This window comes from Dendrobates tinctorius, unplaced genomic scaffold (genome assembly GCF_039654945.1).
Source record: "Dendrobates tinctorius isolate UK_male_01 unplaced genomic scaffold, ASM3965494v1 ptg000073l, whole genome shotgun sequence".
In the NCBI taxonomy this organism is placed as follows: domain Eukaryota; kingdom Metazoa; phylum Chordata; class Amphibia; order Anura; family Dendrobatidae; genus Dendrobates; species Dendrobates tinctorius.
The window spans coordinates 16,484,828-16,586,005 of record NW_027361741.1 but is presented as its reverse complement, the minus strand read 5'-3'; the positions used below and the strand labels follow the sequence as shown (position 1 = coordinate 16,586,005).

The following is a 101,178-nucleotide window of genomic DNA, read 5'->3' as shown; positions in this document are numbered from 1 at the left end:
AGTAAATCTTACAAATTAAGTAATTTAAGTAAGGATTGCTACCTCATACATTTACTGTTCAAGCAATACATAGCTGACAGTAAAGAAAGATGTCAGACACACGAGACACACAATATTACTATTTTTTTTTGTAAGTTGTTAAATTGTGAATGTTTTTATTTTAGATAAGTCCCCCTTCTTTTAGATAAGTCACCCACACCATAACCTTGGCAACAGTTACAATAAAAGTTTACATGTGGTGGTCTCAGTCCGTTGCCTTTTGACACCATCTTTACAGGAATCAAGAGGCTGAACCGATGTGAGAGATACGTTTTACTATGCAACGATTGTTGTGTTCTTTTTTTCTATTGTTGTTTTTACTTTTTTTTTTTTTTAAATAAAACAATTATATTTTTTGCTCTCTAAAGACTTTACTATGCCTATACGTCTACAATAAACCTGGCAATCAGACCTTTTTGGACTTTTTGTATTTTATTCATTGTATTTAGTGAATGTGAATTGATACTATTGATTGTCCGATGAGTTATGGCACCGGTCACTACAGATTACATTGCAGTGAATGATATTTAATAAGGAAAAAATTTAGTATTGGATGAGGAACACAAAGGGGTGGCATATGAAGTACATATGTTTTTAAAGACCATGTATCCCGTTGAAATTCACCGATTTTCAAGATGTTGGCATGTTACAAAACAACCCTGATACACAAAAAACATGTAATATGGGATCATACAACCCAATTATTTTGCAGTATTTTAGCTGGCCGTGGCTACACTGTAGTTTCTGTACTATAGGTCTTTCAAAGGTTCATTTAACTACTTCTGGACTGACCATTGACTTTAATGGCGTACAGTCCACATTTTTCCCTGCACTAATGTTTTAAATTGTCAAAGCAGTCTAATCAGCTTTCACAAGATTGTAAAGCTGTATAAGAGGGAAGCAGACATCCCAGACACCACACATTACCTTCTGGATCTCTGTATACACGGCACTAGATTAGCGCCATGTATACAGATTAGGAAGCACTAACAGTGCTTCCTTCTCCAAACCCTGTGATCACGTGATAACTGAGTGCAGGGAGGGAATAGGAGTTGTTAGGTCTTAGGAAACCCAGACAGCTCAGTTATGGAGCCTGCAGGCTGAAATTCAACTGTAGCTAGAGATAATATACCAGCCCCAGTTACAAGAGAAATCAACACAAACAATAATGTATTTGATGTGTTAAAATGCCCCTCAAATATAATTTAAGATCTTATGGGGGCACAATGTATAAAGTAAATGAAAAAGTAAATAACCATTGCAAGAATAAAATCGAAAAAAAAAAAACACGCAAACATGAAAAAAAAATATTTCCAGTCTAACTTGCTGTTTCCAGCCCTGACTTTCTTGATAAAAATGTCCAATATACAACATTTATTTCTATGGAAAGAGGAATACTACTTTAAATATCTTTAGTGGTCTTTTGTGACCGTAAATAAAAAGGGAAAAATAGATATGTATTTCCTATTTTCTCTACATTTTTCCCCAGATAGCAGCAAAAAAAATCTATAAAAGCATAGAAATGAAGCCACATGTGTGGAAAAGCAAAAAGAAAGTGTTAAATTATTTGAATATACAAACGAGAAAAAAAATTACAGCGCCATTAACCCCTTCGACCCTTGGGCAATTTTTCATTTTCGTTTTTTCCTCCTCTTTTTCCAAGAGCCATAACTTTTTTATTTTTCCAGACATTTAACCGTATGAGGTCTTGTTTTTTGCAGGACAAGTTGTACTTTTTAATCACACCATTCACTGTACCACATAGTGTACTGGAAAACAGGAAGAAAATTCCAAGTGCAGTGAAATGCGAAAACCGTAAAATACCAAAATTTTTTTTTATTTACCATGTTCACTATATCATAAAACTGGCCTGGCAATATGATTCCCCAGGTCAGTACGAGTACACAGATACCAAAAATGTGTAGTTTTTTTTTGGCTGAAAAATATGTCAGAAATTTGTCACCATTTTCCCGAGACCTGTAACATCATCATTTTTCAGGATCTGGGGCTGTGTGATGGCTTATTTTTTGCCCCCTGAGGTGACGCTTTTTCTACTACCATTTTGAGGTAGATACAATATTTTAATCGCCTGTTATTGCATTTTATTGCAATTTTGTGGCGACAAAAAAAATTAATTCTGGAATTTTGATTTTATTTCTTGTTACGTCGTTTACTAATTACCGTAGATTAATTTATTTTATATTTTGATAGATCGGACATTTCTGAAACACCAAATATGTGTTCGTTTTTTTTAATGGGGCAAAAATGGGGTGATTTGAACTTTTGTTTGTTTTTTTATCTTTTAAAACTTTTTTTAAGTACTTTTTTTTTTTTTACTGTATTTAATAGTCCCCTTAGGAGTCTTGAAGATGTCATCGTCCAATCGCTTGTGCTACACATAGTAGGGTCTCAGACCTGTTTTGCATAGAAAAAAATCATGATCGCATGTGAATTCTGGGCATGGGTTGGCGTGCACAGGAGTATCAAGATCACAGACACGGGGGTACTCTGCAGATCCTTGGCTCTCATGACAACCCATCGGCGCCCCTCGATCATGTGATGGGCACGCCCATGGGCAGGTCAATGATACATGTTCTGCCTCTACGAGGTAAATGCTGCTGTCAGTGATTGATAGCAGCATTTAACTGTTTAACACCTGCGGGTGGATAGGGATTCCACCTGCGGCTGTTAGGAGTCACTTGATGACTGATTAAATCAGCCATCCTGTGCGGGGAAAGATGCGGGCTCAGCGTGTGAGCCTGCATCAACAGCAAGGACACAGCCACTGACATAAATATATGTCATCCGTCATGAAGGGATAAGAACATGTACGATAAAACCTAAAAATGTCTCTGGTCAAGGAAGGAGCGTAAATAGCCCAGTCATGAACTGGATAAATAATATCTGGAAGTTCTCCTGACAGGTCTACTTTAGGAAATAATTTAGTAGAACATAATAAAACATTCTAATAAAACAACAATTCAACAACATCTTTTACTAGAACATTGCATGGTGCTGTTCCTCTGTTATTAACCCTAGAAATGTATTAATAAATTGACAACTGAGTGCTACCAAATAGAGTTGTGTCCCTACATAGTATGACGCTGTCCAATCAATAGGGACAATGTCATACTATTTAGGGACAAATCCCTTGAACAGAAGGAATGGTAACACCTAGTCCCAGTTGTCAGTTTATTCATAGATATTCAGGAGGAATAATTGAGGAAAGGCACAACATAAAGTTATGAGAAAAGCTGTTCCAGAATTGCTTTTTCATGAAAAACGTAAGTCAGACATGTCAGAAGAGCTGGCCAGCTACACTTAAAGTGAGCAGACAATAACAGACAAAGAAATGGACTGATATGAATGACGACATACTCAGAGCACCACCAATTATGAGGTTTAATGCTTCAATCACTTCAGTAGGACAGGAGGAGCTAGAAATTATAAGAAAAATTCTGCTCTATACTTTAACTACTGCTTTCGTCAAGCCATTTATTTCCAATGTAAAATACAAAATATTCCCAAATGAAATATTTTTCTTTTCTGGCACAAACAAAATAACGATATAAATCACAGTCCATTCTCAGGGAAGGCAAAGCAACAACGTATCACCAGGCAGCAATACAGGTTCTGCTGTAGACTCAGTGTGATTACCATTACTGGTTACTCTCCAACTCCAACACATCACACCAACATGAGCCAACCTAGCTGCCTTATATAGGACTTGCAAGACATGGATTGGGACGTATGGGACCAACCATTCCCACCCAAGCTCTTTTGGTCGCTCCTAAATCCTGGGCCCAGAATCCTGTTCATTAAAAATCCTCTCGGTAATGTTAACGGAGCACTCTCTTTCAGGACTTACATTACCAAGGCCAGGCACCTCGGTGACACATACCTGCCATCCAGAACTTTACCTCCTGCTTCCCTACAACATTTATACTAAAATAATTTCATATACTGTATACTCCTCTACAATGGAATTCCAACACTAACAAGGAAAATTTGTGGAATTATAGAAATCACAACAGACATATTAACGACATGCAAATGAAGGAAAAATGGAAACAACATTTTCAAAACATTTTGATTTATTCAGTATCGAGTATGAGCCACATGCAGAAATACAGTCTTTACAATTTGGCTGCTATCAGTGAGGTTACCAACGGTCGTCTGAGGAATGTTCTGCCATGCTCAATGAACTGAATCAAGATCTTTTGCTGGCAGCTGCTTATCCAATTGCCATCCAATGAGATCGTAGATGTACTCGATGGGAGAAAAAGTCCGAAATGACTGCAGGCCATGGTAATATGTTTAAGCCATGCAGGCTGCTCAAAGTAGCACAAGAAACATGCAGCCCGGCACTGCCGATTTGAAAAGCGGCTCCTGAGACAAGATGGCAGCCATCCTGTGATTTCCACAATTTCATGAATTTTCCTCCTTAGTGATGGAATGGCAATGTTGAGTGTATGTAGTGGGCACCACTCTTTGGTTTTCCAGATGCTCTGATCCAGACTCCTCTTCTGGAAAAGCTTCTTCACTGGCGATGACGGGGGAACAGAAATAACCCAGTGTCTTTCCGATGATATACATCTACTTGAACAGTCACTATCTAGTGGGACAGAGAATGATTTCCAGGTCTTCACAGTCTCGGTATTGAGGCTCATCTTGAGATAGCCATGTTTCCTTTGGTAAAGTTTTTAGTTTAGCCATAGGAAATCTATGAATAGATGAGTCATTGAAAACATCGCTGTAGTGATTACTTTCTGGAAATGGACTTTCTTCTACAACTTGTAAACTCTGTGGAAATATAGAACATTAGTAGCAGTAGCGGAACGTCCAGAGACATGGAGCTGAGCCCTTAGCTACTACTGTTTCCCATCACAATTTGCCACCACTAGGGAGAGCTCACTTGTAGCGCTCCCGATGAGCTCATAAATACACATACAGTGGTGGCTGTAGGAGTTTCAACAATTAGTTCTATCATTATCAAAAGTGATGCAAGGGTTTTGGAGCTCTAGGTGAAAAACTGAAGCTTCAACTTCTATAAAAAAAATATTACAAGAATACAATGAACGCTAAGTTGATGGAAAATAAAGGACACATTAGGGGCAGGGGTGATTTTAAATATTGTGAGATAGAAGTTAGTTACAATGATTTTTGTGTACACCCCTGCACAGTAACCTACAATGAACTGTTCCTCAGTGTTTCTCCTCCCTGAGATCTCAAAGTGCAGTACAAGCTGCAGCTCTCAGTCAGGCTGGGTGGGCAGAAACTAAATACACTCAAGAGTAAAAAATGATCAGATTGCTCTTCTGACATGGATTTTCAAAGTAAATACACCAGCATCACCAGTTTTAAGAGATTTACTTAATAATTATGCAGCTTGTATTGTGAAAAATGGTAAGACATACATTTTAGCAATCTGTCCGGTATGCAAATAACAATGATGTTGCCATCTTCTGCCAAAACATGTTTAACCTTGACAGTTGAAGAAAAAGAAGGAGCGGAGCAAGTAGTGTTTGTATGAGATACTGGTCCTACTAAGCAAAACAGTAAATCAAACCTGACCCTTCTGCTCAGCATTTTGTATCTGAGCGATCGATCAGTAGATTAAATGCTGGAGATCCAAAGCCCAGAAAGAACACAAGATCTGATGTATTTTTATTACTCTAGCTTAATAGATAGGATAGTATAGAGTAAGATAATGAAATGGAGCTTACCTTATATATATAAGTGTAATCTCTCTGCAGGATTCTGGAAACCAATCTATAATATAAGATCACCATGAAAAGGGAGATATATTCTTCTCAAACGAATAACGTGGTGATTTACTCTAATTACTTACCTTTCTTCTATTCCCTTAAAACTATTGCCAATGATGATGGTTTGCGACAAAGCCTCACATGACCAGTTCCTCCATAGCAAGTTATTATATAGCGCCTTGCCACAATGCAGCATAAAGAACACGGTGGGCTTCCGGACAGCATGCTTACCCTCCTGTAATGAAACAGACACATCACAGCCTCCTTCTTCATGTGCCCCAAATGTAGATAAGAAAGCCTTATGAACACGACAGATCAGTGATACGACACTCCGATTTACGGGCCTCTTATATTGAAAAAGAAGGCGTGATGTTACCAGAAGGGTCTAACGGCAGTTTAACCCCGTTTTGGATGAAAAAAACTATGAGCACTTGACCAATCCAAGCATGGATATTAATTAGGGGCTATATATTAGGCTGTACCCTTGTAACATATCTGCATTTGGCAACACTTACTTCATTTTTCAGCACACGTGACAGCCCTAGTTCCTGGAGGACAGCAATTTCCAACCGAGAAAATATTGGATCAAAAACATAGCACTGGTGTCTTGGGATCTGAACAGAGAAAAAGAGAGCAAAAAACGCCGAAATTATGTCAAGGTCCAGACCTATCACTATAATCTGCTCCTTCTGATTTACAGTTAGGTCCATATAAATTTGGACAGACATTTTTCTAATTTTGGTTCTAGACATTACCACAATTAATTTTAAACAAAACAATTCAGATGCAGTTGAAGTTCAGACTTTTAGCTTTCATTTCAGGGTATCCACATTAACACTGGATGAAGGGTTTAGGAGTTTCAGCTCCTTAACCTGTGCCACCCTGTTTTTAAAGGGACCAAAAGTAATTGGACAATTGACACCAAGGCCATTTCATGGACAGGTGTGGGCAATCCCTTCGTTATGTCATTCTCAATTCAGCAGATAAAAGGCCTGGAGTTGATTTGAGGTGTGGTGCTTGCATTTGGAAGGTTTTGCTGTGAAGGAAACATGCGGTCAAAGGAGCTCTCCATGCAGGTGAAACAAGCCATCCTTAAGCTGCAAAAACAGAAAAAAACCCATCCAAGAAATTGCTACAACATTAGGAGTGGCAAAATCTACAGTTTGGTACATCCTGAGAAAGAAAGAAAGCACTGGTGAACTCATCAATGCAAAAAGACCTGGGCACCCACGGAAGACAAGTGGTGGATGATCGCAGAATAATCTCCATGGTGAAGAGAAACCCCTTCACAACAGCCAACCAAGAGAACAACACTCTCCAGGAGGTAGGCGTATCAATATCCAAATCTACCATAAAGAGAAGACTGCATGAAAGTAAATACAGAGGGTTCACTGCACGGTGCAAGCCACTCATAAGCATCAAGAATAAAAAGGCTAGACTGGACTTTGATAAAAAAACATCTAAAAAAGCCAGCACAGTTCTGGAAGAACATTCTTTGGACAGATGAAACCAAGATCAACCTCTACCAGAATGATGGAAAGAGAAAAGTATGGCGAAGGCGTGGTACAGCTCATGATCCAAAGCATACCACATCATCTGTAAAACACGGCGGAGGCAGTGTGATGGCTCGGGCATGCATGGCTGCCAGTGGCACGGGGTCACTAGTGTTTATTGATGATGTGACACATGACAGAAGCAGCCAAATGAATTCTGAGGTATTCAGAGCCATACTGTGTGCTCAGATCCAGCCAGATGCAGCCAAACTGATTGGTCGTTGTTTCATACTACAGATGGGCAATGACCCAAAACATAAAGCCAAAGCAACCCAGAAGTTTATTAAAGCAAAGAAGTGGAATATTCTTGAATGGCCAAGTCAGTCACCTGATCTCAACCCAATTGAGCAGGCATTTCACTTGTTAAAGATTAAACTTCAGACAGAAAGGCTCACAAACAAACAGCAACTGAAAACCACCGCAGTGAAGGCCTGGCAGAGCATCAAAAAGGAGGAAACACAGCGTCTGGTGATGTCCATGAGTTCAAGACTTCAGGCAGTCATTGCCAACAAAGGGTTTTCAACCAAGTACTAGAAATGAACTTTTTATTTACAATTATTTAATCTGTCCAATTACTTTTAGTCCCTTTAAAAACAGGGTGGCACATGTTAAAAGGAGCTGAATCTCCTAAACCCTTCATCCAATTTTAATGTTGATACCCTCAAATGAAAGCTGAAAGTCTGAACTTCAACTGCATCTGAATTGTTTTGTTTAAAATTCATTGTGGTAATGTCTAGAACCAAAATTAGAAAAATGTTGCCTCTGTCCAAATATATATGGACCTAACTATGTCTCCGGGGCCCTCGAAAAATCCATACTTCAACCACAAGGACAAAATAACTGCGGGTAGAAAACAAAAGCCTGTATCACTACTGCGTTATGTGCCCTAAGAGATGATTTCATTGCTGGCATTTTCCAGAGGTGATCCACTAGAACTACAGCAAGAGATTATGGTGTACATGTGCATATTAATTACGGGCGTTTCTTTCCTTTGTGGAATCTATAATCTGAAAATTTGAAGAAAGTCCAGCATCACCAGATATGTAGTCATAGTTGAAAGTGTTGGCACCCTTAAAATTTCTCCAGAAAATGAAGTATTTCTGCCATAGAAATATTGCTATTATACGTTTTGTTATACACGTTTATTTCCTTTGTGTGTATTGAAACAACACAAAAAAACAAAGAAAAAAAGACAAATTGGGCAGATTTTCACACAAAACCCCCAAAATGGGCCGGACAAAATTGTTGGCACCCTAAACTTAATATTTGGTTGCATAGCCTTTGGAATAAATAACTGCAATCAATCACTTCCTATAACCATCAGCAAGCTTCTTACACCTCTCAACTCGAATTTTGGACCAATCTTCTTTTGCAAACTTCTCAATGTGTCTCCTCTTTGAAGATCTCTTTGCTGGTGTTAAATGAGATTTAGATCTGGACTCAATGCTAACCACATCAGAAGTCTCCAGGATGTGTTTTCATCCATTTCTGGGAGCTTCTTGAAGTATGTTTGGGGTCATTGACCAGCTGGAAGACTCATGACCAAGGACACACACCCCGTTTTCTGACACTTGGCACTACATTGTGACCCAAAATTCTTTGGTAATCTTCAGATTTCAGGATGCCTTGCACACAGTCAAGGCAGCCAGTGAAAGAAGCAGCAAAACCACCCCTAAACATCTTTGACTCTCCACCATATTTGACTGTAAGTATTGTTTTTTTTTCATTGTAGGCCTCATTCCATTTTTGGTATACAGTAGAATGATGTGCCTTACCAAAAAGCTCTATTTTGGCCTCATTTGTCCACAAGACGCTTTCCCAGAAGGATTTTGGCTTACTCGCGCATATTTTGGCAAACTGCAGTCTGGTGTATTTAGGTCTGTGTCAGCTGTGGGGTCCTCCTGGGTCTCCTGCCATAGCGTTTCATTTCACTCATATATCAACGGATAGTTCGCACTGACACCGATGCACCCGGAGTCTCCTGGACAGCTTGAATTTCTTGGAACTCGATTGGGGCTGCTTAGATGATTTTGGATTATTGTATACGTGCAACGAGATAAAAGAGCTTGTTCACTTACATATGAAAAGGCAATGTGTTTCAAACGTATAGTTTGTTTAAGCTCTTGAAAAATAACTATACGTTCGAAGCGTGTTGCCTGATGGCATGCAACGTTATCTTGTTGCATGTATGCAATTAATCCAAGGTCTTCTTTGCACATGTACACACTGATGTTGAACTTTCTTCAAATATTATCATAATGTGGGCTTTTGCAAATCTCTGTGCACTCAGAAAAACAACACTACTAAAGTGATGAGTTGGCTTTTCTCTTTTCTAAAATCTAAGACTATAACAAAAAGTAAAGAGGGATAGAAATCATTTAATAATATATTGGGATCAGTGCCCAGAAATCTTCTATGCTTCCATAAAAATTTGTCTACAGGTGTCCCTGGACAAAGAGTAGTGGCATCTGCTTGTCACATGCAGATAAATAGTTCTATGTATCACATAATTGCCAAGTAAAGGTGCATATAAGAAGCAGGGGTGGTCCTCAATGTACATGGGACATTGCAAATATTGCTGGGAATGGAAGGCAGATAGATTTTGGTGCTTTTTGTCATGAGAAAAAAAATTAAGCCTAGTAAACTGTATCAGTAATAGGCTAGGGTCTGACCACCGGATCCTCCTCGATCCGTAGAAAGAAGGGGCTGTGGCCCCTTCATAGTTCTCCTCTTCTCTGCACAGCTTCACTCCATATGAGATAGGATCAGAAAAGGCCCAGTGATGAGAGCCTCACAGATATGGTGCCTTCTTATAATGATCAATCATCACCTTATATTGTTCCAGGAATAAAAGTAGGAAGGCCATTTGGTGTCGGGATATAACACAGGATGTGAAGTTTCCCAGGCCATAGCACACACAGTCATAGTGTTTAAGAGAAATGCTAGTAGATATGGAGCCCTCAAGCTTCAGGTTCTTCATTAACTTCTCATGAACACTGCAGTCATCTGAAGTCACTGGTGATAAATCTTGACATTTCAGTAGACAACCTAATGGAAATGTATAAGTAATTAGTGATAACCTAGTAAACAATTGTCTTGGCCAGGTGAGTGTAACAGTAGGTAAAGAAACATATTTGAGAGAACCCAAGAAGTTATGTTGCATAGGACCAGAATGTGCATTGGCTTTATGTACGAGAAGAAGCCAACGGAAAAAGATAAGCTCTGAGGGACCTGCCAAATCCATGCACTATATGGACCAGACTATTAAAGAAGAATTAAACTTTCATCTTGATTTTTTGTATTTATTAGGCACTGCATTTACCTGCAGACCACTGGGGGTCCATGGCCTGAGATGCCAACTGATCACACAACAAACATCCGAGAAGTGAGGTTAATTACGCGATTGGTAGGGGTCTCTGCACGTAGACACAAACTGGTCTGCAGGTAAATGCAGTGGATGATAAATATGAAAAATCAAGAAGAAAATTCAATTCCTCTTTAATGGTCTGGTCCCTCAGAGCTTATCAGAGCTTTTTCAATTGTCCCCTGACATAATTCCAAGCGCCTGCTAAATATGAAATATCAGCTTCCAGCTGAATCATATGTCCCAATTAGTTCTATCCACTACAACCGATAAAACTAATTTTCACATGGACCATTTTAGTAACTTACATAATAATACTCATTAGTGGTTGCTAGTGATACCTATAAAAGTTATTGGTACATATAAGGGCAATAAACCTACCATAAACAGATAGCAGTGGTATTACGAATAGTAATCGCCAATAACATATGGAAGACAAATAGAATTAACTCCTCGTCCTCTATAGAAAGCGCTATATGTTCAGGGAAAATTCAGCTTCAAGGTTTGTGGCACCATTTCTGCTATTAAAATGTAAAGTTTAAAGTTTCCGGGTTACAACTTTCTTACCTTGACAAGCAGCCCAAAAGTCAGATGCCCTCAGATCTGTCCTGTTAAATATAAGAGAAAGAGAAACAGTTATACTAGAAACTATGGGTATATGTCAAAGGCTGCAGCAGATTTCAAGTTTTATCCTATTTGCTGGGAGGAAGACCAGCACTCTCGCAATTTTATTTTTCTTCTCCTATGACAGATGCATAATTTATCTGTGCTACATTGTATTATGTGTGATCATTTTTCTTTCATATAAGATTATGGTATACAGTATTTCTATTATATCCAGGCAGTGCTCGGCAATTCATAGGGTAACTTCATTTTCAGTTATCCTTTCAGAATAAGCTGTCCTGTGTGTACATAAGAAATAACACTATTTCATGCCATTACCTAGCCTGCATTTTCACCAGTTTTCCCCTCTGCAGCCTCTATCTCTAACTTACAATGCACTCGGAACTGGTGAGTAGAGACTAGCTGCTATAACCTCTCCTATACATAGCAAAGCACACGGGTATTGACTCCTGCTCTTCTCTTTTTTTAGCACACAGAGAAAACCATTAACAGAATGTATGGATTACATTACATTGCAGTTCTGATCAGTGTACATATGAATCCACCTCTGGGGTGAGGTAAAAGCCTTGTTAGAAAGCTCAACACCATTTTTCTGAGTTTCTCTCTGCCTGTTTCCCCTCTCTGCTCCTTACTCCTAACTCCATCCCCATACCATAGAGCAATGGAACCCAATCTTTCTTACCTTGAAAGCCATTTTCAGCTCTGAGAGATGGTCGTGAGACCATAACCCACAAATTAGTAACACCCAAAACCCCCTTTACTAATGTAATGATAGCCAAAGATTCCCCACAGAAAGCACGCCGAGACCTTGTACCCTCCTCCTTTATAGACAATTACATTCAGTTGTTTCTAATGTACCCACATTTAATATTCTCACATTAAGCACTCCCATCACAATACTGCATCCAGCTTCACGCACCCCTCTAACTTGCAGTAGCCTCTTATCTAGAACTTACTATATTCCACCCCAGGATATGAGCACCGAGATCAGCTCTCCTGTGTGGGACATCACCATCTGGAGACCTACTATTCACAGCTGTTGACTAGACCCGGTGCTAATGCACAAAGCTGGCAGACAGCTCCGTGCCACACTTCACGGACCAGCGAGCCACAGGTTGGGGACCCTTGTTATAGAGTATAATGGGCTTTCCTCATGACACCACAGTAGCTGGCAGTCCGTCATGTGTGAGAAAGACAGAATAGAGTTGCTTTATCAGAGTGGGAGATGAGTTTAAGAGAAAGAGGAAAAGGAGGAAGATGTTAATAATTGTGGCTGGAAGTTGATTTCTCTGATTAGATACATTACAAAGTATCTTATATTCCCTTGTACTATTGATATATGCAAAGTTTGTTAAAAGTACAGTTCCCATTAAAGGTAATAGAAAAGTGGGATATGTGACACTTATCTATGCTTTTACTGTAGTCAAACATACCAACTATTAAAATCTCCCCACTCCAGTAAATATGGATTGTAAATAAATGATTGACACGCAATAAAGAATCAGAGGGGGTGTTGTCTAGAATTATGATACTAACAACCTATAAATAGGTCATTAATATCAGATTGATGGGGGTACGACACCCGGGACTCCCATTGATCAACAGTTTTCAGATCCGGCACCATCCAAATGTAAACAGTGAACAGAGTCGGAACTGCAGGGCTCCATTCAATATGCAGCGGCCATTGGGCAGAACTGCCATTCACTTTCTATTCAATGCAGTTTTCGGTAACGGCAAATAAACAGTGTACAAAGTGCTGCTGTTCCGGCTCCGTTCACTGTGTACATCCGGCTGACGCTGAAGACACCTGAGCGATTGGGGCGCTGGGTAGTGATGAGCGGATCGCCCTGCACAACTCTGGGTTCCCCGACTGATCACCAGTCTGGCATGACGTCACCTGTGCAGAATATGGCACACAAATGACATCATGCCAACCCAGCTAGTCCTAAACCGAGCCAGGGGTACCGGAAATTACGTCTAGAGAGCAATGACCTGGACCATGGACCATGATAGCACAAAGCGATGTGCTCATCTCTAGTGTTGGGAGTTGGAATCCTGCCAATCTGATACTGATGACAAAAAAACTGACTGGCACATCCAAACTAGTGTGAATAGGTGCATACCAAGAGGAGCTACCTCCATATACAATATACAAAGAATAGTTGCACTCTATCATGCTAAAGCATGTCAATGTGGAATATATGTAATTAGAATTGCAATACAGCTTTGGAATTATAGAAAAAATATATGAGACGCTTAGCATAAAATTTGGCCAAATATTATCTGCCCACCAGCTAACGTCAAGGCGGCCTCAAATCTGATGGGTACCTAGACTGTGTGAATACCTCTCTATGGCTGATGTCTGAATTCCTGGGTGAATGTGGACACCTCTGTCAGCAATGCCTGCATTTATGGGTAAGTAGGGACCTGCTGTAATTAAAATCACCACCTGGTGGAGGGCGGAGTGCTCGGTCAGTAAGCTAACATACAAGAGACAAAAAAACTGACTGGCACATCCAGACTAGTGTGAATAGGTGTATACCAAGAGGATTCCACATATTCCACATTGCCATGCCTTAGCATGATAGTGCAACCATTCTGTGTATAATCTGATACTGATGACCCCTTGTGAGAACAGGTCACCAATATCATAAAGACGGAATTTGTTTTAAACCGAAATCTCTGCTCGCATTGTGGAGCTATAATGCAGAGTACAGATAGGTCTAACTTGGTTGGCCGTTGGGTAATATTTGGTAACGGGTATTTATGGCAATCTGTGAAGATAAATTCACAAAATGTCTGTTGTGATGTCAAGAAAAGCTCCCAACGTGTCCAACATCTGCATGCAATAAAACATCTATACCGCATGCTCTGCCTTACGTCAGTCAATAGCAGGTATATACAGGTGCTCAGGCGTGCGCTTGCTCAGGTTTGGGGCATACATTTACACAATCATTTAAATTGGTTTTATTGAACAAGGTGTAACCCTATCTTTACCTACACCAGGTTACAGATCATGTTCTCTCTACATGGTGGCCTTGTACAATATACAGATGTGCAACTTACATGGTTTCATGAATTCGCTTCATTCCATCAGTGCAGTCTTGGGCCGAGTACAATTCACGAGGCTGCTCACAACCTGCAGAACTACATGCTGGACTTTCCTTTAGCCGAGATGATTTCTTGATGGCCTTTTTCTTGCTAACCATCTGCCATGTGTCTGATTCCATTCTGGACCTGGAGAGACCAAATAATAGCAGGATTATCCACAGCGCTGCACAAAGCACACACCAGGGGCATCTATAGAGGAAACCATGGAAGGAATGAGGGAGACTAGAGGGACAGGATCGGAGCATACTGACAACCACTGAACTGCTGGAGCATGCTCACTTTGGCCAGTGATTTCTATCAATCTCATTTCAGGTAACTTTTCGGAATAAGCTGTTGTGTGTGTACACGAGGAAAAACGCTATGTCTTGGTCTCTTTCTCTGCTCCTCCATCTTCTTACCACAGACCATACTACACAGCTATGATCTGATCCCTCAGTCAGCTGGCAGTCCTTCTAGTCTTCAACAAAACAGTCTATTTTTACAGAGTAAGTGGTGAGCTTAGGACGCAGGGGGTAAAAGAAGTGCATGTAACCCAACCGTCAAAGACCTAAGAGAACAGGCCGAAATATAGGGGGCGCTCCCAGGAGATCTGAGGTGTGTCCAGACTTCAACTGTCTGTGTCTCAAGGATACAGTTGAACACAATGGTGGAGAAGGAATCTGTCAGATCCCCGCTCTATCATACTGTCTCGGTAAAGCCTGAAGAACCTCCAAGGAACTTCAGGTAACGGACCTGACTGGAAGTGAGAGTACACATAGGCAAGAGAGATGGGGGTGCATTATACCTTGGGTGACGGCAGGCATCATGCTGTGGGAGGGTAGAGTGGGGGAATCATAATTTGTTGGGGAGGACTGTGGAGACATTATATTGTGTGGTTGATTGTGGGGGCATCATTCTGTTCATAGGGTGGACTGTTGAGGCATTGTGTGGAGGTAGCATTATACTGTATGTGGGGTCATTATACTGCAGGGAGGAGCAATGTGGGGGTATCATACTGAGTGTAGTGGGCAATGTGTGAGTGGGAATGTGGGTGACAACATATCGAAGTATGTGTGATGATAACTGTGGGGGGCATCATACTGTGTATGGTGGGCAGCAATGGGAGGGTCTGGGCTGGGGTCTATAGCCATTATTGGTCTGGGGTCTATAGCCTTTATTAATGGGAGGGTCTGGTCTGGGGTCTGTAGTCTTTATTAACGGGAGGGTCTGGGCTGGGGTCTGTAGTCTTTATTAACGGAAGGGTCTGGGCTGGGGTCTGTAGTCTTTATTAACGGAAGGGTCTGGGCTGGGGTCTGTAGTCTATATTAACGGAAGGGTCTGGTCTGGGGTCTGTAGTCTATATTAACGGAAGGGTCTGGTCTGGGGTCTGTAGTCTATATTAACGGAAGGGTCTGGTCTGGGGTCTGTAGTCTATATTAACGGAAGGGTCTGGTCTGGGGTCTGTAGTCTTTATTAATGGGAGGGTCTGGTCTGGGGTCTGTAGCCTTTATTAATGGGAGGGTCTGGTCTGGGGTCTGTAGCCTTTATTAATGGGAGGGTCTGGTCTGGGGTCTGTAGCCTTTATTAATGGGAGGGTCTGATCTGGGGTCTGTAGCCTTTATTAATGGGAGGGTCTGGTCTGGGGTCTGTAGCCTTTATTAACGGAAGGGTATGGGCTGGGGTCTGTAGTCTTTATTAACGGAAGGGTCTGGGCTGGGGTCTGTAGTCTTTATTAACGGAAGGGTCTGGGCTGGGGTCTGTAGTCTTTATTAACGGGAGGGTCTGGGCTGGGGTCTGTAGTCTTTATTAACGGGAGGGTCTGGGCTGGGGTCTGTAGTCTTTATTAACGGAAGGGTCTAGGCTGGGGTCTGTAGTCTTTATTAACGGAAGGGTCTGGGCTGGGGTCTGTAGTCTTTATTAATGGGAGGGTCTGGGCTGGGGTCTATAACCTTTATTAATGGAAGGGTCTGGGCTGGGGTCTATAGCCTGTCTGGGCAGTCCCCCTCACTTCATTCGCTGTCCCCCTTCCCCCCTCTCCATCATTTGCAGTCCCCCTTACCCCCTCACTTCATCATTTGCAGTCCCCTTTCGTTCATGTGCAGTCCCCTATCCCCTCCCTCACATCATCATATGCAGCCCCCCTCCGTCATTTGCAGCCCCTTCCAACATTTGCAAGCCCCATTCCATAATTTGCAAATTGCAGCACCCCCCTCCATCACTTGCATCCCCCCTTTCAACATTTTCAGCACCCCCTCCATCATTTGTAGCCCCCCTTCATCATTGGCAGCCCCGCTGTCATCATTGGCAACACCCCCTCCATCATTTGCACTGCAGCACCCCCTCCATCATCTGCAGCCCCACTATCATTTCCAGCTCCCCTCCATTTCCAGCACCTCCATCATTTGCTGGCCTGCTCCATCAATTCCAGCACCCCCTCCATCATTTGCAGGCCCGCTCCATCATTTGCAGCCCCACTTTATCATTTCCGGCACCCCCTCCATCATTTGCAGCCCCCTCCATCATTTCCAGCATCCCCTCCATCATTTGCAGGCCCCTCCATCATTTGCAGGCCCGCTCCATCATTGGCAGCCCCCTCCATCATTTCCAGCACCCCCTCCATCATTTGCAGCCCCCTCCATCATTTCCAGCACCCTCCATCATTTCCAGCACCCTCCATCATTTCCAGCACCCTCCATCATTTCCAGCACCCTCCATCATTTGCAGCACCCTGTATCATTTGCAGCACCCTGTATCATTTGCAGCACCCTGTATCATTTGCAGCACCCTCCATCATTTGCAGCACCCTCCATCATTTGCAGCACCCTCCATCATTTGCAGCCCCTCCATTTCCAGCACCCCGTCCATCATTTGCAGCCCCCCTCCATCATTTCCAGCACCTCCTCCATCATTTGCAGCCCCCCTCCATCATTTGCAGCACCCGCTCCATCATTTGCAGCACCCGCTCCATCATTTGCAGCACCCGCTCCATCATTTGCAGCACCCGCTCCATCATTTGCAGCACCTTCTCCATCATTTGCAGCACCTCCTCCATCATTTCCAGCACCTCCTCCATCATTTCCAGCACCTCCTCCATCATTTGCAGCCCCGCTCCATCATTTGCAGCACCCGCTCCATCATTTGCAGCACCCGCTCCATCATTTGCAGCACCCGCTCCATCATTTGCAGCACCCGCTCCATCATTTCCATCATCCCCTCCATCATTTGCAGGCCCCTCCAACATTTCCAGCACCCCCTCCATCATTTGCAGCACCCGCTCCATCATTTGCAGCAACCGCTCCATCATTTGCAGCCCCCCTCCAACATTTCCAGCACCCCCTCCATCATTTGCAGCACCCGCTCCATCATTTGCAGCACCCGCTCCATCATTTGCAGCACCCGCTCCATCATTTGCAGCACCCGCTCCATCATTTGCAGCACCTTCTCCATCATTTGCAGCACCTTCTCCATCATTTGCAGCACCTTCTCCATCATTTGCAGCACCTCCTCCATCATTTGCAGCCCCCCTCCATCATTTGCAGCCCCGCTCCATCATTTGCAGCACCCGCTCCATCATTTGCAGCACCCGCTCCATCATTTCCATCATCCCCTCCATCATTTGCAGGCCCCTCCAACATTTCCAGCACCCCCTCCATCATTTGCAGCACCCGCTCCATCATTTGCAGCACCCGCTCCATCATTTGCAGCACCCGCTCCATCATTTGCAGCACCCGCTCCATCATTTGCAGCACCCGCTCCATCATTTGCAGCACCTTCTCCATCATTTCTAGCACCTCCTCCATCATTTGCAGCCCCACTTCATCATTTGCAGCCCCACTCCATCATTTGCAGCACCCGCTCCATCATTTCCATCATCCCCTCCATCATTTCCAGCACCTCCTCCATCATTTCTAGCACCTCCTCCATCATTTGCAGCCCCACTTCATCATTTGCAGCCCCACTCCATCATTTGCAGCACCCGCTCCATCATTTCCATCATCCCCTCCATCATTTGCAGGCCCCTCCAACATTTCCAGCACCCCCTCCATCATTTGCACCCCCTCCATCATTTGCAGCACCCCTCCATCATTTCCAGCAGGCCCCTCCATCATTTGCAGGCCCGCTCCATCATTTGCAGGCCCACTCCATCATTGGCAGCCCCCCCTCCATCATTGGCAGCACCCGCTCCATCATTGGCAGCCCCCCCTCCATCATTGGCAGCACCCGCTCCATCATTTGCAGCACCTGCTCCATCATTTGCAGCACCCCCTCCATCATTGGCAGCCCCCCCTCCATCATTGGCAGCCCCCCCTCCATCATTGGCAGCCCCCCCTCCATCATTGGCAGCCCCCCCTCCATCATTTCCAGCACCTCCTCCATCATTTCCAGCACCCGGCCGCTCCATCATTGGCAGCCCCCTCCATCATTATTTGCAGGCCTGCTCCATCATTTGCAGCCCCCTCCATCATTATTTGCAGGCCCCTCCATCATTTCCAGCACCCCCTCCATCATTTCCAGCACCCCCTCCATCATTTCCAGTACCCCTCCATCATTTGCAGCCCCCTGCATTTCCAGCACCCCATCCATCATTTGCAGCCCCCCTCCATCATTTCCAGCACCCCCTCCATCATTTGCAGCCCCCTTCATCATTTCCAGCCCCCTCCATCATTTCCACCCCCCTCCATCATTTCCAGCGCCCCCTCCATCATTTCCAGCGCCTCCTCCATCATTTCCAGCACCTTCATCATTTCCAGCACCCCCTCCATCATTTCCAGCCCCCTCCATCATTTCCAGCACCCCCTCCATCATTTCCAGCACCCCCTCCATCATTTCCAGCACCCCCTCCATCATTTCCAGCGCCCCCTCCATCATTTCCAGCGCCCCCTCCATCATTTCCAGCACCTTCATCATTTCCAGCACCCCCTCCATCATTTCCAGCACCTCCTCCATCATTTCCAGCACCTCCTCCATCATTTCCAGCACCTCCTCCATCATTTCCAGCACCCCCTCCATCATTTCCAGCGCCCCCTCCATCATTTCCAGCGCCTCCTCCATCATTTCCAGCACCTTCATCATTTCCAGCACCCCCTCCATCATTTCCAGCACCCCCTCCATCATTTCCAGCACCCCCTCCATCATTTCCAGCACCTCCTCCATCATTTCCAGCACCTCCTCCATCATTTCCAGCACCTCCTCCATCATTTCCAGCACCTCCTCCATCATTTCCAGCGCCTCCTCCATCATTTCCAGCGCCCCCTCCATCATTTCCAGCGCCTCCTCCATCATTTCCAGCACCCCCTCCATCATTTCCAGCACCTCCTCCATCATTTCCAGCACCTCCTCCATCATTTCCAGCACCTCCTCCATCATTTCCAGCACCTCCTCCATCATTTCCAGCACCCCCTCCATCATTTCCAGCCCCCTCCATCATTTAATTCATTTGATAAAGAAAAAAAACCGCTTTTCATACTTACGTCACCAGTGATCCCCAGCAGGCACAGCTGCAGCTCCTCTTGTCACGGCAGGCGCTGTACCTGGAAGGAGCCCGCCATGCATTGTATCACTTTCAGCAGCTAGACTGTATGGGCTGTAGTCAGGACCTGCAAGGAGCACCTACATTCTAGCCACAGCCATGTCACATGACCGGAAGTCCAGGGAGGGCGGAGGGAGAGAGTCGGAGCTGCGCAGCTGTCAAGGTGTAAGACAGGTATGCACAGCTCAGAGAAAGCTGCCGGCTCACGTGTGCCCGGGGGGCTTATTCCTCCCGGCCCAGCCTGGGAAAGAGCTGTGTTACTAAAGGTGGTCTGGAGACAGACGGAGGGCTATGGCTGTGTAAAGCTGGCTGTGTGTCCGCGGCAGCAGATTCAGCTGGAATGTGGTTTTTCTGGAAGCCGCCCGGGAGAGCTATAGGCAGCGGTGGCCTTAGCGGGCAGAGGTTCCTGGGCTGCCTGCATCATCCGGGGAGCGGCTCTTAATTTATTGCGTCGGACCCGGGTGCGCTATTGCCCGGCTCGGGGTTGTCAGCCAGGTTGGGGGATATGCGTTTTGAAATGGCCGCTGAGGAGGCGGAGCAAAGACTGAAGGAGGACATGAGTGACGGATGTGAGGCGTCCCTGTCACACGGGAAAGACCTGCCCCCTGACAAATATCGGGCATGTCTGACAAAGTTCACAACGCTTCTTTCTGCGGTGGAAGGGACACGAAATAAAGAGCCACCGTGACAGAATGCAGCCTTAGTGCTGCACAAGGTGGCTGTAAACGCCTGGGGGGTGACAGGTTCCCGTAGTACAAATGTGACATCATGGGCTGTGTCACAGAGGAGCGGTTACTATGTCTTAATAAACTGGAATGGCGTCTAGAATGAACGAGAGACAGTGACTATATACTGTATATCCCCTTCATAATACAGCATGAACGGATCAGGATCGTGCTCCACCTAGTGGTCACTTGTATGAACATCTAAGTGGTTGGGATGGGTTGTGCTCCACCTAGTGGTCACTTGTATGAACATCTAAGTGTATGGGATGGGTTGTGCTCCACCTAGTGGTCACTTGTATGAACATCTAAGTGTATGGGATGGGTTGTGCTCCACCTAGTGGTCACTTGTATGAACATCTAAGTGTATGGGATGGGTTGTGCTCCACCTAGTGGTCACTTGTATGAACATCTAAGTGTATGGGATGGGTTGTGCTCCACCTAGTGGTCACTTGTATGAACATCTAAGTGTATGGGATGGGTTGTGCTCCACCTAGTGGTCACTTGTATGAACATCTAAGTGTATGGGATGGGTTGTGCTCCACCTAGTGGTCACTTGTATGAACATCTAAGTGTATGGAAAGGATTGTGCTCCCTCTAGTGGGGACTTCTCAGTTTGGCTGCTGGAGGGAGAAATCACGAGCGGCGTCTTGTGATCAGCTTATCCTTTTCCATCATTCCCTGCATCCTCCAGGGCTGTGGCTGCTTCTGAGAGAGAGGTGGGTAGAAAATGCTCCTACATATCAGTACTTATGTGTTCTATTTCTTGCTGAGGGTTTCATGGCGTTGCACTGTTAGAATGAGGAGCATTATGTCACAGAAGTGACGGGGGTTCATGCCTGCGAGTGTTATCCATGGGAGATTCCACATATACTTGTCACCATATGCACAATGGGGGCATCTGTGCTATTCTGCCATTTCTGACAAGATGCTGTCGCCTGTGTCCGCCATTGTGCAATCTTATACGCAGTCAGGAATGCCTGTCAGTGAGTAGCTCACATTTGGGGGAAACCTTCGTGTTTCTCTCCAGAGGCTGCAGCCAGCACTGACCCCCTGAAGCAGGGGCGAAACGGTGACCACAATTCCCAGACGAGTTGGGCCGCCAAAATTATTTGCGCGACTTGCCGTCACGTGACAGAACTGATTTTGCAGTGATAAAAATAAAAAAGTAGCTAAATCCCACACAAGCTGCAGGCACATGGGACGTGCATAGAAGTGAATAAGGTGCAATGACCAGCAATAGAAAATCCGACAGTGTGTGACACCATAGCAAGTGATTAGATGCGACACACCTGTATCCAGAGGGTCCAGAAATGTGAAGCCTCTATTCTTGTATCCAGTCATTGGCGCCTTTCACCCCAGCATAACATGGAAGCAGCCAGCTGAGAGTCCAGGGTGGGCTGCGGGAGATCGCTCGCTGCCGTGCTGTGGGTTCAGTCATTACACGTGTGTAACCGCAGTCCATGGGCGCTTTGTAGTCCAATAATTCAGGGTTTTCAATATATACTGTATATTATGCCTGAAAAACTCACCCAGTTTGCTAAGGCTGAGTTCACACCATGGATATTTGGTTGGTATTTTCCACAGCTTCTTACAGTGCCTGAAAAGTGTGTTAAATGATTCTCCTCCACCTGCTGCGTTCTCTTTATTCCAACAGAATCCGCACAGAAATGGACTTTTGTTGCATTTTGTGTGTTTTTTTTTTTTCTATTTGCAGAATACCAATCTCTGTTGTAGAAATGCAGATCTTACTCGTTCCTTTCAGTGGGGATCCTAACTCTGCGGTTAGCTTGGCATTGTTCTATTGCATTTTTTGTTTTTGCACCTTTCCAGAACAAAACAAAAAAAAAAAAATCCTAAAAAGGCATTAATAAAGTGTGGAAAATCCCAGTCTAATGGTGTGCTCAAAAAGATGTTTGATAGGAAATCAAGCAATACGTGGTGTAAAGCTCCACCAGACCGTCTAACGAATGCACCATTTCTTAGCCAGCGTGGTGATAGTGGTGCATTTTAGGGCTGTGTAGCCTGTGTATTGTGTAACTTCCACTGGATGATCTTTAAAGGGAGCCTGTCACTGTCACCGACACTATAATTTATGGATATAGTGGTAACCCGCAGGGAAATAGCTTTTAAATGACGGCTACAGGTAGAAAATGCAGATGTGTTCTCCCTGCAGCCGCTTGCCTCCAGTCATCAGAGCAGCGCTCCTTCAGGTGTTAGGCCATGTTTTTTATTAGTATGAAATACAATCCCTATAAAAAGTTAATTTTATGTTCACTGTTCCGTTAGGCCATGTTCACACAATGTTTTTTGGAGCGGGCCCACTTTGAAAGCTGCCTGAAAAAGCGTTCAGATCGGAGATATGCATTTCTATGTAAAGATAACTTGCTGCTTATATGTTCAGGATTTTGAACATTTTTTAACCAGTTCAGGTTTCGTACTTTCACTTGTGTCCGATCCATAACCGTTGCCTATATAGGTTTATGTTTGGTCTACTCCTCCTAACTGCTGCATATTCTTCTGGGTTTTTTGCCAGGTATCTTGGAGACCAGTAGATTTTCGGGATATGAGGATGTGCAGTAATTATTGCATGGGGATGGAATAATTCTGTGTGAACTCGATGGCATCTCCCTTTTTTTCCGATCCCAAGCCGGTGTCATGGTAAGTTAATAGTATCTATGATGTATGTGCATCCCACTGTGGATTAGAAGAATATTAGACACTGAGGATAATTAACAATGTTGTAATATAGTACCTTGATATCTCCATGAAAGCGGATCTTCCCAGACGTCAGTGAAAACAGGTGAGGGTGCACATTTTACAGTCTTCACACGGATAAATAACCCTGCTTGAAAATTTGGACACAGTGTGCACCAGATTTCCAGTGTGACCCCTGGCGTCTAAGAATGATGAATCCCGCAGATTTAGTAGTTGCTGGGGTAATGTGGCATACATACGGTGCACAGCATATGCAGATAGATGTCTCTGTGGGAGGATCCCCCCCCCCCCGTGGAAGTAAAAGGCACAGTGGCATGTATTAATGAGCTTGACAATCTGCGAAATGTGCATGTTACCTGTGCAAGTGAAGCGGACACGTAGTTGCCGGTTGCACGCTGCCTGTCATGACCCCCCCCGATACGCGTTTCGCTAGTGCTTCTTCCTGAGAAAAATGATGCATAGCAGAGCGCACATTCGCCCTTGTATTCAATGGCCCCATCAGCGCATACGTCCAAATCACGTTTTTGGGGGGGTTCATTAAGCCCCAACGGAGCCATCGAACAGGTGCCCAAATGCAGTGTTAAGGCACCCTTAAATGGTTATGGTTGGTTAACAAAATTATGTTTATTACAATGCCAGTGTATAATACAGTTGTGGCCAAAAGTATTGACACCCCTGCAATTCTGTCAGATAATACTCGGTTTCTTCCTGAAAATGATTGCAAACACAAATTCTTTGGTATTGATATCTTCATTTAATTTGTCTTAAATTAAAAAACACAAAAGAGAATGAAGCAAAAAGCAAAACATTGATCATTTCACACAAAACTCCAAAAATGGGCCAGACAAAAGTATTGGCACCCTCAGCCTAATACTTGGTTGCACAACCTTTAGCCAAAATAACTGCGACCAACCGCTTCCAGTAACCATCAATGAGTTTCTTACAATGCTCTGCTGGAATTTTAGACCATTCTTCTTTGGCAAACTGCTCCAGGTCCCTGATATTTGAAGGGTGCCTTCTCCAAACTGCCATTTTGAGATCTCTCCACAGGTGTTCTATGGGATTCAGGTCTGGACTCATTGCTGGCCACCTTAGAAGTCTTTCTCTCAAACCATTTTCTAGTGCTTTTTGGAGTGTGTTTTGGGTCATTGTCCTGCTGGAAGACCCATGACCTCTGAGGGAGACCCAGCTTTCTCACACTGGGCCCTACATTATGCTGCAAAATTTGTTGGTAGTCTTCAGACTTCATAATGCCATGCACACGGTCAAGCAGTCCAGTGCCAGAGGCAGCAAAGCAACCCCAAAACATCAGGGAACCTCCGCCATGTTTGACTGTAGGGACCGTGTTCTTTTCTTTGTATGCCTTTTTTTTCTCCTGTAAACTCTGTTGATGCCTTTGCCCAATAAGCTCTACTTTTGTCTCATCTGACCAGAGAACATTCTTCCAAAACGTTTTAGGCTTTTTCAGGTAAGTTTTGGCAAACTCCAGCCTGGCTTTTTTTATGTCTCGGGGTAAGAAGTGGGGTCTTCCTGGGTTTCCTACCATACAGTCCCTTTTCATTCAGACGCCGACGGATAGTACGGGTTGACACTGTTGTACCCTCGGACTGCAGGGCAGCTTGAACTTGTTTGGATGTTAGTCGAGGTTCTTTATCCAACATCCGCACAATCTTGCGTTGAAATCTCTTGTCAATTTTTCTTTTCCGTCCACATCTAGGGAGGTTAGCCACAGTGCCATGGGCTTTAAACTTCTTGATGACACTGTGCACGGTAGACACAGGAACATTCAGGTCTTTGGAGATGGACTTGTAGCCTTGAGATTGCTCATGCTTCCTCACAATTTGGTTTCTCAAGTCCTCAGACAGTTCTTTGGTCTTCTTTCTTTTCTCCATGCTCAATGTGGTACACACAAGGACACAGGACAGAGGTTGAGTCAACTTTAATCCATGTCAACTGGCTGCAAGTGTGATTTTAGTTATTGCCAACACCTGTTAGGTGCCACAGGTAAGTTACAGGTGCTGTTAATTACACAAATTAGAGACGCATCACATGATTTTTCGAACAGTGCCAATACTTTTGTCCTCCCTCTTTTTTATGTTTGGTGTGGAATTATATCCTATTTGGCTTTAGGACAATTCTTTGTGTTTTTTCATTTAAGACAAATTAAATGAAGATAATAATACCAAAGAATTTGTGTTTGCAATCATTTTCCGGAAGAAACTGAGTATTATCTGACAAAATTGCAGGGGTGTCAATACTTTTGGCCACAACTGTGTGTGGAGAGATCGATATATGTTTAACTTTTTTTTATTGTGAAATATTGCCAGAGTAATGCAAGCCTCATACTACCTGTGACATCTCTGGGACTTTTTTGATTAGTGCATGAATTATGTCATACTGGGCCTACTAATCAGAAGAGGCACCATGGATGTCACAAGTAGCAGGAGATTTGCAAGGCCCTGGTCCAGGAGCCACGTACTGTTGGTAGTAGGGAACGGAAGCCTGGAGCATATTGTGGTGGCAATTTCAGCCTTTACAGTATGTGCCTCCTGCTCCCAGCGATATGATTGATGTGCTTCCAGTGTATTGGTCGGAGGAAACAACATATTGCGGTTTTATCTGAACCACAGGTACAGTATAAAGGATATGCTGGGAGATTTTGCAGACATAAATGTTTGATGCTTCAGAGAGTAAAAACCCATTGCCAGAGCATGCTGTGCTGTAGTCCCATAGACTCTTCAGTGATGTAGTTAGACAGTAGCATTTTTGATCTAAATAAGTGTTGTTAAATTCTTCCCCCAATATATGTCTACTTATATAGAACTCCACCTTCTGACCATTGTTAAAGGCAATCTACATTTAAAATGCCATATGAGCTTTTTTATGCAAAAAATAAAACTAAATCTTTACAATGTTTATTTATATGCAGGATGAATTATTTTTTTCTCTATGATGGATCAAAGGTAAAGGGAGAAGCTGACCCCACTAGGGATGGAATTAGTTACTTCTATCCACCTCAGGTAATTATCTGATTAGATAATTTATGCTTAAACGGAACTTCTCATCAGAAAGTGTATAAAAGGGTTTTGGTTTAAAATAATTTTGTTAATGTTTTTTTTTCAAAATTTCCAGGTCAGTATCTATAAAAATTAAACACATCTTGCAAGTTTCACAATGGCCACTAAGACCCCGTTAACATACTATTCTTTTTTTTTTTTTTTAGAATACGTGCCTTTTTAGTCTATGGCCCTTTTACAGGACTATTAGCTTTTTGTAGACAGATGGTCCACATAATGCATGCTGATATGTAGACCCAACTCCCCTGTATAAGTGGATGGATCCATGAAAAAAACAGTCCAAGGGTCTTATTTATCCTGGTTGCATCTGTGTGCTGTTCATTTTTCATAGACTTAGATGCTTAGGAACCTCCATTTGTTTTTTTTCTCATGTAAGAAACATGGCAGACAATCAAATAATAAAGACTGTCATATGGACCAGAAATGGGTGACTATTGAATCCAGCTCACTGATGAAAATGTGATCACTTTTGTGTACAAGAAAAAACTGAAGTGTGAATTCAGCCTAATCGTCATACTAGACTCATGCTTCCTGTGTTCTGGAGAAAACAATTCAATTCACGTGTCTCATTATCACAGTGAGGATTTCAGTGAAAAGTAACACAGTAGATAGTGACAGGTCACTTCCTCCCCCTCTTTTCAGGATGATCATCGCCCTGAAAATGTGTGTGTGTGTGTGTGTATATGTATGTGTGTGTATGTGTGTATATATACTGTATATGTATTTGTATATATAATATTTTTTTTTTTTAATTACAAATAATCTGTCAGTAGGACGAACCCTTCTATGCCATCTATATGAGTATGCAAGTCGTAGGAAGTAGAATAAAATGAAAGCTGATACCTTGATATCTGTGATCCGACGTCTTCTTAAGAAAAACATGGATTTCTCTGGAATATGTAAATGATCTGTTAAGATCTATGGTCTGGACACAGATCTCCCTGCTAATTTGCCTCCAGAGCTTATTGTAAATGAAAAGGGGCATTACCTGTGTGAGACATGTAGGTCAGGAGAGCAGACTGTCAGTCAATATATGTCTCACACTGGTAATGCTTCGTTTCATTTAACCACTTTCCGACAGCCCTCTGTAGATAAACACCGGCGCTTGCTGGGCTTTGTGCAGCGCCAAGGTTTTTCAACGGTCGGCAGGGGCGCTGCAATTTCAATGCAGAGCGATGGCTCTGGGCAAGTGAATTCATCGGGACCTGATTGGAGTTCCCAGTGATAACCCTTTGCTATCTTGCAGATGCCATAATCATAGCAATTGTGGCATTTAGAATATCGTGATAGGGAGAGTGCTCCTTCTCTTACCTCTCCAACGCCCCTGTGAAGTGATCACGGGGGAGCCGAGAGTTGTCATGGCCTCCGAAGGTCACATGATGACCTCCGGGTCTGCCAGTGACAGTGGCCTGTTAGACTAACAGGCAATCTGCCAGAAAAGCTGACAGGTCTCATGCATTCCAGTACATGTGTATTGCAATGCATGAGACCAGTGATCAGAAAAATAAAAATTTAAGTCCCATACAGGGACTAAGTAAAAGTGTGCAAAATACAAGCCACCATACAGCTCCATCAGCGGAAAGATAGTTATCGCTCTCAGAAGAGTGATATGCAAAAATCATTTTTTTTTTCTATAAGATAGTTTTTATTGTGTAAAAGTGCCAAAACAAAAAATAATATAAATGTAGTATTACCGTAGTCATACTGACCTGAAGAATAAAGCTACCTTGTCAATTTTACCACATGATAAACACCATAAAAAAAAGCTAAAATACAATTCCTGAATTGCTGGTTTTTGTTAATTCTGCCTCCCAAAAATCTGAATAAAAAGGGATCAAAACATGTTATGCGCCTGAAAATGGTACCAATAAAAACGCTAACTCATCCCACAAAAAACAAGCCCTTACATGACTGTGGGCCAAAATATGGAAAAATTATAACTCTTAAAATATGACTGCAAAAACGTTGTTTTTTGTATAAATAGCATCTTTTAGTGTGTGACAGTAGTCAAACATAAAAAAAGAAAATGAATCTGGTATCGATGTAATCGCTCCGACCCGAAGGATAAAGTCGCCTAATCACTAATAACGCACAAGGAACGGCATAAAAAATAAAAGAAATTCTTCACATGCTGTTGATTTGTTCTTTCTGCCTCCCAAAGATTGCACTAAGGCTGGTTTCACATTATCGTTTGTGTGCGTAGCGTTTGATCCGCATAGATCCGCATGCGTCATGCGTACATATATTTAGCATGGTGTACACAGGGACATGCGGTGTGCGGTGGTGTCCGTCAAATGCAAAATGTTGCATTTTTTGAAGCGTCAAGAATCTGTCAAGTATGCACAGGCATGAGGATGAGTGCGTCAAAAAAACGCATTGGTACGCAAGGACATGCGTACGCATGTGTTTGATACACATGCGTTCTTCAAAATGTAAATAGAAATCCCATGAGACGCCCATTTTTGTCTGGTGTCATATCTAGTGCATCCGCATAAACAACGCATGCACACGCAGCGTTTTTTCCCATCATGCGTAAGATGATGTGCATAAAAAACACTGCGTAAACATTCGTTTTGCATGCGTTTGCGCATGCGGATGATGCACTGCGGACTCAAACGCTAATGTGAACCTAGCCTAAGGCTTGACGCACATTTATCCTGCACTCTATGCTGAGTGCTTACACCAGGGTTTCCATGTAAATCTCTGAAATCCGTGATTCAGATGGAACCCTTGGCGGAAGATTGCAGATGTAGGCACTGTGGACACTGTGTGCTCTATGTTCCAGCGGTATCTGTCTTTAGGCATGCATAAAAGCGTGGTTGACCATAGTTTTGGGCACTTCTGAAAAGGAGGACACCGCTGAACAGAGTCCAGAGTAACTCATTATAATGAATGGATTCATCTGAATCATGCCACTTTGAGATATAGATGGAAACCCAGATGTAAGTGCTCAGTGTAGAGTACCGGATAAATGTAATCCAAAACATGTAAAATGTTCCCAATAAAAGCTTCAACTCCCACGAAAAAAAAAGGAAGTCCCCACTCAGGTCTATCATCTGTTAACGGAAATATAGGGGGCTTCCACATTACTGGTAGCACAAAGGCTTTGACTCCTTGCCACCCAAATGAAATCCAGTGAATTCTGCGCTCCCAAATGGAGTCCGCAAACTATTCTGCGATAATTTATTCTCCAAGAGTCAGATAGTGCTCCTTCCCTCCCGAGTCTCACCATGTGGCTAAGTGGTACTGTACATTCACATATGGGGTATTGCCACACTCAGCAGAAATTGTTAGACAAATTTTAATGCCTTTTTACTCAGTAATTTCCTATGTGAAAATGTAAAATCTGTGGATGACTTTTTTTTTTTTTTTTTGTGGTAAAAATGTGATTATATTTTTCTTCACAACCAAATGGTTTAAAATTCTGTGACCCACTTGTGGTGTCAATATAATCTGTGCACCCCTAGATGCATTCATTGAGAGGTGTAGTTTGTCAAATGGGTCACTTATAGGGGTTTCTGCTGTTCTGGCACCTCAGGGGCTCTGCCAATTTGACATGACACCTGCAACCCATAACTGCAAAATCTGCCCTATAATACGGTGCGCCTTCCCTTCTGAGCTTTGAACTGTTCCTCAAAAGCAGTTTTCAACCACTTATGGGGTTTTGGCGCATTCAGGAGAAATTGTACTGTTCCTTTTCTCCTATTACCCCTTTTGAAAATTATAAACTTTGGGGTCAAAGCAACATTTTATTACCTTGAGGGGTGCAGTTTTTAGAGTGGTTTCACTTTTGAGTATTTTCTGTCATATAGGCCCCCAAAGTCACTTGATGCGGTCCTTAAAAAACTGAATTTTTGTAAATTTTGTTGGAGAAATTTCTGTTCAATTTTTTTACCCATCTAACTACCTATTTTTTTTTTTTTATGTTTCAAAAATTGTGCTGATGTAAAGTAGACGTGGGAAAAGTATTTTGTTAACTATTTTGTGGGGCATAAAAATTAAAAGTTTGAAAATTGCAACATTTTCCAAACTTTCACCAGATTTCCAGTATTTTCAGAAATGAACGCAATTCGTATCTAACAAATTTTACCACTATCATGAAGGACGATATGTCCCAAAAAACAATCCCTGAATTACTCTGATCCACTGAAGAGTTCCAGTGTTATTACCTCATAATGGGATAGTGGTCAGAATTGTAAACTTTGGCCTGGTCACGAAGGCGAAAAGAGGCCCTGGCCCGAAAGGATTAAAATAGTCTCTGGAGGCAGATTCTCAAGGAGATCCATGTCCGGCCCTTAAATCTTAACAGCTCGTTTACATATTAAGAAAAGCGTGGATTTCACGGGAATAGGATATTAGATTGCTGATATCATGACCGTACAGGCGGTTGATCTTACTGACAGATTCCCTTGACAAAAAAATGGCGGCGAACTTGTCTTCACATGAACCCAATACATAGTTGTGTTCATTAGACAAGGAATTCCCAGATAGTTGTCGGCGCTTCCATCAGAAAATTCTCATGGATGTAAAATATAATCATTTATTTAGGTGTTACAATTTTATCCTGTAACTCCTAAATAAGTGATTATATTTTACATGCTCGAGAATCTTGTGACGGAAGCGCCGACAACTAACTGGGTTTTCCTTGTCTACTGATTGCTTTCACCACGGTCGTTTAAAGCCTTCCGTGAGCCGAGTTGGTCGAGCTGCAGTCCGCCTCCTCGGGATTCCTGCGGGATCCTGCTTATGCCTCCTTTCACTTGTTTCTGGCGAATGCAACTATTATAGCATGCAATTTAGAAACAAGTTATTACTACACTTAGATCGTGCGCGGCGCCTGTTCCCCTTTATTTTTTTCTTATTTCTAAGGGTCAGTTGGATTTATATATAGTTGTGTTCATGAAAGACTTACAGACTGCACATATGCTAAGTATTTGCAGCAGAACAATTTGCTGCAATTACTGATGCGTTGGCAGGAAAAATGCTGTGTAAACTTCCCTTGTTTTTGCATGCGTTTAGAAAAAAAAATGCTTTTTCCATTTAGAAGAATCCGTGAAAAACGCCAAAACCATTGACATTCTGTATACGTGAAAATGCTTCAGATATGCAAGAAAGAAATATGCAAGTGCGTGTGATTTCGGAAAACTTGATGACTGCTGGGACAGTAAAGTGCTGCATTTTTTTTTTCAGAAAAAACATGCAGGGAAAATATAGTGGGTACGGAAAGTATTCAGACCCCTTTAAATTTTTCACTCTTTGTTTCATTGCAGCCATTTGGTAAATTCAAAAAAGTTCATTTTTTTCCTCATTAATGTACACTCTGCACCCCATCTTGACTGAATAGAAAAAAACAGAAATGTAGAATTTTTTGCAAATTTATTAAAGAAAAACTGAAATATCACATGGTCATAAGTATTCAGACCCTTTGCTCAGTATTGAGTAGAAGCACCCTTTTGAGCTAGTACAACCATGAGTCTTCTTGGGAATGATGCAACAAGTTTTTCACACCTGGATTTGGGGATCCTCTGCCATTCTTCCTTGCAGATCCACTCCAATTCCGTCAGGTTGGATGGTGAACGTTGGTGGACAGCTATTTTCAGGTCTCTCCAGAGATGCTCAATTGGGTTTAGGTTAGGGCTCTGGCTTGACCAGTCAAGAATAGTCAGAGTTGTTCTGAAGCCATTCCTTTGTTATTTTAGCTGTGTGCTTAGGGTCATTGTCTTGTTGGAAGGTGAACCTTTGGCAAAATCTGAGGTCCAGAGCACTCTGGAACAGGTTTTCATCCAGGATATCTCTGTACTTTGCCGCATTCATGTTTCCTTCAATTGCAACCAGTCGTCCTGTCCCTGCAGCTGAAAAACACCCCCATAGCACGATGCCATCACCACCATGTTTCACCGTTGGGATTGTATTGGGCAGGTGATGAGCAGTACCTGATTTTAGAATTATCACCAAAAAGTTCTATCTTCGTCTCATCAGACCAGAGAATCTTATTTCTCATAGTCTGGGAGTCCTTCATGTGTTTTTTTTTTTTTTAGCAAACTCTGTGCGGGCTTTCATATGTCTGGCACTGAGGAGAGGCTTCCGTCTGGCCACTCTGCCATAAATGTCTGACTCGTGGGGTGCTGCAGTGATAGCTGACTTTGTGGAACTTTCTCCTATCTCGCTACTGTATCTGTGGAGCTCAGTCACAGGGATCATGGGGTTCTTCTTTACCTCTCTCACCAAGGCTCTTCTCCCACGATTGCTCAGTTTGGCTGGACGGCCAGGTCTAGGAAGACTTCTGGTGGTCCCAAACTTCTTCCATTTAAGAATTAGGGAGGCCACTGTGCTCTTAGGAACCTTGAATACTGCAGAAATTCTTTTGTAACCACAGTGCAATGAGTATAATATGTAATTATGGGAAAGTATGAAGCTGCCTGACAGCAAGGGCAATGTAGCAGTGTGAACAGTGTTATATGTGGGGGCATGCTATGAGGGGCGATCCCAAAGTAATGATAATCAATAATAAACACAATGAATATACCGTAGTCAAAAAAATGTTTTATTTTCCTCTTCGCCACGACAGCACCCACTGAGAGAGGGGATCCGCCCCCGGAACAGGAAACCTACAGAGAGATAAATGGGGCGGTCCCCCTCGCTCCCTCAGTTTGGTTTCCTGTTCCTGGAAAGGAACCCGCAGAAGAGGATGCCTGGTCTGGTAGCCGCCTGCGTGCAGAATATGAGCAGCAGGGGCCCCAGGACCGGAGGCAGCGTCGGGCGGAGAGGTGTATTTCCCCCCCCCCCCCAGAGCTGGTGTAATTCAGGTGAGGCTGGAGGCGAAAGTGGTGCCAAAGCTCACTGGGGGCATGGCTACCCCCGAGGGGGTAGACGCATTACAAACGCCATCGGGCGTACTGAGGCCGCGCGCCCCCCCCCCCCAGAGTGGCAGAAGGGCTTGTGCGGTGTGTGCTGAGCGGCGCTGCTGGGAGTCATACCTGCGGCAGGAGAAGGCGTGGAGGGGGGGGCGCAGACGCGCGGTGTCGCCGGCCGCATTTTCATTTGCGGTGACCCAGCGCTCCAGGAGAGGCAACCCGGAAGTGAAGGAGGACTTCCGGGATCAGGCCGAAGGCAGAGACCGCGGGACAACGCCCGCGCATGCGCAGTAAGGGGAAAAAAAAAAAAAAAAAAAAGAAGAGAAGGAGGAGCAGCTATAGCAAAGGCTTTAAAAGGAAGCCACAGACACAGCGCTAGTGCGCAGTCATGTCGTCCTTAGATGACCCAGCTTCGCTCCCATTAGGTCAGCTAGTGGTATCCCCACTTGGCAGTAGACAGAGCAGTGCTACGAGGAGAACCAATAGCACCAGAAGAAGTGGCAGCTCTAGGAAGGAATCCAGTGGGCCTTCCAGGCAAGATGAGCCGTTAGAGAAGAAACGTAAGGAAAAGAAGTCGTCCCATGCCTCGCCTCAGCCTGGGTCCCGGACACCGCAGCCGGTAGTTGCTGACGAAATTCACGGGTGAGTGTTTTTTGGTCAGGTTAGATAATTGATAGCCTTCTCTTTCTGGTCCATACCCCCTTTAGGCTAAAAGAACAGAGAAGGCGAAACATAGAGAGTGTGCCTTATGTTCGCAGCCCCTCCCGGATGGCCACCCAAAGAGATTATGCCAATCATGTGTTGAGGAGGCCTTGCAGGAAGAATCCTCACGAAAGAAGGAGGATATCTGGGCAATGATAAGAGAGGAACTACGGGCCTTAGGCGGTTCCAGTAGTCTAGGGGGTCACTCCTCCGTGAGAGAAATACGTTCATCTAAAGGAGGAGTCTCGCTGGCGTCAAGGTCGCCGTCAGATACCGGAGAACTAGATTCCGATAAGTCCCAGGAATACCTTTCCTCAGAGGACGAGGATCAGACGTGTTTCCCCACGGACAGTGTCAGTAATCTTGTGAATTCTGTCCGAAATACCATGGGGTTGCCGGAGAGTAAGGACCCCAAGACCCCTCAGGACATAATGTTTGCGGGTATTTCCCGTAAAAAGGTCCGAGCATTCCCAGTGGTCCCAGCTGTAAAAGACCTAGTTAAGAGGGAATGGGAGAAACAAGGTCAGAGGACCTTCCTCCCCTTAACGTCAAAGCGTAAGTATCCCTTTGACGATGAGGAGTTAACGGCCTGGTCGAGAGCCCCCAAGGTGGATGCGGCAGTGGCCTCTACCTCCCTTAGATCCTCCTTGCCGGTGGAGGATTCGGGAACTTTGGCTGATTCTTCGGATCGTAAGACCGATACATTCCTCAAAAGATCTTGGGAAGCTTGTACGGCAGCCTTTAAGCCCGCAATAGCAGCCACGTGTACGGCAAGATCTATGTTGGTGTGGCTGAACGACTTGGAGGACAATATTAAGAATGGAGTAGCTAGGAGTAGGCTTCTTTCCTCTATGCCCCTCATTAAGGGAGCAGCGGCCTTCCTCTCCGACTCCTCCGCGGACTCTCTCCGGTTGTCGGCTAGAGCGGCAGGACTGACCAATGCAGGCAGGCGGGCCTTATGGTTGAAGGGGTGGAAAGGAGACACACAAACAAAAACTAGATTGTGTGCTATACCCTGCCAGGGTAAGTACCTGTTTGGTACGGAACTGGATGAGATTTTGACAAAAGCGGGGGAGAGGAAGAAGAGGTTCCCTAACCCGTATGTTCAGTTCAACAGGAGGGCCTACAGGAAGCCGCCGTTCGGTAAAAAGAAAGACTTTAGACCCCAGGACCGCTGGGGAAATAAGGACCCCAAGCAAAGAGGCAACCTATTCGGGAAACGTCCCTTCAGAGGAGACAGATCCCGATAAAACCGTTACACCGGTAGGTGGCAGGCTATTAAGATTCAGCCGCCAATGGATGAAGGTGACATCAAACCCGTGGGCCCTAAGTATTGTATCATCAGGCCTAAAATTAGAATTCGTTCGGTATCCACCGATCTCCTTCTTATTGACTTCTATGAAGTCCCGATCACAGCAGGAAGCACTGGAGATGGAGATTGCGGTACTGCTAACTAAACAGGTCCTAGTGGAGGTCCCAGACGACGAAACAGGGATGGGCTTTTATTCTCCTCTATTCTTAGTCCCAAAACCAGATGGCTCTTACAGGACTATAATAAATTTAAAGAAACTTAATACCTTCCTAAGACTAAGGTCGTTTAAAATGGAGTCGATTAAGTCTGCAATAAAGCTTTTGTTTCCCAGGTGTTATATGGCGGTCTTGGACCTAAAGGACGCCTACTACCATCTCCCCATATATCGAGGGCACCAGAGGTTCCTGCGGGTAGCAGTCTGGTTCAGAGGTCGGATTCAGCATTTCCAGTTTGCGGCAATGCCATTCGGGCTATCCATGGCTCCTCGGGTATTTACCAAATTAATGCTGGAAGTAATGTCGTATGTAAGGCTGAATGACACCCTAGTTGTCCCTTACTTAGACGACCTACTCATAGTGGGGAATTCTGTTTCACAGTGTGAAGCAAGAATAGCTTGGATTATCTCATCCCTACAAACACTGGGTTGGCTAATTAACTTGAGAAATCCAGACTAGAGCCAGTGACCTGTCAAAGGTTTTTGGGCCTGCAAGTAGACTCCGTAACTGAGGAGTGCTTTCTGCCAAACGCCAAAGTAATGGCCATAATCGACAAAGTACAGAATGCTACAGGAGGACCCGTAATATCATTGAGACAGGGCATGTCCTTGCTGGGGTCACTGATATCGTGCATTCCAGCGGTGCAATGGGCTCAGTTCCACTCTAGAGAACTACAGTGGGCTATTCTGCAGGAGATAGACTGCAGGGGCGGCTGGAAGGGAAGATGTCCCTATCGCCCGAGGTGGTTGAATCCCTAAAATGGTGGTTAATTCCTTCCAATCTATCGAAGGGAGTACAGTGGTGGGTGACTCCCTCCAAGATACTCACCACGGATGCCAGCCCCTTAGGTTGGGGAGCCCACCTAGAGGAGCACATGGTACAAGGCTGGTGGCGTGAGAATGAAATAGAGGCCTCCTCTAATGTAAAGGAGCTAACAGCGATTTTTTACGCGATATCTCACTTCCTCCCGCAGTTAAGAGGCGCCCACGTAAAGATCCAGACAGACAATACCACCGCAGTGGCCTATATAAACCGGCAAGGAGGCATGCGGTCAATGCCTGATGTCTATCGCGGGAAAGATTCTGGAGATGGCCGAGGTCCATCTTCTCTCCTTGTCAGCGCTCCATATAAGAGGAGTAGACAACTCCCGAGCAGACTATCTGTCGCCAGGCCCTATACCAGGGAGAGTGGGTCCTCAGCAGAGACGTCTTCGAAATGATAGCGTCAGAATGGGGCAGACCGGAGATAGACCTATTCGCAACCAGAGCCAACAGGCGCGTAAAAAGGTTTGCTTCTCTCTACAGGTCGGACAACCCAGATATTCTAGATGCCCTCCAAGCACCCTGGGCATTCCAACTAGCCTATGCCTTTCCTCCGATGGTGCTACTACCAACAGTAGTCAGGAAAATAAGACAGGAGAGGGCGAGGGTCATCTTGATAGCCCCGTTTTGGCCAAAAAGACCGTGGTTTTCATGGCTGAGAGCCATGTCGGTAACCGACCCGTGGATCCTGCCGCTGCACCAGAATCTTCTCTCGCAGGGACCCTGCTACCATCCACAGGCCAAAGCCCTGCACCTAGCGGCCTGGAATTTGAAAGGGAGCTACTGAGGCAGAAGGGTTTCTCAAAGAACCTAATCAATACCCTGCTACAAAGCAGGAAGGAGTCCACGACAAAAATATATGCTAAGGTGTGGAGGAAGTTCCTGGCCTTTCACCCAACAAAACTAGCTGGTGAAATACCCATTACGGCCATTCTAGAGTTTCTACAAAGAGGCCGAGAGCTTAGACTCTCAGTAAGCACTCTTAAGGTCCACGTGTCAGCCCTAGGAGCCCTGTTTAACTATAACGTGGCAGCAAATAGATGGGTGACTCGGTTTATCTCGGCCTGTCAACGAGCAGAACCGGTGCATGTGCCTCGACTACCAGCGTGGAACCTTACTCTAGTTTTGGATGCCTTCACTCAGGCACCGTTTGAGCCCATAAGCTCAGCATCAGTAAAGTGCCTCTCATTGAAAACGGCTATGCTGGTGGCCTTAGTATCGGCCAGGAGAGTGGGTGATCTTCACGCTTTATCAGTAGACCCACCGTTCCGGTTAACAACACGAGACAGTCTGATTTTAAAGACGGATCCGTCCTACCTGCCCAAACGGGCAACTAAATTTCATAGATCTCAAGAGATATGCCTACCTTCTTTCTATGAGAACCCGTCAACACAGGACGAGGAGAAATATCACACCTTAGATGTGAAGAGAGCCGTGCTAGCCTATCTAGATAGGACCAGTCCCTGGAGGCAGAGTAGGTCTCTTTTTGTCTCCTTCCAGGGCAGCAGGAAGGGGTCTGCAGTTACATCAGGCACGATATCCAGATGGATTAGAGATGCGATCACAATGGCGTATCTGACAAAAGGAGAAGACCCTCCACTGGGGATTAAGGCGCACTCTACTAGAGCCATATCATCCTCCTGGGCCGAGAGGGCGAACGTCCCAATTGAACAAATATGTAAGGCTGCAACCTGGTCTTCTCCATCTACCTTTTATAGTCACTATAGACTAGATTTGTCCTCTACCGAGGATCTAACTTTTGGTAGATCAGTCCTTAACACGGTGTGCCCGCCCAAGTGATTATCTCTGGAAATCTCTCAGTGGGTGCTGTCGTGGCGAAGAGGAAAAACCGGATTACTTACCAGTAATACTCTTTTGTAGAGTCCACGACAGTACCCGCTCACTTCCCTCCCGTAAGAATTTTTTCACACATGGGTCTCCTTGGTGGTGGAGATTATGATTTAAGTTAGATATGTGATTAAACTTAGTAAGCTTAAAACTGCATAGGGGTAAGATAGATGAATCGCCCAAACAGTTTGACTAAAACATGTATGGCGGTTCCTCCGTTGTTCTCGGTAACACAAACTGAGGGAGCGAGGGGGACCGCCCCATTTATCTCTCTGTGGGTTTCCTGTTCCGGGGGCGGATCCCCTCTCTCAGTGGGTGCTGTCGTGGACTCTACAAAAGAGTATTACCGGTAAGTAATCCGGTTTTTTCTACATAGCCTCCCAACAAGTCTATACATTTAGTCCATCTCTTTTCTAAACTTAGAATTCCCTTCGAAAAAAATTCTTGATCTTGACCCTCAAAAAACTCCCCAACAGCGGTTATCACGTCGCTATTGTCGTCAAATTTCTTGCCCCGGAGGTGTTCCTTGAGCCGAGGAAAGAGAAGTCACTGGGGGCTAGATCTGGCGAATAGGGGGGGTGTTCCACCAGTTCAAAGTCCGCTTCTTGAATGGTAGCCATGGCAAGTGCAGCTTTGTGAGCCGGTGCGTTATCTTGGTGAAACAGCACTCCAGCCCGCAGTTTGCCGCGCCTTTTCTCCTTGATAGCCTCCCGCAATCTTCTAATTTGTTCTGCGTAGTAGGAGCCCGTAATAGTGGCTCCCTTCTCCAAATAGTCCACCATAATAATTCCTTCAGCGTCCCAAAAAACGGACGCCATAACCTTCCCTGCTGAGCTTGACACTTTGAATTTCTTCGGCATCGGTTCGTTGGCTCATTTCCATGTCATCGATTGTTGTTTAGTTTCGGGATCAAAGTGGTGGATCCAGGTCTCATCCATGGTCAAAAAACGTGACAAAAAATTCTCCTTGTCTGCTTGGAACTTTTCGAGATTTGCTATTGAAATGTCGACTCGTTTCTTCTTTTGCTCGTCGGTTAACATTTTTGGCACCCAACGCGTGGAGACCTTTCTCATATGCAACTCTTTTGCAAGGATTCTTTGAATTCTGCCATATGAGATCCCTGTGACCTCAGCTACATGCCTGATAGTCACTCTTCAATCTGCCAACACAACTTCTTCAGCTTTTTTCACGTTTTCTTCATTGAGGGACGTGGATGGGCGTCCTTCGCGATGTTCATCTTCCGTCGATGTTCTTCCCAGCTTAAATTCCTTGGTCCAGCGTGCAACTGTGGAATATGGAGGAGAAGAGTCCCCCAATGTTTCCACCAAGTCGCTGTGTATGTCTTTGGTAGACATTTTTTTCAAGCAGAGGTATTTGATGACAGCTCTGAGCTCGTTTTTTTCCATTTTGATGTTCACTCCTTGGCAGTTCATATTCAAATGAATGTAGCTCCCAGGAATCGTGGCCTATTTAAGTGATTTTTTTTCCTGGACTAGTGGGTACCTAAGAGAGAAGAAAACATTTTATTTTAATTTCTGTGTGCAATAGAAATAACCGATTATCATTACTTTTGGATCGCCCCTCGTATGTGGCCAGAATGTTACAAGTGGTACAAGAGGCATCTGCATATTTTAAAGTCCCAGTATTTCTGTGGTCATTGCTTCCTGTGCTTTCCATCTTGTAAAACCTTACTGTATTATGTATCATTAATGTGACTTTTCTACTGAAACAAGAAGAGCTTTTTCTTCCCAGCATGGTTCCACTGTAGTGACATTTCAAGATCATCTTCTTTATTAAGTTAACAAAGACTAAACAGTAAAGATGAAGTGTTTCATTCCCACATGAAGCCTTGTGACATTCTGTAAGCTTCTGGGAAAACTGATCATTCATGGCCATTACAGCCTTTCTATGGGGGTGGAATTCAGCATGCTGAATTCATGGCATGTGCTATTTGCCTGGTTTTCTAATAGTCCATTACTGTGTCTGTAATTAGAGCTGTTCTACAATAAGACCTTACTATATGCACTAATGTGTTGATCTTCTGTGCTTCCAGACCGCCATTGACCAGCAGGAGTTGCTCTGCGGGCAGATAGCAGGGGTTGTTCGCTGCCTGACTGAGATTTCCAGTTCTCCGCCCAATCTTATCCGGTTGCGGAAACAAAAATTTGCGATCCAGGTGCACGGGGAATATTTGTGGGTAAGTATTTAGTAAAGCAAAGCCGTCATCAGGATTTACCCCTATTATTAGGAGCGCTAGGTCAGCCTCCTAAATACCATCTTTAATAAGACTTTTACATATGGCACTTTAGCCCCTCCTGCATATTCATACTGCCGTGATTGCTCCTTTTTCTCTTGTGCTTTAAGTGAGGTTTGAAAAAGACCCGACATAGGGTTGAAATGTTACCTCAACGCACTATTCCCCTGTGGTGTCTTCAATAAAAAAAATTTTTTGCATTGAAAATCAAAATTTCCCAGAGTGCAGCTGTTTTCTCTTTACTGTCACATAGTAACTGCAGAATTGTAGGGGACAACCCCTTTAAATGAGTCATCGGAAGGCTTAAATCTCGGTTTTATAGCATTTCTTTATCTTTGCACTTGTTTCTTTCAGGCCCTTGGATGCTCTGTAGAGGTTTCTGATGTCACGTGCAAGTGTTTCTTGGAGGATCTGATAGGCCTCTTCCGGTTTTACAATGGACCATTATGGCATGCGTATCGGGTAATTCTTAGCATAAGACATATTTTGCTTTTGTTGGACTTAGATTATTTATTATTATTTATTTATATAACGCCATTAATTTCATGGTGCTGTACATGGGAAGAGGGGTTACATACAAAGTTATAGATGTCGATAACAGCAAACAAATATGCAATGACGGACTGGTACAGAGGGGAGAGGACCCTGTCCTTGCGGACTTACATTCTACGGGATAGTGTGGAAGAGACAGAAGGTCGGGGGTGCAGCAGCTCTGGTGGTGGTGAGGCGGCAGAATGGTCATTGCAGGCTGTAAGCTTTCCTGAAAAGATGGGTTTTCGGGTTCTGTTTGAAGGATCCGAGGGTGGTGGATAATCGGACGTGTTGAGGCATGGTATTCCAGAGGATAGGGGATATTTGGGAGAAATCTTGGAGGCGGTTGTGTGAGGAACGAATAAGTGTGGAGGAGAGTATGAGGTCTTGGGAGGATCGAAGATTACGTGAGGGAAGATATTGGGAGATTAGTTCAGAGAGATAGGGAGGGGAAAGGTTGTGGATGGCTTTGTAGGTCAGTGTTAGTAGTTTGAATTGGATTCGTTAGGGAATTGGGAGCCAATGGAGGGATTTGCAGAGGGGAGAGACAGGGGAGTAGCGAGGAGAGAGGTGGATTAGTCGGGCAGCAGAATTGAGGACAGACTGGGGTGGTGCAAGAGAGTTAGCAGGGAGGCCACAGAGGAGAGTGTTGCAGTAGTCAAGGCGGGAGATGATGAGGGCATGTACAAGAGTTTTAGTGGATTGAGGACTGAGGAAGGGACGGATTCTGGAAATATTTTTGAGTTGGAGGTGGCAAGAGTTTGGACGTGTGGTTTGAAGGACAGGGCAGAGTCGAGAGTTACTCCGAGGCAGCGGCTTTCAGGTGCGGGAGAGAGCGTGATACCGTTTACCATAATAGATAGATCGGGTAGGGAAGATACGTTAGACGGAGGAAAGATAATGAGTTCAGTTTTGTCTACGTTGAGTTTCAGGAAGCGAGAGGTGAAAAAGGAGGATATGGCTGATACACTCCGGGATTCTGGACAGCAGAGAGGTTACATCTGGGCCAGAGAGGTAGATCTGAGTGTCATCTGCATACAGGTGGTACTGGAAGCCATGGGACTTTGAGTTGTCCTAGGCCAAGAGTATAGATGGGGAAAAAAAGTAGGGGCCCCAAGACAGAGCCTTGGGGGACTCCAACAGAGAGGGGGTGGGATGAGGAGGTAGTGTGGGAGTGGGAAACGCTGAATGTGCAGTCAGAAAGGTATGAGGAAATCCAGGACAGGGCAAGGTCTTTTATGCCAAGGGAAGAGAGAATCTGTAGCAGTAGGCAGTGGTCAACTGTGTCGAAGGCAGAGGACAGGTCAAGAAGGAGGAGGATGGAGAACTGTCTGTTAGCTTTGGCTGTGAGTAAGTCAATAGTAATTTTGGTCAGGGCAGTTTCAGTGGAGTGGTGGTTGCGGAAGCCTGATTGCAGGATGTCAAGGAGGGAGTTAGATGAGAAGTGGGAGGAAAGTTGAGCATGAACATGCTGTTCGAGGAGTTTGGAAGCAAACGGGAGCAGTGATATGGGGCGATAGCTGGGCATAGCAGTTGGGTCAAGGTTTGATTTTTTGAGGATGGGTGTTATGGTGGCATGTTTGAAGGCAAAGGGGAAGGTACCAGAAGTTAGGGATAGGTTGAAGAGATGGGTTATGGCTGGAATGATCATGTTAGTGAGGTTGGGGAGTAGGTGGGAAGGGATAGGGTCAAGTGCACAGGTGGTGAGGCGTGATTTGGAAAGGAGATGAGTAAGCTCTCCTTCAGTGATGTTGGAGAGGGAGGTTATTAGGGAAGGGCAGAGGTCTGGTATGTGGAGCGGTTGGGGTGGTGGAACTGTAAAGGTTTGCCTTGTTTGGTCGATCTTGTTTTTGAAGTAGGTGGTAAAGTCCTCAGCAGAGATGAGGGGAGTTGGAGGTGGCAGTGGTGGGTGGAGAGAGTTGAATGTGCTGAACAGTTGTTTAGGGTTGTGGGATAATGAAGATACAAGGTTTGTGAAATAGGTCTGTTTAGCAGAGGTGAGGGCTGATTTAAAGGCAAGTGTAGCTTGTTTGAAAGCAGTGAAGTCGTCTGGCAGGCGTGTTTTCTTCCAACGCCGCTCCTCGACCCTGGATGCTTGTCGAAGTTTTTTGGTGAGGTTGTTGTGCCAGGGTTGCCTATTGGTTTGTCGCACTTTGCCATGCATGAGAGGAGCGACTGAGTCTATGGCTGATGTGAGGGTGGCGTTGTAGAAAGCGGTGGCACTGTCCGTGTTGTGGAGTGAAGATATGGAGGACAGAGGTAGAAGAAAGTCTGAGAGTCTGTGGATGTCTAGCTGTGCGAGGTTTCTGCGAGGATGTGCTAGTGGCTGGACATAGGGGGCAGGTGAGGAGGACAAGGATGAGAAGGTGAGTAGATGGTGGTCAGATAGGGGGAAGGGAGAGGTTGTGAGATTAGATAGGGAACAGAGGCAGGTGAAGATGAGGTCTAATGTTTGTCCATCTGTGTGGGTGGCTGTGGAGGACCTCTGAGTAAGTCCAAAGGATGAGGTAAGTGACAGGAGTTTGGAGGCTGGTGGGTGTCAGTGGGGATGTTGAAGTCCCCCATGATGATGGTGGGGTTGTCAGAAGAGAGAAAGTGGAGGAGCCAGGTGGAGAATTGGTCGATGAAGGCAGTGGCTGAGCCCAGTGGTCGGTATATGACAGCCATTTGGAGATTAGTGGGAGAGTAAATGTGGACAGAGTGAACCTCGAAAGAAGGGAGGATATGGGAGGGTGGGGGTTGGATAGGGTTGAAGGAGCATTGTTTAGAAAGGAGGAAACCCACTCCTCCACCTTGTCTGTTGCCAGGACGAGGGGTGTGGGTAAAGTGGAGGCCGCCATAACTCAGTGCGGCTGGGGAGACCGTGTCAGGGGGTGTCAGCCAGGTCTCAGTGAGGGCCAGGAAGGAAAGTTTGAGGGAGGTAAAGAGGTCGTGGATCACGTGGAGCTTGTTGCAGATGGAGCTAGCATTCCAAAGTGCTCCAGAAGGAGGATGCGGGAGGGAGGGGGTCAGTGGCACAGGTTTTAAGTTTGAGGGATTGCAGTAGTTTCTCTTGGTGTGAGAAAGATAGGGGTGGGGATTAGTGGGATGTATGAGGCAGGGCGGGCCAGGATTGAGGGATATGTCACCAGCAGTGAGGAGATGCAGAGAAAGAGAAAGCAGGTGGGTGAAGGAGAGTGATTGTCTTGTATTGTATTTTAGTAGGAGAGGTTTGAGGTTAAGGAGTATGTCTGCAGATGAAGTGAGGTGGGGGGTAAGAGAGAGGGGGTGATTGTTATTTGGTTCAAGGTTGCAGGGGTTTGGGGATAGCGAAGGAGAGTGAAGACTAGTGGAGCAAAAACGGTGATGGCAAGTGTGAGCATGGTTGAAGGGCAGGGTTAAAAAAAAAAAAAAAAAAAAAAAAAAAAGGCAAGTAAAGTAAAAAAGCAGTGGTTAGTCTTACCGTCTCACCGATTTCTGGACTATTTCTGGTATATTTCTCATCGATCACTTCAAATGATGTCATATCTGACCTGCTTATTCAAACTTATACCATTCAAATGTCCATGAAATGAAGCCAGGTGAGGAAGGGAGGAGGACGGTTCACAGCACGAGGCAATTATCAGATTGCAGTTAATGGAATATTTGACTAGCATCAGAGTTAAAGAAAGAGGTAGGACAGGATGGGCAGATAAGACTAGGTGTGAGGAGCCTGTGTATATCAATATGCATACAGTCAATTTGAAGTATGATACATGGAATTATAGTCAGGGGAAAAATCAGAGTACAGACATCAGAAGTAAAAACAGGGTGAACAATGCATGAGGGTTCAGGGGTTCAGTGAGTATTCTGAATTAAGATGCGTGTTCAGCAGACATACCAAGTAAAATAATAGTTCACGAATAGCTTTCAGGAATATTTTTGCTTGTAATTGCTTTAACTATACTGCTCAACATTGAAATTGCAACAATATGAAGGAAAACTCATGGAATTATGGAATGAAATTTGAAAAAAAGGTAACAAAATTTTCAAAAACCTATTTAGCATAGATTATGAACGCCATGCTCAGAATTCCCCACACTTACAAGTTTAGGCTGCTATCAATGAGGTTATTAATGGTTGTATGGAGAATGTTCTGCCAAGCTAAATGCAATCAGCCACGTAAATTATCAAGATCCACTGCTGGTAGCTCACTTTTGCAATTGACAACCAATGACGTCCTAGATGTGCTTGATGGAAGACAAGTCCAGACAGGGGCGTACACTGACAGCTTGGGGGCCCTGTGTAATAAATGTGTTTGGGCCACCCTCCTTTTATGGCAACCATGATATATATCTTACATAGTCCCCCCTCTGTAAATTGCCATATTACTTCTGATGGAGCATGGGAAAGCTTCTTTTCTGATGGAGTGGGCTGACAGAGCAGCATCTGACCAGAAGACCGGTCTATCAGCAGTCATTTTATGTCTAAAAAGAGAAAACTGTGAGGATGCTGTGACTAACAAAACAACGAGAATACGCTATGTAAGGGACGATGCTATATAAAAGCAAAACAAAAAGCAAGACCGAATACTATGTAAATAACAGAAGATGCTACGTAATAAGGGACCGCCCCTTATATGACTAAAGAGAATGGTACATAATAGGGGAGGCCCTTTCCAAAATAATGTCCCCCATGTGAGTCCCCTTCTTGGTATAATGTGCCCCAAACTGATATATATGCTCCTAATCCCATCCTAGAATTCGTCTCCCTATCCTGAATCCAAGGGGTAACATTTCTCCTTGCGGAGTCACATGTCAAGCATGCTGAGATGAGGAGACTTTTAAGCTGCGTTGCTCCTCTGGGAAATATGCAAACTGTCTCTTCAGCGAGGACGAGGACTAGAACTCTAGTGCCACCTATAGCAAGTATACCTTGTCACATGACTTAGGATAAAAGCCAAAACCAGAATCTCAATTTGCAGACATTGTTTAGTGGTACTGCACCTCCTCAGTTGTGAGATCTGGTTTGACTTGAGTGAGAGTTGTCTGACCGGAATCCAAGGGGAAACGTTTCTCCTTGCGGAGAGTGACATGTCAAGCATGCCGAGATGAAGAGACTTTTAAGCCGCAATGCTCCTCTGAGATATGTGCAAATTGTCATCCTAAGTCATGTGACAAGGCTCGTTAAAGGGTCGATATTGACTGTTAGGATTGCTACTTCCAATAGGTGGCACTAGAGTTCTAGTCCTCTTCCTCTCCAAAGAGACAATTTGCATATCTCCTTATCCTGGTATACATGTCTCCCATCCTGGTATAAAGTATATATCCCTCATCCTATGTGCCCTGTTGTGTAATGCATTATTATTATTATGCATTTATATAGCGCTATTTATTCCATGGCGCCTTACATGTGAAAAGGGGAAATATAGACAAGTATAATAAACATGTGTAAGACAAGGGATACACAAGTACATAAGGAGAGCGGACCCTGCCCGCGAGGGCTCACAGTCTACAGGGATGGGTGAGGATACAGTAGGAGAGGGTAGAGCAGGTTGTGCGGTGGTACAGTAGACCGAGGATTATTGCAGGCTGTCGGAACAGGTGGGTCTTCAGGTTCTTCTTGAAGGTTTCCGTTGATGGTGAGAGTCTGATGTGTTGTGGCAGAGAGTTCCAGAGTATGGGGGAAGCACGGGAAAAGTCTTGTATGCGGTTGTGGGAAGAAGAGATAAGGGGGGAGTAGAGAAGGAGATCTTGAGATGAAAACAAACAATGCTATTCGCTTTCCCCCTCTCTCCCACGGCATGTGGGGTCCTCTTCTATAGCAGGCAGCTGACTTCGGTGTTACCACCATGGCTTTGTCATGCACCCCAGTCACGGCCAACGTCAGCTGTTGGTCTCTGATTGGCTGGCGGAATGTATTGCTGCTCAGAGAGCCAGTGGGTTCCCTCTGCTGCAATATATTTCAGCTGAATGTGCGTCCTCGGACACACATCCACCTGCATTACTTACTGGTGCCGGCGGGCCCCCCTGCACCTCTGATCCTAGTGCCGCTGCACTTGCAAGATGTCCACCCCTTAGTCCAGAGATGATTATGGCTGGACATTTAGGCCACACAGGCTGCTTACAGTAGCACAAGCTACATGCGACTTTGTGGAGTTGTCGAAAAACGACTCCTGGAACACTTTAAAAATATGGCTGTATCACTGGTTCCATCCCAAGTCAATGTAACGCTTAGCTGTTAGTATTCCTGGAATGAAGACTAGAAGGGTCCAGTTACCGTACATTATGCCACCCCCCCCCCACCGTAATCCGGGGAGTAGGACTGGAGTAACTTTCACTCATGAAGGTCTCTTCATGGCATTGCCCACGTGGTCTCCAATTCAGTCTCTACAGTAGCTATCATTGCGTCCAAGACAAAAAGCGGGACTCATTCCAGCCTCCAATTTCCATCTGCAGAATATTTTGTTTCCATTTTTTCATCATTTGCATATCACTAACATGTCTATTGGACCATTGGTTTCCATAAATCCACAATTTCTCCTCGGTGTTGCAATTTCGATGTTGAGGAGTGTATATAGAGAAAGGAGTATAATTTTGAACTTGGTAATAAATATTTGGAAAATACACTTTTTTTCATTTGCTGGGTTTCTTCTCAGGTTCGTTCTCAGGTGGAGCTGAGCGAGGAATGGAATCTTTACCTGGAACACATCCAGAACACCTCCGACCTGCACAGGATCTTCAATTCCCTCAGCCATGTGGATAAAACTAAAGTATGGCCCCACCATATAGAGATCAATATCATATATGCTGTGATTGCAGTCATATTATATTTACTTATAATGTATTGTCCATCTGTATCATTTTATCTAGAGGCCATCAATTTAGCGCAAACATACACGGCTAAAAGTTGTCCGAAACCAATGATTTTGTTAAGATCTGCCAACCATCTAATGTGTATAGTGGTCTCCCAACAGTTTCTCTACAGATGATGTCAGGGGAGATAAGTATTGATTGATTTGAATGAATTCGGCCGTCCCCACAGTTCTACAGGCAGATAAGCTGCTGCCAGAGGAACCTGGCAGCATCTTTTAAGCACACCATACACAATAGATCATTCGCCCAACAGCTATCTCTCCCATACACAAGACCGCTTGCGTCGGTCAAGTGCTTCTGTGTTTTCAAGGATAGTCATTGCCAGACTCTTTTGTCTGAAAGTTATAGCCTGGAGAACAAAAAAATCAGCCGCCAACAGTGGAACGTGAGGAATCCTTCTCATCCACAACATCGTGTAGGGCAGCACGGTGGCTCAGTGGTTAGCGCTGCAGCCTTGCAGCACTGGAGTCCTGGGTTCGAATCCCACCAAGGACAACATCTGCAAGGAGTTTGTATGTTCTCCCCGTGTTTGCGTGGGTTTCCTCCGGGCACTCCGGTTTCCTCCCACACTCCAAAGACATACTGATAGGGAATTTAGATTGTGCGCCCCATCGAGGACAGTGATAAAAATGTGTGCAAACTGTAAAGCGCTGCGGAATATGTTATCGCTATATAAAAATAAAGGTTATTATTAATAAAGATTTAAAGATTATTATCATGTGTCTGGGAAAAGGTCAGGAGGCCCCCATATACCTTAGACTGTTATCGGATCCATCTGATGTCAGAGGATTTATCCAAATTATTTAGTCTCATGTGCATGGGGCCTTTACTTTTCCCCTTCCCATAGAGGACACATAAACCTATCTGCCGTTTTCACATTTGATGCCATCTTTAATCTTTAACTGTAAAACGGTGAGTATATGTTATTGTCTGTGTCACATTTGCATTATTAAGATAGTAATTAATAGCAATAAAATAACTATAAAACTTTTTTTTTTAATTTGCAGGTTGATCCACTACTCTTGCTGAAAGCCGCACTCATTTTGCAGACATGTCAACGCTTTCCCCATATACTGGCTGGCTGCATTATGTATAAAAACCGGTATGACAAGTGATTAATCCTGTCATTTTTTATTATTAACTTTTTGAAAAAGCTTCTGCATTAGATCTTCATTATTTTTTCTTTAAAGTCAGAGTAACTTAGCAAGCAACATTGTCCTATGCAGGAAATAGCACATTTATGAATCAATAAGAGACACACAGCAGATCTGTTTATAGATTGTTTGTACGCACAAACTTTCTGTCATTCAATGATCTCGGGTGTACTGCCTTCTGAGAGCTTGATTTTTCTTTTTCCCAAACCCTTTAACAGTTTAATCAGTGTTAGAAGTTTTCAGCTAATGAGATGCCCATGCTCCGGGTCTATAAGACGCCTCTCTATTACTAATCGTATAGTTATATTGTAAATAAACACACAGCCAGTATAAAGTCTTTTATTTAAAAATAACAAACAGTTATACTCACCTAACGACTACAACTGTGGGCTTGATGTCACCAGACAGTAGAAAAGTGACATCAACCCCACAAGTATTACCCCATTTAAATCAGAGCCTGACTGCACGGTTGCCACAAGGTATATCTTTTTCTGAAATGCTCTGGTGTTTCAGAGAGAACCTAGTATGAAGAACTGGCTGTATAGTGTAGGGAGAAGAGACTAGTCCATCACCATCCCTGGTTGGCATCTTCCCACAGTGTCCTAGTTGACCCGTTTCTCCCATGTGTGTACATAGCCGGAGACATGTCAATCATTTCTAGAAGTGCTGATAAAAGCAGTCCGGAAGTGGGGTGAGACTAGTGTTATCTTTGCCTATGACCTTGGCTGATTTTTCAAACTACATTTTCTCAGGAATGCTCTGGCTTGTCCCAAAGACATGGTTCCATTTACATTGAGGCTCTGTGAAATCCAGTTAATAGGTCCCAGAGCCCCGTACTGAGGCTCGCTAGGCATCACTGCAGCTAGACCCTCAGTCATCAGTAAGTTACCCTTTTAGAAGATGACTTACTATTTTGTGTATAACCCTTTTAACGTGTCTCCATCCACAATCCTTACGTGAGCATTGACCATCTTTACTTTTCTGTGATAAGGGTTGATCTCTGCTAGGACTATATTTTAGGAAGGCTTTGCATGATTGACATATCTGACTGCAGTAATGTAATGAAGAAACATCCCTGTAATGTGCCGTGCTGTAAAATGTTTGTCTCTTGCATTGTAGCATAGTGAGTTCACAGCTGCCTCCTTTGCTGACTTCCAGGGTTCTCTTTCAGAGCCTTTTGCAAAAAGTGAGTATGCCCTCAACCAAATTTCTGAATATGTATATACAGTGGGGAAAAAAGTATTTAGTCAGCCACCAATTGTGCAAGTTCTCCCACTTAAAAAGATGAGAGATGCCTGTAATTGACATCATAGGTAGACCACAACTATGAGAGTCAAAATGAGAAAACAAATCCAGAAAATCACCTTGTCTGATTTGGCAAGATTTATTTTGAAAATTATGGTGGAAAATAAGTATTTGGTCATTAACAAAAGTTCATCTCAATATTTTGTTATATATCCTTTGTTGTCAATGACAGAGGTCAACCGATTTTTGTAAGTCTTCACAAGGTTGGCACAGACTGTTGGTGGTATGTTGGCCCATTCCTCCATGCAGATCTCCTCTAAAGCAGTGATGGATCTCAGTGCGGAGCCATTTTGTTGGTGACTGCTAGTGATATTGAGGCTACGTTCCCATAATCAGGAATTAGCAGCGCTTTGAACGCAGCGTATGTTCGCTATGTCCAAAGTGCTGCCTGTTATTGAACCCAGGTAAATCCGCATGTTTTCACTGAACCGTGCGGATTTACTGCATTCAGTACATTCTATTGATTACATTTCTGTACCTGGTGCATGTTTCAAATCTGCAGCATGTCAATTGCCCTTGCGGGTACGCCAAGATTTCTGCTCGAATTTAACCCTTTAAATGAGGAAAATTCTCAGGTAAAAAATACAAATGCTTCTTTTAGTGCATTTCCACGGCAGAAATGCATCAAACACGAATGTAGTTCACACTGAAAGTTTTGTAACAGCAAAATACCAGAGTATCAAAAACAAAGCAGCTTTACTTAAAACATGACACACCAACCAGAGACAAAAAAAATGCAGTATCAAGAAGCCAATAAAAATGCACATAAAAACGCAATGAAAAAATGGAAGTAACTTAATTGACATAATAGGTGCAGAATTCTGTAGCGTCATAAAACCAGCCGATTCATTGTGAGAATGTAGCCCGAGTGTCAAGAATGTTATGACCATGTTATAATGTTATGTATAGTGCTCGCTCCATTAAGTGAGCTAAAGGGCATCTTCACTAAATACAAGGGTGGTCTATAGTGGCTGATTGGGTTATGATTGGGCTCCTTCCACGGTCCACCAGCTTACACACTCAGTTAACACTCACACCAGCTTACACACTTCCACCACCTTACACACTCAGTTAGTACTCAGGGAAAGAGCGTTCACACAGCAATATTGTAGTCTGTGTTACATTAGTGTATTTTACTCACAGCGTAAGGCGGTATCCCATGGGAAGTACAGGAAAAGGCTTTATCATTTACAATATTCTTTGACAGTAAGTAGTCCAAAAACACAATCCTCTACTTGTCGACTTCCATGAAGTCTCTTAATGTCCTATTCAGCCATTTCTGAGTTACAGATTAATTTACAATGCACATAGGAACTATTGCTAAGATTTCTAGAATGGTCCAAATATCTGCATTGTGATGCTGAATTGCTGTACTTTATTTCCTCTTGCCTCAGCCCTCACGGAGACCGAGCATCAGGGAAATATTCACACAGTGCTTTCTTGATGCAAATGTTTATCCGTTCAATTTAATGGGTGAAGAAATACAGCAAAAACGCTCAAAGATTTAACAAGTTGCAGATTTAAAAAAAAAAAAAATGCTCCTCAGCTCAAAATAATGCAAGAAAATAATGCATCTTCTGAAAGATTTTAGAAATCATGAAGAAATGCTACGTGTGGACAAGCCTTAGGTTTCACTATACTTTGGGCATTTTTCCTGGAAGCTCATGAGCTGGGCAGTGGATTTGTTCTACTTACTGTCAGTGAGGCTGTGCACACGTTGCAATTTTTTTGCGTTTTCAAGGCGTTTTTCAACGCGTGATTTTGTCTCAAACGCAAAAAAAAGCATCCCATGCAATCCTATGGCATTCCGCACATGCAGTGCTAATGCTGCGTATTTCTCCGCGGTGAAACTGCATCATGTAAAAATACGCAGCATGTTCATCCTTTGTGCGGAATCATGGGAAAATCCGCACACATAGGAATGCATTGTTCTGCTTACTTTCTGTATGTGGCTGTGCTCACCATGCGAAAAGTAAGCGGAACCTTTGAAGATGGTACCCACGGTTCGGAGGAGAGGAGATTCTCCTCCAGGCTCTGGGTACCATATCCCTGTTAAAAATAGAATTAAAATAAAAAATCGTCATGTTCTCACCTTCCGGCGTCCCGCGCAGCGTCACCAGGCCTCTGCGATGCTCCCGGCAAGTCCCGTTCCCAGGGATGCTTTGCAACAATGACCTTTGATGACATTGCGGTCTCGCAATACCGTAGCAGTCTCGCGAGACCGCGATGTCATCAAAGGTCATTGTCGCAAGGGATCACTGGGAACGGGACTTGCCGGGAGCATCGCGAGGATCGGGAACGCTGCGTGGGATGCCGGAAGGTGAGAAGATCACAATTTTTTTTTATTGTTTTAAACTCTATCTTTTACTACTGATGCTGCATAGGCAGCCTCAATAGTAAAAAGTTGGTCACACTAGTCAAACACTATGTTTGACGAGTGTGACCAACCTGTCAATCAGTTTTCCAAGCGATGCTACAGATCGCTTGGAAAATGCTAGCATTCTGCAAGCTAATTACGCTTGCAAAATGCTAGTTTTTCTGCCAGAAATACGCGGGAATTAAAAATGCGGATTTCTCGCGGATTTCCCACTGCATGGAATTCCAGCGGAAATTCCAGGTGTGTGCACATAGCCTGACATTGAACATTGGGCTGAAAAATGGCTATATGGAAAATATGACAGTGTAAGGAATTGTGGGAAGGTAGTGGGGAAAAAAAAAAAAAAATAATAAATTATTATTATTATTATTATTTTTTTTTTTTTACAATAAAATATGATCATTTAGTATGCAATGATTCATCTACAGTAGTAATGAAATATTATCCGATCCCCGGTGAAAATTGGACTTATTGATAAAATTTACAAACTTACTGTTTTCATTAAACTAAGTAAATTAGAACAATACTATAACAAGTGTTTTTTTTCCAAATTTCTCATGAAATGTTGCTTTTTATGACTGCTGCAGTCTCAGAATTATTCAACCCCTTCATGACCAGTGTCTTTAGTACTTAGAAGAGATCCTTTTACTGGTGTGACATGCTGGAAAAGTGATGTATAGCCAGACACCATCTTCTGGCAGCATTCCCCATAGGTAATGACCTCCAGTTCACTAATATTTTTGGGTTTGTATGCTGCAATCACCATCTTTATATCCCACCAAAGAAATTCTGTACGGTTCAAATTAGCTTACTGATGTCCACTTCAGACTCTTCCAGGATTTTTTCTAAAACCAAGCTATGGTAGATTTTGATGTTTCCTTGGGATTTTTATTTTGTTGTAAGGTCTAATGAAGCCCAAGCATCAGCTTCCTCATGGAAGGCATAACATTTTGGGCTAGAATTTCCTGATTCACGGTGGGTATTTATATTGGTTGAATACATGTTTCCCTCCACATGCTGCAGATGTCTAGTGTAAGAGGAAGCAAAACAGCACCACATCACTGAGGCACCATCATACCTCACTGTAGGGAGGGTGTTCTTTTCAGTGTATGCTTCATTGTTTCTCCAGAATCTGATCTATAGGCTTGAGAAGTTCCAGTTTTGTTTCATCGCTTCACCAAGCGGTATCCCAAAATTTCTGTGGCTTATTTTTATGGTTTTTAGCACGTTGGAGCTGACTTTTCTTGTGCAATTGTGTCAGTAGAGGTGTATGTCTTGTCATTCAGGTATGAAGAGGCTCCGCACAGTTTTCTCACTATTGGTGGTGTGAAGGTATGATGGTGAGCATTCTGTGCCATAATAACCAGTGTAGTCTTTGCTTGTCAGTGATGATGATAAGCATGTGAGTGGCATTCTCCCCCAGAATAGGCTCTGCCTACATATCATAATGAGGTTTACAATACATCTTTCCCACTGACGACCAGAGAATACAGTGATTGTGTGACAGAAATGTAATATTCTTTGCTTTTCAGTAGAAGTACCAATGCTTGAGCCCTAGCAGCACTGAGTACACCACAGCTTTTACATTGCAGCTGTAAGCCAAATGTTATATAGCATGCTTTTCCTTTATTTAATTATGCAAATTGTCTCTTCAGAGAGGAAGAGGACTAGAACTCTAGTGCCACCTATTGGAGGTAGCAATCCTAAAAGTCAATGTTGACCCTTTAACGAGCCTAGTTACATGACTTAGGATAAAAGCCAAACCAGAATCTCCATTTGCAGACACTGTGTTTCGGGGTACTGCCCCTCATCAGTGCAAAGTGGGAGATCTGGTTTGGCTGTGAGAGAGGCGTCTGACCGATATCCAAGAAGTATCATTTCCTTTATTTATGAGGGTAGAGTGTTGAAATGGTTACTTATGGATTGAGAAGACACTATTTTTTGCATAGCTTTCGAGAGGATCAGGTGACTTATGGTTAAAGTTATCAGAAGATTGCAGGGAACTGCAGCTCTCTGGGAGAGCTCAAGTGGTGCAGCTCTTCCACAGGAAAGGTACTGGAATAGAAAATGCTGAAAAGTTGTAATACAAGTCTAAAAAGATGTGATTTACATGTTAAGTTCTCTTTACTTTTCTTGCTTTCTAATATAAAACCCCTTCAGTGTGACCTCACTTGCATGTACATTAGTCTCATTTAACCCAATGCCGGGCAGATGCAGAATGTGAACATTGATGGGGCATATTGACCAGGGGAGCATCAGGAGACCACCAACTGATACTGACTTCTAGCCAGAGTCAAACTCATGCAGGCTTTATTGGCAGGACCAAAATACATGTAGTGTTGCCAAAGCAAGGAAAATAGATATGATGGGGAGAGGATTGGGGATTATGGGAATGAGGTGTTGGGGGCACAATTTGGGAAATAATAGTCCATTTGGCGGTTTTAAGTTCCTCTCAGCTTATTACATATGGTGACCTATTGGGCGGCAATCTCCACTGTTGATTTCTCTCAGAGGACTGTTTGGAAAATCTAATATGACTTGCATGGTTAACCCATCCAGCAACTACATTGATAAGAACGTATTGACAGGGCATAGTTTCCACTTGTGTTGAACACATTGATTCTTTATTACTAAGATTTAATCTTTTGGGTAGGTGGCTGTATTACAGGTTCAATGGAGTTGTGTCAATTGCTTAATCTAAAGATTTATCCTGATAGATCTTTTCAAGCCTTTGAAGTATTCTGTGCTGCTAATGGGATTACTTTGCCTGTATTTGCATGGCCTGCTGTCATTTCCACCCATGTGATGAGCAGATTATGGCAGCAGGGATGAGAAAGCCCCCAGAAAGCCATTGTTCTGTCTGCACACCAGTGATTAGTGGGAATGAGGTTTGATTTAATTAATCCTGTCATTGCTATTTGTACTAGAGACCTTTGTGATCATGAAAAATGGTGAAGCCCTTCAATCACTTCTTCTATAATGCCAGGATGGACATTTACCAGAAAATTGCAAATTAAAATGCTGTCACTGTATCTGTTCCTGGAGTGACCAGCAGTGAGAAGATAAACTCAGGGCTGGATTTAATTTTGACATTTATTGCGAGGTCCTAACTTCACTGGTTCACCGATAAACACTGATTAAAAAATATTTATTTCTATAATATTAATTGAAAGACCAATAAGGTAATGAAAACTAAAATATCAAACACACAACCAGAGGGTCTATACCCTTTCTGGATAGGAGATAAGGTATGACACAACACCTGTAATGTATTGCCATCAAATATCACCCCTTAATAAATAGTAGGTATGATAATGGTGTATAAGAAGCAACGTTATGTGAGGGGTATAATGACAAGGATATATGAGGCTAGGATAATCCTGCTACACCCTAAAACACCCCTATTACATTCTATTTTCATCCCTACCTGACCGCAGAGGTTGGCACCCTATAAACGCAAGTGGTGCTCTCACTAAATATAATGGAGGAAAACCCAATGCATAAATTTACATATAATGCACATAACCCAAAACTTAATAACTTCTCTCAGATTAGTACACTTCACTCTACTCGTCTCCCCTTTTGAAGGTTCATCCGGAGTGGATATTAGGGGTCCCGTTAGTGCTCAAGCGCATGCTATGTCAAAGCCTGCGTCATACATGGAGTGTATGCTAGGCAGCTTACTCCAATGTCCATCAGAGAACGATTCTCTCTTTTCGGCCCTCCATCAACATTTACCGTATTTTTCGGATTATAAGACGCACTTTTTTTCCCCTAAAATATTGGGGGAAAATGGGAGTGTGTCTTTTATAATGCAGATATACCTTACCGGCTGCGGTGGAGCAAGCTCCCAGCGCTGAGATCTCATCTACCGAGATCTTGGTGCCTAGTTCTCCATCTGCGCATGCACCTCCCCGGCAGCCATTTTCCTAGAGTCCACCGCATAGGAAACCATGGAACTGCGAGGAAATCTGGCCTTTCACAAAATGTCGGCAGAGCCCCCGCAGCACCGGAGACACCTGCAGCGGTGCTCCACACATCTGAACACCCCCTCATCCCAGCCTGCAGCAATGCTCCACTATTGCCTCCTCCAGCAGCGGCCCTGGGACCCCGCTACACTCTAGCCACCTCCCCCAGTAAGCAATACGATGCATGGATTATAAGAAGCACCACCATTTTATTTAAAAAAAAGTTTTTTTTCCTATTTTTCTTTTCAAAATTTGGGGTGCGTCTTATAATCCCCAAAATACGGTATTTTACTCATTTATATAGTGCCATCATATTCCGTAGCGCTTTATAGACCTCATTGTCTCCATTTGGGGCTCACAATCTATGGCCTACATAAAATATTTAGTCTCCTCACTACCATCGCTACAATATTACTGTATGAGAATCGGTTCCACCAACAATCCTTACTATGAGAAATATCACTCAGGTATGGGACTTCACATTTATCTCGAAACAGGGCTGTGTCTTGCACTGCTGGGAATGGAGAAGTTTTCGTACAGGTGTTCCTCTCTATTTGCTTATATGGAAGCTTTGTCCTGTGCTGAACTTCTCCCAGAAGAGCGAGAGCCGCCTAGCCCTTACTACTACCATTTTACAGCACAAAAGTTCAAATCCCCATTGACTTCTATGGGTTTCGGGTAGAGTTCTGGTAACCGAACTTTGCACTAAAGTTTGCTTGAATCCGAACATCCAGGGGTTCGCTCATCCTTACTGAGCAAGTGTTAATAAGATTAGTCGTGGTTCCCTTTGTTTTGGGTATTTCTCCTTCGACTCATTGGGGGACACAGAGACTGTGGGTGTGTGCTTCTGCCGTCTGGAGGCTGACACTAAGTATACAAAAAAAGAGTTGGCTCCTCCTCCGCCGCATACACCCTCGCCCCCAGACCGGCCGTAACTCAGTTTTTGCTTAGTGTCTGATGGAGGCACACGCAGTCTGGAGCTCCAGACTAGATTTTTTTTTTTTGGTCTCTTTCTATGAAGATAAGATAGGGGCGACGGATCCTATAGAGAGGGTCCGATCTCCCCAAATCATCAACGGGCGACCACGTGTGAGTAGCCCTCCACGTGTTTTCTCTCCCGCACCGAGGGACACATCTGGGACTTTTCCCCAGACAACCATTTTTCTTTGTTATTTTTCTAAAGAGGTGGCAACGCATCCTGATAAGAGGATTCGGTTCCCCATGAACCCCAGCGGGCGAGCACGTGTGAGTGATCCTCCACGTTGTTACTCTCCTGCAACGTGGGAATGCATTAATGCCCCTACCACCCCTAGGTAGGAGACCAGGGGTGGTTCTGGAGGCGCAGGTGAGCCAAGGGAGGACTGGTGCAGTAGCCTCCCCCTCCCGGCCCAGGGATGGGGTTGAGAGCACCACAAGCCACGGCGCAGAAGTCACAGGGGGGAGGCCCGGCTCACCTCTCTTGTTGATGGGCGTGGAGTGTGGCCAGAGCCCCGTCGGCGGCCGCGGCCCCCGCTGTATGGTGAGGCCCGAGATTCCGCCCGCCCGCCGGCCGACTTCCGGGGGTAGCCGGAAGCCCCGCCCACTAACTTCCGGGGGCGGAGAGCGGCGGGCGCGCTCAGTTACCGGGGAGCTCCCGCCCTCCTCCCTCGAACGCCGCACGTGTAGTGCGGCCAGAAGCCCCGTCGGCGGCCGCGGTCCCCGCTGTATGGGGAGGTCCGGAGTTCCGCGCGCCCACCCGCCGACTTCCGGGGGTAGCCGGAAGTCCCGCCCACTAACTTCCGGGGGTGGAGAGCGGCGGTCGCGCACAGTTACCGGGGAGCTCCGCCCCCCTCCCCCTCCTCATTTCCTCGCGAAGTGCGGCCGGAAGCCGCCGCCTATCTCCCGGAGTGCGCCGCAAGTGCCCCGGCGAGTAACGCCGCACGCCCCGTGGAAGAGACGCAAGGTGGACATTACCGGTGGGTGAGTGCAACCCCGTTTCGAGTGCCGCACTAGTGGTCAAGGAAGGGGTTATCCTCCTCCTCCTACCCTACCCTGCAATATGTCTGGCAAAGGGAAAGCTCATTCTTTCCTATATGCTGTTTGCGTTTCCTGTGGGGTCAGGCTGCCTAAGGCGCAGCCGGATAAATTTTGTGAAGCCTGCGAGTCGGAGCGAGCCCAGGAGCCCCCCATTGTTGCAGAGCCCAGAAGTCAGGACCCCCCAGAATGGGCGGTGTCTTTATCGCACTCTATGATGTCCCTTACAAGGGCAATTGAGTCTCTTCGAGGCCCGGGCAGGGACAAGGATGGTGGTCTGCCAGCGGAAGACAGCTCGTCCACGTCTCAGGACCCTCCGACCGTTAGAGGTCGCTCCAGCACCAGACAAGCTCATAGCAAAAGAGCTCGTTCCCCGTCGGCCGGACCCTCTGGGGCTTCGGCGGCGGGTATTAGGGCATCTCGTTCCCCGTCGCCGAGCTCGGGAAGCGAGCAGGATGAGGGCGAGGAGGAGGGAGAGGAGTCCTGGAATCCAGAAAGCCTGGGATACCAAGACTCGGTGGACAGCCTCATTGAGGCAGTCAACCAGACATTAGAGATCGAGGACGATGTGTCCACGGCCTCAGGTCACAAGGTCTCCTTTAAGAAGACCAGGCGACCGCATAGAAGGTTTGCCACGCATCCGGAGTTCGAGGAGCTAGTCCAGAAACATAGGGAACACCCGGATAAGCGTTTTGCAATGCAAAAAGCGCTGCAAGCAAAGTATCCGTTTCCTCCTGAACTCCATAAAGGATGGGTGGAGTCGCCAGTAGTGGACCCACCGATATCACGTTTGGCGTCAAGATCGCTATTGTCGATACCCAGCGGTTCTTCTATCAAGGACCCAACTGATCGCCTTATAGAGGGGCTTGCCCGCTCAGTGTATGAGGCAGCGGGGTCGGCCCTGGCCCCCTCCTTTGCGGCTACTTGGGTGGCTAAGGCCATGGTTTCATGGGCGGACGCTCTGCATAATGCCCTCCAAGACAGAGATCTGCCTGCGGAGGTCTTGGAGGTTACAAATCAGATATCAGGGGCAAGTGATTTTCTCGTCAGCGCCTCTCTGGACGCGGCCGAGTGTTCTGCTGTGGCAGCAGCAAATGCGATCGCCGTTAGGCGAGCATTATGGCTGAGATTGTGGAAAGCGGATTCTATCTCCAAAAAATCCTTGACCTCATTGCCTTTTCAGGGCAATCGGTTGTTCGGTGAGAAGCTTGATAAGCTTATCTCAGAAGCCACGGGGGGGAGGAGTAGTTTCCTCCCGCAGCAGAGGACTTGGCCAGCATTCAGGCAGACACAGAGGCGTTTTCGGCCCTTTCGTAACCCCTGGAGGGGGACTTCGGCCAGAGCATCCACCTCCGCAAATGATGGTCAGATTAGGGAAAGGCAAATCTCTTACAGAGCCAATCCGCTGGGCAGAGGCCGAGGCCGTTTGCCCAGAACGAGGGGGGCCAGATCCCAAAAGCCTCCAGCAAAATGACTCGAGGCGCTTCGTACCTATGGACGACAGGGTGGGCGGACGCCTACTAAGGTTCAGCCACGTTTGGGTCGCAGTGGCACGCGACGCTTGGGTGGCAGAACTGATATCGTCCGGGTACAAGATAGAGTTTGTCGGACTCCCGCCACGGCGATTCTTTCATTCCCGGTTTTCCGGAACAGTATCGCAGGCAGAGGGTTTGTTACAGGCCATAATGACGCTACGGCGCAACGGGGTCATTGTCCCAGTGCCGAAAAGCGAAGAGGCACAAGGTTTTTACTCCAACCTGTTTTCGGTCCCCAAAAAAGACGGGACAGTAAGGCCAGTACTAGATCTAAAAATCCTGAACAAATTCATCAGAGTCAGGCGGTTCCGGATGGAATCCCTCCGTTCGGTCATTGCAGCCATGGATCCAGGGGAGTTCCTGGCCTCGATCGATGTGCAGGATGCATATCTGCACATTCCGATTTTTCCTCCACACCAGAGGTTCCTGCGTTTTGCGATCGGAGGGCGACATTTTCAATTTGTTGCTCTGCCCTTCGGTCTGGCCACTGCTCCCAGAGTCTTTACGAAGATAATGGCGGTGGTTATGGCCATCCTGCATGCTCGGGGCATAACGGTACTACCTTACCTGGACGACCTGTTGGTAAAGGGGCCGTCGTTTCAGGCGTGCCAGGAGAATGTCAGTATCACGCTGGATGCCCTGGCCCGTCTAGGCTGGTTGATCAATCGGAGCAAGTCGTCCTTGGTTCCAGCCCAAAGAATCGTGTTCCTAGGCATGATTTTCGACACCTCCCGGGGGCTGGTGATCCTCCCTCAGGACAAGGCGCGAAAAATCAAGCAAGGAGTACGGAACCTTCTGCAGCCGGGCACCAGACCCATCCGGTACGGCATGAGTGTGTTGGGCAGAATGGTGGCGGCGATGGAGGCAATCCCGTTTGCCCAGTTCCATCTCCGTCCGCTTCAGCATGCGCTCTTGTCAGCATGGGACCGGAGGCTGCTGTCTCTCAGTCATCGGTGCAAGTTGTCTCCGCTGGTCCGACATTCACTCCGGTGGTGGACTCGCGACTCGTCCCTGGTCCAGGGGAAACCTTTTCCCCCGGAGCAGTGGTTGGTGGTGACGACCGATGCAAGCCTGCATGGTTGGGGAGCAGTTTTCCAGAGTCACACAGCTCAGGGGCGGTGGTCCATTCAGGAGATAATTCTCCCGATCAACATTCTGGAGATACGGGCAATACGATTGGCCCTGCAACATTTCCAGTGTTTCCTGAGACACCGGCCGGTGCGCATTCAGTCGGACAATGCTACAGCAGTAGCATATGTCAACCATCAAGGGGGCACGCGCAGCCAGGCAGCCATGCGCGAGGTCGGGCTGGTACTGCGTTGGGCAGAGAAGAACCGCGTGGTAATTTCAGCGGTGCACATTCCGGGAGTCGAAAACTGGGCGGCAGATTTTCTCAGCCGACAGAGGGTCGCGGCAGGGGAATGGTCCCTGCACCCCGAGGTTTTTCAACAGATCTGCCAACGGTGGGGGACACCGGACGTGGACCTTATGGCATCCAGAGAGAACGCCAAAGTACAAAGGTTCGTCGCTCGATCCCTCGACCCGCAGGCAATCGCAGCAGACGCTCTGGTGCTTCCGTGGAGCCAGTTTCGTCTCCCGTACTTGTTCCCCCCCCGCTACCTCTGCTTCCAAGAGTCATCAGGAAGTTAAGGAGAGAGAAGGTTCCAGCAATTCTGCTGGCCCCAGACTGGCCTCGGAGGGCCTGGTATGCAGATCTGGTTCAGCTAGTGGTGGACGTACCCTGGCGTCTCCCAGATCGGCCGGACTTGCTGTCCCAGGGGCCGATCTACCATCCGAACTTAGGGGCCCTGTGTTTGACGGCGTGGCCATTGAATCTTGGCTGTTAACACAGGCAGGATTCAGGCGCGATGTGGTAGCCACGATGGTGAGTGCCCGAAAGCCTTCTTCGGCGAGAGTATATCATCGGACTTGGGAAGTTTTTTTCCGTTGGTGTAGGGATCGCGGAGTGGCTCCTCTGGTTTTTTCGATCCCCAACGTACTGGCTTTTCTGCAGGCAGGGCTGGACGCAGGATTGGCTCCGAGTTCGCTCAGAACGCAGATCTCGGCTCTGTCGGTGCTTTTCCAACGAAAGGTCGCTTCGGTCTGGCAGGTTAGGACGTTTATGCAGGGGGTCGCACATTTAGTACCCCCCTATAAGGCGCCGACGGAATCATGGGACCTGAACTTGGTGCTCAGGGCCCTTCAGGAGGCTCCTTTCGAACCGTTACAAGAGGTTTCCTTACCTTACCTGTCCAGGAAGGTCGTTTTTCTGGTAGCTATTACGTCTATTAGGCGGGTTTCGGAATTGGCGGCTTTATCTTGTAAACCGCCGTTCCTGACCTTTTATAAGGATAAGGTAGTTTTAAGGCCAGCTCCTCCCTTCTTGCCGAAGGTTGTCTCTGCATTCCATATCAACGAAGACATTGTCTTACCCTCGTTTTGCCCGGCACCGGTGCACAGGGTAGAAAAGGCATTGCACACCTTGGATCTGGTAAGAGCTCTTAGGAGGTATGTGACAAGGACAGCTCCTTTCCGCCGGACAGACTCTCTATTCGTGATCTCAGAAGGGCGGCGGAAGGGGCTCGCTGCGTCCAAAGCGACTTTGGCCAGATGGGTTCGCCTGACGATCCAAGAATCTTATGAAATTAGTGGCACGCCGGTTCCGGCAGGGATCAAGGCACACTCGGCTCGAGCAGTGGGTGCCTCATGGGCACTGCGACACCAAGCTTCAGCGGAACAGGTGTGCAAAGCAGCTACCTGGTCCAGCTTGCATACGTTTGTCAAACATTATAACGTACATACCCAGGCATCCTCGGATACAAGCCTGGGAAGAAAGATTCTCCAGGCAGCAGTTGCGCACCTCTAATCAGGGGCGCAAAATAGCATGGATTGGGTGAGCTAAGATCCCGCCCAGGGACTGCTTTAGAACGTCCCACAGTCTCTGTGTCCCCCAATGAGTCGAAGGAGAAACATGGATTTTTGTGAGTACTCACCGTAAAATCCTTTTCTCCGAGACGCTCATTGGGGGACACAGCACCCACCCTACTAGCCAGTTGGCTTTTGCTTATTTTAAGTTATACAAATCCTTATGTAAGGATCAGGGTGGTCCCTTTTCCAGACGTATAATTTCTTGCCTGAATTTAAGGCGCGTTCTCCTACTGCTTATGCACTAAACTGAGTTACGCCCGGTCTGGGGGCGAGGGTGTATGCGGCGGAGGAGGAGCTAACTCTTTTTTTGTATACTTAGTGTCAGCCTCCAGACGGCAGAAGCACACACCCACAGTCTCTGTGTCCCCCAATGAGCGTCTCGGAGAAAAGGATTTTACGGTGAGTACTCACAAAAATCCATGTTTTTTGCATAAAAACGTACAGTACGCGATGTCGTTCTTGCCATAAAAAATATTGGAACCTTGGCAGAGCCGACTACTTAGTGAAGTCTAACAGATTTCAGCTGTATGCTTTGAAAGTGGATTCATCATAGCTCTGTTGTAGGAGGAAGCCATTACACTAGTGTCAGCAGAGTCTTGGTTAAGGACTAAAAGGCTATTGAAAGTCATGTTTAAAAAATACTATTAGGACTGTCTCTTTCAATTTTGTCATAGTAAAAAGTTTGTAGAGGAGTTTGCTTCTCTTAAGGAATAATAGTCGGCAAATAATGACCACATACTGTGTGCGCCTTATGAACGTTCATTATTGTAATGTGTAGGTGTACTCCCAGTTATTAAACTTTCTGTTTTGAGTCCCATTTATGTGAGTTCATTGTAATTCATCAGCTACAATAATATTGCCGTTGTTATAAATGTGTCCTCAAGTCTGTCCTTTTACATGACTTATTTTTTGGGATATTAATATCCACAATCACATCTTTATTTTGTTTTCTTTCCCTGTGATATACAAGGCGTTCCTCCGCTAGAGACAAGCATTTAATATTTATATTGTCTTCCCAAATAAATAGGGTAATAATGCTACTGTATTACATTCCCATTAATATGGTGATTTCTCAGCATGTAGGACCTGTTACGTGACGGCTTTTATTAAATCGTGTCTAGAAATAGCACCGGTTTTATGGGGTTTAGTTTAATTTTCAGCTTAAAGGAATAAAAATCCTGCCGTGAGAATTTCTACCAGACCCCATCTGAGTTTCTGGATCCTATTCAGGGTACATAGAGATGGTGCTGCATAGTCAGTGTTTGGTTCTAGCATCCAACTTGGATGCCTTTCTAGCTCCCTCAGGAGGAGGTCATCTAGCTTTCCTTGACCCCCGACTGGTAATTCGGACAAGTTTGCCAGTAACCCGAAAGTTGCAGATTTATCACTAAATATTAAGCAGATGGTTAGGAAAACCTGAGTAATGACACAGCCTGTTTTCTGTTAATAACTGTATTGTTATTACGTGACCCAAGGTGCCTTGACTTTATTGCTTTGCTTTTTCTTTAGTCACCTCCGAACACCTTCCAAGGACAAGGTAAGAATGGTACCCAGATGCAGTCCACCATAATACAGGATCCCATAGAGATTTTTTAAATGTCTTGATTCATACAAAATCCAACAAGGAAAAACCTCCATATTACTTTCGTATTCATACATTTGTACAGCAATAAAAAAACGGGAAAAAAGCATGTCAGGTCCAAAAATTGCCACCATTAGGTTACATATCCCTATTGCTGGATTTTAATGAAGTCCTTTGCGTCCCCAACAAATGTTTGCTTCCCCAACCAATTTTTTTAAGGTAGCACTCATCATATGCAAATTTGGCAGAAGTACTAGTCCTTTTTTATGTTGTTTCACCCAGACTTGTCCACTTCAGTTGCTGCGAACATGCCCCTCTTTTCCATGGTTATGATTGACATAATCTCCATTGACTGCATCATCTCAAGAGAATAATCATCTGCATAGTTTCAAGGGCAAGTGCATTGCTTTGATGAAGCTATGGAGGAGGTGACCTAGTCTGAATGAAGTATCACCCACCTGGACTAGTCCTACCTAATTTGCATATGATGAGCCATACATTAACACATTGCATTTCCACCACAGCACTGCTTGCACCTAATAGACTGATGCCTTCAACAAGGTCTTGAATATCGATCTTCCAGCACTTCCGGCCCTTAATCAACATGACAATGCGGTTGATGGTGCTAATAAAGGAATGGAGCTAGGTATGATGGTGTTATTTGGACAGGTATCCTCCAACAGAGGCCTCCAGGGCTGACAAAAATAAAAACTTTTGTGGTGTAACTTGGCGTATAAGGCCCCTTTCACACTACGGTCTTCGCTACATTCAGGTGTCCCGTCAGGGCTTGCGTCCAAACCCCTTGCAAAACGGGTTTCTATTGGATGGGGACACTGTGACGCAGTGGACGCCGATATCTGGGTGTCCGCCTCCAGTAGATGTATACACCCGAAAATGGTGCGAGACGGAGCAGAAGGTGAACTGCACATCTGCACAGATAGTCAATGGCCCCATTGGTGCCTACCACTGAACTTGTGAAAGCACCTTAACTTACCGAGTTATGTGAAAGGCACCTAATAAAAAAATGGTAACTGCAATTAGAGCACCTTTTTTATTTTTAATTTAAAAAAAATACCGTCACAAAAGAACAAATACAATATAAATCCCAAAGAGTGTAATCCTAAGATATTGTTTTATTTAGTCGATTTAAAATATGCAAGATAAAACACAGAGACTGTTTTAGCAAACAAAACCTGATGAGGTGGTGACGAAGCGTGCATTGGGGCGGCGGAGAGGAGACAGACTTGCACCTCCTTAGTAAATAGCTCTATTTAAACTTTACATGGCTTCCCTTTCGGGTCTCCATTATCCCATTGAGTGATTTTTGCAGTTTAGTTATTTCTCACATTAGGCCATTTGTATAGGATATTTTACCTGTCATTTGATTAGGCTGAAATGTGTGTGGCTATCCCACTGTTGATTTCTCGTTGACTGGACCCATTACAGTCCTACATTTGCTACTACATGATACTATTAGTGTGGTGTTTTGGCTCTTAGCACCTTATTTCATTAGTCTGTGTATTCTCCTGTTTTGTTTGCTAAAGCAGTCTCTGTATTTTACCTTACATATTTTAAATGGACTACATAAAACAATATTTTAGGATTACAGTCTTTGGGCTTTTAGCTTTTGTTCTTTGTTTATATCTAGTTTTGAGCTATCCATGGCTCATTGTTCTGTGGGCATTTGTGTATAAAAATACAATATAAACGTATTTTTTTAATGTTTTCTTCACATATCTAATTGAATAGAAATGTATAAAGATTAACATTTTTCATATTCTGTATCCTCCTATTTTTAACAAATTCTCCAGTACATTTAAGTCAGCTAAGATGAGTGGCATACATAACTCTGTCACTAAGCGCTACCCCATCTACCCCCAACAATATATCACTTACTGGGCTGCTAGTATTTGTAGAATTACTGATTTATCTGCTGCAGATCTACCAGTTCTCTGAATGCTAGGCTTTGTATAACCTGCCCACACCAATCATTAGGAGCATTCTGTATATACTGTGCATAGGCAGAAAGCTGCCAATCAGTGGTGTGGGTGGGGCTATGCAGAGGTCATGAATATGAAGGACTACACGGCAGCAGGTTTATTACTCCTCTATTGATATTCTCTTGCTGATAACATCATTGTTTTATCAAAAGCAAAGTAAGCAGCCCAGTAATACATCGTTAAAGTCGTTGGATCTCTGCCCCTGCTTTCTGAAACGTTATGACTGACTTGAACTATAATTTGCTAATTTTTGTATTCATGTTACAGATGCCTCGTTACCCCAGGGTGTCTACATGATCCCAGTATTTGTCATGGAAAAAGAAGCCACTGCACTTCGCCAATATCCAGTTCAGTGGATGACCAGGTAGGTTGTAAAAAGTAGAGTGGTGAAACAGTTCCACTTTTCGGCTGATTGGTGTATCCCATCTTTATCTTGTCTCTAACCTCTTATGATACCTATAACCATGGGTGCAAACTTTGCCAAACACACTGATTGCATCCATCCTCTGTGTTTCTTGGTCTCCTGACCCTCCACTAACAGATAATATTAGGACTTGCACGTGTTCAATTTCAACATGGTCAGTCTTTAGTTCTTTTGCAAGATGAGCAGCTTCCGAAGGTGTCTGGCAGCGGATGATGATTTTCTTCCCACTATTAAGAATCATTGAGTATAGCAGGTTGCTAAAAGAAGCTGTTGGACAAGTGGTCGGATATCAGCTATTGAAGGTGTAAGGTCACCTTCAGTCTACTTTCATTTGCTCTTATTCTCTTTTAGCTAATATCTACCAATGGTTCCTTGCTATGAGTAGTATTACACCAGTTGTTTCTATAATGTGATGTCTGTGTTGTAAATGAGGCGTAAATTGCCACATAGCTCCATAATTGTCATTACGGAGTAATATTCAGGGGATGTTTAGAGGGGGTTCCCTAGTTGAGATTCTCCATTTAGGACAGGTGCTGGTTGCATTATACAGCAGATACTTGCCTCTAACAGCAGCAATCAGAGTAAGCGCAGATTGCTAGTGTTCAACTGCTTAAGGCTATGTGCACACTTATGCAGAAAATTTCTGCATGAAAACCGGACTCCTTCCCAGAAAACGCGCGTTTTTGCCGCAATTTTTTCCGGAGTGTCCCCAGACACATAGAAAATAGCCAGAAATGCGGAATTTACCGCAAAGCGTTTTTTCGCTGTAAAAAACGCATCAATATGCATAAAAAGTGCAAAATGCATTAAAATGAATGGCAAGCTTCTTTTAGGCGTTTTTTATGCGGATTTTTTGGTAAATCCGTGGAAAAAACACGAAAAAAACCGTAACGTGTGAACACAGCCTAAAAGGGTTGTCCACTCATACGACAACCTTTTATCACCCTGTTTTCCCCCTTTTAGAATAAAATCGCCTATACTCAAATCCTGTGCTAACGCCACTCCAGCCGTGTCGGGACTCGCATTCCTGGGACTCAAGTGAGGTTGTGACTGAGCGCAGGATTCAAGTGATTTAAGAACCTCACCTGAGCCCCAGGAACACGAGTGGCAAAACCGTTGGAATGATACCAACATGGAGGTGAGTATACATTGGGTATGGAAAGTATTCAGACCCCTTTACATTTTTCACTTTTTGTTTCATTGCAGCCATTTGGTAAATTCAAAAAAGTTGATTCTTTTCTCTTTAACCCCTTAATGTCTAATGACGGACACAGTCTGTCATTGGACGCCTCACCCTGTTTGGTGCGGGCTCCGGCGATGAACCCGCACCTTTTCCTGGACACGACAGCTGATCTGATCACCTGACATATTCCCCTAACAGCCGCGGGTAGAATTGCGAGAAGACCCCGTGGTTGTCATTGTTGCATCGATATGAGCGCCGTCTGGTGGTCCTCCAGCCCTGCTTTATGTATCGGAGGCGATCAGACAAGTTCAGCTTCAAGTCTCCCATGGAGGCTATTGAAACAAATAAAAGGTAAAAAAAAAAAATGTTTTTAAGAATATTAAAAAATAAAGTTCAAATCACCCCCCTTTCGCCCCATTCAAAATAAAACAGTAAAAAAAAAAAAAAAATCAAATATACACATTTGGCATTGCCGCATTCAGAATCGCCCGATCTATCAATATATAAAAATAATTAATCGAGTCGGTAAACTGCGTAGCAAGGGAAAAAAATGGAAACACCAGAATTACTTTTTTTGGTCGCTGCAACGTTGCAGTAACGGGCGATCAAAAGAACGTATCTGCACCAAAATGGTATCAATAAAAACATCAGTTTGGCGCACAAAAAGTAAGCTCTCACCCCGCCCCAGATCCCGAAAAATGGAGACGCTAGGGGACTCAGAAAATGGCACCGTTTTTTTTTTTTTTTTTTAATACAAACTTTGGAATTTTTTTTCACCACTTAGATAAAAAAGAACCTAGACATGTTTGGTGTCTATGAACTCGTAATGACTTGGAGAATCATAATGGCATTTAGTGAACCTAGTAAAAAAGCCAAACAAAAAACTAGTGTGGGATTGCACTTTTTTTTTTTTTTTTTTTTTTTTGCAATTTCACCGCACTTTGCATTTTTTTCCCGTTTTCTGTTACACCATATGGTAAAAACCAATGGTGGTGTTCAAAAATACAACTCGACCCGCAAATAATAAACCCTCACATGGCCATTTTGACCAAAAAAATAAAGTTATGGCTCTGGGAAGAAGGGGAGCAAAAAATTAAAATGCAAAACAAAAAATACCCCTGGTCATTAAGAGGTTAATGTACACTCTGCACCCCATCTTGACTGAAAAAATCCCCAGAAATGTAGAAATTTTTGCAAATTTATTAAAGAAAAACTGAAATATCACATGGTCATAAGCATTCAGACCCTTTGCTCAGACACTCCTATTTAAGTTACATGCTGTCCATTTCCTTGTGATCCTCCTTGAGATGGTTTACTCATTGGAGTCCAGCTGTGTTTAAACTGATAGGACTTGATTTGTAAGGCTATGTGCTGTGCACACGTTGCGGATTGTAAGCGGTTTTGCCGCGAAAAACGCATACAAAAAGCAACCCATTGAATTCAATGGCATTCCGCACATGCTGTGCAATTGCTGCGTATTTTTCTGCGGCGGGCAAAAATACGCAGCATGCTCATTCTTTGTGCGTAATTGTGGGAATTCCGCAAACACAGGAATGCATTGATCTGCTTACTTTCCACATGTGGCTATGCCCACCATGCGCAAAGTAAGCGGAAAATGTGCGGATGGTACTCAGGGTCTGGAGGAGAGGAGACCCTGCTAGTTTTTCGTGGGAATTCCGCATGCATATTTCCCGTGGCAGGAAGTTGCAGAATTGCCGCAGAAATTTCTGCGGCAATTCCGCACATGTGCACATAGCCAAAAGGCACACACCTGTCTATATAAAACCTCACAGTGCATGTCAGACCAAATGAGAATCATGCGGTCAAGCCATGATTCTGTGCATGCCTTAAAAGATGGATACCGCTGGAGCAGACGGAAAACGGAGTACGAAGTGTCTCCATCTGCCTCATGATGGGTGGTACCCTCGAGGGTTTCGTCTGAATCGCATATTTGTGGGATTGACATGGAAAACCCCGTCTTAAGTGCTCAGCGTAGAACACAAGAATGTGATCCTAGCCTTATGCTGAAAGCAATCGAAAAATATTATGTACCCCAAAATGTGACCAATAAAATCCCTAATTTATCCCACACAAAACAAGCCCCCACTCAGGTCTGTTATCTGTCACTGGAACTATAGGGGTTCGCACGTTACTCGTAGAACAAAGACTCTGGAAAAGATCCTTTTGAGATGGTACTTAACTACTGATACATTTTGGGCTCTATGTGCCAATCTATCTCCCTTATGCTGGAAAAAATATGGTCCGGTCGGATCGATGGCACATAGTTGGTGGTTCTGCTCTTTAATCCGGAGCTTTTGGGATCGTGTATTTGATCTGATTTCCAAAGTCACTAAAGTTAAAATTCAATTCAACCCATTTTGGTATTGAGACCTTCCCCTTGGATCGAAGAGAAATAGTTCATATTCTTACTGCAGCAAGACAGTGTATTGCAGCTGGGTGGAAGATGCCCTCTTCCCCATCCTTTAGTCTCTTACAGTTAGGTCCATATATATTTGTACAGAGACAACATTTTTCAATTTTTGGTTCTAGGCATTACCACAATGAATTTTAAACAAAACAATTCAGATGCAGTTGAAGTTCAGACTTTCAGCTTTCATTTGAGGGTATCCACATTAAAATTGGATAAAGGGTTTAGGAGTTTCAGCTCCTTAACATGTGCCACCCTGTTTTTAAAGGGACCAAAAGTAATTGGACAGATTAAATAATTGTAAATAAAATGTTCATTTCTAGTACTTGGTTGAAAACCCTTTGTTGGCAATGACTGCCTGAAGTCTTGAACTCATGGACATCACCAGACGCTGTGTTTCCTCCTTTTTGATGCTCTGCGAGGCCTTCACTGCAGTTGTTTTCAGTTGCTGTTTGTTTGTGGGCCTTTCTGTCTGAAGTTTAGTCAAGTGAAATGCATGCTCAATTGGGTTGAGATCAGGTGACTGACTTGGCCATTCAAGAATATTCCACTTCTTTGCTTTAATAAACTCCTGGGTTGCTTTGGCTTTATGTTTTGGGTCAATGTTCATCTGTAGTATCAAACAACGACCAATCAGTTTGGCTGCATTTGGCTGGATCTGAGCACACAGTATGGCTCTGAATACCTCAGAATTCATTTAGCTGCTTCTGTCCTGTGTCACATCAATAAACTAGTGACCCAGTGCCACTGGCAGCCATGCATGCCCAAGCCATCACACTGCCTCCGCCGTGTTTTACAGATGATGTGGTATGCTTTGGATCATGAGCTGTACCACGCCTTCGCCATACTCTTTGGATCATGAGCTGTACCACGCCTTCGCCATACTTTTCTCTTTCCATCATTCTGGTAGAGGTTGATCTAGGTTTCATCTGTCCAAAGAATGTTCTTCCAGAACTGTGCTGGCTTTTTTAGATGTTTTTTTAGCAAAGTCCAGTCTAGCCTTTTGATTCTTGATGCTTAAGAGTGGCTTGCACCATGCAGTGAACCCTCTATTTACTTTCATGTAGTCTTTTCTTTATGGTAGATTTGGATATTGATACGCCTACCTCCAGGAGAGTGTTGTTCACTTGGTTGGCTGTTGTGAAGGGGTTTCTCTTCACCGTGGAGATTATTCTGCGATCATCCACCACTGTTGTCTTCCGTGGGTGCCTAGGTCTTTTTGCATTGATGAGTTCACCAGTGCTTTCTTTGTTTCTCAGGATGTACCAAACTGTAAATTTTGCCACTCCTAATGTTGTAGCAATTTCTCGGATGGGTTTTTTCTGTTTTTGCAGCTTATGGATGGCTTGTTTCACCTGCATGGAGAGCTCCTTTGACCGCATGTTTCCTTCACAGCATAACCTTCCAAATGCAAGCTCCACAACTCAAATCAACTCCAGGCCTTTTATCTGCTTAATTGAGAATGACATAACGAAGGGATTGCCCACACCTGTCCATGAAATAGCCTTGGAGTCAATTGTCCAATTACTTTTGGTCCCTTTAAAAACAGGGTGGCACATGTTAAGGAGCTGAAACTCCTAAACCCTTCATCCAATTTTAATGTGGATACCCTCAAATGAAAGCTGAAAGTCTGACCTTCAACTGCATCTGAATTGTTTTGTTTAAAATTCATTGTGGTAATGTCTAGAACCGAAATAAGAAAAATGTTGTCTCTGTCCAAATATATATATGGACCTAACTGTATGTAATAAAATTAATGTCCATTTCCATCATGAATATTATCTTCCTTCTGACAGCTCCTCCAGAACAAAAATCAGTAAATCTTGGAGACCGTGAGCCCGTTCTAGACTTGCCACTCCTTTCCCTACTAGCTAAAGAGATATCGCCTTCTTTTAGATACCTATGTAAGTTTGTGAAGAGATGTCTTTCTAAAGTTATTTGTACTCATGGCTATTAAACTGTAACTTTCCGTTATCAGTCATCAGCTAAACCCTCTATCCTCTAGACCAGTGATGGAGAACCTTTCTGAGATCGAGTGCCCAAACTGCAATCTAAAACCCAATTATTTATGACGAAGTGCCAAATGCCCCATCATGATCCCCATCATGTAGAAATATGCCCCATCATGATTGCCTTCATGTAGAAATGCCCCATCGTGATCCCCTTCATGCAGAAATATGCCCCATCGTGATCCTCTTCTTGTAGAACTTGCCCATTCCACCACCTCTATCATTTCCTCCTCCCCATCATTACCCTCTCCCCATCACTCCCATCACAGCTATCATTGTCCCTCTCTCCTTCACTCCCATCATTGTCCCTCTCTCCTTCACTCCCATCATTGTCCCTCTCTCCTTCACTCCCATCATTGTCCCTCTCTCCTTCACTCCCATCATTGTCCCTCTCTCCTTCACTCCCATCATTGTCCCTCTCTCCTTCACTCCCATCATTGTCCCTCCCTCCTTCACTCCCATCATTGTCCCTCTCTCCTTCACTCCCATCATTGTCCCTCTCTCCATCACTCCCATCATTGTCCCTCTCTCCATCACTCCCATCATTGTCCCTCTCTCCATCACTCCCATCATTGTCCCTCTCTCCATCACTCCCATCATTGTCCCTCTCTCCATCACTCCCATCATTGTCCCTCTCTCCATCACTCCCATCATTGTCCCTCTCTCCATCACTCCCATCATTGTCCCTCTCTCCATCACTCCCATCACTGTCCCTCTCTCCATCACTCCCATCACTGTCCCTCTCCACACACAGGGCCACATTCACGACACACACACACCAGCGGCCACACTCGCCTCTCTGCAGTCTCCGCGTGCCGGCAGCATCCTTCCTGTCACTTCATCACACACATTGAGAGGCGTGGCTGGATGACATCATCATTCAGCTCCGCGGCCGCGCTGCTCAATGTGTGTGAGGAAGCCGCAGGTCTGAACAGTGAGGCGAGGCCTTGGCCGCGTGCCAGCTGAGAGGGCTCTGTGTGCCCTGTCTGGCACGCGTGCCATACGTTCGTCATTACTGCTCTAGACCATTGCATCAAAGTCTGCATTCCAAAACATCATTCCTTCCCTTCCGAGCTCTGCCGTGTGCCCAAACAAAAAAATGGGACTAAAGGTACATTTTTTGTGGGTAAAATGTGATTTCTACCCCCCACCCCCCCCCCCCATAGCTCTACCTTATAAATTTCTGTGAAGCCCCCGGAGTTTCAAGTTGCTCACCACACCCCTAGATATATTCCTTGTGGGGTCTAGTTTTCAAAATGGGGTCACTTGTGAGGGGTTTCCACTATTTAGGCACATCAGGGACTCTTCAAACGCGACATTGCGTCCACTCTCGATTCCAGCCATTTTTGTGTTCACGAAGTCAAATGTGTGTTCAAAAGTCATTTCGAGATCTGCCGTGAGCCCAAACTGTGGATTTTCCTGACATATGAGGTATCGACATACTCGGTATTAACTGCACAAAAAATTTTAGGGTCCATTTTCTCCTGTCACCCTTGTGAAAATAAAAAAATTGGAGCTAAAGTAAAATTTTTGTGGAAAAAAGTTAAATGTTTTTTTTTTTCCTTCCACATTGCTTCAGTTCCTGTGAAGTACCTGAAGGGTTGATAAACTTCTTGAATGTGCTTTTGAGCACCTTGAGGGGTGCAGTTTTTAGAATGGTGTCACTTTTGGGTATTTTCTGTCTTATAGGCCCTCTGTCACTCCAAAGGTGATATGGTCCCTAAAAATGGTTTTGTAAATTTTATTGGAAAAATTAGAAATTGCTGATCAACTTTTAACCCTTCTAACTTCCTATCAAAAAATGTTTAAAAAATGATGCAGATGCAAAGTAGACCTGTGAGGCAGTGGCGTAGCACGGGGGGGCGGTCCGCCCCAGGCGGCACGTGTGTGGGGGCGGCGCGGCAGCAGCTGAAATTCCTCTCCTCTGTGGGAGAAGCGCAGAGGCACAGAGATATAATGCACAGAGATCAGGGGCAGACCTACCGCCTGTGCAGCCGGTTCATTGCATGGGGCCCCAGGGGAGAGGGGGCCCCTCCAGCACCACATGACTAATTATGCATGCAAATTAGCCATGTGGACTTGTGGAGCCAGTGCTGCAGAGCCATCAAGGAGGAGAGGAGAGCAGCCCCCTTGCAGGAGGCAACGGGAGGGGTCTGACTCCTCCTGAGGCTGCGTGCTAGCGCGGCCCAGTGCAGAAGCGCCAGCCCTGAGGGCTGAGCCCGGGCTGAGGTGAGAGATCATCAGCCAGCAGCCCAGCGTCAGTGCCGTGGGGGAGGAGAGGAGGGAAGACTGGTGAGAGTGGACTGAGATCATCAGCGACCAGCCAGCAGCGTCAGTGCCATGGGGGAGGAGAGGAGGGAAGACAGACTGTCAGACTGTCACTCACACTGCCGGCCCTGACTGGCGCCGGCCAGACGGTGGCTGCAGTTCAGCCGCAGGTCAGTGTGACTGTGGGGGGGCTATATACCATGCTGGGCTGTATTATACCATGCTGGGCTGTATCATACCATGCCTGGGGCTGGCTATATACCATGCTGGGCTGTATCATACCATGCTGGGGGGGCTATATAACATGCTGGGCTGTATCATACCATGCTGGGGGGGTTATATATCATGCTGGGCTGTATTATACCATGCTGGGGGGGGCTATATACCATGCTGGGCTGTATCATACCATGCTGGGGGGGGCTATATACCATGCTTTGCTGTATCATACCATGCTGAGCTGTATTATACCATGCTGGAGGGGGCTATATACCATGCTGGACTGTGGGGCCATGCTGGGGGGGGCTGTATACCATGCTGGGGGGCTATATACCATGCTGGGGGGGCTATATACCATGCTGGGCTGTATTATACCATGCTGGGGGGGCTATATACCATGCTGGGCTGTATTATACCATGGTGGGCTTTATACCATGATGGGCTGTATACCATTGTGGGCTGGGCTGTATACCATGTGGTGCTGGGCTATATACTATGCGGCTGTTATATACCATGGGGGGTACATTTTACATTATATTCTATAAGGGGAGGCTGTGTTATATAATATGGGGGGCTACATTATATTCTATAGGGGGCTGTATTATATTATATTCCATGGGGACTGCATTATACTGTATGAGGAGGGCTACATTGTATTCTATTGAGGGGCTACATTATACTATTTAAGGAGCTGCACTATATCCTATGAGGGGGTTGCCATATATTCTATGGAGGGGCTGCATTATACTATATGGGGGGGGACTGCATTATATTCTATGGGGGGGGTTACATTATGTTCTATACAGATATTATATCCAGCCCTGCATAGCCTCAATATTAGATAACAAATAACTTTGTTGCCTTATGAAGGGTTGGGGGGGGCCCGAAAAATTTCTTGCACAGGGGCCCACTACAGTCTGTGTCCGCCCCTGACAGAGATATAATGCACAGATATAATCCGCAGGCCGCTGCACTGTTATAGCCCTGCCCCTGTAATGAGTGACATGAGCTGATATTACAGGTGACTGCCCCGTTATAAGCTGATAATAAATACTCTCCGCAGCTGCTCCATTAATCATAGAATCATAGAATCGTAGAGTTGGAAGGGACCTCCTGGGCCATCTGGTCCAACCCCCTGCTCAAAGCAGGATTCGCTAAATCATCCCAGTCAGATGTCTGTCCAGCCTCTGTTTGAAGACTTCCATTGAAGGAGAACTCACCACTTCTCGTGGCAGCCTGTTCCACTCATTGATCACTCTAACTGTCAAAAAGTTTTTTCTAATATCTAATCTGTGTCTCCTCCCATTCAGTTTCATCCCATTGCTTCTAGTCTTTCCTTGTGCAAATGAGAATAAAGTTGATCCTTCTACAATGTGACAGCCCTTTAGATATTTGTAGACAGCTACCGTTTATCTACGGTTTTATAACGCTGCCCCATCGCAGTGTGTATTATGCTACAAAACGTTATTATAGGGGGGACTGCAGCGTAATAACCGCGCAGAGGGGGCGTTGCCAGCGCGGAGGGGGCGGGTCCCGGCGCGGGTATTAGAGCTGCGGGTCCGGGGCGCTGGGGCAGAGCAGCATGTCCGCCATGGATTACTCCTACCTGAACTCCTACGACTCGTGCATGGCTGCCATGGAAGCGTCCGCCTTCGCCGAATGCAGCAGCTGCAGCCAGGCTGGCTCCTTCCAGTACACTCCGATCCGGAGCAGCTTCTCCGCCAGCCCCGGCTGCCTCCCGCTCACCCCGGCCAGCTGCACCCTGGGCGGCCTGCGCGACCACCAACCCTCGCCCTACTCCACAGGTGAGAACCCCGAGTGCAACATGGGGGGCAGGACTGGAGTCTACCAATGCTGCCCCTGTCAGGGGTCTTCCCTAGGGGTCTCTAGTACTGCCCCTGTCATCTGCCCCCCACTCCAGACCCACAAAGATGAGTCAGGGGTCTTCTCTAGGGGTCTCCAGTGCTGCCCCTGTCATCTGCCCCCCACTCCTGACCACCAAAGCTGTCAGGAGTCCTCTCTAGAGGTCTCCAGTGCTGCCCCAGTCATCTGCCCCCCACTCCTGACCACCAAAGATGAGTCAAGGGTCCTCTATGGGGTCTCCAGTGCTGCCTCTGTCATCTGCCCCCACTCCTGACCACCAAAGATGAGTCAAGGGTCCTCTATGGGGGTCTCCAGTGCTGCCTCTGTCATCTGCCCCCACTCCTGACCACCAAAGATTAGTCAGGACTCCTCTCTAGGGGTCTCCAGTGCTGCCCCTGTCATCTGCCCCCCCACTCCAGACCCCAAAAGATTAGTCGGGTCCTCTAAGGGTCTCCAGTGCTGCCCCTGTCATCTGCCCCCCAGTCTTGACCTACAAGGATGTCAGGGGTCTTTCTAGGGGTCTCCAGTGCTGCCGCTGTCATCTGCCCCCCACTCCTGACCACCAAAGCTGAGTCAAGGGTCCTCTATGGGGGTCTCCAGTGCTGCCTCTGTCATCTGCCACCAATTAGATCTTTGAGTGTAGTGTGGGCTCTTCGGATGCTTCCGGATTATCAACGACCAAAGGGGCGGCAAATTTTTCGACCGCCCCGGGCGCCACAAACAGTTGCTACGCCACTGCTGTGAGGAATGTTATTTATTAACTATTTTGTGTAACATAACTCTCTGATTTCAGGGCATAAGAATTAAAAGTTTGAAAATTATGAAATTTTCCCTAAATTTCTGATATTTTCACAAATAAACGCAAGTCATTTCAAACAGCTTTTACCACTATCATGAAGTACAATATGTCATGAAAAAACAGTCTCAGAATCAGTGAAGCATTCCAGAGTGTCACATAAAGTGACACTGGTCAGATTTCAAAATTTTGGTCTGGTCATTAAGGTCAATATTGGCTCAGTCAATAAGGGGTTAAGACGTTCTAAAGACCAATTGTTTTTATTATGTCCTTATACATAAGACCATAGAATTCAAAGAGGCTGTACTTAGTTTTTTCATTTCTGTAGGTGTCACTTATAGATATATAGAAACCTTATTACATTTGTATTTCTATTTTATTCTTACATTTCATATACCCTATATATTGTATTGCATTTTTGTATCTAGAATACCAAGTTCCTCAAGAAGAAGTTCAAGTATTTCCCACAGCCTCAGTGAGGAAGCCCAGGTTAACCAGGCCTGTATCTCAGAAGGGGAGTCTTTAGATAAAGAGAAAAGAAAGGTGGAACGAGCTTCGTTGCCCAAGGTGGATATTGTACATCTGTCAGCAGATGGTTTCAGAGCTAAAAATGACCACACTACTTCAGACTCCATGTTTCTGGGACCCATTTTGCACATTCCCATACAAAGCTCATCTCCATTTAAACCTTCAAATATGCTTAATACCAGTGGTGACAATGAAAAAATAAAAACCAAAGGGAGCAGCAGCTCAGATGATGTATTCATTGATGGCATTTCTAAGGACTCATCTCCAATAACTTCTGAAGGCCAAATAAAGCTTCTCATGTCCAAAGATGACCATGAAAGTAACAATGATCATTTGTCTACAGGGAGTTTTGCTACTTGCTTTTCTTCAAGTGAGTTAGAGAAAAGCAGTCCCGAGGAATCGGTCTCCTCCACGATGGAGGACAGCCAGTTCACTGTGGACAATTCCTTTGCAGAAAACAAAAATGAATCACTAACCACAGAAGAGAATTCTGAAGACCACCATGGAGTTATGACTACTGAGGACAGCCTTGACCTGTTGAACATTACTGATGGTGACACGCAAGATGATGTGAGAGATGCCGAAACAACCCGGGTGATTACACAGTCATATGAGAGCACAGATACCGAAAGCAGCCAGTGCTCTAAATCTTGTAACATCACAGACTGGACATTGACACTGAGCTCAAATCCACTTAGCAGTAGCTCAAAACTGATTCAGATGGTCTTATATGTCCATAATGTGAAAGGCTTGGTGTTATCTCTTATTGCAGAAAACGATTTTAGATACACTAAGGAGAATATTCAAGATGTGGTGAGTATGAAGTATCTTAAGCATTATTTGTGAGCGTTGTGTAGAGAATATATGTACAAACTTATTAGAAGTTTTCCTGCTGCCAGAATACAGATGCAGTTGCAATGTAGACTATGTGGTGATAACGCAAACTGCAAAATACCCTGCACAAATGGCTGACCTTTCCCGTAGGATCTCTTCAGCAGCCAAACTGATTGACCAAAAATTACAAGGATCTGTGTTGCCATATCTTAGCACCTTTCCCCGTCACTGAATAATGACTTGTACTACACAGTATAGATACAATGCTGGTGGATTTGACTGAGTTGGTAAGTTACAGTTTTCGCAGCTCTAGCTTAGTGAACTGACTTTCTAACCTTTCCATTATCTCTTCCTTTAGTATGATAGCACATTGGCTTCTCTCAACGGCTTAGAAGTTCATTTGAAGGAGACGTTACCCATGGACAATAATAATGTATCAAAGAGCACATACAGCTTTACCCACTATGACTCTATCCAGAACACTCTTACTGGTACGTGAAGGTGTGTTGGGTCTACATTCACACTGAGTTTTTAGAAGAGTTCAAAAAATGAGGTTTTCAAGCTAAAACCGCTTTACGAAACGCTACTGATTTGACCTATATGCACACAGTGTGTTTTGAGATTTTTAAGAGGATTCAGATCATTTTCTCCTTCGCCTCATTGGGGGACACAGATACTGTGGGGTGTATGCTTCTGCCGCTTGGAGGCTGACACTAAGTGGAAAAAAAGAGGTTAGCTCCTCCTCCGCAGTATACACCCTCGCCCCTATTGCGGGCGGAAATCAGTTTTTTACTTAGTGTCTTTGAAGGCACACGTGTCTGGTTTTCTCCAGACTTTTTTTTTTTTTTTTTTTTTTTCTTTTTCTTTTTTTCCATGAAGTTAAGACAGGGGTGACGGATCCTATTGAAAGGGTCCGATCTCCCCAAACCGACAACGGGAGAGCACGTGTTGAGTATCGTCTCCACATATCTTTTCCCGCACCGAGGGACATATCTGGGTTTTTTTTGTTTGTTATTTTATGAAGAAGAGACGGGGGCAACAGATCCTATTGAAAGGGTCCGATTTCCCCAAACCATCAACGGGCGAGCACGTGCGAGTGTCCCTCCACGTATCCTCTTCCGCGACATGGGATACGATGCCGGACTTAGCCCTGTCCACCCCTAGGTATTGAAACCATGGGCTTGCACAGAGGCACAAGACTAGTCTGTGCGGCCCCCACTGCTCCACCAACGCTAGACGGCGGTGCTGCATGGTGATGGACGGTCCCTCTCCTCACCCCCTGAAGGGGTTAGATGGAGTTAGTTTCTGGACGGTGCAAGCACCCTATCCCCATCCCCTCTACCTGGTGGCAACAGGTTAGAGCCGGAGTCAGGTATGAAGGGCTGGGGAGGGCCTGCGGCAGCGTTCCGGGAAGCTCCAGGCATCTTTGGAAGTGTAGAGCAATCCTCCTTCCCTCTCCTCCCTCCTTCCGCCAGCGTGGGCGCTGGGTTTCGGCGGCAGGGACTGGAGCCTGCAGGCCGCCGCCCCCCCCTCCCTTCTCCACTCCTGCGGCGGGCGTGCAGGCACAATTTAGTCCGTGGCTTCGGCCTCTGGCGTGACGTCATTCCCGGTGCCGCCCCTTGGCTGGGGTGGACGCCGAACAAATTGAGCCCCCGGCTTCACGGCAGGTAGGCCGCGCCCGGCAGAGGAACGGCCCACCCTACCCGGAGGACAGGAGCGCGGGGCAGCGCAGAGGCAGCGACAGGAGCACGTGGGTCACAGGACGGGGTAAGTGTGACTCCGATCTTGGAGGCTCGCTACGATTAAAGGTGGCGTTTTTTTCCCCTCCTCCCATCCCTTCAACCCTCATATGAATTAGGCCTGGCTGCAATATGATTGGGAAAGGTAATCGCGTTCCCTTATGCCGCATGCATTTCTGGAGGGGCTAATTTTTTGCCACATGCCAGAGTCAAAAATTATGCGAAGCCTGCGAGCCCGATCGCGCCCAGGAGCCCTCCCCTGCGATGCGACCAATGTGCAAGCCCCCTGGAGTGGGCCCTATCTCTTTCACAGTACGAGGGCAATCGAGTTCCGTCAGGCCCCAGATAGGGGCAGGGACAGTGGCTGGTCGGCCTTAGAGGGGACCTCCACCTCACTAGAGCCTTCGGCCTGTAGGGGCCGCTCTTACTCCAGGCAGACCCGGTGGAAGGAATCCTCGCGGTGTCGCCCAGTCCATCCGGTGCTGTGGCATCCGTAAGTCCTGCTTCTCGCTCCCCGTCACCAGGGTTGATTGCGAGCAGACCTCAGGTCGACTCAGACAGACACCTTGACCTGGATGCTCCAGGGTCATGTGAAATAGTGGACAGGCTCATACAAGCCATCGGTAAGACCTTGAGGATTGAGTATGGTTCCACCGCATCTTTTTGGCCATAAGGTGGCTTTTAAGCGAGTGAAGCGGCCGCACGGAATTGGGTCCTCTTATACTGAGTTTGAGGACATAGGGCAGCGACTCAGGGAACGACCAGACGGGGGTTTCTCGGGTCAAAAGGCACTCGAAGTAAGGTATCCATTTGCCAGACATCCGTAAAAAATGGATGAAATCTCCAATGGTGGTTCCACCGGTGTCGCATCTAGCCGCTAAAACCCTGTTACGTTTCTAGTGGTTCCTCTATTAAGGATTCCACGGATCGCCTCATAAAGAGCTTCTTTCTCAGTAAGTGAGGTGTCAGGTTCAGCGTTCTCCCTCGTTCGCAGTGACTTGGGCAGCCAAGGCCTTGAATTCATGGTCAGAATCGTTAATCAGGGTCGCTCAGAGGCAGAGCTACCTGCCGAGATATCGGAGATCGCGAGGCAGATGGCGATGAACCTGGGGCTATGTAATCAATGCGTCTTTGCATGCGGCTAATTGCTCGGCACTTGCTGCCGCTAACGCAATTTCTATCAGAAGAGCTCTATGGATGGCGGGCCGATTCTGCTTTCATGAAGTCCTTGACTTCTCTGCCTTATGATCAGTGCGGCCGTTTATTGGCGAGAGGTTGGATAAGCTTATCTCTGACTCTCCTCAGGAGGAAAGAGCGTTTTTTTCTCCCTCAACAAGGGGTCAAACTGCCTTTTTCGCACCCTTTTCAGGCACGTTTTCGATCTTTTCGCAACCCCGGGTGGACCACAGCGGCCAATTCCGCCGCTTCAGGCCGCTCCAACCAGGATAGGGAGCGGCAGATCTCGTATGGATCCAACCCATTGGGGAGAATGCGGACTCAGCAGCCCAGATCAAGGGGATCCAGATCCCAAAGATAGCTAAATGACTCGAGGCGTTTGCCAGACGACACCGGCAAGGTGGCGGCCGTCTACTCCGATTCCGCCACGTCTGGTTCAGTGTTGCACGCGACACGTGTGTAAAGGAGTTGGCCTCAGGTTTACAAAATAGAATTTGTCAGATGCCCTCCAAGACTGTTTTTCCTTTTCTCGTCTTCCCAGGGTGGATACCTAGGCAAGGGCTCTATTAGGGGCCATCGAATCGCTCCTGCACAACGGAGTCATTGTTTCTGTGCCAGAACACGAAAGAGCTCAGGGTTGCGATTCCAAGCTGTTTGCCGTTCACAAAAAGGGAACGGGTCTGTCAGACCTGTCTTGGACCTGAGGCTTCTGAACAGGTTCGTCAGCATCAGACATTTTCGGATGGAGTCTCTCCAGTCAGTCATATCGGCCATGGAGTGGGGAGAATACTTGGCCTCAATAGATCTCCAGAACGCATATCTGCACATTGCCACCGGCCATTCTAGGCTGAGCAGGAGTGCATTCATCAGGTGGCGAGCCCATTTTTCCTGCTCATTAGTGGTTTCTGCGCTTCGACATCAATGGTCGACATTTTTCAGTTCATAGCACTACCCTTCGGGCTAGCCAAGGTTCCCAGAGTTGTCACACAGGTTATGACAGTTGTCATGGTCATGCTACATTCTTGAGGCATAGTCATGGTTGACGACCTCTTTGTTAAGGGCCCTTCAGTACGGGCAAAATGTCAACATCACGCTGAATACTCTTGGCCGCTTAGGGTGGTTGGTCAGCACGAGGTAGTCATCTCTTGTTCCAGCTCAGAGGTTTTTTCTTCTTAGGAAGGATCCTCGACACTTGCCGAGGGCTGGTAATTCTCCTCAGGAAGAGGCGCTTACTCTTCGGAGGGAGTCTGGACACTTCGCCATCCAGTCCCTCATTCCAGCTGGTTCGGGATGAGGATTCTAAGAGAAATGGTGGCGGCAATAGAAGCGTTACCGTTCGCCAGTTCCTTCTTCGCCCCCTGCAGCGCGCCCTCTTGTCAGCCTGGACAAGAATTCCGTTCATGTTCGTTCAGCGGGGCCGGCGATCCTGTCAAGTCAGGGAGTCGCTCGAATGGTGGATAACTAGTCCCTCTCTGTCCCAGGGGAATCCCTTTTTGCCCAGACCATGGGTTGGTGATGACAACCAATGCCAGTCTCCTCGACTGGGGAGCAGAGTTTTCGCCACCACACGACCCAGGGGAGGTGGTCCCCACAGGAGGCTCTCCTCCTGACCAAGCTAGTGGAGATACGGGCAATTTGGCTGGCTCTGCAACAGTTTCATCACTTTCTGCAGGCCGCCTTGTCCGAAGTCAATCGGACAAAGCCATGGCGGTGGTCTATATAGATCATCAAGGGTGCACCCGCAGCAGAGCAACCATGCGCGGGGTGGGGCACGTTCTTCAGTGGGTCAAACAAACCACTCGGTGATCTCGGCAGCTCTCATCCCGGGCGTGGAAAATTGGGCTGTAGACTTTCTCAGGGGGAGAGTGATCTCTGCATCCCGAAGTCTTCCAGCAGATTTTTTAGCTGCGGGGAACACCAGATGTGGATCTGTTGGCTTCCAGAGTGAATGACAAGGTGCCCACATGCGTTGCTCGGGCCAGGGATCCGCAGGCAATCGGTGGACGCGTTGGTTCTGTTATGGAACCAGTGTCACCGCCCATATCTATTTCCCCCGCTGTCGCTACTGCCGAGAGTCATCAAAAGGAGCAAGAGGGAAGGGGTTCCGGCGATCCAGCTGGCCCCAGACTGGTCCTATTGAGCGTGGTACACAGATCTAATGCACCTGCTCGCCGACGTTCCTTGGCGACTGCCAGAATGCCCAGAGCTACTTTCTCAAGGGCCGATTTGCCACTCGGGCTCAGTGGCCCTGTGTTTGACAGCATGGCCAGTTAATCTTGGATTCTAACCCAGGCAGGGTTTGGGAGCAAGGTGGTCGCCACAATAGTTAGCACCCGGAAGTCGACCTCAGCACGAATTTACCACCACATCTGGAGGGTGTTCTTCGCTTGGCGTCGAGGACGCGGTGTATTTCCATTGAGATTCTCGATCCCCAACATCTTGATTCTTCTCCAGTCGGGCCTAGACTTGGGCCTGGCCCAAGTTCTCTCAGGAGACAAATATCGGCTTTATCCGTCCTGGCCCAGTGCGGAATGGCTACCAGGATACAGGTAAAGACTTTCATCCAGGGTCTCTCCCACTTGGTACCTCCCTATAAGGTGCCTATGGATGCCTGGGACCTTCACCTGGTCCTAAGGGTTCTGCAGGAAGCTCCTTTTTGGGACCGCTTCAGAAGGTTTCTTTGAGGTTCCTTTCCTGGAAGGTGGCGTTCCTAGTGGCCATTATTTTTGCCAGGCGGGTCTTCAGGGCTGACTGCACTATCCGGCCGACCTCCATTCCTCACTTTCCATAAGGATAAGGGGTGCTCAGACCAACCCCTCCTTTTCTGCCGAAGGTCGTGTCCTCTTTTCACATCAATGAAGATGTTGTTTTGCCTTCATTTTGTCCAGCACCGGGCACCGTGTGGAAGAGGCTCGTCACACGTTAGACTTGGTAAGAGCCCTCCGGGGGTACGGGTCGAGGACAGCTCCCTTTTGTCAGACGAACATGCTGTTCGTGCTCCCCGAAGGGCGCAGAAAGGGACTCGCTGTCTCAAAATCGTCCATAGCCAGATGGTTTTTTGTTTGACTTTTTAGGAGTCCTACCGCATTAGAGGCTCGCCGATTGCAGCAGGGATCAGAGTGCACTCTACTTGGGCAGTGGGCGCCTCTTGGACGCTTCGGTATCAGGCTTCGACAGAACAGGCTTGCAAAGCAGCAACCTGGTCCAGCCTGCACACATTTGCCAGACATTGTAATAGTCATACTTAGGCTTCGGCGGATGCGAGCCTGGGTAGAAGGATTCTCCAAGCAGCGGTGGCGCACCTTTAAACTAAACAAAAGATGCATGTAGCTTGGACCGGTGAGTCAATCTCCCACCCAGGAGCTGCTTTAGGACGTCCCACAGTATCTGTGTCCCCCAATGAGGCGAAGGAGAAACATGAATTTTTGTGAGTACTCACCGTAAAATCCTTTTCTCCCAGACGCTCATTGGGGGACACAGCACCCACCCTAATGGCCAGTTGGCTCTTGTTTTGTTAAAATTTAAGTACATTTACTAGTTTGATATAAGGGTGGTGGTGTTTTTTTTTGACATGTTGTACCTGTATTAAGGCTGATTTGTTGTCCTCCTACTGCTTTGGCACCAAACTGATTTCCGCCCGCAATAGGGGCGAGGGTGTATACTGCGGAGGAGGAGCTAACCTCTTTTTTTCACTTAGTGTCAACCTCCAAGCGGCAGAAGTATACACCCCACAGTTTCTGTGTCCCCCAATGAGCGTCTCGGAGAAAAGGATTTGACGGTGAGTACTCACAAAAATCCATGTTTTCTTCCCAGTTTTTGCTGCAAAAACAGTGGGTGCGCACCTAGCCTTGTGAGGAGATGGAGTTTTTTTTTCCTAAAGCATTCTTTGCAGCCTTTTGATTGGAGAATGCCTAGTTTGGAAAGTTTTATTCCAGATCTGGATCTAAGAAGTGACATCTACTTTCTTTTTTTCTCCCAGGGGTGTTTCAAAAAACATTTTAGTAAAAGCAAAAGCTCAAAACTCTTAATATGAACAGCAAAATAGATTTTCTACTGAATTTATTTTGAAGAGTTTTTCCAAGAGTGTTTGTTTTTTTCCCCAAGAGGATTTTAGAGCGTTTCGGGTGAAAAACGCTTGAAAAAAAGTGTGATCATACCTGAATACTGTCACGTTCCTCAAGCAGTGATTGAAACTTTTTTGATTAGAGTGTAGGGATCACAGTAATTCTATGTTATATTAGAAAAAAAAATAAGTGACATTGCCGGCTAAACTATCCAGTTTCTGAGGCATTTATTAGCAGCGTTTATAAGTAAGACAGCTGAAATATTCTTGGCATTCGCTAATTCTCCAGTTAACCATTCATCTGTCTAGTTGTGGTGGGTAGAAATCTTCTCGTTTTGTCTTCTCTACAGCCAATCTGTCATCCGCCTCAAGCACAAGTGACCGCCAGTTCCTTCGAGCTGCCAACCTCATCCACTCTGACTTTAGCTTATACCCATCCTTACAGGAGGTGACTGTAAGGTAAGAATACTGGGTTTGATTTGATGGACGTTAGTTGCTCTATGATTATTTTTACAAATGCGCTGGAAACAGCTCTATGAACTATTCAATAATTTGTTGTTTTTAGAAGATCTGCCTTTTGGAAGTGCATTGAGCAGGTGAGTGGTGTGCTGGTAAAAGGGAAAAAAAAAATCTTTAAGTCTTCTGCCTGAGCGAGTGTGAACGAGCTGAGTGTGACCTGAGCGTAAGTGCGAACTGTGGTAAGTGTGTGACTTGTGATTCAGTGACTTTGGATTCAGGGAGTTTCCAAGGGAGGTATTACTGAATTGCTGTTATATTTTATTAATACTTTTTATTTATTTTTGCTTATCTTTTTGTCTGGTGCATTCCCCATTAGGATGTGCTCCACTATTGCCAATGCCATCCAGTGCACGTCTTGCCGCATGTATGAAATCCTTTAACAGCCGGTCGAGGGTGCATACTGCTGTGCGAGATGTGAGCATGTTGTGCATTTGGAAGCCCAGATACTGGATCTAAATGTGCAGCTGGCAACACTGAGATCCATAGACAATATGGAAAGGAGTCTTCTGCTCACTGAGCAGACGCTCAATGGGATAGATGAGGGGGGGATGCTAGGTTGGAGCTGCAGGACAATGAAGCAGCTAGCTGGGTGACAGAAAGCGGGGTAGAGGGAAGAGCACCAGGGAGGCTAGTCCTGATCTGGCACACCCCAATAAGTTTGCTAAGTTGGCAGATGAGGGGAGTGTTAGTGCAGGAGTAGCACTGCTGCAGCAAGGCATGTCCTCTGAAAGCCGGAGGAGTGTCTGCTTCAGTAAGGGGGAAAATAGGAGAGCAGGGCAGGCCAGACAGGTTCTGGTAGTGGAAGACTCACTTATTAGGGGAACAGATAGGGCAATCTGTCACAAAGACAGGGATCGTCGAACGGTGTGCTGCCTACCTGGCGCTCGAGTCCGACACATCGCTGATCGGGTTTACAGATTACTGGGAGGGGCTGGTGAGGATCCAGCGGTCATGGTGCACATTGGCACAAATGACAAAGTTAGAGGTAGGTGGAAGGTCCTTAAAAGATGATTTCAGGGAATTAGGCTGTAAGCTTAAAGCAAGGACCTCCAAGGTGGTATTTTCGGAAATACTTCCTGGACCACGTGCCATGCCAGAGAGGCAACGGGAGATTAGGGAGGTTAATAAGTGGTTCAGGAATTGGTGTAGGAAGGCAGGGTTTGGGTTCCTGCAGAACTGGGCCGACTTCTCAGTTGGCTACAGGTTCTACACTAGGGACGGGCTGCACCTCAATGGGGAGGGTGCAGCTGTGCTGGGGAGAAAATGGCTAGAAGGTTGGAGGAGTGTTTTAAACTAGGGACGGGGGGAGGGTATTCCTTTTATAGGAGGGGAAGACAGTGCAGATAGAGACCTGGGCACAAATAATGAAATGGTGGGTGGGGGTGGCTTTGGGGTTGGGTTAGAACAGTTAATTAAGAAAGAATAGAGGTACAGAGAGATACATAAAGTGCATGTATAATGCCAGAAGCCTCACCAACAAAATGGAGGAATTGGAGTTAATGTTGTTGGAACATAATTATGACATGGTGGGAATATCTGAGACATGGCTGGACGAGAGCCATGACTGGGCTGTTAATTTACAAGGCTATAGTCTGGTCACAAATGACCGAACAAATAAGCGAGGAAGAGGCAAGTGTTTATATGTAAAATCATCCTTAAAACCCATCCTTCGTGATAATATATATGAATCTAATGAAATTGTAAAGTCCCTGTGGTTAGAGATAAGGGGAAGGGGGAAAAATAATAAATTACTGATAGGGGTTTGTTATAAGACTCCAAAAATAATGGAAGCAACAGAGAATATCCTCATAAAGCAAATAGATGAAGCTGCGACTCAAGGAGAAGTCAATATTATGGGGGACTTCAACTACCCTGAAATACATTGGGGAACCGAAACCTGCAGTTCCAGCAAAGGTAATAGGTTTTTGACAACTATGAGAGACAATTACCTTTCACAACTGGTTCAAGACCCAACAAGAGGGGGGGCACTGTTAGTCCTAATATTAACCAACAGGCCAGACCGCATATCATATGTAAGGGTTGAGGGTCACTTGGGTAATAGTGATCACAAATTAATAAGTTTTCATGTATCCTTTAATAAGATGTGTAGTAGACGGGTTACAAGGACACTAAACTTCAGGAAGGCAAATTTCCAATGGATGAGAGATGATCTTGGTGCAATTAACTGGGACGATATCCTGAGACATAAAAATACACAAAGAAAATGGGAGATGTTTATTAGCATCCTGAATAGGACCTGTGCACAATATATACCGTATGGGAATAAACATGCTAGAAATAGGTGGAAACCACTATGGCTAAATAGAGCTGTAGGGGGGGCAATAAGAGATAAAAATAAAGCATTTAGAGAATTAAAGCAAGTAGGTAGTGATGAGGCATTAAATAAATACAGAAAATTCTGTAAAAAGCAAATCAAGACCGCAAAGATTGAGACAGAGACTCATTGCCAGAGAAAGTAAAAATAATCCCAAAATATTCTTTAACTACATAAATAATAAGAAGCTAAAAAATGATAGTGTTGCTCCCCTTAAAAATAGTCTGGGTGAAATGGTGGATGAGGAAAAAGCCAATATGCTAAATGACTTTTTTTCAACAGTACTTACACAAGAAAATCCCATGACGGATAACATGATCAGGGATAAAAATTTCTCCATTAAATGTCACCTGCTTAACCCAGCAGGAAGTACGGCGACGTCTAAAAATCACTAAAATTGACAAATCCATGGGCTCTGATGGGATACACCCCCGAGAACTGCAGGAATTAAGCACAGTCATAGATCCATTATTTTTAATCTTTAAAGATTCCATAATAACAGGGTCTGTACCACAGGACTGGCGTATAGCAAATGTGGTGCCAATATTCAAAAAGGGGACAAAAACTGAATTTGGAAATTATAGGCCAGTAAGTTTGACCTCAACTGTGGGTAAAATTCTGGAGGGTTTTCTAAGAGATACTATACTGGAGTATCTGGAGAAGAATAACCTCATGACCCAATATCAACATGAGTTTACAAGGGACCATTCCTGTCAGACTAATCTGATAAGCTTTTATGAAGAGGTAAGTTCAGGACTGGACCAAGGGAATGCAGTGGACGTGGTGTACATGGACTTTTCAAAAGCTTTTGATACGGTGCCACACAAAAGGTTGATACATAAAATGAGAACAATGGGGATAGGGGAAAATATGTGTAGGTGGGGTAAGCTGGCTCAGGGATAGGAAGCAAAGGGTGGTTATTAATGGAGCACACTCGGACTGGGTCACGGTTAGCAATGGGGTACCACAGGGGTCAGTTTTGGGCCCGCTTTTTAACATATGTATTCATGACCTTGTAGGGGGCATAGAGAGTAGAATTTCAATATTTGCAGATGACACTAAACTCTGCAGGGTAATCAATACAGAGGAGGACAATTTTATATTACAGGAGGATTTATGTAAACTAGAAGCTTGGGCTGATAAATTTCAAATGAGCTGTAATGGGGATAAATGTATGGTCATGCACTTGGGTAGAACGAACAAGATGTATAGTTATGTGCTTAATTGTAAAACACTGGGCAAAACTGTCACTGAAAAAGACCTGGGTGTATGGGTGGATGACAAACTCACATTTAGTGGCCAGTGTCAGGCAACTGCTGCAAAGGCAAATAAAAAAAAATGGGATGCATTAAAAGAGGCATAGATGCTCATGAGGATAACATAATTTTACCTCTATATAAGTCACTAGTGCGACCACACTTAGAATACTGTGTGCAGTTCTGGTCTCCGGTGTATAAGAAAGACATAGCTGAACTGGAGTGGGTGCAGAGAAGAGCGACCAAGGTTATTAGGGAATTAGGGGGTCTGCAGTACCAAGACATGTTATCACACTTGGGGTTATTTAGTTTGGAAAATCGAAGACTTAGGTGTGATCTTATTACAATGTATAAATATATGCGGGGACGATACAAAGACCTATCTAATGATCTTTTTACTCTTAGACCTGTGACGGGGACAAGGGGGCATCCTCTACGTCTGGAGGAAAGAAGGTTTAAGCATACTCACAGATGCGGATTCTTTACTGTAAGAGCAGTGAGACTATGGAGCTCTCTGCCATATGATGTTGTAATGAGTGATTCCCTACTAAAATTTAAGAAGGGACTGGATGCCTTTCTTGAAAAGTATAATATTACAGGGTATATACACTAGTTTCCTTAATATTGTGTTGATCCAGGGAGCTAGTCTGATTGCCGTATGTGGAGTCGGGAAGGAATTTTTTTCCCCAATGTGAAGCTTACTGTTTGCCACATGGGTTTTTTTTGCCTTCCTCTGGATCAACATGTTAGGGCAAGTTAGGATAGGATATGGGTTGAACTAGATGGACTTAAAGTCTTCCTTCAACCTTAATAACTATGAATTAGACTATGAATTTCTTAGGGCTTCCCCCCTTGTTTAGTCTTATCTGCACTGTGCTCTGATACTAAAAATCTCTGAAAATGGAGGGGATGTGACCAGACATCGGCAGCCCCGCAAAACGGAGCAATGTTTTTGAATGGCAAATTGGTGAATGATGTGTCTAGTCGCATGCACCTTTATCAGGTAACATTTTTTCAACCGGAGCTCCATGCTGTCTATGAAGAAGGTTGTACTAAATGAGGGACCAACTCCTTTAAGGCCATCTCCAGTCCTTCAGACAGTCCAAGCACAGTCTAAAGCTGGCCATAAAAAGTTATGTATATTAGAGCTGCTGAAGATGACCATAATGCAATGCAGTTTGCTATAAAAAAAGAATGAAAAATAACCTATTATGAGTAAATTGTTGATAAATGCCACAAATTGCCCTGCAAGTAATATTATCTTCTGAATGACTATTACAGAAATGCCTCTTCATCAGTGTATGGTTGCCAGAGTGCAGTACACGAAACCTACTTCCAGCAACTAGCCCCTCTATTTAGAAACTCTGGAGCTCCAGACCCACAGGACACTGCCTTCATGCTACACAGCAAAGCCAAGCAGAAATTACTGAAACATGGTCTCAACTTGCTGTAACACCACAGGATTGCTATGATGGGACCTGCACAAAAACACCTTCCTCAGTCAGAGACTGAATGAAAGGGTGGCTCATGGACCAAACTCTTTATCAGACACTGCATATCTGAAATGTCCAAGCTGGTTTTCTATTTTCCACCATAAATTAAAGGATTATTAGTCCTGTCATTTTGATACTGTCTACCAGATCACTCTGTAATGTGACTCAGTGTGACTAAAGGTGACCATACCCATAGCTGCTGGTCAATCAACCTCTTTCCTCCCACCAACCATACACATATATGCTCGGCTGGTTACGCGAACGTTCCTTCACTATGTGTGACCATCCCTAAGGCTATCTTCACGCAGGACATATTTGCATCAGATTTTCTTTGAAAGCTAATTTTTTATTAAACATTGCATCAGGTTTTCTGTTCGGAAAATCTATATTTCACAGTACCAGAGAGGAAAATTAGATTTTTTGAAATCTTATCCTTGCGTTGCAAAGAAAACACAAGGCATCAATTGACGCGTGTCAGAATTTTGACATCTGCAGTCTGTCAATTTATGTTGCTTATGTTCACAGCAGATTTATGGATTTCACCTTTTTAACAAAGCAAACACTACTGTATATTCACAGCATATACGCAGAGGAAATTTCTGAGATATCAGCAAAATTTAGTGTGGGTAATGCGCTGTAATGCACACGTATTAGATGCAGATTTCTTTTAGTAAAAAATCTTTTTCGCTTCATTGGAGGACACAGGTAACCATGGGTGTAAGCTGCTGTTGCTAGGAGGCTTTACACTAGGGGAAAAAGGAAAATAGCTCCTGCCTAGCAGTATAAACCCATCAACAGGCACAAAGCACCTCAGTTTAAGCTTAGTATCTGTAGGAGGCGGAAATGGATGTGATCCTAGATCCGCTTTTTCTTTTTCAGGTTTCTTGTTGTGTTTTTATTAATCTTTTCTCTTTGTCTTTCAGGTTCTTTTTCCTTAGGGTAATAGGGTGTAATTTCTCACCCTGTTTTCACGTACCTATGCGACTGAGCGACTGTCATCTTTACGGATGATTAGCGGTGGCCCCGTTCTACCTTCTTCCCCTCCCCACCCCTTCTCCTCGAAGAGGGCTGTGAGGAAGATGATGGTCATCAGTGGTGGCCTTTCCCCTTCTTGTAAGGGGTTGACATCGTCTTCTGCACCATCTAGAAATAGTGCGGGAAGGAGGATGTCTCATACCAGAACCCTCATTCATCTGAGTGCTCCTGAAGGCATCATCATGGGTGAAGAGTAACCGTGGACCCACCTTGCAGGTATGTATGTTCCCTTCCCCGCAGCGGCGCACAGCAATTTTCGTCCTGTTCAGACCACATGGGACAGGGCGGCTTTAGTACAGTTAAACCTTGCACAGCCACGGCCATTTCTTCCTAGCCGGTCCCAGACTTTCGGGCCAACCCCCTTTCTTTTCTGGCTGCGCCTCCTCACTGGCTTCCACGGCCTCTCACCATCACGCTTGAGTTGTGCTCTCTTTTAGACCAGTAGAAGGTCTCGTTGGTTCAGAGATTCTCATTCTCTGATCTGGCCACGCTCCCCCCGCTTCACACGCGTATCCTCGGCGCACTTTTTTTTGCTTCTACCATGGAGCTTCCTCTCTCTGCCGCCACGTGCTCCCGGCGAGTCAACCAATTGGTGGGGCGCTTTCTGTCTCTTACCGGCTGGTAGATCTACTTGGTTGTTCACGTCCCCCGGTGTGTCAGCCAATCAGGAGGATACTTTCTCTTTCACCGGCCAGCATTTCAGTAATGCCCACTGCACTGCATCGTGCTTCCTTTGACACAGCACAGCCAATGCTATATCGGAACTTGTGCCTCAGCAGATTGTAATCCTGACTGAGACACTGCCTTTATCTGCACATTTTCTGCACCCTCAGCATCAGACCTTTCTGCATCTAACCTGCGGACATCTGTCACAGGGGGACACAGCCAACTTCACAGTCACCTGCTGACCGTCACTGACTGGGTAGGCTCTGCCCTCACTCTCTCGGTCTCTCTCTCCTTCATTTCTTCTGTCCCCCTACATAGCCCTACTTAGCAGTATTACTAAGGCTCGACTTATACCCAACCCTGCAGAGGCTTCTCTTTGCCCCTCTAGGCCTACTGTGATTCATTGCCCTGTGCCCTCTTTAAAAGAAAGTGGCCCTCAGGTCAACCGTCCCATTTCTGTTGTCCTGCAGTTCTTCCACCATGTCTGCCCCGCAGGAGCACCCTAATGCCCAGGATGAGAGCACACCCCTCCCTCCGGAGTGGGCTGTTGCCATATCACAGTCGGTCTCTGACCTGACAAAAGTATCACGGTCCCAGGTCCTGGAGCATCTTCCACATTTGTCTACCGCCACCAGTGCTCTGAACGCCTCTCATGGTGATTTGCAAACAAAATCAAAAGAGGGGGCACCACAGATTTGATCTGAAGGGATCCAACCACGGCCTATACAAACAACGTAGTATAAAGAAGAGAAAGGGATAGGCCACAAAAGGGGATCACTTCGATGCATGGACTAGCATAATAAAGCCAACTGCCTGAAGCAATTACTACACAAGTTACTATATTGTGGAGTAATTGCTTCAGGCAGTTGGCTTTATTATAAGCCTTGTATTTTCTGCATATACTGTGTGTCACGTGTGACTATTTTAATGTGTTTTTATATATTTTGTGCTTGTCTATCTGTGTTCAATAAAAATGAATTGATTTTATGCTAGTCCATGCCTCGAGGTGATCCCCTTTTGTGGACTCTCACGGTGATTTGCAGGCACCTGACCACAACCTTCGCAGGGACAGATCGGGTTCAAAGCAAAGGAAGCGGGCTCTTTCCAATTCCTCCTCCAGTTCCCCGGGAGTTCTCCTCGGAGACGGCTTTTGGGTCGGATGCGGATTCCCAGTCTGAGTCTGATACGGACCAGGTCGCAAAAATGCAGGATATGGTCAATTGCCTAATCTTGGCAATTACACAAACTCTTAACTTAAAGGATGATTATGCACCTGCTCAGGAGCACTCAGTTTTCTTCAAACTGATAAAACGCCCTTCCCAGACTTTTCCCAATCGCAGGGAATTTGAAGCGATTATGGCTAAACACTGGGAACATCCTGAAAAGCACTTCCCAGGAAGGAAGCAGCTAGACATTCTTTATCCCTTTAGCCCAGACCTTATTGGTAGATAGACAGAGTTCTCTAATGTAGACTCGCCGGTTTCTCGCCTGTTTTCCAAGACCGTCTTATCTCTGCCGGACGATGCATCTCTTAAGGTAGCTACAGATATGCAAATAAAGTCCGTGGAGCCTCATTTAAGAGTCTCAAACACGGGACTAGCCAGATCTTCCTCCAGGGAAGGACCCAGCCAAGGGGTGGCTCCTTTCGGAAACCACCATTACCACCATATTAAGTGGCCCTTTAAGTCAATATCCAGCTCTTTACGAGTTTACAGATATGACAAGGGAAAAACCAAGGCCAGGTATCCACAGACAGCTGTTTTGGGATGTTGCCCCTCATCAGTGTGGAGTAGGATTCTGGCTAGGTGGGAGCAATGCTTAGCAGACCAACATCACGAAACAATCACTGACCTCAGGGAGACTAGTCAAAGAAAACACTGCGGCAGCCAGCAAAGGACCCAGCCAAGGGGTGGCTCCTTTCGGAAACCACCATTACCACCATATTAAGTGGCCCTTTAAGTCAATATCCAGCTCTTTACGAGTTTACAGATATGACAAGGGACTTGGCTGGGTCCTTCCCTGGAGGAAGATCTGGCTAGTCCTGTGTTTGAGACTCTTAAATGAGGCTCCATGGACTTTATTTGCATATTCGTATTTCCCAGGGAGCAATGCACCTAGGATTTCACTGATTGAGCGCCTTTGCCGGCTGCCGCAGTGTTTTCTTTGACTGGTCTCCCTGAGGTCAGTGATTGTTTCGTGATGAAGGTAGCTACAGATAGGCAGAGTGATTCCTTGGCTAAATCAGCCTTTGAAGCGAGTGGCGCCTCCCTGTGTCCCATCTTTGCCTCCACCTGGGTGGCAAAGTCCATGTCTGCCTGGGCAAGAATACCTCGCCAGGGTGTCCTAGCTGCAGCTCCTCTGGATGAGATGGCAGATTTGGCAGACCAGATTTCCCATGCTGGCAAATATCTTCTGACCACCTCCTTGGATGCGGCCAGTTGTTCCACCAGGACAAATGGCAACATCATTGCTATATGCCGCATTCACTGGTTGAAAGCGTGGAATGTAGATCCACCCTCAAAAAGTCTCTCACTAACCTTGCCTTTTAAATCTGTAGGCTTTTTGGGTCCAAACTGGATCAGATAATTTCAGATGCTACTGGCAAGAAAAGCTCCTCTCTTCCCCCGTCCAGGCCTAAATGTCCTTTCAATAGGAAAAGGTTGCTTAATTTTCATTCCTTTAAGCCATTCTCTTCTTCAGGGACTTCCTCCCGGCAAGACCGCTCTTCTTCCCAAGAGGAAACGAAGAAGCCGTCCTTCAAATCGGCACCTCCTTGGTGGCCAAAGGGTCGCTCCTCCATGCCCTCTTGGTACAACCAACAGGTTCTCCTTAAAGTGATGGGTCACCCCCACCCAGGAATCTCTCCAGGGTGGGTTGGCCATCTTCTCTTCCGGGACGCATGGTTGGCGGTGGTCAACTATGCCTAGGTCAGAGAGATAGTGAATAGTGATGCCCGATTACAAAATCGACCCCCCCCCCTCCCCCCAGGAAGACGTTTCTTTCTGTCTCACGTGCCAAGCCTCCCGTCTCAGGCCCCAGGGATTCTTCAGGCCATCACTTCCCTACTACGCATAGGGGTAATTGTACCCGTTCCCCGGAGTGAAAGGTTTTCAGAGTTCTACTCCAATCTTTTCGTAGTCCCGAAGACTGATCACTCCATCCAATTTTGTACCTCAAGCAACTGAACTGTTACGTTCGGATCTGTCATTTCAGGATGGAGTCCCTACGTTCGGTAATCGCCTTCATGGAACCGTGAGAATTTCTTGCTCTGTAGACATTCAGGATGCTTATCTTCACATTCTTGTTTGTGTTCAGCATCAGAGATTCCTTCGATTTGCGATCCAGGAGGGCCACTATCAGTTCACGGCTCTTCCCTTCAGCCTGGCCTCTGCCCCCAGAGTATTCACAAAGGTCATGGCAGCGGTCATGGCCATGCTTCGTTCCAAGGAGATTCTCATAATCCCTTACTTGGATGATCTTCTGATCAAGGGGCCGTCTCGCCGAGACTGTGACCTGAGTCTTCAGATCACCTTGGACACTCTGATCTGTCTCGGCTGGATTGTCAACAGAGAGAAGTCCTAACTGACCGCAGTTCAGCACTTAGTGTTTCTGGGCATGAGGCTCAACATGGCCAAAGCCTGTGTCTTTCAGCCAAAGGAAAAGTTTCTCTTTCTCTACCAGGGGATCCGCATTCTAAAGCGACCAACTCCTCTCCCCCTACAGTCCGGAATAAGACTTCTGGGAAAGATGATTGCTGCCATGGAAGCCGTGCCTTTTGCCAAGTTCCATACCCATCCTCTTCAGCTGCCCTCTTGTCTGCCTCGGTTAAGAGGATTGTCTCCCTGGACCGGCCCATGCTTCTGCCCCTCAAGGTGAGGCAATCCCTGACCTGGTGGACACTATCTGCCTCAGTCCTGCGCGGGAAGTCCTTCCTCCCTCTCCGGTGGCAGGTCATCACCACCGACAACAGTCTCCTTGGTTGGGGAGCGGTCTTTCTTCATCACACAGCGCAGGGTCGCTGGAATGTCCAAGAAGCCACTCTCCCCATCAATCTTCTGGAGATCAGGGCAATTTTTCTTGGCCTTCCTCGCTGGCCAACCGGTCTGGATACAATCGGACAACACCACTGCCGTAGTTTACATAAACTATCAAGGGGGGGACTCTCAGCAAACAGGTGATGGCAGAGGTAACAAGGATTCTGTGATGGGCGGAGCATCACTTTTCCACCATATCAGCTGTACACATTCCGGGGGTGGAAAATTGGGAAGCCAATTTTCTTAGTCATCAAGGTGTCGCATCGGGCGAGTCGTCTCTCAATCCCGCCGTTTTCAACCAAATATGCCAGAGATGGGGCACACCGGACGTCGACCTGATGGCGTCTCGGATGAACCACAAGGTTCCTCAGTTCACAGCCAAGTCCCAGGATCCGCTAGACATTGGTTGCGATGCCCTAGTGATCCCGCGATCCCAATTCCAGCTCCCTTATCTTTTTCTGCCTCTCCTCTTGATTCCAAGAGTCATGAAAATGATAAAGGCGGAAGGAATTCCTGTTATCCTGGTAACTCCAGACTGGCCAAGAAGGGCCTGATCTCTCACAAGGCCCCCTCTTCCACCAGAGTACCCAGTCTCTGAGTTTAACAACATGGCCATTGAGGCCGCAGTCCTGAGGGGGTGGCCAGTTTTTCCCATCAGGTCATTGAGACCATGATCTACCACAGATACTGGAAGGCCTTCTTTCGGTGGAGTGAGGACAACAATTTGGTCTCTGTCTTTTTCCCTTTTTTCCATCCTAGGTTTTCTTCAAGCGGGTCTTGACTCTGGTCTATCACTCAGTACCCTTAAGGGTCAAGTTTCCGCTCTGTCAATTCTTTTCCAATGAAATCTGGCTTCTCGTTCCCAGGTAAAGACTTTTCTTCAAGGTGTTGCCCACCTGGCACCTCCTTATCGTCCTCTGATAGATCCATGGGATCTTAATCTTGTCCTTGGCCCACTCCTTTTTAGCCTATTCAAGACAATTGTGTTCTCTCCTAAATAGCAAAAAGGGAGCAGCATCCGTTCCGGGTGAAAAATAGCTTTATTTTGCCAATCAAAGATATGTATCTTTGATTGGCAAAGTAAAGCTATTTTTCACCCGGAACAGATGCTGCTCCCTTTTTGCTATTTGGTTGCCTTTTTGAACCCATTGGGTCCTGGGATCTTTGGAGCGTGCATTTCATTCAGTTCGTGTGCTGTTGGCTGTTTTTCCTTTTTAATTGTGTTCTCTCCTGTCATAAAAAGTGGCCTTCTTAGTTGCCATTACATCCATCAGGAGAGTTTCTGAGTTAGCGGCATTGTCCTGCGGTTCTCCGTTCCTGATTCTCCATCGGGACAAGGTAGTTCTCAGACCCGTTCCTTACTTCTTGCTTAAGGTGGTTTCTTCATTTCACATTAATGAAGAAATTGCCCTTCCCTCTCTATGTCCCTCTACGGTTCACCTCCTGGAGATGTCCCTCCACAAGTTGAATCTGCTCAGAGCTCTCCAAGTCTACCTCTCAAGGACTGCTTCCTTTCGCCTCTCTGCTGCCCTATTTGTCATCACTGAAGGTCATCGTAAGGGGCTTCCAGTTTCCGAATCCACTATTGCCAGTTAGATTCGTTCGGCAATATTGGAGGCATACCACGTTCAGGATTAACAGCCTCCCCAGGGGGTAAAGGCTCACCCCGGTGGTGGGATCTTCCTGGGCAGTTCGTCACCAGGTTTCGGCTTTACAGACTTGTAAAGCCGCGACCTGGTCATCTTTGCACACTTTCGCAAGGTTTTACAGAGTTCATACCCATGCATCGTCTGATGCAAGCCAGGGAAGGAAGGTGCTGCAGGTGGCAGTTGCGCACTGGCCAACCCAAGCCTGCTTTCTTTTTGCATTCTTTCTGTTTCTCACCTATTGGGACTGCTTTGGGATGTTCCAAGCTTACCTGTGTCCCCCAATGAAGCGATAAGCATTTTTGGTACTTTAAAATCTTTCTTGGAACCTTCATTGGGGATACACAGCACCCTCCCTAACTGATTGTACCTCTTTTGGGCCTATGTGCCTTTGTTGTTGGGTTGGTATATATGTTGAGTTTTTGGTTGCTTCTCCTACTGCTTTAACACTAACTGAGGTACTTGGTGCTGAGATACTTGGTGCCTGTCAGTGGGTTTATACTGCTGGAAAGGAGATATTTTCCTTTTTTTGCCTAGTGTCAGCCTCCTAGAGACAGCAGCATATACACCCATTGTTACCGGTGTCCCCAATGAAGGCCCCAAGAAAGATTTTTGGAGAGTACCAAAAATCCATCTTTAAAAGTCTTAAGCAAAATCCACAGTGAATAGCCGCTGAAAAAAATGACATGCTGCAGATCTCAAAATCCGTACAGCAGGTCAGTTTACGTGTGGAAGTAAATTTCTGAAACATGTAGATGAGATTTTTAACCACTTCCCATCATTACACTATTCACATCATAATGGAAAGTGCCACTTGCAATTAGCATTTGAAAAGGCTTAACATATCTCAATTCTAGAACTGCTATCCCATGGCTTCCTCTGTCTAAAGGCCCCGTTACATTTAGCGATGCACCAGCGATCCCGACCACGATACGACCCGGTCAGGATCGCTGGTGCATCGCTAAATGGTCGCTTGTGAGCTGCCAAACAGGCAGATCTCACTAGCGATGCAGCAGTGGTCGGCGGTCGTTACCTGTCAGACGTGCCGAGGGTGACGTATTCGCCCGCGTCCATGGCTCGCTTGTCGGCGCCAGCAGGAAGCCGACGACGAGAAATGGACCAGGCCGATCTTGCGCGATCAGCGATAGCCAGCGGGAGGGCCGGTCGGAGGTGAGTGTCACATGTAGTGATATCGCTACCGATATCGCTGCTGCGTCACAAAATCGGTGACGCTTTAGCGATATCGCTATGTGTAAGGCCCTTAAGGGATTGTTCACACAGCCGCATTTTTTATGATGTCCATTAAAAAAATAGTATACGAACAGGACACAGACCAATGTTCTAAAATGGAACAGTGCAGATGAGTGATGTTGTTCACTGATCGAATCTGTATGTGGGGAAAAAATCACATGCACTAGTTTCTTCCGTAAATCAGATGATCATGGCCCATTCCAGTGTTTGGGTGCAGCCTGTCAATCAGTATAAGGCTATTGACATTCATCGGTGTGAATTTCTACATCTTTGAGAAATGGATCGTTTGCATCATTGTGGAATCTGTTTTGTATTCGTTTTTTTTCTCAACTGTTTTTAGAACTGAAGGAGACAAAATGTCTGAACTTTTTTTTTATCCTTTGACGCAATAGATAAGGTAAAAACAGGTGAATTGTAGGCAAAATTCTGCAGTAAAAAGTATATTTTGGCCATTTTATTCAGATCACCATCAACTTTAATGTCGGAGTCTGATCCGCAAAACGGATGAGAATAGAACATGATCTGAGTCTCATGGACTAGACATATGGATCCGTTTTTTGTTTTTTTTTAAAAGATGTGTTTATGGCTCAGGGAAGCACTAGTGGTCTGTGCGCTGTGCAAGAAGAAAAAATGGACCACACTCGGATTTGTGCATCATATACAGTATGTGAATGTAGCCTAACATCAACATTAGCAGTG

The 101,178-nt window shown here is 45.5% G+C and overlaps 2 protein-coding genes across 4 annotated transcripts; one reads left to right on the top strand and one right to left on the bottom strand.

Annotated features, from left to right (window-relative positions):
- Positions 1–4,115: 4,115 nt before the first annotated feature.
- On the bottom strand, positions 4,116–20,048 carry SRRD (SRR1 domain containing). The gene is made up of 8 exons (XM_073582668.1): positions 19,910–20,048; positions 14,415–14,585; positions 11,292–11,332; positions 10,191–10,408; positions 6,323–6,421; positions 5,891–6,042; positions 5,766–5,811; positions 4,116–4,842 (listed from the first exon to the last, which is right to left on the bottom strand). The coding sequence occupies exons 2-8, from the start codon at positions 14,576–14,578 to the stop codon at positions 4,651–4,653; spliced, it is 912 nt and encodes a 303-aa protein (XP_073438769.1). The 5' UTR covers positions 14,579–14,585; positions 19,910–20,048; the 3' UTR covers positions 4,116–4,650.
- On the top strand, positions 20,009–91,981 carry HPS4 (HPS4 biogenesis of lysosomal organelles complex 3 subunit 2). Of its 3 annotated transcripts, XM_073582667.1 has the most exons (15): positions 20,987–21,409; positions 23,227–23,351; positions 26,338–26,428; positions 40,291–40,434; positions 40,846–40,953; positions 47,639–47,752; positions 48,863–48,957; positions 50,129–50,195; positions 64,645–64,672; positions 66,985–67,081; positions 78,333–79,245; positions 79,625–79,757; positions 86,595–86,703; positions 86,810–86,840; positions 91,636–91,981. In XM_073582667.1, the coding sequence occupies exons 2-15, from the start codon at positions 23,311–23,313 to the stop codon at positions 91,711–91,713; spliced, it is 2,049 nt and encodes a 682-aa protein (XP_073438768.1). In that variant the 5' UTR covers positions 20,987–21,409; positions 23,227–23,310; the 3' UTR covers positions 91,714–91,981. The 3 variants fall into 3 exon arrangements, with proteins under 3 accessions (XP_073438767.1, XP_073438768.1, XP_073438766.1); XM_073582666.1 differs by lacking the exons at positions 20,987–21,409; positions 86,810–86,840 and adding an exon at positions 20,009–20,142; XM_073582665.1 differs by lacking the exon at positions 86,810–86,840 and having other exon boundaries at positions 21,200–21,409.
- Positions 91,982–101,178: the final 9,197 nt, after the last annotated feature.

Coding starts and splice junctions, on each gene's coding strand:
- SRRD (XM_073582668.1), bottom strand. CDS start 14,578: ATGGAATCAGACACATGGCAGATGGTTAGCAAGAAAAAGGCCATCAAG. Junction 6,043..6,322: donor CACGTGTGCTGAAAAATGAA/GTAAGTGTTGCC, acceptor GTTTCATTACAG/GAGGGTAAGCATGCTGTCCG. Junction 4,843..5,765: donor ATTACACTTATATATATAAG/GTAAGCTCCATT, acceptor ATATTTCCACAG/AGTTTACAAGTTGTAGAAGA.
- HPS4 (XM_073582666.1), top strand. CDS start 23,311: ATGGCATCTCCCTTTTTTTCCGATCCCAAGCCGGTGTCATG. Junction 48,958..50,128: donor TGCATTATGTATAAAAACCG/GTATGACAAGTG, acceptor CTTGCATTGTAG/CATAGTGAGTTCACAGCTGC. Junction 64,673..66,984: donor GAACACCTTCCAAGGACAAG/GTAAGAATGGTA, acceptor TTCATGTTACAG/ATGCCTCGTTACCCCAGGGT.